Source organism: Emydura macquarii, unplaced genomic scaffold (genome assembly GCF_026122565.2).
Source record: "Emydura macquarii macquarii isolate MOO-44397 ecotype Brisbane River unplaced genomic scaffold, CSIRO-AGI_Emac_v2 contig_2890, whole genome shotgun sequence".
In the NCBI taxonomy this organism is placed as follows: Eukaryota; Metazoa; Chordata; order Testudines; family Chelidae; genus Emydura; species Emydura macquarii.
The window spans coordinates 3,774,829-3,919,007 of record NW_027133027.1 but is presented as its reverse complement, the minus strand read 5'-3'; the positions used below and the strand labels follow the sequence as shown (position 1 = coordinate 3,919,007).

The 144,179-nt window shown below is 40.5% G+C and overlaps 2 protein-coding genes and 1 long non-coding RNA gene across 13 annotated transcripts in view; 2 read left to right on the top strand and 1 right to left on the bottom strand.

Moving 5' to 3' along the window:
• Nucleotides 1-9,790, top strand: part of RBM24 (RNA binding motif protein 24) — a 13,893-nt gene extending 4,103 nt beyond the window's left edge. For 8 of the 10 annotated variants that reach the window (XM_067568417.1, XM_067568415.1, XM_067568414.1 and 5 more), the window contains exons 4-5: nt 911-965; nt 7,672-9,790. In XM_067568417.1, coding sequence (XP_067424518.1) covers nt 911-965; nt 7,672-8,017 — 401 coding nt within the window. In that variant the 3' untranslated portion in view covers nt 8,018-9,790. Of the gene's footprint in view, nt 1-910; nt 966-1,292; nt 1,408-5,348 lie in introns of all 10 variants that reach the window. The other 2 variants (XR_010923748.1, XR_010923747.1) reach the window with 2 other exon arrangements.
• A 41,716-nt stretch (nt 9,791-51,506) lies between these two features.
• On the top strand, nt 51,507-132,802 carry CAP2 (cyclase associated actin cytoskeleton regulatory protein 2). Of its 2 annotated transcripts, XM_067568351.1 has the most exons (13): nt 51,507-51,734; nt 62,078-62,210; nt 65,689-65,789; nt 87,261-87,338; nt 104,910-105,053; nt 105,278-105,363; nt 107,684-107,789; nt 123,388-123,577; nt 124,587-124,762; nt 126,161-126,284; nt 126,521-126,603; nt 129,488-129,628; nt 131,305-132,802. In XM_067568351.1, exons 2-13 carry the CDS (start codon nt 62,087-62,089, stop codon nt 131,386-131,388), a joined length of 1,437 nt encoding a protein of 478 aa, XP_067424452.1. In that variant the 5' UTR covers nt 51,507-51,734; nt 62,078-62,086; the 3' UTR covers nt 131,389-132,802. The 2 variants fall into 2 exon arrangements, with proteins under 2 accessions (XP_067424452.1, XP_067424453.1); XM_067568352.1 differs by lacking the exons at nt 105,278-105,363; nt 107,684-107,789.
• Nucleotides 107,922-137,095, bottom strand: LOC137166578 (uncharacterized). Its single transcript, XR_010923736.1, has 2 exons — nt 136,998-137,095; nt 107,922-108,289 (listed from the first exon to the last, which is right to left on the bottom strand). It is a non-coding gene; the product is annotated as an uncharacterized lncRNA (long non-coding RNA).
• Nucleotides 137,096-144,179: the final 7,084 nt, after the last annotated feature.

Sequence of the window (144,179 nt, the reverse complement as noted above, 5' to 3'; positions counted from 1 at the left end):
GAGAAATTTCCTCAGTATCGAATTTCCAATTTGTTGAACCCTATATTATGAATGAAAGGCCAAACACAATTTACAGTGTAATTGAGGGGAAAGATTATGGCTAGGAATTTTTAAATGTGTGCAGTCTTATTAACACAAACAATGTTTTAATGGGAACATCTAAAATGCATGGGATCTGTTGTGCAGAATGAAAAAAGGAATGGATTATCACCACATGGCTAGATCTGATCCAAAACTCACTCTCTGATCATGCCCTATGCAATACCACTGCTTCACAGCAAAATAAATGAGAATACAATAGTGCGTTAATGTTTATATTTTTAAGGGGAAAGTCCGTGAACCCCGTACTGACTTTGGGGGGCAGTTAGTCACATGAGTGGACCCATTAACTTCAGTGGGAATGCTTAGGTGACAAAATACCCACCAATGTGAGTAAGGGGTTCACAATCTGGCCCAATATGAATATAGTATTTTTATTCAGAAAATAAGAAGTGTATATTACAGTCAGAGTCCAATTCTACTCTCACATTTGCATGCATGGCTCCCAATGAAGTCTGTAGAAACCACATATGCACACCCACTTACAATCCTTAGGCTGTAGAGTTAGGGACTAGACTTTGCTGCTAGAGAACATGCACTTATAAATAACAGTTCAGTGAAAATATCCCTGTTGTTGCCAAATCAGTTGCCTTTTTGAAAATTGGCAGAAGTCAAGATCATACACATCTGGTTTAGACTTTTTTTTTTTTTTTAATTATCCAAAACACTTGTTCTGTAACCTGTAATTCTTTCTTTGTTCTTTTGAACATCTTTACTAGTGCTTGTGAGTGAAGGTTGTTACTGTGTGTCTAGCATAAATAAGCAGCTGATGGAATGCTCATCTAGAGAATGTGATGTGTTTTGTTGGTAGGTTTTGCCTTTGGTGTTCAGCATCTTCATCCCGCTCTCATACAGAGGCCTTTTGGGTAAGTCTATTAAACAGGTCCACAAAGTATAACCTTGGATGGCCTCTCTCAGTACTGTCACTGACTTTATAATGATGCCATTCAAATTTCCAGATTAAAAAACATATAGACCCACTAAATATGCTTTCTTTGGTAATGCTCTAAAGACCACAGCTGAGTCGAGTTGTGTATATGAAGTATGCAGCCCTCCCAACCCAGGCGGATCAGACTCCTACTACGCTATGATAAAAGGAGATGGTATAACTTTATACAAGACCGCTGTGTCCCCCATTTACTTATTTTTTCCCGGCTTGACTCAATGTTATTTATCTCTTTCTAATCTGACAGGGATCGTTTACAGTTAAGATAACTGATCAGAAGGATATGATGATAAGAGGTGGAATAGTTCTGTTTGGAATTAAACTCTGTAACCAGTAGACTCAAACACAAACAAGCTAAAATGGTGATTAACGATGCATGTATGTTTTTTTTTTTTTTTCATATAGTTAATAGACCTCCGTGTGCTTTTTATTTTTTATTTTTTACAGTAATGAAGTGGTGTTGATAGCTAAACTGTGTGCTTTTATTTAATTGAAAGAGCTGTAGTGAAAGTTTTTTGGGGTCTCTTAATTTTGTTTTTGTTGTTGAGGAGTGTTGACTTTGCCATGGGGAGCAAAGGGACTTTTTTTTCTTGCTTTCAAGCTGTAGCCTGTGACATTTTTTTAACCATATTCGTATTTTGTATTGAGTGCTAAATTGTGTGACATCTTGATTTTTTTTTATAAAGAAAATCAACATATTGCTTGCATGTTTTTAGTTCTTGGTTTTGTTCCTTGAGAAGTGTATGGAGGGGTGTGGAGCTCTTTTGATTAACCTTGTGCTTCCACTTGGGCTTTCTAATTCCAGACTTTAACTTCTCCATTAGACTTTAATATGTATTGCATTTCCTTTAAAATATAAATACACACAAGTGTATATACTATTCCTAAGTACTTCTAACACTTTCTTTTTATAGACATAATTAGGAGGTGAAGTCTGCTTAAATTTTCTGTCCAATACCACCTCACTAATTCACACTGACTGGGTCACTACAAAATAATGAATTTTGCTAATTAATGAATAAGCTAACAGCAAGGAGAATGTATCCGAGAATGTACTTTGTTTCATTACTTGACAAGTGTAGATTTAAGATACTGTGCTTTGATATTTTGAAATGGCAGTAGATGCTCCCGTAGTTAAAGTTGAAGTTTTCCTTTTGGAAAAGTTGTGGGGATGGGAAATCAGTCTTTCAAAAACTTCACCTACAACATCTCATCTCATAATAGAGTGGTTTGGTGGTTTTCTGATAAGCATGATAAAAATCAGGAAATTAGTTTTGAAAATGTACCTGAAGCTTACTTATTAATTTTTATTTATTTATTTATTTTTTGCTTCCTGTATCCCCAAATGTCTTTCTGGCTTTGTTGAAGGGAAGTATGGTGGGGAAACTGCAAAGAATATAAGATAAGTTTGTTGCCCACAGTAGGGGAGGGAGAGATTACCTAGGCCATGAAAGCAGGGTTACAAATAGGAGCTGGTGAAGTGCTGAGGGAGCAACTTGAGGAAAACTGGAAGTGCTTGCCTAGAATAGCAAAAAAGGAGGAACTGGGACTATATACTGCTTAAGGGACCTAATAAAAATGGATTACCCCCTCCCCCCATCCTTCTGCCTTTTCTGGTTCTAACACACTGTATATCAGTCTGGGTTAGAGAAATAACTGCACAGAGGGGTAGTATGTGCTTTAAACTGGCAGAATGCAGTAGTCATTTTTATCCTTGTTCCCTGAACCTTTTCTGTTAGCTCCAGCTGCAAGAGATTACAAAATCTAACTTCATGTTCAAGAGCTGCACTTCCAATAATCTCCAAGTAATCTTTTATTTTGATCTATGAATATATATTTTGGGGGATAAAGTTAAGGTTGGGGAGAGCAGTGGAAACTGAATGGCGTGATAGTGAGTGATATATGACAGAGGGGAACAGGCTGGGTTGTATAACGGCTCATTTTTCAGACATGTTAATGTTTGGCTTTGCTATAAGGGGTAGATTTTTCTGTAAAGAGTAATATTTTTTGAGGTGGTAGTTGGGCTCCACTGAAACACGCTTTGAGTTTTAATTTTTTTCTGTGAATGCTAGTAAGCGCACTTCCATATGCTATATAAAAGGAAGTAATGTGGAACCTCCCTACAGTGCTTTGCTAGTAAAAAGGGCCATTTTTGTGTGGATTAATTAGAGTGCAAATTAGTGAGGTGGTCTTGTTAGCAGTACTCTGTCATAGTTCCACCTCTCAGACAAAATGCAGTCACTTTCAGCATCATATTACATCAGATTTTAGGCTATGTCTACACTGCCACTTATGTCAGCAAAATTTGTGTCGCTCAGTGGTGTGAATAGTCCACCTCCCTGAGTGACATAAGCGCTAGTGTGCACAACACTATGTCGGCAGGAGAGCTTCTCCCACTGACATGACTTATGCCACTTGCAGGGGTGTGATTTATTTTTGTTTGGGTTTTTTTTTTTATGCGGACGGGAGAACTCTCTCCTGTCGGCATAGAGCATCTTCACCCGATGTGCTACAGTGGCCTTTAGTGGCCTAAAGGATATTCTTAATTCTGAGTGCAGTACCTTCGCAGCATTACTCTAGCTAAGAAAGAAACTAGGTTAGTTCCTGTTCATAAAGCACTTATAGTTCTGGTTTCTTTTCCCTATGCTATGGAGGTTAATTCTCTTACCCAAATAACATTTCCTGATCTCACCTCTTCTTTACAGCCAGAATCTCAGGTACGAGACCTGGTATGCTGAATCCGACCACAATCATAAAATCATAGAAATGTAGGGCAGGAAAGGACCTCAAAGAGTCCAGTGTTGGTTACTTATCCCACTGCAACTTGTAAAAGTATAATTGTATATTGAAACAATATTGCTTTTGAATTAATGGGCTTTTAAAAAAAATCTTTATTTCATTCCATTGACATTGCTGCTTTTCCTTGGCATGCATAATTACCACTTAACATCAGTGGAAAATTATGTGCATGTAGGGAGAGATGGCTGTAGGATATGAACAGTTTTCCCTGTTTTGTCTAAGGACCGATCCTGAAGTAAATGAAAAAATTCCTATCAGCTTCAGGGGGAGCAGAATTAGGTCACAAGATGACAAGCTAGCCAGCAAATGGTTAGCCAATATCAAACACAGGATAAGTCACCTCCAAGTTTTACACAATCCTAATAATTGATTATAAGGTATGGAGGGAAGAGTTCTGACCTCAGTTGATAACTTAAAGATCTGCGTACATCAGGCAGCTGATAATTTTGAAGCAGTGGTGGAATGAAACTGCCGAGGCCAAAGAAAACTGAATGAAAATCTATTCAATACCATACAGAAGGCACTGAGCACAAACTTAAAATCAAGCACATTTTGGGGGTTATCAATTTTTATTTTTTTTAAATGTGCAGACATAACCCTGGCTTTGATATAAGAAGACTGTTCAGTATTTAATGTTGAATAAATGTGCTAGTTAACTCTACTTGCATTGCTTCATCTGTTCTTTGTAAGATCCAGAACAGAAGGAACAGGTCTCATGCAGACTCCGTACCTACTTGTTCAAGAATTCAGTGGTATCAAAATTGTTCTATCCATTAATACTGAATTTCTGTGTGTTGGAGCTATTCATATCAGCCTAGGCTGTCTTTTTGTTTCAGTTGTATGCATAACACAACAATGTATTTAGCAGTTTACTATTACTTGTACAGCTAACATAGTATTAAACCTAATCAACGTTCTAACTTTGCAAAAACATTTTTATAGCTTAGGTTAATTAATATCTTAAATCCTATGGACAGAGCAATTGTATACACCAAAATTACTTGGTGCTAAATGTTGCCTTTTTTTTTTCTTTAGGGAAGTAAGTAGCTTCAGGCAATAAACTTATGTTCTCCAAAATGAAAAACATTTCCTTGCCATAATTGGCACAGTTGTATAATTAAAGTACTGTCCCTTTTCCACAGAAATAAAGTTAGTACTCTTTTTAGAAACCTGACTGTTCATTAAAGGTGTCCCAGCACAATAGGAAACTGAGGTCAAAAGATGAAAGAGCAATGTTTCAGTGTCCTTGAGATGTCTGCATGCTGGCCTTTGCAGTAGATAGTTTACTTTGACCTTATAAAGTCATTTTACTCTGCTTGAAACCCTTGTCTCCTGACAGATGGATCAAAAATAGCCCCACTGCAGCTTACCCTGTCAATCACCACATGTGAAATGGCATGATGGCAGGGGGGTCTGCACAGGGTTCATGTATAACGTAGACTAAGATGTTGTTGTAAAGGGATAGTTTCATAATTCACCACCTGTTTTGTTTCTTGGCTTAAAGGAAACAAGTCACAAGGTTTAAGTGGGAGCATGTGTATCTTTCTGTCTCGTTTTTAACAAGAAGTTAAGTATATGTACAAATGTCCTAAGGAATCCTCAGTAACGTCATTTGGTATTTGTGCAGAGAAAGGTCTAGAAATGTAGTATGTGTTAGTGTCTCCTTACTGTTTAAAGTAACATTTAAACCAGAACTACTGCTGCCCCTTCACTTGGATGTTAAACTGGCTTGGATGTTAAGTGGACTCACTATCAGGGTTTAGGAAAGGCCCTTGAAAAATTATTTAAACTAATAGTGCAAACTATCATGTAACTTACATTTTTAATTCATTTATCAGCTTTTAAAGTAGTCTATTGAAGTGAAAACTATGCTAGGATTGTTTTTATATTCTGGTGTGTGTGTTTCCCTTCTGAATGGAGAGCTAAGACAGTAAAATATGATTGAAGGGACAGTGTCAGCTTAAAAATGTTGTAAACATGTTTTTATTAATAAATACAATTATCAATTAGTTGTAAAAATCCAGTTTACTGTCACTACTTTGTCATTTGTTGCTGTAATTTTTTGCAGTCATCTCAGACAATGGAAAATGAATTAAGTCATTACAGCTGCAGTGTTTAGCTTGCAAACTTTACAAGGGGAATGTTTTAGTTATTGGGTTCGTCTGAGGGTTTTTTAAACTGTTTTACTGGCTTTTTAAATTATAAAAGCTTTAGTTGACAAAGCATTAAAATTTAATTTGTTCCAAGATTAAAAAAAATATAAAAACCCATGTCCCATTTAATTGAACTCTTGACAACTGGAAGTAAAACTCAGTTATTTTATTCTCAAAATACTTTCTGGCCCTTAAAGCTGGAGGAAGAGGACAAATTGTAGTGCTGCAATTTTCCAGCTACGTTTATAATGTAAATATTGTGCTAAAAGGCTGGAGCTGCCTTTAGACTCAGCATGCCAAGTTTAAGACTTCGATCCTACATTTTGAGCTGCATGAGCAGATCTTTGTGGCTCTGTAGAGCCCCATTGATGTCGTCAGTCCACTTATGGATCCAGTTGCAGGATTGGGGCCTTAAATGTATAATGAAAATGCTATTTTCTACTCAAAAGAATATTTTTAATATTACATGATACAATGGAATGATGGGATTAATTTGTACGCAGATCTGTGTGATGTAAGAGGATTACTATGGATATAAAAAATAGTTCAAACATGGGCTAGTGAGTAAGTTATGGAAGCAAAGTTCTCTGATTTGGAGGAGGAAATGGGAAAGTGTGTCTATTGACTTGTTCAAACAGTTATTTAATGAGCCATAAACTTGTTTTTGCTTTTGTTAAACACCAGATCTATTTAGATTTAATCCTACCCCCATCTCCCAAAACTCTATGCTGTATGTCTTGCATAGAAATAAACAAGCTGGCACAAAACAGGACATCAGTGGCCTGATAGTCAAACAGGTTTGACCCTTGTGTCCTTATGACCTTTACAAAAGTGTGATGCACATGTGCTTAGGAATCACTGTTATGAATTTTAATAGCATCTATGTAGCTTCTCCTCAATGGCCTTTTGTGACAGAGTGAACTGCACTATAGTTCGTTTGGAAAGTGTGATTCGTGCTGTGTTTACCACACTTGTGAACTTTAAACTCCTTTGTCGCCTGGTTTTTTGTTTTTGTTTTTTTTGTTTTTTTAATTTTTATTTTTAATAAGGGTGACTGAGGTTGCAGAGAAATTAATGTGTGCTGAGTCTGCATAGCAATCGTAGGGTTGCCACAATACAATTTATTTTTACAGGAAGACATTTTTTTCAGGGAGGGGTGGATGCAGCTAAATACTTTTTAAGTCAAATCTGTATTATCTACTACTGGCAAACTGATTACAGTGACAACACTGTCAACTTTTATAGTTGTTTATAATAAAATCAGTATTCATAGCAAAGAATTTGACTAATAGTCAAGAAGGTTAGTCAGAGTTAGGGCAACAAAATCACTTTTATAGATGATTTTAAAAAATAAACAATCCAAGCTTGAAGCTGGAATAAGTTGACATCCCAAATGCTGACCCTTCTAAAGATTTTTTTTTTTTTAAGGTGAACACGTTTAAAGTTGCTTGATGTTACGTTTAATGCTATTAAGTCATCTGTGATGCTGTGCTTTTGAGCAATGCATCTCTTTGGGTTATTGAAATGATACATTGAGGTATTAAATCTAGTGATTGTGGCAACCCTATGCACATAACAACAACTAAATTTGAGTTTGTTTTAGTTCTGAATATGGAAATAGCACTTTAAAATGTCATACGTTTTCCTCTAACTTTGTCTTCCATCTTTCAACAGGATACCTGCTCACTATGTCTATCCACAGGCCTTTGTGCAGCCAGGAGTTGTAATTCCACATGTCCAACCTACAGCAGCCACTGCCTCTACCACACCTTACATTGATTACACTGGAGCTGCGTACGCACAGTATTCAGCTGCTGCGGCAGCTGCTGCTGCTGCTGCCTATGACCAGTATCCATATGCAGCATCCCCAGCTGCAGCAGGATATGTCACTGCTGGGGGTTATGGCTATGCAGTCCAGCAACCACTCACCGCTGCAGCACCTGGGACAGCTGCTGCAGCAGCAGCTGCAGCCTTTGGTCAGTACCAGCCACAACAGCTGCAAACAGACCGTATGCAATAGCAGATGGACTTCTGAAGAAAGATCTCTTTCTTTCTCTTCCTTTTTTCCAGCCTTCCAATATAAGTAGCTAATAAGAGACAATTAACATTAACTAAGCAGCTTTAAGAAAAGCTATGTTAAGGCAAAGTTAAAGATTCTTTTTATTCCACTGTCTTCATACAGCATGCATCCAAATCATGTGGCTATAGGGATGGGGTGTACCAGTTTCAGGTATCAATTGAGAAGAAACAATCTATAATGTACTGTCATGAAAGCATGGCAGACCTAACAATGGGACTTTGTATTTAAAAAACTAAACGTAAACGTGTATTTTTTTACAGCATCAGGGAAGCAAACTGCCTTTTACAAGTGAGAAAATATTATTTGAGAAAGTTGAATCAGGGAAGAAAAATCAGAGTGAGCAATATGTAGCCTGTATCAAGTTTATTTTTTTTTTAAAAATGTTTAAAGCACTGATTATCATTTCTAGTTTTCACCATGGCCTATAGAACTTGTTTTAGTGAGAAAATATTTTCTCATTATCTCATTAATGGGCATCGAACAATCTGAGGAACATGGCCTGTTGGTAAAATTGTGGACAGGCACCAAAGTTATTTTCTTATCTGTCCTCTGGATAAGTGGAACTATGGAGCAAGTGATGTGGAATTAATGGGTGCAACAGCTGTAGAGACCATCAATAACACAGACAGTTCTGGAAAGAACACATCACTTGTGCTCGTTTGATGAGCTTGTCACTTTCTAATCCCTCTCTCCATCCTGTTTCACTTTTGGGAAACTTTAACTGCTCATGTCAGCTATTCTGATTCTGAAATAGGATCAGCCCTTTACTATAACAGCCTTCTCTTTCTATTTATTGCATCTGTTCATGGTTTGTGAATAAAGGCAGGAAGAAGCTCGCTGAATTTAAACCTTTAAGAACTGTTTTAAGGGAACTTCTTTTTTTCCTTTTTTGAAACTTTGTACAATTTTAGTATCTATTTCAGAATAATATTTAAAAATATTTATTAGAAAACATACAGTACGAGACAACTTTTGTTACTGAGATTGCAGTTCTTCAAGGGTTAATAGTATGTGATTTATACTGTGCCTTAATTGTAATGCTATTTAAAAAAGAAATATTTATTGAAAGTTTTACTATGCTGCGCTCTAAAGAAAGCAACTTTAGATGTGACACTGTAAAATTATGTATTCATCTCATGGCATAAATTATTTAGCAGGTTTAGTTGTAGCATATTAAATATTAACCTAATCCATTAAAGATGTTGACTTGGATTTATTTAAATTCAGTATGTGCACTGTATGAAGGTACTCTTTAATTAACACATTTTAGGTTTTTACATTAAATATTGCTAGTTCCATGCTTTTTCCCCTAAAGTATCTTCCTGTAGGCCTCTCAAATACATTAGTACAATTTTTTTCCACGCGTGTATGTAGACCATTTTTTCATTTGCTAGAGAATGCTGCTTTACATTGTCCTGTGAAACTGCAATACTTGCAATTTTTATTCTTGACCTAAATGGAATTTAATATTTTACACTGTATTGGATTTTTTATACTTGAACAATTTCATACAAGGGAATACAGGATCGCATTTTTATGGACTTTATCCAATGTCACTGGATTTATTTTAAGTATTCTGAATACTAGCCAGTGTTATATAATGTAGACATAACTCTCTCCTGTGCTATTTATTCAGTATGTACATTGCTTTATAACATTTCAGATCTTCTAATCTATTCACTTGTATTAAATATAATAAAAAATATTGTTGCATCCAGTCTATTTACATTTGTGTTCAAACAGTAATGGACCTCTTGTAATTAGAGGCCTTGACTTGTTTGTAAAAATCCTGGAGGGTGGGGAGAACAGGGTGTCACATACAATGGTTTCAAAGCTGCAAACTAATGTAAATGGAGCACTGTGTCAAATCATGTTGAACAAGTGTTAGAATACAGAGAGGATATAGGGTAGAAAATACTCTTTGGCTGGAAAGTTATTAAAGATTTAGTGCAAGGGGGTGGGAGGAAGGTTTTTTGTTTTGCTTTAACATTACACCTGGAAGCTTTGGGGAGTTCATGAACAGATAGAGCATGAACCAACTCTAGCCCCTGATCAGTCCAAGATGCTAATGCCTAAAAGCAGGAGCTAAAAGAGGAGCTTTTGTATGAAATGAATTGGCTGAAGCTGCCATTCTTAGTGAACCCATTATCCACAGCCTGAAAATCACTACTACAATTGATGCTAATTGCTAAGAGTGCCATGAAAATTGGCAGAGATGAAGGTTTGAGCATGGAGACTGACCTATTGTTTCACTGCTCCTCTGAACATGGGATTACTTAAGTGGAGTGGTATAGGGAAAGCCTCCTGTGTTGCTACATGAGTCGTGTGGATGAACGTTGCTCCTGTCCAGAGGGCCAATAGAGTGTGCGCATGTGCACTTTTGGAGTCTTAGTGAGGGCACAAGTTGGACTTAAGTGGTGCTGCTCTGGGGCAAGTTTCCCCTTGGGTGAATATAGGATTTAATTCTCCAGGAGTGCTGCAGTTCTTTCACAAGCATTCCATTCCACTCCTGAACAAATAAGGAAATGCTCATAGCCCATCTCAAGGGGGGGACTGTTGCTGAACTGCCTCCTGTGGGATCACCTGAGATCCAGAGGCTCAGGGAGAAGAATCTCCTGTGCTGCTTCCTTGTGGACATATAAATGCCCAGTGGAAGAATGAGTGAGAAATTCATAGGTTAAACCCATGTTCTTCTTTCTTACCTCACATGTGTTAGGCCCACAGCGGAAAATGAGGGCCTAAATTCAGACGGGAGTGGCTAAGCTTAGAAATACCACTTCCTCCCAGAATGCAAGAAGAAGCCAGTTCCCCGCTTCCTGAAGCCTAGTAGCACAATACCTTCCCTTGCTGCTGCACTGGGTCTGCTCCTTGGGCCATTGGGGAACATAGTAGGGATTGGGAGGTGGTGGAGAGATACATAGCCACGGTTCCTACCTCTGTCCTTCCCCCTGTTGAGGTGACGTGAATCCCTGGGTGGAACATGAAGAGAACACTCCGGGCGCTCCTGGGATTGCTTTGTGATGGCCACTGCATGAGTTATATTAGGGTAGAGAGAAGACTGTTGTTGCAGATCCTTTTAAAAGTAAATCTCACTCTGGTGCTATATTTTTACAGTGTAAATAGCCTAGTCAAGAAATACAAATATTAAGGGGTCGAACAGCAAAGTTAATTTGTGTGTTGCATGGACAGTATCTCCCATTCTTTATTCTTGTTAAATGAGCAGTTTAGTATATTGTAAAATATATATATTTGCTAACCCATTATGTATGCAATATGTCTATGTTAATGTTACTAGGACCTAAACTGCAGTATTTCTCAACTTTGGTTTTTTATTTTTATTTTTTTTTTATAAACTGTACAACCTGAGCCATTGCATTAAGACAGATTGAGGCATTTAGCTGAGAGACAGTAAGTGGGCAACTGGCAATAAGTTACGAACAGTACGGTTCTGGACCCTTACATTTTCACCCATCCCATAAGTGATTTTACAGCGGGGGCGGGGGGTATATAACACTGAGTCTGAGTGTATATGAGTTTAGTTTTTGCTTTTAAACTCCCTTCCTGGAAAACAGGTAGAATCTTAAAATTCCAGAGTTTTGAAGTACTATATTGATGAATTAACAGTGCTAGAAGAATTGTAACTTTTTCATTTACTGATATTTGAATGTTGACATTTACAAGCTTAACTTGGCATGATAGCATTCTGTGTTAAATTTTCTTGTTCAGTTTTAAAGTGAAAGAAAGGAAAAAACCCTACAACTATTTAAACTGTGCTACTGTCTCAACACTTATATACTTGCTCAGTGGTTTTCAACTGTGGGGTGGACATACCCCTGGGGGGATGCAGGGGATACAACAGTTCATCTAGATATTTGCCTAGTTTTACAGGCTACATAAAAAGCACTAGCAAAGTCCGTACAAACTAAAATTTCATACAGACAAAACGAGAAAGTAAGCAATTTTTATAATTATAAATTTATAAAATTATAAAAATTGCTTACTTTCTCGTTTTGTCTGTATGACTTTTTTACAAAAGGCTGTGACACTTTTGTATTTTTATGTCTGATTTGGTAAGCAAGTAGTTTTTAAGTGAGGTGAAACTTGGGGTACACAAGACAAATCAGACTCCTGAAAGGGGCACAGTAGTCTGGAAAGGTTGAGAACCACTGCACTAGCTGGGTCACTGTAGAATTGCACAAAACACAATTGTGCAACTTCATAGTACTGCTTGCAATTACACAGTGTAAAACAGATGCATTTTATTATACATCTGCATAAAAATACATTTTTAAAAATTTACAAACTCAAAATTTCTGAAATAAATTTAAGAAATTCAGGCTTCTTTTCAGTTATTTGTGCACAAATAAACATCTAAACAACATTTTCAAAGCAGAAACTATCTATTTTTTCTGTTCATGTAACTCAAAAGCAGGTAAGTGAAATTTCCTCAAACTTACAATAAAACCAACTCTGGGCAAAATCTAAGCATATAAAATTTTAGCCGTCAGGGAATTTTTGATGAAATTATGAATGAGTGAAAACTGGGGATTGTGATGGAAGCTGAGTTACAACTATAGTATTAGCTCCCGTGAATGTAAGAATGAGGAGGATAGGATAATAGTGAATGTAAGAATGAGGATAGGATAATATAAGGAAAAATAGTCATCTTTTTTAAAGAATGCATATTCATTAAACAATAGTTATCAGTATTGTACAGCAATAGGCTGGATATCAAGAAGACTATTACAAGATAGAAGTTTGGAAGTTTGCATCCAGATGTATAGCTGAAAAAAATTAGGGCAATGCTGTATGACTGAGCTTGGTTTTCAGGGTCATGGCAGTGAAGCCATCACAATCTTTCATGTTAGTGCTGGTAGAAGTCAGGCTTTCAAATCAGTAACTCAGTTGGTGTTAAGAATCCAAGGAGCACATGTGCAGTATTGGCATGAATTGTGTGACAGATTTCATGATATTCTGTATAAACTTTTATTGAATTAGGTTTCATACCTTTGGGGTCTGCTGTATTAAAAATGCAATTATGTATGTGGAATTGTATGCAACTCCTCTAGGAGGAGGGGGATGATGATGCAATTTCTTTAGTTATCAACCCCTTTGAAGCCCTTAAAGAGGTTCGCATATAACAATTCCAGCTGGATTCTCCAGGGACCAAAAGACAAAGAAATTATTTTTAAATAAATAGGCCTGATTTTAAACAGGGTCATGGCCTTCTTCCTGGTCCAGTAAATGGACAGGACCTCTGGTCCTCAGAAGGCTCCCATTCTTAGGGAAGGGTTGGAAGGGCCTAATGGGGCCCTACAAGACTGCATGCTTGTTCTGAGCTGAACCTATGGTGAACTTGAAACCACAAGGAAACCTCTTGGGTGGGGTTTTGAAGGACTATTCCTTCCAGTGCCCAGGTTAGGGTTGGGGTGATCTCTGTGAAGCTTATTAGCATGTGTGTAAATTCTTTTGTTGTTTGTAATGTTTTCTGTGTAGTGCTTTTACCTTAAGAATAAAATAGGCTTGCATAAAAAGAGCTGTGTGATAACTATAACCGTGGGTAGTCACACTGTTAACTGTCTCAGAGGAGAAAGCCAAGCAGGCCTGTCTCTGCTGGGAATACCACCATGAAGGCAGGGAGCTGTTCAGTGTGGAGATACCCCCGTTAGAAGGAAGAGAGACATGTCTTTCCACCCCAGAGAGGTAACTGCAAGGGCAGCCAGCGGCCTGAGAGTGGGTGCTGCTGCTGGACCACTGAGGGACAACACAGATGTGGTAGCCCTGAATTTTTATGACAAACTGAAACTAAGACAATATCTTGTTGTTAGCATCTAGTGCAGACTCCTTTAAAGGCGTATATGATTTTGCTCTGTTAGCTCTATGTGAGCTACAATGAAATGCTTACAGAGACAAATTACTTCCTCCCCACCCCCAATAGCTCAGTCTAAACCTGATCAGGCATAATGTCAAATGTAAGAAGAAAATTGAAATATGGTTCAGAGTGTTCAAAGCAACCAGAAGTATACAGAGTATCAGCTCTTCACTATGGTAGGAGCGCAGTTCTGAAACATAGTTGTTTTCAATCCACTGAGCCAAGTTCTCCATGAAAACCCATGGAGTTGGGCCACTTTATGCCAGAACTTAATTTGGTCCCATGTCTTTTATTTATTTTCCTTGTTTGGCATAAAGAACAAATCTTAATTCAGCCTACAACACATAGAAGTGAAAGGCTAAGGAAAGCAAAGTTAACTGTTATGAGGACCATTAAAACCAACGTAACCAATTTGTTCAACGCCTTTTGGTTTTACGTTAGAGCTATATGGGGCTTCGTAGTTTGTGCTGGCTTTTTTCCCTTGCCTTTGTAAATGTAGGGAATCTGTGTTGTGTGCTGTGTTCTGCTGCACTGCATGAGAGGGCCCCAGCAGTGGTTCATTTGCTTTCCATTTCAGAATGGGCGAAGAAGTTGGGTTAGAACAAGAAAAACCCTGATTCCTTCATTTGAAATTGAACTGAGCAGCCTTATGAAGTCTGAAAATGTTTGGATAACAATTCCTTCCTCCCACCATTATATACTGTCTTCTGCACTTCCATGTGCCGCCTGAGGCCATAACCAGACATGCCAACTAGGAAATCTTAGTACCTTATACAGAGGTAGGTGTTTATCTGTAATACCCTGTACATTTATCATCTATTGCATTCGTTTTCACACTATAGGGTACGCCCCGCAGGGAGGAGCAATGAAGTTATCGGGGGGAGGAGGGCAAGGATTTTTTGTCTCGTTTCTTCAAAATATTGTTGATAAAATAAGAATTCCTCTCACTAGCTGGATCTCCTTCTGCTACTGCCAGAGTGGAAGACCTAGGAAGAGGGAGAGATCAGGAGCAAAGGACCGTGTCTCTTCCTGCACAAGCAAGGAAGGTGGTTTTCCAGCTTGCTAGTCTCTCCAAAGGCTGATATGCATACACTCCCTTCGGAGGTAGTTCCTCCCTGTCTACACAGGCTCTTGTGCATGGGATTGCGCCAGGGCCAGAGGAGCCTGCAGACTGTGAGGGATTCTGGGTCATTCCCAGGGACAGGAGCATGAGGATAGGGGTGCATCTTAGCTGTCTGTGTCCTGCGAGAGCCGTCCACCGAGTGCATCCCAGGAGGGGATGCTCACAGGCCAGGGAGCAAGGGAGCATCCTGGCTGAGATGGACTCCCAGTCTCCAGTCATTTTCAGAAATGCTGTTTCTTACTGGGGGAACAGGATGCATGGGATATGAATCCACGAAAGGAGCGAGGTGGCCCAGCAAAAATGTTTGGGAACTTCTGCTCTATCATAGGGTTCTTAATAGTGCCCTTCAACGTAGCATCCAAGTGCGTTACTTCACAATGCCCCAGTGACACAGGTAGTTCTCTCTCTTTACAGAGAGGGAAGCTGAGATAGGGAGGCTCACATAAGGCCACAGAGGTGGTGTTGGAGCCACAGTTAGGATCCAGGACTCCCTGGTTCCTTGTCATTTGCTCAGACTACTAAAATATGCCTCTCCTTTCATGGTTGTTAGTGCAAGATTTATGAATGGATGTACGAAATACTGGAAGCCAGGAGACAAATCTTGTTCTCACAAGATTTCCAACAGAATTGTGAAGACTGAGGATGTTTGAATAATTTGGATAAGCTATGCTAAGGTATGCAAATTTGGGGGGCAGGGCAGGCTTAACTGAATTGAAACTTTGGATCTTTCAAAAGTTGCCCACCCCTATGATAGTTCAATGACAATTTTTGCCATTCTTTTGACTATTGTACTAAACAAAATTCAGTGCATTTGTTCATCACATGAGTGTGTGTGCTGCTCTCCTAGTCCAATGTGCTATCACTAACCTTAGAAGATTCATACTATATTTAATTTGCTAGTCATAGGAGATACATACAATTCCTATTTCATCATAAAACAAAATGCAACGCAGTGACCCTTCATAGGAGCAGATGTTAGAACCACTATTTAAGGAAAATATCGTCTTTTTAAAAATCCAATATTATACTGTAGTTTGCACAGCTAAGCATTATTTAGTTTATTTTTCACCTGTAGTGGTTTTTTTCCATTGGTAAATTATTAATAATGAATGAAAAAGGATACATTTATTTTATTAAGTGCAATCTTTGAGTAACATCTGAATTCTATAATGCTATAAATTGTCATTAATTCAAGACAGAGTTCAACTGCAAAAGCATACGGTAATTTGCAAGAATCTCTAGGCTTTGTTCTTCCTTAAATATCACCAGTTCCACTTATATTATTGTATCTTAGGCCTGCCTTTCCTGTGACCTTATCAAGAAAAGCAATTTCCCTGTCTTGTAAAACAACTAGGAACCTGCCAAAAGAAGTAAAAATCTAGATTGAAATCCAGAGAGTAGCAGACTTGTTGTTCAGACTTCAAAGTGCTCATGACTGAAGTGGAGCTGATATGTAGTAATGTTATGAATACTGTAGGAGCTGTGATGTAAATATCTAAGAATACAGATACTTATCACTGTATAGATTATATTGGGGTTGTAAGACTTTTTGGTGTGAATGTACTGATCTAATTTAATAAAGTTAAGAGCAACCAGAGGTGCAACACACTGGCTTCCCAGATAAGAACACTTGAGTACATCCTAGAAAGGCAATGGGCCAAGCAGTCTGCTTCAGAGATCCCGTAACTTGTCTCAACATGCTGTAAACATTGTTTTGCGATGTTGGGTCCAACTAGATCAAAGGGCTATGAATAGTTAAAGTATTTTGATTCTTTCGAAGGTGGGGCCACTTCTCAGCAGCTGTCAAGGGGACAGGCTGAGAGAGAGAGACAGACAATGAAGGAGTGGGGAACGGTAAGCCTTAGGGAAAAGCAGGCATTGCATTTAGTCTGTTTTCTCTGAAATATTTTTGTTCTAAATAAATGGTATTTTGCTGTAAAGAAGCTGTTTGATCACTAATTACCACTGTCATTGTCCCAGAGGGAACAGAACTGCGGTATCTGGGCATAAGCCAGACCTGCTGAGGTAATCACAGTTGATACATGGGGGCCTGCAAGGCAGTGCTCAGTCTGAGTGGGAAAATCACCTGATTCCACCTTGAAAGAGAAGTGATGGCTCAAGGCTGGCAACCCAAAAGAGGTGCACTCTGAGAGACCAAGAGGCTTCAGAAGCACAGTCCATCCAGTAACTGACACTGTTATCACAAGGACTCATCTAGAGACATTCACTAACTCCATTCACTGTGGTGTTATTTCTGATGATATAATGGTCTCAAGTAATAATACTGGGAAATAAAATGTAAAACCAGAATTTCCAGATCGTTACTGGTTAAAAATTAGTGCAGTTATTCCAGTTTTCATGACTCTCAAAGACAAAACCATAGAATCTTACAACTTTAGAGCAAGGGAATGCAGAAGTTCAGTAATGAGACTATGGACCCTTTATTAGGTCAAATCTAGCCCAAGTTTCTACATAGTCTGAGCTCTTTGTCACAAAGATAGGTGAGAAATTTAGAACTACAAAAGTATTGTGGCCTTCATAAAACAGAAATCATCTCAAGAAAACAACAAATCAAAATAACTTCACAGCATGGCTCACCAATCCCATCATTCAATGACCTCTCTTCAGAAAAGAGCTGCAATAACTTCTGGCTGTTCTAAGGTTCTGAGCGGCTGTGATAACTATCAGGATTTTTTTTTTTTTAATTATGAATGGGGGATTATGGTGGTTTGATTTGGTTTGGTTTTCCTGTGCGCTTTAATCTGAAACAAAGAGGAAGGGGGTAGAATCTAGTATTTTAAGTGCTGAAAGCCTGAAGTAATAACTCCTAATGACCTGTGGCATAAAGGCTGTTACACCTACGTTTGGCTTACTCTCAGTATATAAGAAACTTCCCAACAGTGAGATCTATCAGATTTTAGGATAGTGTTTCATGGGAAGTGGGTAGAAGCCCCATCACTTTGAACTTTTATAAACAAATTGGCAAAACATTAGAGAAATCACTGTAGGAACAATTCTGCATTGGCAAGGGACTGATCTCTTGGATTCTCTAATGACTTTGTGAGACTCATTTCCTCCCACTTCTCCTTGGAAGACCGCCAAACATACTCTAGATCATCTGTTACAAGCAGTGGTTCTCAACCTTTCCAGACTACTGTACCTCTTGCAGGAGTCTGATTTGTCTTGCGTACCCCCACATTTCACCTCACTTAAAAACTACTTGCTTACAAAATCAGACATAAAAATACAAAAGTGTCACAGCACACTATTACTGAAAAATTGCTTACCTCCTCATTTTTACCATATAATTATCATATAAATCAATTGGAATACAAATATTGCAATTACGTATCACAGTATAGTATATAGAGCAGTATAAACAAATCATTGTCTATATGAAATTTCAGTTTGTACTGACTTTGCTAGTGCTTTTTAAGTAGCCTGTTGTAAAACCAGACAAAAATCTAGATGAGTTGATGTACCCTCTTGAAGACCCCTAGAGGGACACACCCCTGACTGAGAACTACTGTGTTACAGAATGGAGCTACAGAGCAAATCCTGATTTCTGAGGTAGGCCCAAGGATGTACTGTGTATTGTATGGTTCCAAAAGCATCAGGCACCTCCAGCCCTATTCATGATCTAAAGAGACTCATCTCAACGTTTTCTGGGTCCTATCCTTTCCTTGGTACATATTACACTACTTGATTGAGGCAGTAAAGCCTGGATCCATAAAGAGACTTAGTGATTGCAACACCTAACCCTTAGGTGCCTAGGAAATCACTGGACCAACGCTGGGACCCACAAAGCCAGAGTTAGGTGACTAGGCTCCCTATAGAATAAATGGGGAGAAGCAACTAACATGGGATCCACAAAAGCTAGCACATTAGATGAGGAGCTGCCTGGGATGGCCAAAAGGAGGCTGATGAGAGGGATGTGTTCTAAGTCCATAGACCTCATGGAGTTAGACACCTAAGTCCAGGCTACAGGAAGGCACCTATCTCTGCTTAAAGAGTCATTGGTGGAGGCACACAGGACCCTGAGTCTCCCACCTTGGTGCTCTAACCACCAGGTTATAGAGTCTCTCTTTCTCTCTCTCTGAGAGAATGTCTATTTAAGTATTTATACACAGTGAAACAGCTTCAACAGGAGACACTGAGGTAGACCCATATCAAAATATTCCATAGCCCATGGGGTTGGGTCATTCTCCTGAGCGATGGGAGACCTCTTGTTCAAGTCCCTGAAATCAGTGGATGTTAGGCACCTAAATACCTTTGAAGATCCGGGCCTAGGAGTTTTCACTCAATGGACATGAGCCATTCAAGGTCTGGGGGTCACTTAAATCACAAGACTGTGCAAAACCACTGAAGAGGGTTCTCAGAAACCAGGGCAATTTAGTATGTAATGTGCCCTTTAAACTAACCATGAAAGGGAATGCATTGAGAACAAAGCCGGACAAGCCACCCCATTGTTTATATCAACATCTTGTATTTTTTCCATAAGCATATGTGCAATTTGACCATTTTCCATGAACCAATTTTTTTTTAAATGGAATCTACCTTTAAAACAATTTAAAATATGAAATTCCCCACATGACTGCTAATCATAGGTACACTGGAATGTCTTATGTAGGCATGCAGAAATCTCCTGTTCCACATGAAGCTTATAATCCTTTCCTCTAATTATTTAAATAAAAAGAGGGGAATGCTGGGATATATATAAGGTTTCCAGCAAGATAATCATTTTAATGGATTGATTTGCCCTATCAAGAACAATGGCAGATTTTTCTATAGAAAACATCTCTTTCAAAATACGAAATCAAAGGCTTCCAATTAGTGGAATGCCTCAGCTGTTTTTATCTCTTTCTTTGAAAATAATTATAGTGTGCAAGTTTTCTTGCTCAGTCATTTCTGCTGTCCATCACCACTGATTCTCTCTCACCCCAAAGCCTGCATAACCCTCTCATATTTAAACAATGTCCTAGCTCTGCCTGTTTCAATTGGTATATAGTCAGCTTGGATTATAAACCCTTTGGGGGAGAGGATCCTATCTTTTTATTTGTGTAATGTGCTACTGCCTACATGCACACATATACATACCGCCCTGCAATTTCTGCCCAACTAATTATGCTACCACCCTCATTCATGAACTCCAGAGTTCCTTCTCCTGCCCTTATTGCTGTTGGTTAGGTGATTACAAGAAAGTTCATTCTTTACAAGAGACAGCATTGTACAGGTGTGCAAACCAGAGGGGAACAGTCTGAGTGTCTGGTAATGAAGAACTCAGGAAGGATGTGCTTGGGGAGATCCAGGACTGGATGGGTTGTTGGTGTCACCCTGCAGAGAGTAATTAGGCTGGTGAAATCCAGGATTAGACCTTATGCCTGTGGCAGGCTACTGGTTTCAGGGAACTGAACCATAGGTGCACAGCACAAAGGCTCCCAAAGTTACAGGGCAGGTGGTGACAGAACCTCTTAAGAGTCTGGGTGGACTCCAAAACTTCACAACAGGTCAGGCAGTTTATAAGCTTTTAAAAGTCTGCTGCATAGTAGGGATTTTTTTTTTTTTGTGGGAAGTTAGTTCTTTCCAGTCTCCATTTCTTACCTACTCCCCCATCCCCTCTCCCACACTCTTTCTTCCCACCTTCCTTCCTGTGCTCTGTAACTGCTATGGGGATCTCTGGTTGTCTATTTCTTCCCTCCAAGCTGTCAGGTTGAGTGTGCTGCAGCTCCTGGTCTTTTGGTTATCTCTTTAGTAAATCAAAGGTCCAACGGAGACATTGGAGAAGCTAGACAGCATGTCTGTAATTTCCATGATGCTGCATAACAGAGTTCTTGATGGGTAAAGGTGCACCGTGATCTCTTCCAATCCTGTTCCAATTGTGTAGGCCCTTCATTCCACAACCTTCATTCCTTCTGATCAAGGATAAGAATTTATTCATTCTTTCCCTTTGTCATTACTGCTGATTAACAACCGGACCAAGTTTTCAAAGGTAGGAGCATGCAAGTATATACTTTACAGATATTGGCATCTGCCTAGCTTATAAGTGTATTTCCCTGATGTGTGTACACAGGGAAATATATTTGTGCATGCACAAGGCCAGTTAAGTGCCCGACCACCCATGTTTTTTCTGTTTCCTTTTCATCAAAGACAGTGTGTGCTCATTACAAGCTTGTGAAAGAACCTGCCAGTTCTAGGAACTGTTTAGTCAGACACTTCAATTCTGCCAATTCCTTCTCCTCTTCCAATTAGCGCTTTAGAGTATAAGCCTTTGAAACTTATAGTGAAACTGGCTGCTGCCAGCACATCCTCTTCTGAGAGACAGATGTCCCACTATTAAAATTGACTTCTCTGAATAATGGACGGGAGCTGGTCAGGATATGAAAAATGAACAGCAAAAGAGGCAGTACAAGGGCCTGGCGCAGTCAATGAAGTGAATGGTAGTAGTCTCCCTTGACTTCAGCAGGCTTTGGATCACAGTCTAAGAGCACAGAGGAGGAGAAGACAACATCCAGGAACAGCCGTGGAAGAGGTCAGCAGAGATCATCAGGAAACCAGGATATATGGGCATGGGAGCAAAAAGAGGAATTCTGAAAGGCCTGGAGGAAGAAGAGTTCCTTGGTGAAAGCAGAGCTGGGAGCGTAGTGTGGTTTCAGAGCCATGAAAGAGCAGGTCCATAGGAAGAAAAGGAGCAGCAAACCATTTTCTCATGTAATAGTTATAAAATTTGCACATCCACCAACGTTTTTTAAAACATTTGAAATTCTGTTTCCTACAGCTGTTTTTCTTCTAATTTTTGGCATATTTCTTGATACAGCCACAGCCACGTAGCTCCCAGCCTCTCTCTCTGACAGACTCCTGGCATCTCCCAGCTGCTCTTGGGCCATCTCTTTTAAATCTCCCAGCTGCCTCTCTTACTCCTCGTAACGTTTCTTGTCTACTCCATCTGTATACTTTTTCTCTCTTCCAGCTGCCACATTTGGCTCTGCAGACATCTTTCATTCTCTCTCCCCTTTCCCCCCCCCACCGGAATATGGCATTTTAGCATGTTATTGTGGATTAATGTTACAAGGATGATAGTTTTCCAAAATCTGAAGATTTTCTTACCATATAGAAATCTATTAAAATAGAATCTCATCTAAGCTTCTTCACAGTTGTCATGAATCAAACTGTGAGTCCTTATGGCTAAGGACAAAGCTGGGAAGCTAACAGAAAGAGCACATGGTGCTACATTATCAAAGACATGATTGTACAAGATTTCTCTTTGCCTTAGAATGACAAAATCTCAGCTATTATGGGTGCGTGCAGTTTGTAACACCCTCTGTTTGAAAAAACCTACTCAGCATCCCATGTTACATTAAAAAATGTAAATACTGAAATCTAGAAAAATTTCACACAACTCAGAATGATTAGGCAACCGGTTTTCTGATTCTTTCCTTACTCATGCAGTGTACCATCAATGTCATCAATACACCAAAAGCCTAATTCTTAGACTAGTGTTTTGGATTGCAGGGGCAGTGGCAACAGTCACCTTATAACTTTTTAGTCCAGTAGTTAGAAAACTCTCATGGGATATGGGAGAGCTAAGGTTCAATTCCCCACTCTGTCTAAGGGGAAGAAAGGATTTGAACAGCAGCCCCCTACATCTGGAAGGGTCCTTTAACCACTGAGTATGAGCTATTCTGATGTTGGGCTCCCCCAGTCTCTCTTGTTGAAGTTGTTCCACTGTGTGTAACTAACAAACAGTGATTGGAGCAGGGCGACTGGACCATGGGTCTCCCATGTGAGTGCCCTAACCACCAGGCTACAAAATCATTGTCACTCTCTCGCTGTGGCCCATTAGACCCTAAGTATTTATACAAAGTGGAACAGCTTCTACAGGAAAGACTGAGGGATCCCCTCATCAAAACACCTCATAGCTTAGTGGTTAAAGCATGCTCCTAAAAGGTGGGAGAACTCCATTCAAATTCTTTCTTCCCTCTGAGGCAGAGGTCAGAATTGAACAGGGGTCTCCCACATCACATAGGAGTGTTGTAACCACTAAGCTAAACAGTTATAAGGTTAGTGGTACCTCCTCCTCCAGCAGCCAGATTTTGAATGAGACTCAATCTGGTCAGTAGCCTCTGAGCACTTCTACCAGATTGGTAGAGCTGCAAGATAAGTGGCTGAATGCCTATCTCTCCATGGCTCAGGGATTGCTGTGGGATTTAGGCAGAAGATAGGCCTCCCGATGCCCAGAGTCAGGCACCAGTGTGCATGCCCAGAAGCATAAACTTAGGTGCTGCGGGAACTTTTACCCTGAAAAGTCAGGTGCCAAATAAGTTTAGGTACCTAGAGGGTTCAGTTCGTGTTTTGTGGATCACAGTGGAGCCTAAAACTAGGATTTAAGCACCTAAACCCCAATCTGGGGTTGCCTAAGTACCTTGCAATCATTGGCAAGTTCTGCTACCCAGATGAATCTTCACATTCACTGCAGAAGTAAATTTCCAAGTTAATTTCTACAAACATTACTAATAAACCTTTAGTGTCTTCCACAATTTTGACTGAAGTCAAGTAAGACTTTTGAAAGTACTTACAAACTTGAGGGTACATAGGACGTATTATGTAAAACCTAGCTAGGACTGTATAAAAACCCTGTAGGGAAATGCCATCTGAATAAAGCATCCCTGAAGGATCATATAGTGATACAAAAAACAGAACATAAAGGTCTTATCTATGCATAGCTTTACTTTCTATCTGAATTGCTGTAGCTGCCCTGTTTCATTCTAACACAACTATTTTATTCTAGTATAAGCTTGGACCAGTCTGCTGACATCCTCCAAGACCAAAGCCAGTGATGTTCCATGGATCAGCCAGTAGGGTATGTTCTGAGAATACATGCATTGCCTTTCCTCAGAGTCTAATGACCTGATCCAAAGCCTAATGAAATCAACAAAAAAACTTCCATTGACTTCAGTGGGGTTTGGATCAAGCCCATGGCCCTGTTTAGACTAAGAAAATTAGGTGTATTTAACAAATGTGTTAGCTAATGTGTTAATCAATATGTTTTCAAATGCCACTTAGTGCAGACAAAGGCAGTGGTGTTTAAAAATGTGTAAGATCATGTTAGCCCTAGGGTCTTGGTAATGCACCTGATCATCACCAGACCAGAGAACAAGAATCTCTATGTTGTTCCCCAACTCAGATTTTATTGTCCCCAAAAGAATCTCTGACAACACTCTTAGAAAACTTGGTTTTGTGTGTTATCTCAAGAGCTGCAGCAGAGTTAAGCTCTACAACTAAATAGCTCATCTGCCATATATATATAGGATAGCACGCAGCTGTATATAACTATCAAGCACTATCAATAATCCATGGCCATGTGAAGAACCCTATTAATAAGAAATGCTGTTATTTGGAGAAGACTAAGTCAATGATGCCCTAGTTTCAAAGAAACTGAATATGCTCACTGTGACACAGCACTCTGAACTTCCCATATCAGATCACCAGATATCTTTGACAGTGAGAAAGTAGCATGTGTCTCTGTGTTCCTTACACCCACACCGCACCACCCTTATGGATTATCAAGGGACACATCAAATTAAATAACAGGAATGGGATTAAATACATGTTTGAGATTAGAGGATACTTATATCCCCCGCACCTCTAAACTGAATTAGACAGAAACACTGCTCAATGGTGCAGAGCCCTACACCGTGTATTCCATTTGACCAGAACCCAGTACTGCACTCTGTTGGATATATATTTAGTTTTAAAAGAAGTTCTTAATCCAAAGCAATACTTGTAAAATAATAAAGAGACTCTCAGTTGAATTACCATCTATCTTACTAAAAGTAGAACTGCCTTTATGGAGCGCTCCTTTACTTTTCTAAAACTAGATATTTAATACAACCAGTGCCTTACTTTGAGTCTCTAACGTAAAACTGAACTATTAGACAATCAATTAAAGATAAGTTATATAGACCTATATATAGGTTATATATCATAAAACAATGCAGCTAAGGTATAGTTTGGAGATCTATTGTTATTACCTGCATTATTATTTTGTTCCTAGCTTTTAGAATTATATCATCAGCATGAAAGATACAACATTACGTGATAATGAGGAAGATTAACAATAAGAGATACGTACAAAATATGCTAACTATTAAGAAGAGCGGGTCAAAATATTTTTTTAAATGTCCATGAGAAAATTCAAAGCTCTTTCTGTTTCACAGGGATCAGAATGGACTGATTTTTCATTTACTGAATTTTTTTTTCCTCATGTTTTTTCTTTATTGAAACCATTATCAACATTTTTCATTTACCAAAAAGTGGAGTTTTGAATAAAACGATTACTGAAAAAACTCCAAAACACCAAAAAAAAACAACAAACAAACATTTTTTGGTAAATGAAAAATGTTCATAGCTATCACAAAGAAATTGGAAAAAAGTCAACAGTTTTTACAAAAAGTTTTATTGCTGAAAAAAGGTAATTTTTAAATGAAAATACAGTAACTCCATGTTAAAAAAATTTCAACTAGCTTTACTATTAAGTACATACATTTATGAATGGGAGGAAAAAGGATGAACTGTGAGTACTCACAGAGGGAAGATATAAATATTTTGTTTTGACTGTTATGCAGTGTGCTCTTTCAACAAATCTAGTATTAAGTGAATGATCAAACTGATATTGTAGGATGCACATTGTGCAGTACTTATGCAGAGAAAGATAAAAAACCCATATTTGTATTTAGTTTATACAAATGAACATTTGCAATATTATCTCAAAGCCACAAACAAATATCTCATTTTAATATATATCTGCTACATGGAACAAAATATAGGTAATATGCAAATACAATATAAATAATGCATTGTTTTACATATGTAAATAATAAATATAATTCCTAGTTTGATCTCCCATATGGACTAATATGGAAGCCTACACACATATGTAACATGTAATCCATTATGTGTATAATACATGTCTTTTCCACATAGGATTATTTTCTGTTAATTTGCACAATATTGTAAATTTGAGATAAAATATTTGATTATATGCATAAGGTATAAATATTTTTAAATCCTCTCTGCATCAGTAAATCAGTAAATTTACAGTGTGCACACTACAATATCAGTTTGATTGCTCACTTACTATTAGATGTAGATATATGCAGGCATGTGTGTGTGGATTGAGAGAGAGAATTTGTGAAATGTGAGAGATGGGATCACCAGATACCTCATACAGAGTGGAGTATCATGAAGTGGCAAATAGCCTAGGATGATCGTATATGGTTTCCAAATATTTTAGTTGGTCCACAGCTATACAAATTTCTTATCCAGGGCACAGGCTCTAAAATTTGCAGTGTTGTAAGACATCTGATTAACATGTTTTTGAGGGGTTTATTACCTGAGGTATAAACGTGGAATCAATGGGCCAGGTTTCATCCTGGTGGAATTCCACTTACTTTGTCCCATAATGTTCTACTATGGACATTCTCTGAAAAGTAATTATGGGAAAACACAGACACTGCTTTTCAAAATTAACTATGCCATTTCCACCATTTTAAGGGAGATGCACACATTATATATAAATTTCTCTGCAGCACTAATATGACTGGTAATCTGGAAAGAGGTATTGATTCAAGCGTCAATTTCTTTATAAAAATTAATGCATGGGATTGGGCTATGTTATGGAGTAATTGTTTAATAAGGTAATTGGAAACTAGTATTATTTGGAGGGGGAGGGGATATTTTAAAAGTTGTACAATAAATTCACGTTTGAGGTGAAGACTGCTAGAAAGTTTCACTTCTTGATGAATCTTTACATCAGACTTTCAAATCCCTAAAATTAGGGAATCATAATGAAAAAGCTAACATACCTTCAATTATTGCAACACAGCAATAATATAAATTTGAGCACCGTTACGTATTTCCACCATGAATACCTCACATGTTTGGACTCTAGACTCACCAAAGATGTCCTCCTGTCTATGGATACAACCTATGGAGACAACCAAATGTTTGCTACTAAACACACACAACGTGAGTACTGGCTAATCACAGTTCATCCCTTCTGACACTTGCCTAAATACTACTACCACTGCCAGACTCAAATATACCTCTGTCCTTCTAATAACTAGCTTCCTTTCAGGCCATTAATTAATTAATGCAATTAATATCACAGATCAACTTGCAGAAGATCAGATTTATATGTACTTCCCTGCCTTCTCCCACTGACCTTGACAAGAATTATCTGTTTTCATCTTTAGCCATCAAATATATATAACCAGGATGCAGCTTTGATCTGAATGAGCTTGTTATATACCTTGGGAAATACATAAATGAGAACTCATTTGTGCTAAACTGAGTCATACTGCAACCAGAAGAGTCCTGCATCCTTAACAACAACAGATAACCCACAGACTCTCAAATACAAAGATAATGCACCATTTATTTTTATTAAGAACAGCACAAAGTTCAATGTCTGAGCTTTTAATCCCAACAGAGTACTACAAAGCCCCTTGCATTTGATATCATTGACACCCAGATCCAAAATAACTAGCAATTTAAGGAGAAAAAAACCAACATCGGATGTGATGGAGTCAAAAATAAATAAACAAATGAGACCTGAAAATTGCCAAAATCAGGGACACTGTAAAATGCAGCACATGCAGTAGATTTACCATGTGCTTATTTCTCTTACTAGCAACATCTGCTAATGCCTAAACATGGTGAATCACCAGTTTGCTATGGATATCATGTTGCAGCTGGACTGTTGTTCATCTCACAAATATAATAAACTGGGAGAAAATAATTCTACATTTGTATAAGACATACTTAATACAAATAACTTCTGCTTTTATAAAGTACTAGACCACTGCCTTCAATAAGCACAGGATTTCTGGAAATGTAGTCAAATAGTACTGTCCATTTTTTGCTTAAGCAAAATTTACTGTATTATATGGTGAGGTTTGTTTATAAAATGTTATGTGGCCATAAGTACTCCTCTTTTTTAGTTTGTTGCAAAACTGCTCAAGAATCAAAGTTCACACAGACTATACATTTTTAAACAGAGAAGCTAAAAAGTTAAGGTGCAATTTGTTATTACTAGTTAATCACTGACAATGTAATCATCACATATGCAACATGCAAAAGACAGACTGACCTCCCTATGAAGAATTTATACTCTAAATCCAAACACCTGCTTCTTTTGTGGAATAACTTTTTTTTTAAACTGCAAAACAATTCTGGCTAGATCCAATGCCATAGATTATCAAAGAGAACCTATGAAATCACTAGAGAAGAAGCTATTTAGACACAACAGGAACTATGGTATAGATCAGTGTTTGTCAACCTTCTCAGGTTGATGACTCCTTATTCATACTGCCCTGTTAGATTTACTACAAAAGCAAGCATAAAAATTGCATCAATGATAATAATGATAAGCCTATATAATTTATTTGTGTGTGTTTTGAGAAGTCGATAGAGAAAACTTGACCTTGAAGAGTAATGGTATGCAGGGAGTGCAGGAGTGAGATTTTCTTTGCTTTAGACTATAGTAACATTTTCAATACCTTGCAAACACCTCCTCTCACCGATTGCCTCTTCTGACCCCCTTGGGATTGGAAACCACTGGATGAGAAATGCTGGTCTAGGCAGATTTTACATACATGGGAATGTGTTCTATTTGCCACCCTTTCAAGTGTCATATCCTGCAATTAATGTTTTGCCAAAGAACAGACAGGAATAGGGCAGGATTACTCCTTCTTAGACAGCTCTTTCTATACATTTTGGTCATCAACTTAATCAAAGAAGGTGAAGCATAGATAAGATGTGCTTTGATTTGTGGTATTTAAATAAGGAGGCTCTTTCCAGTAATCAGTGATAATATATTATTCTGACAGTAATTAAAAAATGCCAAATACTAATTTTAAAGTGGTCTTGAATTTCTTGTTCTCTGCACTCAGTGGCAGTGACAATGAACACAAAGTAACAAAATCCAACTGCTATTAAGGTGGATTCCTAATGGAAACAGGAGAACAATCCATTAGAATCCTACCGCTGGTCTTTATTACTTTCTTCTAGTCTTTTTGTGTTTTTATAGGAGAAGCAGTCGCCCCACAAATCTTCAGAATTATTGCTGTCTTCCAACACCGACTTGCCAAGTGGAACCAATTGAACATTTTCAATTGGAATTTCAACCCTGTTGGCAATGACTGGTAATATCTGAGACCTGATCTACACCTAAAACTTAGATCGACTTTTTAGCTACATCGCTCAAGGCTGCAAAAAATTTCACCCCCTGTGTGATGTAGTTAGGTCAAGCTAACCCCCACCTTAGGCAGAGTGCCAACAAACAAATTCTTCCATTGACCTAACTACTGACTCTCGAGGGGGCGGATTTACTACAGGGATGGAAAAACCCCTTCCATCGCTAAAGTAAGTGTCTACACTCTAGTGCTACAGGAGTATAGCTGCAGTTGTGCTGCAGTAGCACTTGTAGTTTAGATATGTATTAAGGGCATGTCTACATGTACAGCACTGCAGCAGTGAAGCTGTACTGATGGAGCTGCACTGCTGCATTGCGTCTGATGAAGATGCCCTATGCTGACGGGAGAGAGTTCTCCTGTCGACATAGTAAAACCATCTTCGCAAAAGACAGAAGCTAGGTCAGTAGGAGAGCTTCTGCCGCCAACATAGCACTGTGCACATGAACACTTATGTTGGAGTAACTTATGTCACTCTGGCCTGGTTCACACTGGGGACTTATGTCGATTTAAAGTCCCTTATATCGATTTAAGTACTCCCACGTTCACACTGACACCACTGTTAATTCGAATTAAGGTGCCAGTAAAATTGATTTAATAAGACCACCTCTGCAAGTGGCGTAGAGCCTAAATCGACTTTGTAAATTCAAATTAGTGTTTGTGTGAACGTAATGGAGCTTAATTCGAATTAATTGACCTCCGGAATGTATCCCATTATGCTCCATTTTCACCTCTCTGGCCAATCAATCTGTGGTGCTCTGTGGTCACAATAGCAGGTAAAGTCCCCTCCCCTCAAGCCCCAGGAAGATTTGAATTTCCACTGTCTGTGCTTGCTGCCAGCGTGGAGAGAGGTTTGCTAGTGATCTCAGCATGGCTACTGCAAAGCCCAAACGTCCTCCAGCATAGAGTCGACCAGAGGTCTTAGACCTCATCGGGCTGTGGGGTGAGGAATCAGTTCTGGCTCAGCTCAGAGCCAGCAAAAGGAATCTGAACATTTATGTGAAGATATCCCAGGGCATGCTGGAGAAGGGGCACAAGAGAGATGCTCAGCAGTGCAGGGTCAAGATAAAGGAACTTCACCAGACGTATCAGAAAGCCAGGGAAGCTAACAGCCGCTCTGGGTCCTCTCCAAAAAGATGCAGATGAGTTTTCTGTCTTCAGTTTTCTGTCTTCAGTTCCTGTCTCTGGCTACATTTATACTGACGGCAGCAAATTCACCACCGCCAGATTGATCTTTCTGGATTGATTGAGCGGTCAGTGAGACCCGCTCAATCGATCAGGAAGTTGACTGAATAAGTCCACCCTCTCAAGTAGCATAGCACTGAGCTAATGGGAACAGCTCAGCGCAGTGTAAACAGCGCACAGAAGCAGTCGACGTGAGTTACGCAAACTAAGCAGAGTAGTTTGCGTAACTCCCATCGACTGTCGCCGAATTTCCAGGTAAGTGTAAACCAGCCCTCTGTGTTTGTGATGCCAGCTGATTCCCCCCCAGCCCGCCATGCGGTTTAGATCTCCGAAACTGTGTTTGTACTGCAAGCACATAAATCCCACCCCCCGCCCCGATCCTGTCTGTGTGGGTTTTGGATGCATGCCGAGATAAACGCCCCCACGTCCCCCCGATTTTTCCATCTGATAGGGTTTTGAATGCAATCCGACCTCCTCTCCTCCACCCCCCTTCAGTTCCTGTTTCTGTGATGCCAGCTGATTCCCGCCCAGCCCCCCCACGCAGTCTGCATTAGATCTCCGAAACTGTGTTTGTACTGGAAGCACAGAAATCCCCCCACCCATCCCACAAACCCCGATCCTGTCTCTGTGGGTTCGTGATGCCAGCCGATTACCCCCCAGCCCTCCATGGGGTCGGCCTTAGAGTCACTTGCTACATTGTATAAAATCATAATTATGACAACTGAAATATATGTCTCTTCTTCCTCTTCAATACACAAACTAGAGGCAACATTGTCTCACACCATCATTGCTGAAATTGATCAATAGATACATTCTTCCTAACTTTAAAAACTGTGTCTACATTGTATCCAAGCATCATTATTTCAAAATCTTACATATGTATATTGTTCTTCACTAATTTGGCTGTGGCTATCTTGTTATTCTTTTTTTTTCATTCTGTAGACACCTCGCCAGTGGCCCGACCATTAAGCAATGCTGCGCACAGACTGTCTCTGATTAGGAAAAGGAAGAAACTAAACACCCTACCCTACCCCTGGAGACAGTGAAGGAACCCTTCCCCCCCACCCCTTCACCCAAGACATGACTGTTCAAAAATAATTTTTTGCATCTTTTCAAAATGTTTCTTTATTAAAGAAAATCTTGTTCATGAAAGATTTGTCGGGCACAGATCTGGAAGGGCGGTGGGGAGAGTGGGTATCATCAAAGGAAAACATACAGGAACCGATATCAGGCTTTCATCAAAGGCAAGCAGCATACAGGGAAGGGGGGGTTCATGAGAAAAGGCAAGCAACATATGGGGGGGTGGGTGCTGGGTGGATGAGAAAAGGCAAGCAACAATGCGGGGGTGGGTGCACAAGAAAAGGCATGCAACATTTGGGGGTGGGTGCTGGGTGGATGAGAAAAGGCAAGCAACATACGAGGGAGGGGGGGTGCATGAGAAAAGGCTAGCAACATACAGGAACAGAAATCACTAATGCATCTCTTATTCATTGCCTGCAGCAATTGGGAATTGTTCTGCTGGATGTCTTGAAGCAGGGTAGCCTCGGCTGCTTCACCTTCTTGATCTTTTTTTCAAGTACCCCACGCTAAGCCGCGAAAAGCAATGGTGATCGCAGGGAGCAAAAAAAAAAAAAATGTCTTGAAAATCATTTTCCTGTTTGTTTGGGAGGGGGAATGGGTGGGGAAAGCAGCGATGATCCTTTTCCTGTTTGTTTGGGAGGGGGAAAGGGTGGGGGAAGCAACGATGCATCCTGGGACGATGCCACAGTCTCCGTCGCTAGTTGCACTGTGGGATAGCTACCCAGATTGCACTGCTTTCTAATTCAAATTAAGGCTGAAATGTGTGAACGCAAGAGACCAGCTCAAATAGCATAGTGAGAACAGTCTGCTGCTATTTCTTTAAATCGGCTGCTGAAAATCGATTTAAGCTAATTCAAATTAGCGCTGCAGTGTGAACATAGCCTCTGAGGGTTGGCTTATTCACAGCCCTGAGCAACATAAATTATGCCAACATAAGGTGTACTGTAGACATAGCTTAGGGCTTGGTTTACACTTAAAAGTTATGTTGGCATAGCTACATCAGTCAGAGGTGTGAAAAAAAGCACCCCGACCAACATAGCTGTGCCAACAAAATCTCCAGTATGGATGTAGCTATGTTGAAGGATGAGGGCTTCTGTCCATGTAGCTAATATTGTTCAGGGAGGTGTAGGCTGAAAAGAGGTGAAAAACTCTGTCAGTGTAGGCTGCATCCACACTAGGGGGCTAGGTTGGCATCTCTACACAGATATAGACTCAACAGTATAGACATACACTAAATTACTTATGCATTTTGCAAAACAGACCAAGCTACATCCTTGCTAATTGAGTGCTCTTCAAAGTCCTACTGTTCCAGTATGTTATTCTGACTGCTAGAATTGAGAGGGAACTTTACTAGAAGCAGGACAATCTGCAAACAACTGCCACCTTATTTAACTTTGGTTTCCTATTACTGTTGTCGATAGCCATTACAAATTTCAGGAACTTGATATTTTCCCTCTGCTCCACGAACAAACATCTGGATTGACGCTTCCCAAATGGTCAATAAAATTAATAAAGTGACATCTTTCTTCAAAATGCTGATGCCCAATAAAGATATATCAGTGATGCTTCAATACCATAGTCTGAGAGTTCCTACTTTCAAATCCAACATTCTTATTTCCAACTTCCCAGCTCACCCAAAACAGTGAAGAAGAAAAAACAAAACAAAACAAAAAACTTGCTGTTCCCAGAAGAGCACACATCCAGAGGCAGGACTTCTTTGATCTTTTTTGTGATGGTAAATAGCTTAAGCTTTCAAATCAACTTAACAAATACAATCTTGGGGGCAACTTGCTAGGACATTCACAAACTGAGCTTTTTGTTACAGCTCCCAACTCAGAGGGACCTGGCTGATCTGACTGAGAATTTTATAAATCGGTGTATAATGTGATCTGATGATGTCAGTCTTCTCTTTAAGATATTATATGCAGCAACTTGTTTCAGTTGCCTGTTATGACTTTTTATTAAGCTGGTTGGTGTAGAACAATTCCTTGCATCAGACAGCAAAGATTTTGGTGCACTTTCTTTCTACTTCCTGCCAATTCACCAAAAGACCCAAAGTTTGTGTCTCTCTCTCTCTTTTCTTCATTGAGTTTCTCCCATCATTCACTCTCCCTTTTTTGCACATTGACCCATGAACACAGACTCCTAACTCTTCATCCCCGGACTACCCAACACCATAATTTTCTGAATCTCTTCAGATCTCTACAATGCTTTTATTGATATAAGATAAGATAATATGTATCAAATCCAAAAGTAGGAATGTGTCTGGTTTCTAGTCTCCCTTTTGATATGGTTGGAACATCATGAGAACAGCTGATTCATCTTGCGTTTCAGCCTTTTGGACCAAAACTTTGTGAGAACAGCTTGTGGCATTTTGATACCATCTAATCTGGTCACAAACCTTAATCCTGATTTGGCCTTAAACCTGGAAATCTAAATTAGCGCTGAATACAATGTCTTCAACCAATCATTTTTTTATGGGGACCACATATTGAAGGGAGAGAATGAGAGATTAAATACATGATTTAATGGTCTGGTATAAAAGTTTGAGTGTGGGATGGACATATTCCAAACAACTGCCTCCATACTGCTATCCATAGCCAGTCTTTATGAAAAGACACATGCTTTAAGAACCATAGTTAACAAAGAAAACAAGAATGGCAAATATTAGAAATGTGCAACATTGCTCAGTTAAAATCATAAAAGCAAACGTAACTTAAGAAATTTTCTAACTGCTGACTGGTTTTTCAACCTTAAAATTACAGTCATTTTCTTTTAACTTTAATGTCTATGTTTTTTCAAAGGTGATTGGGGAAGAACAGAAGAGGAAATAAAAAAAGAAATGCTGAACTATTAGGTTATTAAAGTTGGGGGTGGGGAGAAGGGCAACCAGAAGGAACAAATCACTCCCAGACCTCTGACAACTGAACCTGTCTGCCTTATTTGTTGACATAGGAGAGTTATGGAGTGACTATGGCATGATTTACAACTGGGAAGAGAAGGTTAGAGGACCCCAAAACAAGCATTGTGAAACACAGTAGATGTTATCAGACCTGACTTTCTGGGTGGCTTCATAATTTGCAGCAACAGAACTACTTTTTAAAAACACCGTTATTATTTCTATTTTTGGGCTTCCATGAAGACCTGAAAACATCCTATAACAAAAGAGCAGTAGTCTGCAAATTTGTGTATATTTTAATATATTCACAGAAATCCAGGTACAAACCCTTAGAAGTATGCACCTTCCTATTTTGAAGTTACATTCTAACAAAACCCCAAGGGGAGATAATTACATGCATTATGGGGCACACAGAGAACCAGATCCTAGCTGGTGTAAATCAGTGTAACTCCATTGACTTCAATGCAGCTATGGTGATTTACGGCAAAGGAGAATCAGGCCCAGATTATTTACGATAGGTTCTTGATATAAATATAAAATCAAACAAATATACTTCTAAGATATTACTCTGTTTTTTGTTTTACATGCCCAAAGGCGTTCTAGGCATTTTACAACATAGCATCATCTTATGAAGACATAGTTCCTTGTCCTGAAGAGATTATAATTTAATATTAGACACAACACATTGAGTGGGGATAAAGAACAGTGGGGGGAATGTGGTGAGAAAGGAAGAAGCTTAGAATAAGAAGAGCATATTATTAATCAACTTCTGCTATATTTCCAGAATTATTCCTATTATCTTTCTCACTGTGACAAGTTCCAAGAAAAGATGGAAGATGAGGAGAACAAGTGCCTTTAGAACTATCATTTGATTTATTCATCAACCGATGCCAAAAAATGTCAAGCCACTTGTAATGATGTACTCAGGAAAACTGGCAATGACATCTTGAGATTTTACACTGGAAAGTCAAGGAGCCATAAAACAAAAGTAAAAACCTCACCTTCCCATTTTCTCCCTTTCCACAAAGTTTACTTTCTAATCCTAGATTAATTTGAACAACTGCAAGGCAGCTCCAAGAAGAACACATAAATTTCAAACTTTAATGGGATGAAATTAGACATGTGGACATGAAAATGAGAGAGAAAAATGTATTGTTAGAATTCTGTTTTGTTAGAGAGTCTGGAATAATAAAATCTATATTAGGAGAGAATTAATTCAAGGAGTCATAAAATGACTTTTAAATATTTTTATTGCCAAGTCTATTTCCAGCACACACACATCTCTGATTTAATACAAAATCCCCCTCCCACTTTCAGTGTGCCTGAAACCACAAAAAGTAGTACATTGGTCAAGCTTCCTAACAGACCTGTAGATTAGAAAGAGCCGAAAAGCATTAGTCTACTGGTAGACTTGGCAAGTCTGTGTGTGGCAGGCTGACCTTTCCTCAGAAAAGGTTGGCCGGTCATAGAATCAGGTTCCCTAACCTTCCAGGGATTCTGATGCTCAGAAAGCTGTGGATATTCTAGGCTGGATCATCATCAGACCCTAAAAGGACAGAAATTAATAAGAGATTTTTTTTTCAAACCTTTGTCTCATCTTAGGTGAAATCAGTTAGTGGGGTCAGTTCGTTTAACAGGTGTCCACATAAAAAAAACAAACCACCAAAGCAAATAGTACTAACTGTAACCTTTGCTGAAAATCTCAGCAGAGGGGCAAAGGATAGTATGGACTAGGTCAAGGGTTGAATAACATTGGCAAGGGAATGTGAGGAAGCTTGATTTACTGCCATCTCTGTTCTGTGGCTAAATGGAGGGCTTTAGGTTACAGTGCTATCAATCTGCCTCCTTTCACTACACTACATGCACTTTTCAAGAAACAGACTTGTTGGGTTTTTTCCCCTTCTTTTACAATGACTATTGGCGGAAGAAAATGAGCCCACCGCATATTTATGAGTGCTGCTTCCATTGTGTGCCCTATCCTATTGTTTATCTAACATGCCCCGGAAATTAGTTATTTAGGGAATTTGATTTTAACTCATTACATTTTATATTAAATTGATTGCTAAACAAACAAAACACTGAAGTACAGTGGCATTCTAATTAGTGTAAGGATACTTTGGAAATTAGAACAGAATAAAAGCAGGTTAAGCGTTAATATTAGATTAAATTCTAAATTAGGGTGTGTAAAGCTTTTCAGTTCTTCAAGGTGTGGCTCAGAAATGGAGTCATCAAACCAGCTGTTTGAACAAGCAGGAGACTTTAAATATAGAAAGAAGGCCACAATTGTGAGAAACTTAGAGGAATTCAAAAGAGGCCAAATTCTCAGGGTACGTCTACACTGACAGTGACAAAGTCGCCACTGTCAGATCGACCTATCTGGATCAATTGAGCGGTCAGTGAAGACCCGCTCAATCGATCCAGAAGTCGACGCAGTAAAACCACTCCCTCAAGTGGCGTAGCGCTGCGTCGGTTTCCGTTGGCGTAGTGCAGTGAAGACCGCGCAAAAGGGAAGCACAGCAGTCGACGGGAGTTACGCAAGCTACTCTGTGTAGCTTATGTAACTCCCATCGACTGCTGCCGAATTGCCAGATCAGTGTAGACCAGGGCTCAGATAATGTAAATCAGCTTAATACCATCAATGTCAATTAAGCTATGATGGTTTACACTGCCTGGGAATCTGGTCATTTTTTTTGGATGAAAGATATTAAATAAAAGATTTTCATTTTCCACATGAATGCATTCACTGTGTATGTATGTATGTAGAAAATCTGTTAAGTGAAGGAAAGCTAAAAGAAGAGCAGAATAAACATCTACCTTTAAAAAGAATATAGTGCACAAATCAAAAAAGTATCAGTGAAGGAAAGGATTATGGGGGGGGGGGGAGAGGGGGCGGGGAAACAAATAGACACTTCTTTTTAGTTTCTGGTCAGCTGTGTTTTTAAAATAGCACATTGTATTTAAAACAATGTATGTCACAGGTACACCTATGGTATTTTTATAGTTACTATTTATTTTTATTACAGTAGTACCTAAAGGCTTCAACACAGATCAGGGCCCCATTGTGCTTGGTGCTGTATGTGCATGTAGTGAGAGACAGCCCCTTCCAGATCTGGTACTTTTCATTTATAAGGATAGTTTTACCCACAGCCACACCCGTGCAGCCACTCTGAAATCCACGGAGGTTGTACAGCTGTGACTGAACTCAGAATTCGGCCCAGTGATTTTCATGCTAGCATCTACATTGAGTTATGTTTTTAAAAAGAGTGAGAACGTGCAGGGTAAATGCCTTTTGGTTAGGTATTCATTCCAGGTGAAATCCACTGAAGCTGCATAGAAACTGAGTAATCAGTCCCTATGGAAACGGTGTGTGACAAGTGAAATCCCCCACTAGTGAATGCAACTGCTGAGCAACACACACACACAAAGCAGCTGTTGCTGTTCTAGTCTATAGGCCTAACTCTATGGTGTCTGAGAGTGAACACTGTCCTCCAAAACTGCCATTGACTCAGCTGTACAGTTCAGGAACATACTGAACTCCAGGGAGGAAGGCTAAGGCACAGAGTTCTGGCTTCAATTTTTGGCTCTGGCAAAGATCTCCCTCAGTTCCTCAGTTCCCCATCTGTAAAGTGAGGATGATAACAGCCTCTGTCTCCCACCCTTTGTCTGTCTTATCTATTTGGGGTAGTGACTGTCTTTTATAACATGTATACAGTGCCTAGCAGAGTGTGGCCTGATCTCATTTGGAGCCTCTTGGGGTTTCTATAATCTACCTACCCACCTTCCTATTGCAGGTATTTACATATTCCCCATCATTTTAGTATCTGAGCACTTCACAATCTTTAACGTACTTATCCTCACAACACCCTGTGAGGAAGGGAAGTGCTATTGTCCCCACTTTACAGATAGGGAACTAAAGAACAGTAAAACTAAATGACTTACTTAAAGTCATAGTACAGGAAGCCTGAGACAGAGCAAGGAATTGAACTCACGTCCCCCCCCCAAGTCTAAGGCTAACACACTAGCCACTGGGCCATCCTTCCTCATCAAAACATAGCATAATAACTCATCCTCCTTTATGCTTTTGGAATCATTTTCACAAACATTTTTGTAAAATGTTGGTCTCTTTTTACATAGTTTTTCTTAATTTTGAATTTTTTTACCAGCTGTACTCTGAACTATAGTACCTGATGTGGCTATACACGCCATTGTCTGTTGTGCCACTATGGTATTATGAGCGCAGAGTAGTGACTGATCTCTTAGGAATGACAACAGCAGAAAACATGCAGTGGTAATAAACAGTAGAATTGGTAACAGCAAAGACATATTCATAGCTCCCACAGCTGTCCAAACAATACCAGAATGGGAAAGTGACCAAGCTCATACAAAAGAACTACAATATTTTGGTTAGGAAGCTGGATTATTTTTTTAAATGGTTCAAAGGACTATATGGAACTCCATAAAGTATTTGGTTCTCTGATAGATGCGTGTGCCGACATCAAAAAAAGATGTAAAGAAATGTTTCGTGGAATGCACAGAAACTTCAAGGGAAAGTTGTGCACCTTGAACATACTTCATCTGGTTTAAAGGTTATCATGTGAGCCATGATGAATGAGTATAAGCTTTTATGGATGGCTTATGGAGCAAGATATTGTATCTGTTGCTCACTGCAACAGACATTGTAGATCTACCTGCAGCACCAAGAATATTTTAACATGGGGACTCTTTCTTTTCTTTTCCAAATGACAATTCAGTCTACCCCTTCCCTAACCCCTTTAATTTAGTCTCACTTAGTGCTGCACAAAAGACTTTCAGTGTTCCATGGCTCACTGTGCTCTGTGTATACAACGAGGGAGGGGGGCTTACAGTCTGAACCACAGATTAAATGTGACCACTACATCCTACAATGTAGTCCATGGCCTTGTTCATCAGTCATGGAGAGATTGCACACGGAAGCCGCAAAAGACGGCTCTGATCAAGATCTGGAATACTGCATGTGGAGACAACCGATTACAGAAATGGAAAACCAGTTCTCTTGATTATCATGAGCCAAGTGTAACAGGAAGACATATTTTCTAAAGAAGCTGAGAGAGGCTGAGATTTCAGGATTGGACAGCTGAGATGTAACTTAACATTCTTTTATATATTTTTAATATTTCTAAACATTGTGGGACCAACATGTGTCTTTAATATGATTTTGATCTTAAAGATTTCTTTACACTTTCTTCAAGAAGATACTTGTAAAAAATTTTCTGGTTATTATCCCTCATTGTTTTATGAACATCCATGAAATCTAAGATGCAACATGCGAACCTTTCTTGTACAGAGAAAAGTGTAGTTAGCTGTGTCCCATTTCAACAAAGCCTTGGAGATACTCCAACTGAACAGCTGGGCTAGATGGCCTCCTGCAGATGAGACTGACAGGCTCCAACTGAACCTCAGTGGGTGCTGTTAAAAGGCTGCTTCACTGATCTCATTTAGAGATTTAATACAAGTTAGTAGGTATAGTGAAAGATTAAACTTGTGGTATAACTGTGTGCCACAGTTTCTTAATGGCTACACTATTGATTTTTCCTTTCTGTTTAAAGTATTTGTATTTTATCAACATATATGGGATTTGGGAAGAAAAGTGACAAAGGAAGTTTGCACACATCACAAACCATATTCTGTATACTGTAGTATTTGTATGGTTGAACACCGGAATGAACACCATTATACAAATTAATATATTTCCCTCCAGAATCTCTTATATGTCATTCACCATATCGTTCCAGGAATACATACCAAATTTCCCTTATATCCTCTTATATGCTTATCTTTCAAATGATGTGAAGAACCCAATTCTGATCTTAGTAGTTACACGGATCAAAACCTGTAGTCAGTGAAGTTATGCCAGTTTTACAGTGAGATCAGAATCCGGCCTGAAGTTCTAACTTGTACTGACCCTTTATGGGGCTTTTTTATGTTCATGGTCTAATTCGTAAATTAGCTTTGTTCATTTTTTCCTCTCTGAAATATGTTGGAATGGAATATTTGATGGGACATTAATAAGAGAACTTCAAAGAGGAAATATTTAGCAGAACAAACAATTCCCTTTCCAAAGAAAATTATAGGCTTTTTATATATATGGTGCAGTAGGTGCAGAGCTAGTGTAAATACAACGAAGGGTGGGTGAGTGAGAGAGAGAAAGGTATCAAATGAAGGAATGGTTTGGAAACAAAAAGAAAAATATTTCTGACACATGGTACTGAACTTTCCTATAAAAATCTTTTTAGCCTAACTTTATTGAAGCCAATCTTTAGTCTTGGATCTCGGGGTGAAAATCTGGACCCTTTGAAGGCAGTGGCAAAACACTGATTGACTTCAATGGGACTGGAATTTCACCCCTAGAGCCTTAAGCTTTTACAAATCTTTTTGGTCCATTTTTCATACATTAAATTTGAATTAATTTTCATGCTACATTTTAAAGCAAAATATGGAAAATGGAATGAGAGCCTTTGCAATGCCAACATTTATCTTAAAGCCTCTCTTTATATTTTTTTATGTATTCCGTATTTTCATTGGAAAAATTCATCCATAGATGAGCACAATTCAAAAGTCCAGTTACAACAAGAAAGCTGTTGCTGTTAAGGGCCTCATGCTGCAATCCTTACAAAGGCAAACACCCATCATTATCCGTTTTTTCCTGAAAGAAAAGAGACTTTCTGCTGAAATTGAATGGCAAAAGCATGGACTGCAGATGAAGTTATTTTATTCTGGCCATAAAAGAGCCCTTTGAAAATTGCAATAATAAAAAGATACCAGTCCCTCCTTCACTGCAATGGAGTATCAATGAAAAATTGAGCATATTTACACCAATCCTGCAGTCCTTGCTCAGTGACCTTAATGAAATTTGTGCCTGAGTCAAAACTGTAGAATGCCCTTTATTTTTTTCACCAGTATTTTACAGTACAAAATCACCACCCTAGATTTCATAGCCCAGCCACAACTTAGCAGACCAATTGTCTCACAGACACTCTTCTCACATTAATGTCATTGTAGCAACTACAGCAATCGCCAATATGGGAACCTTAATATTAGAAAAATATTTAATGTATTTTAATTGCCTTTAGATTTTATCTTATCTGATTGAAACGAGGTGAGTTTGCTCCATCTGACCAGCCAGCTTTCCACAGGTTGTTAGCGAGTCCTGAGACCACAATTTGAGAACCACTGTGTGGTTGTCATTAATCACTCAGTGCTTTAGGTAATTTCAAGAGCTTTGCTCTAATCTGCCTCTGGTAACAGATTTCAACTGGCTGTGCATAACAAGATGCTTCATAGCACCCCTGCAAATTCTTTGTCTGGGAACCTCAGCCATTAAAAGCACTGTCTCCCATCGCACACCATGCTGACTTACAGGACACTAAAAACACTTACATTGATTACAATACCATTTTTAAGGCTAGGAGCAATATGAATCAACATGGCAAAGACTCAGAACCAGCAAGGCTATGTCTGATTTCTTTTATAAAAAAAAAATAATAATAAAGGCTTCAGAGAGATAACAAATCTTGCAGAAAGAGCCATCACTTATAAAAGATATTAATTTAGATAGACTACACTGAACATTAACATAATTTAATGTACCTTGGCATCCATGTCAGCAATCTCATTTAAGAGGACAGAGAAGGACAAGTTCTTGGTTGAGGCACATTGATAATGGAGTTTGGGGAAAGCTCACGCTGTGGCTGCCCCAATCCTGTTCTGTCAGGGAAAAAATATGGGTTAGTTCAGTTCAGGACCTTTCATGAGCCCTATTGCCTAAATAAAAGTATTTAAATGGTGATTCATTGTGCTAGGATTACTCAATCTGTCCACAGGAGATATTTCTTTATGGCTAGATTGTGACTTGGAGTACAAACCCACTTATGGGAGAGTAAGAACTCTCCTTACATCCTTAGGCCTAAGCACCCAGGAGTATCCAGGTGCTGTGAGCCCATTTACTCTCCACCCCAACCCAGAGCAGGTGGAAGGGAACTGTGCTTCAAAGGGGTGTATCTGACATACACAGTGCCTCCCAACTTAGGCTGCTCCTGGTGGATGCAGCTTACACCCTTGCTCAGTGCTGTGCCTAAAAGCACAATCTAGCTCAGTCCTGGGAACTAAAAAGAAAAAAAAAATCAGACTGAACCCAGTTAACCAATTTGTTGGGTACCTACTCTGGCTGCTGTTAGACTATATCCTATGGAATACATAATATGGAACAGTTACTCATTGTGGCTCAGTGAGATTTTCTTGGGACACTCAAAAAGGTGTGGTTCCTCTCATATAGGAAGGACACTTAGCTCAGGATCAGGAAATTATTCTGAGACAAAGTTCAGAGATGTGTCGGTACTCCCTGCCTCTGGGAGAAGTAAAACTGTTTGTAACTGCAGTGCCCACAGCAGAAGGTGCGCTGCCTCTATACCCTCTTCCAGTAACAGATGTGGTTCTTTTGCTTACTGAACGTGCGTCATGAGGTTGTGTAATGCTGATGGCACCAGAGAGCAGGCAAAGAAAGGAAAATAGCCCATGACAGCAGTGAAAAGGATGACATGTGGCAGGTAGCCTGCATCCTGGGAATACAGAGACCAAGCCATCTTTCATGCCTGAACCACTTACAGGGGCTGAGGATGATTGGAGCTCCTGGATAAGACATTCTGAACGAGCCACAAGGGTGAATCAGTGGTCTGAGGAAGAGAGGGTGGAACTTTTGGTATTGCTTCTCAAATGCAGGAAGCAACGGGTTTTCACGTATGCTCCCCAGACACAGATGAATACTCTAACTACTGTAACTACTCTACTCAGATACTTCATAACTCACAGTTGGGGCACGTATGGTGACCTAGTACTAGCAATCTGTAATGCCATGGTTGAGTTGGGCATGTAGCAGGGGCAGTGCATTCAATTAATATGCTGGAGGCAGTGTCTCATTTCATTCAACTGCAATACAACTAAAACATATTGACAATGTCTTAACAGAGCCAAATCTGCCTGGGTGAAAAGAACAATGAAAATAAAAGAGTGTCAAAAGCATGGGTAGATCATTAAGGCTCAAACCAAGATGCTGAGAAGTCTTCAGTGAAAAAGTTAATATCCCATTAAGACTAAGAGTACATAACTCCTTTGGGGTTAGTGTTTCATCTGTGCTTACAGACTAATGAGACAGAAGTGCACCAAAAAGCTGGGTCAGTGTGTGCTGCACCTTTATATGTAAAGCTCGCTGTTGAGGGGCAGTGCTATAAGTTCATTCAAGGGGAGTGTTAAAGAACAACACTATGGCTTGTGAAAACTGAATTTGTTCTTTGTTGCTTTTCCTGGTTCTCAAATAAGTAATTCTAATTGAAAATACTTGGGGGTTGTGTGTGTGTTTGTTTGTTTTGAAAACAAAACTTCATTTGAAACGGATTCAGAAACCCAGTATTGTAGGGCAGGACCTCTTCCTTTAGCAATAGAAACAATACCTGTATATTGTAACATTAAATCAATACCCATCCTTTTGTCACAGACATGAAGTAATGTAATGCAAAAACTGAGCATAATGAACTACTGAGCAAAATTAACTTAATGAAACTAACATAAATAAAGTTACTCACGTGTTTAAGTGTTTGCAAGCTCAGGACATTAGATTACACTTTTTATTTTATTAAGGCCCGGATTCAGCAGAACACTTAAGCATGTACTGAGTTTTAAGCATATGCGTAATTCCATCCCTGATCAGCAAACCACTTAAGTAAAACCTGTGCATGGGCTAGCCTACCTGAGCTAGCTTGAATCCAGAGAAGACGGGTAACAATAGCAGTGAAGACAACACATTGTGGGCAGTCCAAGCCTGGTAAGGACCCTGAGTGGTATGGTGGCCCTGACTTGCTAACCGTCTCTGAATTCCATGCTATGCTATCTTCACTTGTTACATGTTGTTACCTCTGCTAGCTGGATTCAAGCTTGCTCAGGTAGGCAAACCCACATTTGAGTGTATCTTTTGCTATGCAGATATTCCCAAACACATATGGAATGCTTAAGTGCTGTGCTAAATAAGGAAAGGATTACCCACATGCTTAAAGGTAACCATGTGCTTATTATTTAACATTTTTATGTAGTTGTACCTAAAGATCAACCAGGTCAAGACCCCCTTGTTCTAGGCACTGTACAAATATATATTAAACAGCAGTCATTGCCCGAAGGAGCTTACAATCTAAAAGACATAAGTAAATGAGATCAAAAAGTGGCTGTATAATATCCTATGTGCTCTAACCTTTTCTTACAGGTGGTCAAACTGGATGAAGACAGACTTTACTCTTGTTTTTAAACTAGTTTACTCATATTTCTGCTTTTTTGGCAGTATCTGTTTCATTCATTGAATGTCTTGATATCTGATACAGGCAAGGAGTCTACAAAATGTTCCATTCAATTAATTTATTGGTTCAACAAGCTAAGATGCAGATTTTATTGTTGAAAAATATCTTGATATGTCCTGAGTAGATTGTAATATTAGATAGGTATGTCTGGAAATTCAAACTGCCAAAATGCTCTCAACAATCTATTCCCATTTACGTTATATGCATATATTGGCTTGAAATCAATATCTAATTAACATTAAGCAATGGTCTTTTGTTCTGCAATGCTTCAACAAAATAGCCTTTATAAAATCAAGGTAATTAATAAACATATTTGTTTGTTTCCAAGTTTCACCTATCATTAAGATATGGCTTATGTCTTTGGTAAAAAATTTTAAACAGTATAACTTCAAACATACTTTGTAATTTTATTCCCAGTGCATTATGATGAACATTGAGGAGAGGATTTTTAAAATTTTCCTCAGTTTTCTTCTCTGTAAAAATGAGCCTGCAGATAAAAAAAGTGCATCAGAGTATTTAATAAGTGTAAAGGGTCCCCTGTTGTGGGCGGGGCCAGTGGCCCTCTCTCGCCATCAATCTCCAAGGGAGGCCACATTTCCTGGCACCTGCACCCTGTGGGGAGTCCAAAAAAAGGGGGACCATCTCTTGCCCTTAGTAGGGCGAGTCCCGGTTTCAGGCTCCGGCCATTAGGCGGGCAAGCCAAGCAAACGGGACAGTAGTCTCTGGCCCTTAGTAGGGTGAGCATGCAGCTTAAGGCCCTGACCTTAGGCAGGGCGGGCCAGCAAACAGGAACAGTCTGTAGCCCTTCGTAGGGCAAGTAAGCTGTTCTGAGCCCCGGCCCTGAGGCAGGGCAGGCAAAGCAAATGGGCACAGTCTCTAGCCCCACAGAGGGGCAAGGAAATTGAGGGCCAGGCCATAGACTGGCACGGTGGGCAGGCAATGGGGAAAACAGTCTCTAGCCCTTGGCAGGGCGAGGAAATAGTCCAAAGCCTGGCCCTCAGACAGAGTGGGCATGCAGCAGGGAACAGGCTCTGGCCCTTAGTAGGCAATCACCCCTAGATCGAGGTAGGAAGGGGAGAAGGGGACGCAGGCCCACCCGTCTCAACTATGTCCCAGCCCAGGGCCCTGGCAGTGAGGGGGTGTCCCATCACTGGGTCAGAGCCGAAACATCTGACTGTAGTCAGCTGCCCCTGGGCTACTTCCTCCCACCCTCTCCCTAGTATACCTGGTCCCTGGAATCATACCCCATCTCCTTGGGGTACTCTGCCCAAGTGAGGTTCCAGAAGCTCTCAGCCTCATCGCTTGATGGCAGGTCCAGCAACTCCTCAGAATTGTCCACGGAGGGCAGCTCCTCTAGGTTGCAGGGTCCTGGGGTCTCCTCTAGCTCACAGGGGGGTTGGCAGCTCAGGTAGCTCCTCCTTGGGTCACAAGGCCCCAGGGTCTCCTCCAGCTCACCGGGCTCAGGTAGCTCCTCAGGTCCTCTGGGCTCCAGGCTATGGGCAACTCCAGTAGCCTCTCCTCTAGATAATGGTCAGCACAGGACCAAGGGAGAGGCATCCTTCTCCCTCAGCCATCTTCTTCTGACTGAGTAGGAAAGCCTGCCTTTTATACTTCCTGCCTGCCTTCAGTCAGGTGCTGCCGTACTCCCGGGCTCCGCCCCCCCCAGAGGGGGTTTGGCTCTCCCTAGCAGTCAATTTCTGAGGGACGCCACACCTCTAACTACACTAAGATATAATTCTCTTATTTTATAGAGCTTGACATAGTATATCTCTGTAACAGATTCTGTAATGTATTGCAGGATCTGTTCAGAATTTCAGAAATACTCTTTCTTCTGTAAAAGGGACTAAAGTATGCAAGCCCTGTGTGCAGCAACAATCTGTGTGAAAAGTCAAAAAATAAAATGAAAAAATTATACAAACAAAGGTATATTAAACATGATCCGGTAAAGTTCTACACACCACACTTCATGCAGCAAAAAAATTTAATCTCAGAAATTCTCTAGCAAGTGGCCTACTACAGCAATTTTTACTCAGTCAAAGCTCCTGTTAATTTTAATGGGAGTTTTGCTTGAGTAAGAATTGTAGGTCAGGTCCTCCATAAATTAATAAGTTGTACTGAAGTCTCTCTGAAGATTTAGGGTTTATCCTGAAAACTGCTGAACACACGGACAATCCAGAAAAACAATTAAGCACATGCTTAATGTTAATAATTATTATTGTTTATTATTGACATCAATGGGATGACTCATGTACACAGAGTTAAGCACATGGATAAATGCTTTGTTGGATCATGGGCAGAAGGCTCAGCCCTTATAGCTTGATCCTGCAATCCTTATGTACACACGTATTTCCATTTGAACTCAATATCCTATAGTTTCATATCACATGCTCTATATTGCGATCTAAAGCCTGTCTTTTTTCTTGAGGGGTTGAAATTGTTTATGATGAGTCATCTGTTCAGTACCTTTGCATACGCAGTATTCTGTAAACTACAAATAGGCTATTAAGACTTATTTTGCAGGTCTTTTATCCTTTTTTCCTCTTTAGGAAACTGTTAATAAGAATTCTAATCCCTGGTATTGTCTTTTAGTATTATTTATTTAGGAACAGAAGTGGACATGGTTTTTTTCTTAAGACTATATTTTGACATGTACATATTTTTTAGGTCTTTTGTTTGCTACTAGGTTTCCTCTGTACTTTGAGGTCACTTACAATGATATCATACTCATTTTCTCCTCTTATTAAATTTACCACGTATTGCTGTTCCCTTTGCTCAGCTGATGTCATCAAACACTCTTAAGGGAAGTGATGGAAGCCCAGTCACTTTCATTTTATGTTTTATTCATCGTGATAGCTCCTATTTAAGATGTTTGAAACCAGTATTAACAAAGCACTAGAAAATATATTGTAGGGAACTATATATCTATCTTTGATATTTATAGGGCACCTACCACCTTGGTACCCAAGTGAACAATCTTTCTGTGCCAAGGGATTGACCTAGTAGGTCTTTTCCATCTCTAATTTCTATGAGTCTATAATATAAATGGGTGATGTGTATAACTATAGTGCTTGGCTAGATGTATTGTACTCTTGCTTATAGAATCATAGAAATGTAGGGCAGGAAGTGACCTCAAGAAGTTATCAAGTCGAGCCCCCTGCACTGTAGGAGGATCAAGTTAACCTAGATCATCCCTGTCAGGTGTTTGTCCAACTTGTTTTTAAAAGCTTCCTTTCATGGGGACTTCACAATTTCTCTTGCAAGCCTATTCCATAACTTAACTACCCATATAGTTAGAAAGTTTTTTCTAATATCTAACCTAAATCTCCTTTGCTGCAGATTAAGCCTATTACTTGTCCTACTTTCAGTGGACATGGAGAACAATTGATCTTCATCCTCTTTATAACAGCCCATAACATATTGGAAGACTGTTATCAGGTCGCCCCTCAGTTTTCTTTTTTCAAGACTAAGCATGCTTAGGTTTTTTTCAATCTTTCCTCATAGATCAGGTTTTCTAACCTTTTATAATTTTTGTTGCTCTCTTCTGTACTCTCTCCCCGTTGTCCACATCCTTCCTGAATTGGACATAGTACTCCAGCTGGGGCCTCACCAGTGCTGAGTAAAGTGGGACAATTATCTCCTTTGTCTTACATTCAATACTCCTGTTAATACACCCCAGAATCATATTAGCCTTTTTTACAACTGCATCCAATTAACTCATTCAATTTTGGATCCATGATACCCCCAGATCCTTTCAAGCAGTACCTCCACTTAGCCACTTATTTGCCATTTTGTAGTTGTGCATTTGATTTTTCCTTCCTAAGCGAAGTACTTTGCATCCGTCTTTGTTGAATTTTATCCTGCTGAATTCAGATCAATTGTCCAATTTGTCAAGGTCATTTTGAAGTTTAAATCTGTCCTCCAAAGAGCTTGCAACCCCTCCAGACTTGGTGTCATCTGTGGATTTTATAAGCATACTCTCTACTCCATTATCCAAGTCATTGAGGAAAATATTGAATAGTACCGGACCCAGGATTGACCCCTATGGGACCCCCACTAGATATGCCTTCCCAATTTGACAGAGAACCATTGATAGCTATGCTTTGAATACAATCTTTCAATCAGTTGTGCACCTACCTTATGGTAAATTCATCTATACCACATTTCCCTAGTTTGCTTATGAGAATGTCATGTGAAACTATGTCAAAAGCCTTACTAGAAGCAAGGTATATCACATCTACTGCTTCCCCCATCCACTAATTCAGTTATCTTATAAAAGAAGGAAATTAAGTTGGTTTGGCATAATTTGTTCTTGACAAATCCAGGCTGACTATTCCTTGTAACCCTATTTTCCTCCAGGTGCTTACAAATTGATTGTTTAATAATTTGCTTGTAAAACTCTTCTGATCTTGACTGTATTCCATTGTCTCAAATGAACTTTTCATCATTTGGAAGGAAGACATATCATCTTGAACCTTCTGTTTATCACATTAACCTACATTAGGTCTTTGTGTTGAGTTTTATCTTCCCAGGCTATAGAGGAACAATAAAATGGATCTTTCAGAATGTAACATATTCAGGGATCTCTTTTGATCTTTCCATTTTTCTCTCTTTCTCCATACCTTCTTTTCTCTCGTCTCTCTCTTTCATCGAAGTCTTGTTTCTATGCTCTGTCTGTGAGTATTTGGTCATATAAATCTGTTTCCCTCCTAAAGCCTGTATAATAAATGGGAGTTATTCTACTGATTCACTAGGAGTCTGATCAAGGACAAGGAGCAAAATAGATACATTTTCATAATTATGTACAGGGGGATGCAGCACCAACTCCTGCTAGTTATGAACTATTTCACTATCTAGCAAGATGACAGTTTGGCTTTCAAGACATTTTTTGCTGATCTTGGCAATCAGCTTTTCTTATATTTTCTGACATCTTACCATATACAAAAATAGAGCTCTGCTGAACAGGATAAACAATATTTAATTAATGTATAGTTTCCTCAATCCCAATTAACACTTATGTAATTCAAAACAAACTTTTTAAATGCCAAGTTTTATAGTGTTAACCTTGAATTCTAGAAACATTGTTACGTAAGGACTTTTAAAATACATCTGTACATACAATAGGGGAAACTGCCACAAATGCCAACTGTGTGGTTCACTATAAAAATAAATATTTTTTATGTCAGACAACTTTTTTTCTTTTAGATGCAAACCGCCTTTTCTGGACCTCCTGAAGTTAAAAACATTCTGCTTTTTCCCCCTCTAAATTTAACTGCAGATGTTTAACTTAATGAGACCTAGAGATAGAGTGGATCACAGGATGATGAACATAAGAAATGTGAAATCCTCTGATGACAAGTGCTATCTAAATGCAAAGTAATAGCGTTTGGCATTTAGCCTATAGCACGCAACTTCAATCCTAGCCTAAGGGCTTGTCTACACTAGAAAGCTTTGATGCTTTAATTATACCAGCATAGTTAAAGCAGTAACCCCATCCCAATGTGGATGCAGTTATGATTATACAGTTATAGCTTATTCCATTTCAGGAAATCAAAATAAGCTATACTAGTACAACTGCATCCACACTAGGGCTATTATAGCAAAATGAAACCAAAAAAATCCACGACCCTAACAGACATATTTATATCTATATAACTTTCATAGCATAGACTATGCCTGACTCCACTGACTTCAGTGGAGTGCCATCTGGATTGAATCTGGTCTTATATTTTAATGTAATAAAAATATTTCTTTCTGTGTATCTTGGTCAATTTGCAGTTTTGGTATAGCCATTCTGGCCCCAGGATATGAGAAAGCCATGGTGGGTGAGGTGATATCTTGTTTCCGACCAACTTCTGTTAGTAAGAGAGACACGCTCTGGAGCTCCAGAGAGCTCTTTTCCAGACTTAAAGATCTCCAAAGCATGTCTCTCTCACTAACAGACGTTGGTCCAATACAAGATATTACCTCTTCCCCCTTGTCTCCCTATTAGGGCTAGTCTACACTTAAAACTTACAGCTGCACAGCTACATTGCTACAGCTGTGCCGCTGTAAGAGTGCCGGTGTAGCCGTGATATCTCAAAGGGAGAGAGCTACCCTGCTAACAAAACAAAACCACCTAAATGAGTGGCGGTAGCTATGTCGGTGGGAGAGTGCCTCCCACTGATATAGTGCTTTCCACACAAGCGCTTATGCGGGCAAAATGTATGTCGCTCAGGGGAAGGGGTGTGTGTGGCTTTTTTCACATCCGAGTGACAAAAGTTTTGCCGGCATAAGCGCTAGTGTAGACAAGGCCTAAGTGTGACGGAAAAACAGGCCCCACTGCCCTGGGTAGCTAGAGTAGATTTCCTTTCCCCTCACCCAAGTTTTCACTAAAGGGCAAGGTAGTACCCCAGATCCTTCCTTCTCACACCTACAAACTCCACCCTCCCGCCTGCTGGCTCCCTTTCCCCTTGGTCTGGGGGTGCCCTTTTTTTCCCCAGCCTCCTCACATGCTGCCTGCTCCCTAGTGATGTGCTAAGATTTCCATTTGCTCTCCTCCTCCTGTACAGGGCTGCTGGTGGAGCTGCTGAGAGGCAGCTCTCTCTCTCTCTCTCTCTCTCTCTCCATTTTCCCGGTCTCCCCACCCCCTTTGCTTTCTTTCTCCATCTCTCTCTCGGTCTCGCTCTGTCTGGACCTGGCTGTACTTGGCGCAGCCGGAAGCTGCGGTGCGTGTCTGTGTCTCTCGGTGCCGGGCGGGGCTAGCTGTGGCGGGGGGGACCCGACCGGACCGGACTGACACCGGACTGACACCGGCTCCCGCGGAGGGAGGCGCAGGTCGGCTCCGGATTTCTCCCCTCCGAGAGAAGGAGAGCAGCCGCCGGCTCCTCCAGCCAGGTAACTGCAGAGCAGCCCGGGGCGGAGCCCGCTGTGGAGGTGCTGCCGCCGCCGGAGGGCTGGGGCGGGGGGCTGGGGGGCGATCCGGTGTGTGTGTGAACGTGGGGGCGGCTGCTGCCGGCAGAGGACATCCTGTGGGGCCGGGTGTGTGTGTGTGTGTGTTTGGGGGTTATTGTGCCATGATCCCACCCTCAGCAGCGCTGCCCTTGTGGGCTTCTCAAGGGGCGGGGGCTTCGCAGCGACAGAGCTGCCTTGGCTTCCTCTATGTGGGTCAGCGCTGCGCGGCTGCTCCGCTCCGCTCCCCCTCGTGCTCTGCTTGGGGGCCGTGGCCTGCTGCTGCTGGCCATTGCAGGCTGGCTCGCTCACTTGCTGCTCAGTCCAGCCTCTGAGAAGCCCCTCGTGAGCCCTGGGGCGGGGGGCACCTGCACCCAGCAGCAGAGAAGCAGGGAACCGCGGCTTTCATTGTTGTTATAGCTGTACCTGGCTCTTCTCCTTTTCAACTTCTTAGTCAGCCGAGGAGGAGGAGGAGGAGGAGGGAGGGTGTGTGACAGCACGTGAGAGCAGCCCTGCTGGATTGGGCCTGTTGAGGGTTTAGAGATAGCTAGCCAAGGTTTGTTTGATTGCCCCCCCTCCTCCGTCACCATGTCTGTCTAAGAGATTATCAGCAGGCCTGGGGTGGTTCTTTTAGATCTGATGGTGTCATTGCTGATTCAGGCAGGGCAAGGCGAAGATTGTCTAATTGTATTCTGCAGCCGGCGCTGCTTGGTGGTAGTTTGGCTCAAAATGTGCCATGGAACGCCTGGAGCCAGAGAAGCATGTTTTTAGATGACCAGAGATTTAGGTGAGCGATTAGCCTACAGGTAGACCTGTGTGGAAAGCAAAAGGTTAAACAGCAATTTAGGCTATACCATCTAAAGGTAGGACATGTAACAGAGAGACTACATACAGCGATGCTACGAAACCAAAGGAAGGTATTTGGGGGAAAAGGAGCAAGAGAAGACTCTCAAAGCCTACATCTTGTGTTTTAAAATAAATGGGCATTTTAAAGAAATACTCTCCACAGTTTCATTCTGCAGAGTAGACTTCATCATGAGCCCACCTGAAAGACTATAAAATACAGATGATATGTTTTAATGCCTGGGAATTGAGAGCCATATCTTTGCACTAGAGGAACACAGCTTAGGATTTACATCAAATCAGACTCAAATTTTATCACAGTTTATTTTTTTAAATAAAGAACTTCTAAAAAAATTACTGCCCAAGTTCCATTATCTAAATGTGTTCTACTAATACAATGATAGAATATATTTAAAGAAAAAATAATGAACTAGAGACAATTGTATTGACTGTTGTTAAAGGGGACTAATGTGTTTTAAAAAAATGTGTTTTAAAAAAAGGATATAAAGACAAAAGTGGCAATGGGTTCAGTGGGTACCATGCTTCATTGTTCTATGAAATCCTTTTCTGCAAACCATTCATATTTCAGCGAGTGAGTGGTATTTTTAAAAGTATATTGTAGATAGTGGGGGCGGTTAAAACCCCCACATAATTGCAAGCTGTTAAATACTGTTCCTTAAAGCTGTTCTTATTGCACAAGGTATTCATATATTAGCAAAGTGAATATATTCACATCCTAATTTTTATGCCCCAAACATATGGTAGCAGGTTTTTCTTTTTTTTCTTTCTTTTTTTTTACAGCTCACAGAACAGTAAACTTTCCTTTAGTTTTCGTTTAACACTATGAAATTTAAAACAAGGATTTCATAACGTTGTGTGATTCTGTATTTTATTAAACAAAATTGAATCGGGAGGGAGGGGAACAGGAAGCCTTTAAACAATGTAATACTATGAAGAGTGCAATTTCTGTAGGCAAGCAAGGCATGTAGGACAATATGACATTTTAGATCTTGGCTGTAATAAAAAGTTACATGGTCCTTAGACCGTTTCTGAGATTCATCAACCTGTTCTCCCTCAAGTAAGTGAACGCTGCTCAGATCTAGAAGATGCACAGGCACGACTCCAAGTGTAATGAATAAAAGATGTTTTTTCAATTAAATAAAAATGAAAAAAGAGTGTGCATTATTTACTACAGTAGGTCTAACACATTACATGGCTAGATCATCCATTATAGATGATGGCATGTACTACAATGAAAAAAAAATGCTTAATATCTTCAGTCCTATAGCTAAGGGTGAGTGATCTTGGTATACTAAGATCGTATATTAATCAAAGTAAAAACAAAAATATTTATCTATGTTCATATCAGATTTCCACATTCCAAACCATACCTCACCCAAATCTCTCTTGCAAGAGCAATAACTGAAAATCCTGATAGTGGCCTCAAAAGAACACTAAAATTATCATCTATACAGGACTGAATTTGAGGAATCTGGGATGTTACTCTAAATTATCATACACTGGAGCACGAATGTGGCCCAGTGGAAAAAGCAGGAGGACTGGAAGTCAGGAGACCCATATTTTCTTCCTGGCTCTACCAGTGACTCCCAGTGTGACTTGACACAAGTCACTTAACTTTTCTATACTTTAGTTTACAGCTTTTAAGGAATAATGACATATACCCACCTTAGTAAAATGCTTTGATGTCCATGCAAATGCTGACATGTCAAATATTTTAATGGAATGTTCTTTGTGGTTTTCCACAGACCTCATTGCTCCAAAAATCACAGGTCAAAAATAATTTTAATAGACATTTTTATAGGTAAAAATTGGGAAAATTACTTTACTTCTCACATTTATTTGGCAAACAAAACAGTAAGTTAACCTTGATTTGCACTAAGTTTTCAGGCAAGTAGATCTTATAATGAACTAAGGAAAAGACTTACTTTGACTCCATTATTCAATTTTGGAAAATTCTTTCCTCTTAATTTTAGATGTTTCTCTTGCATTTTGGATGCAAAAGGAAAGTTCTTTTTATAGCTAAATTAACAGTTATAAATTCCCAGGAATGGTAACCAAAGCTGTCTAGTCTACACTGAGAGCTCCCAAATCATTTGGAAAACTGGTAATAGTTTGTCAGACTAACGACCCAGTCAGACTCCTGTTTATATCAGTGAGAGCTTTTTCAGGCTCTGAGTCTTTGCATGTATCAGTACCTGCTCTCTTGTTCATGTACACACATGGGCTGCTGAAGACTGCAATCTCACAGTTGTAAGAGCAGGTTCCATTGAGTGTTAGCACACATACAAGAGAGCGACCACCCCTGTGAGTCACTGGCTGAGCTGAGCCAATGGCGGCTGGTGGTCTTCAGCATCTCAAGACTCACGCTGGCAGGAACAGCCAAGAGTACTAAGTATAAAAGCCTGAAGTGCTAGTACTGCTGTGCATTGGGAATCACTGGCCCTGTGAATAAGGTTTGTGGGCTAGTTAAAAGGTAGATAAGTGGCCAACTACATAATTGGCTAAAGTATCTGATTTATAGTTCCAAAGCAATACATTCAAATCCAGATTTCAAATCCTATGCGTTAACATTTTGGTCCATTTTTTCCATCAATATAACTACATATTAATGTGCTACTTTTCTGAAGCAAGACAAACAATGATTCAGCACGTTCTGTGTGTAACCATCAGTAGTTTAGGGAAAAGAACAATTCAGCCATATAAAGATTTCATGTCTAACTGAGCAGTCGTGTTAGAAAAGGTTAACTTTATAAATTATCAAGTTAAACAAGACCTAATCAAGACTAACTTAGTCCTTCTGGAGTTCATAATTCCACACATTGAAACTCTGATGTGGGATAAATTGCTTACAACTCTATCGCTGTGGGATATATTCCTGTTTGCTCTCATAAACGGAGTAAGGTTGAACTTGGCCACTATTAAGAGGGAAGACTTCCAAATAGGAACCAAGGTGCTATAAGAAATGTTGCTGGTGATTTAGTAGGTGGCACTCTTCATTCTGTGTCAGAAGCGAACACGTGCCCCCACAATAGTTCTGGAGCACTGTGATAAGAGCCTTTGTCTTTGGAATGAGCCATGAAGCAAGGGCCTGCGATCAGTAAAGATCACAGTGCTTTTTCCAAGAGTAATAATGTTACCCATCTTGTCCGACCCAGATTGCAGACATTCCACCAACCAACATTTCTTCTGCAGTTTCAATAGGATATGGCAGTATTCTTCACTTGTTCTAAGCTCCTGTGAGTTGTTAGACCAATGCTATATTCCGTATCGAAAGTGGCTGCATTTCCGTATTGAATGAAGTGGTTCTGTTTATAAAGTTCAGGCTAAATGTGGTGCATAGATGATGGATTTTATAATTATTATATGGCTGAACTGTCCTCATTTTCTGATTGTGAAATTTACTGGATCATGTAGTATATACATAGCAACTGTTTTTCATCCTCCTTTCTCAGTTCACTAGTGCTAGTTAAAAAGTCTGCCCTAGCTAGCTCTCTTATAGAAATGGACCAATTTTCACTAATCCAAGTCAGATTCAAATGAGGTTATTCCACTTTCTTTTGCAGAAACTCTCCCATTCTCAGGTACTAGGATAGCAAGGGCAGGATAGAGGTGTGCTCCACAAATCCATGGTGTCTTTCTCTGTAGTAGCATGAAGGAGGATTTGGGTGTGATGGGAAATGGGCAAGGTGAAGGGTCAGTTTATATGCCACAGGCCCAAACACCTCACTTAGAACTTGATCTGATTCCCTTGGAAGAGAATTGGAGTCTTTCCACTGACATTAGTGGGAGTTGATTCAGACTTTCTGAAGCCCCAGCCTACAGAGTGCAGTATTAATAGCAGCTACATGTCCCCTCCCTTCCCACCTCCTGAGCAGGCAGGAGGATTCCTGCCTAGTCTCTCTTAAATCCTGAGTAATACTCATATACTCAGATTTGAATGGACGAGTAACACATGAATTCCTTTATTTAGAAAAGATTACCATTGACATGAACAGCACGTTTTGTCTGAATAAAATAATTGAATTAGGAATGCAGGATTTGGCAGAGTATGGACATTCACGAGAGCTAGTGAGAAACAATCAGTTTGCCCTAACTGGTGGTAACAGCAACTGAACTGTTGACAAATCTGGAAGTTTTGCCTAGAGACTATTGTCTTCTTTCCCGCAATGATTTTTTTTCTTTGCCATTATTCTCTCTGCTCAAAGAAGTGAAACACTGACAACTTCTTTGCATTGGGGAGCATACCCTTTTAAATAGCACAAATATGTTTTAAAAGCACAACTTAGTTTGAACTCTAATTTAGTTCAGGATTTTACTGAACAGTCTTATTAGATGAGATTGCCATACTTCACCAGCTCCAACATCTGTGGCTGCATGCAGTGTATTCTCCAAGTTCAGCAGCACAGTTTGCTTGCATACAGTAATTGGACTTGTGGCATGTAATTAAAGGGCTTGCAAACCCTATGGAATGTTTGATTACATGAAAAACATTATGCTAATATATGGCAAAGAGAGCCTAAGAACATGGTATATCTATTGAGGGGAAAGATATTTAAAATCTTACACTTCATTGGTCACAAAGAGAAATAAAACAGGACAAAAGAGAGAGAACTGGGAGTACAGTGACATAAAGGTAGCATAAATGATTAGGAGGATATACTTGGAAATGGGTTGCCTTGGTTATTTTAACTCTATCAAACTGACAATCCTTGATTGCTACAGTAGATCATTAAATAATGAACTTTTGTTTTATCAGGGGTGACGACATTAAGAATTTTTCAGCTGTGGATGGGGGTTTGTTTGGTTTTTTTTTTTAAACCAGAACTTGGTATTCGTGTGTAATTAGATAATTAAGTGCTATTTCAAAGGATGCTAAGTATATATATGCACATACTTTATTCAAAAATGTGAATCAGTAAAATATTTCAAAGACCTCAGCGCGCACAGCATATGCATACACTGATTCTTGAATAATTATCCTGGCATGTGCTATTGCTTACCTGTAATTATATGAGACTAAATTGGGATGTGGTAAGAAACTTAAGATGTGTTTCTAGTGTTAGTCTCCATTTTGCTGGATGGGTTTTAAAAAAACTCACAATATAAAATATTGTCAAATATAAAATGCCACACTGTCATGTTGAATTATTTTTGTAAAGATTTAGTCTGTTAGAAAAGACACAAGAAAGAGGAAAAGTGAGAGAAAAATCAAACACGTAGTAGATTGACTGGTACTGCAGAGCCTGTTTGCATACCAACTCTATGAAGTCAAACAAAGGAAAAAGCTTGGGGACAAGTAGAAGAAAACAAGGAATAATCTGGATTTTCCCTTCTCCGTAGAGGTTTTTTCTGATGAAAATGCTTTTAAATTTTAACGCTGTACCTGAAGAGTGAAGTGCACAGAAAAAGCCCTTGTGGATACCATCCTGTATGCCTAGATTATATTTTATTAAAAAGAACCCATTTTCATTAATAGAACAGTTTCCATCATCTGGATCCATCAAGATACAGATATGAAAGTTCCTTTATAATTTGTACTATATTAGAACCACTTAAAAGTTTCAAATACTGGCAGGTTTTTTCCATTTCAAATTTTAACGCAAAAAAACCCCTCCCACACACATTTTTTGCCTAGTTTTTTCCAAGGCAGTTAAAGCTAGTCAAAATGGTGACAAAAATTAATCAAAATGCCATCAGAATGAAAAAGTATTATTTTAATTGTATGAAAAAGATTTAGAACATTTTTCCAGACAGCGCTCCTCTACACTTAGGAGCACTGGTCCTAAAACAGCCTGCAGCAGGGCCAAGGGCAAAATGAGAAGAAAGCTCACCAAAGGCTCAGGTTTGAGTACAGTCACCCTCTCTCTCTATGGAGATTTTATTGCAGGGATTCTTATTTAATCTAAATTGACATTAATTTGGCAAGTCTCTAACTACATTCTTTCCATAGAGCTAACATAAAAACAAAGTACTAACCATACAAGGTAGCAGTGCTGGTTCTCTAACATGCCATACCCTAGCTTCTGGCAAACACACTAGTCTTATCTCACTGTCATGTAAGTGGCAAATCCCCATTATTTTTTCTTCTTCTTCTACTTATGCTTTATGGTGAAGCAAACTCATTGCCCATGTTCTTTTCCTTGTCTTCCTCCTGCTCTCCTCCAAGGTGATGAAACTAAATAGGTTCAGCTGCACTTCATTAGTTCCTAGCTCCTAGTGCCTCTTGGCTGGGAATTAATCCCTAAAACCATAAACTGCACAGTGGAGCCTCATCTTATGGACAGCCTGAGTATGAGGAGCACCAAAGATTTGGGTTCCTCACTAGGCAATGCCAACACACCTGTAACAATTTAAAGGAGGTTACATGTCAGTTACAGGGGAGAGTAGCTATTCTTTGCATTTCCAACTTATCTTGGCTATGTTTCATGGCAATTAAAATATGATTGGATGTTTCTCCAGTTTGAAAAGACTTTCAGGAACATGTTGGGCTTTTTCTCCTAACTTAGTACATGTTGCATAGCTTTCTTAGCTAGCAGATGAAACAGGCCTTCCTGATATAGATTGCTACATACTACTCAACCCTGTAATACATTTGTTGTTGGCAAAGATGCAACCTTTCTCCAATAGTGGAGGCTTGTTTGTTTGTATATTTTGTAGTTCAGTTACATCTTATCAGAGAACATGAGAGAGCAAATGTTGGGGCTGCTGTAATTTGAAGACCATGATTGTGATTTCACCAAACAGTGCAAGGGGTTTAGTCACACATCTTCCAAATTACATCCCATGAGGTTGCACAGGAATAACCGAGGGCAGAATCTGCCCTGTAGTATCTCTAGTGGTGAAGATATTTGAGAAGGAACCCAGCTTGACTTTCAGATCTCAGGCTGATTTTGAAGGGGCTGGAAGCTAGGAAAAAAACCAAACTATCCTTGTACCTTTAAACTGAGTGAATATTGTAAGGAAGCAATAAGACCCAATAAACATGGAATCCTATGATACTATTTTTACTGATACTTTTCAGAGTAAAACTACACTTAAGAGAGCACTACCTTTCCTATGTTCAAAACTGGAATATTTGCTCTTCTGATTGTCATCATATTTTTTCACTTTTCATTTTCTTATGCTACTAGGCTGCTTACCTTTATGGACTCATTGCAGCTTATTTCTGCTTGAGACAAAGCAATATGGGTCTCTCCCGTCAGCCATCCAGAATGATGGCGGAAGCAGCCCCATTTTGCTGCTGTTTTTTTGGTCTGATAGGCTGGCAGATATTTGAGATGAAGGAGAAGTTAGTTTGCAGTTTTGTTTTTTCCTAAATTACCGTCATAAGTGTATTTGTAAGTATGCCTACAAAATATGCTTTGCCCATTTCCCCATAGGCTGTGATAGGCTCTTTGGGCGTGGAGAAAAAAGAAATAATGGTGACCCTTCTTTAACACTACCCACTATCCACCAAAATGAGATATCACCCACAATAAATTATGAAGGGCTAGGATCTTCCCTCTCCTTTCTTACACATGTGTGAAATAATGAACAGTGTTGATATTTAAATTATCATTAGTTGGCATCTGAGTTAACATCTTAGTGAGCACCTTTCAGAAACATTGTTCCCAGGCTCAGGTAGGCTGTGTCTTCAGTGGGGGGGGGGGGGGGGGGGGGGGGGGGGGGGGGGGGGTGTTTTTTACATCAGATTGTTGTCTTGACTTAGGCTGTAGATGATCCTTATTTCAGTATGGTGAGTCAGCCTAACCTCTCTTTAGAGTCTTTTTATAACTTGAGTTTTAGACCTTAGCACATGAGATTTGTGTAGTGTGTGGAGGGAAGAGAGTCTGTAGTTTCTTTAAGGGTAATCAATTCTTATTTTAAGAAAAAAGTCGTATGTTTTCACAAAATCTTGTACATTTTGGAACCTCTCCTGGTGCCATCTGTCTAATCCCATTCAGACAAAATACCTGGTATATTAAAAACAAACAAACAAGTTTTGGAATGTTTATGGCCAACTCGCTCACGGAATATGCAGATTAAATTTTGCAAAAAGAACAATGTACAACCTCTACCTTAGTTAGGTTGAGTGCCTACCCTGCACCTAGCACAGTACATACACACAGTGGATCTAGTCCAAGTTTATCCATTTCCAGGGATTAGCCTTTATTGTTAACGTAAATAAGAACAAAGTATAAACCTTTGCCAGCGCTTTTTCCTGAAAATGGATGTTCCTAGGGTTTTTTCCTGTAGAAAATCTTCTGTCTCTGCTTCTAGTTTCTTCTTCCTCAGTGATGCACAAAACTTATTATACTACTAGGGTTGAGCTAAAAGGATCCATCTGGCCTAACAGCCACGGTGTATCAGCAGAAGACCTCTGCATCTCTATGCAGGATCCTAATACCCTGATACATTTTTTTAAAAAAATTTAAAATACATAGTAATAATAATGATAAAAACCCTGTTTGCATATCAGTTGATTTAATAATGGTACTTTAGACACTCTCCCCCTAGTAAGGGGACTGGTAAGTAGCAAAGTGGTGTTTGTTCTGGTTGCTAGTGTAGCTTAATAATATGCAGTTTGTTGGAATCTAGTATTACATGCATGGTATCTCTGAGGGATTTACACTTTTAGCAATAATGTTTATTAGGAAATAACACATGCATATGTCATTTAGTCGGATAAAATGTTCACAACCTCAAATGGAACATGTGTGCATGAAACCTGTTAAGTAAATGAAGGGGGAGTCAGCATGCTTTGAAACCTAGCTGTTTATTTTATTTGTTCACATCAGGTACTTTTAGAAGGGAACATTAACTGATGAAAAGTCAGAGCTTAAAGAAGTAAATAGGAGACCTTCTTGGTTTCTTTAATTGAAGATGTGTAATCATTAGTAAAAATAACCAAGACAGAATCTTACCACAGTGTATACAAGGATTGGAAGGATCTAGAAATCCAGGGAGAGAGTGTATATTCACAACCCAGCAGTCAGTCCAGACTTAAGTAGAGTTCCATGTTGTGTCTGTAAATAGCATGTACAAATGACTGCAGGCACAACCTTATGCCAACAATTATTTGCAATTATATTTCAGTCACTTGGACATCTAAGTACCTAATTTGCAGGTGCCGTCAGGCTGTCCAAGTAACCAAAATTGCACTGATAGTCATTTGTACCTGTCATTTGGAGTTGTAAAAATAGGGACCACTTTTGGAAACTCATACCTTATATATAACTTAAATTTACTGGGGCGGAGAGAGGAGATTGTTTTTATAATGTTGCCATGATGCAAGCTAAGTAATTCTTATAAGGGAGATCAGTAAACCTGTCCTTATCCTAGAAATTGATGAAAGTTTAAATCATTGAAAACTACAGAAGAATGATAGTGCTGTAAAACCCGTGCCTATGTTCAAGTATCTAACATTGCTTCCATCTTTGGTTTAGTTTTTCAGAATGGCGGAGACACAGGTGTTGATGGAGAGGCTTGAAAAAGCTGTAATTCGACTTGAATCATTGTTTTCAGATTCACACAGATCCATCGGAATGGAGTGTAGAGCTGTAAATGGAGTCAATGGAGGTATGAGTGGCTCTTTCAAGGACTGCATGCCCTTTTTTGGAATGCCAGATATACAACTTGAAAGTGGAGCATGTTTTTTGTTCCAAGAGAGAGAACAATCCCAGTCCCTTGAGAGCTGCACATTAGCAGAAAACAATTTTTTCTTTTTGTAGGCTCAGTTGGAAAGTGTCAGGAGGCAACCTTAATCTTAATCATAATAATATATTAACATGCCCTAGAAAACTCAAGATTTGCCCTAGTCTTAAATATATAGTCCATATTTCAAGCTTTATTGCTCTTTCTGTTTTACTGTTTATATTGTTACAGAGTACTCACCAGTTGAAGATGACTGCTGAGACTAATTAGCAGAAGATAAGAGTGTTCTGTGAAAAGTCAGAACATATATTTTACTTAAGAAATCAGCAATGCAAACGTTGGATTTATTTTCCAGCTCCCTGAGTTTCACTGTGCAGAAATACTGCATTTAATTGCTTGATCTCCTTAATCACAGATGAGCTTGTGCGTAAGCATTTGCTTACTAATTGCTGCCACCATTGCAGCATTGGCCTTATTTTATACTGTCTTTCATCTTCTGCCCCCAGAAGTGCATCTCCAAAGCCCTGGAGTTTGAAACAGAGGAAGGAAGGCTAGGATCACAATCTACCCACACTTGTCTATACCATGTTGCCAAGCCATACTTATTCACACTGTGCAGATCTTAATTTAGACTACTGGTTGTCCTTGAAATTTCCAGGTTAAACAAAACTGCATGAGTGAATAGTCAGATAAGAACATATGACCCACACAGGAGCTGGGAAAATAAGTAACAATTAAGAACTATGTATTTTCAAAACATAGGCCCCAATCCTGCAATGAACTCCATGCAGGGAAGACCCCCTGCATTCCTTGAAAGCTCACTGCAAAATTGGGGCCATTGTTACTGAGGTCCCTGTTCTGATTATTTTAATCTAGCCATGAAATTTGCACCACTCTGTGCCTATGGGGGCAGCTACATCAGATGGGGGATTCACCACTGGGGAAAGGGCAGCTTTAGAATCCTGGTAGGGTTCCACAAGAAGCCAATCAGCAATCAGCTGGTCGGGCCCTGCTTGTTCTGGAGGCTGTATCAGTCAGTTCCAAGTTTCCTGGAGGAGCAGGGGCTACAGGATGTTCCCCATATGACACGGCTACCACAGGCAGTTATTCCAGATGGGAGCCCAGAACCTAGGCTGTGCTGACAGTGCATAGAACCCACAGCATGTGCAATGTCTCACTCAACCAGTTCATGGGTTTGGAAAGATGGTATCCATTCTAGCAAGAATGCTCATTTTGTGTGGTGTCATGAGCACAGCAATATGTTATATGCCTGTAGTGATATGTTTCAGGGCAGGTTTTCATATTCCAAATAGTCTCTGTGTCTAAACCTGATGGACCAAGTTTCTCACAAGGGATGAATTTGGCTCAGTAACATGACACACGCAATTCCCCTTCTGGGTTTATTCACACTGCTTGCCTTGACGGTGTTCCTCAAAGATGGAGGCTCTGGGCATACCTCCCAAAGACATGTTTTAAGCCACATTATAGCTCAGTATCCCTGTATAATCCTAGGGCTTTACAATTGCACCTGTCTTATAGGAAGGGAGTGTCTTTTTATTTCCTTTAAAACAGGAACTCATGCAAAAGTGTATGTGTTCTTCCATACTCAGCAATGGTAAATTATTTTACTTCAGAATATATATATGTGATTAGTTAAGCTTGAATGTATTTTGTATTCCATCTCTGTTGGTTAATATTTTTATCATACATGGCATGGGGGAGAAGAGTAGACATTTTAGTCCTGAGGATCATGATGGCAAGTTTGCAGGCAAAACATGCAAGTTGCTGAATTACAGAGAGGTCCACAGCAAACTCTAGGCTATGGTGTCATAAATCAGCAGCTTTGCTTCCTAAAAATAGGTGTAGCTGTGTTCTGGTTTTCTACTGTGTTAGTGCAGTTGATGGGCTGCTGTTTGAGTCTGTCTGCTCCGAAATAAAAAAGTTTAAAATGAGTGTCTTGGAAACTGGCACGAACTTTTACAAAGAATATAAATGGGCTTTGGAAAACATTTTCTTCTCCACTGTGAAATCTTTGTGTAGTAGGTCCCACAAGGGACCTCACATAAACATTTCAAATGGACGAAAGCCCAGAAATTTCTTAGAATTAAAGGTGAAAGAAAAGTAAGTGACATAAGGAGAATAGGACAGCGTAGACATCCCATCAGGCAGCTTAAGCACAATGCACTCAACACAGGCAATTCTAAGTCCTCATTGTCAAAGCTAGCATTTTCTGGCAAAAAGCCAAAATGCTGTTACTGCAAAAAAAAAAAAAAAGCTTTCAGGGTTATTAATCCGGGATCTGCACTAATGCAGTGCCAACTGGTTAAGACAGCATTGGGCAAAGCCTGGTGTCCCTTCAGAACAGACTTCAAGTTTTACCAAGTAGAGGGGAAGCTCAGGGAGAGAGACAGGAGAGAATTTTGACTCTGATTCTGCAAAGCACTTGTGTGGCTTAAATTTACACGTGCTGGACCAGGGCCATAGAGAGGATATGAGGGCATGTCAGGGAGCGAAAAAGGGACTGGAAAACATCCAGGAAAAGATTACTTTCTCTGGCTTAGATGATATCATATAAGGCTATTCAGAAAGCCAGTTTCGTGTAAGAAACTGACTCTTGCCTGGGTTTTCCAATAGTCCAGACAATCCATGTCCGATTTAAATGGAGTCCACGGTATCAGGAGACAGTGTAGTATACGCTATATGAAAAGTGGTGCTTGTACTCATCAGCATGATGTGTTAAAGGTCACATAGTCATGGAGATTTAATGCTTTAGTAAAGTTAGTTTTTTTCCAGTGACTGGATGAGCTTTTAACATTAATGGAATTTGCAGTTTTGCAAGCTCATACAATGAAACAAGGAGATTCCCATGTTGTCCTTCAATATACTAATTGGCAAGGAACTGGTTTCCTCATATCGTAGAATTGTACTATTGCCATATTGAAGTCATATTGTTTTTTAATGTCTGCCAAACAATGTATAAAGCTTCAGAAATGGGTGAGTGGAATAAACATAGCAGTGGTTCAGGACAGATTCTTTTAGGAGGATGACACTTGTTCTATGTATATTAATAGCACTGTGTTAATAAAAAGGTCTAAATCATACTTATCTAGCCATTCTGACTTGGCAGTATTGAAGAATGTTTATTTTAGCATCTGTTATTTTAGCACAAAAGAAGTTGACCACATCCCGTATACAGATTACATTATTTTCACACTGCTAGCCAGGTTCCGCTGGGAACAATGCTATTTGGCTGTTGCTGGAAATAATGGTTACACATTAATTTGGCAAAAATTACAACAATTTTTTCCCATTTCAACAGTATTTTTCCCTCATGTAGCAAAGAACAATATTATAAATTACTAACTTTATGAACCAGTTGTAATTAAATGCCTTTCTCCCAAAGGTGTAGCACCATACGTAGAAGCCTTTGATAGACTGTTAAATGGGAGTGTGGCTGAGTTTCTCAGGAATAGCAAGATCCTTGAAGGTGATGTGAAGACACATGTGAGTATTTTCCAATTCCCCCCCCCGCCCACACACAAAGTGTAACTGTGGTTGTCTCAAAATACACAAAATCTCTTCTACCAGAACTGATTGTGGAGGGCGAGGGAATTCTCATTGCTGTTGCTTTAATTATTAGTAGTAGTATATCCCAGAGGTCTCAATCAGACAGAACCACATTGTGCTAGTGGTTTTATGAACATAAAATATGATTCAGTCCCTATCCTGAAGAGTCTACAGTCCAATGCACTCCAATCTAATGCAGAAAAAAATAATCTTACACATACACTTTAGTATACAGAATAGGAATAATCCCATTCTTGCTTACAGTTCAGCAAGAGCATAATTATTTTCAAGATTGGGGCCTAATTAAAGACAAAGTGCAACAAGTGAGTAAAATGCAATATGAAGGAAGGAGGATCCTGCAACCATAAGATCAAATGGGTACAGAGGGTATTAATTTGCACAACTCAGTTCCAAATCTTCTTAAATTTTGGGGTTTTTAAATTTTAATCCTCATCTACTTGCTTTGTTTTTCAGGACTTTTGCCTATTTTATTTTAAATTATTAAACTGTTTTTAATCTGTCCAAATTTTTTTAAATCTGTGCCCATATCTTTTTTCTTTTGCAATAAATTTTGCAACAAGGAAGTTTTATAATGGCGAAGTCATTTCACATTGAAAGTGGTAATTTTATATGCCAACCCCTCCCTCCGTTTGTAATATTTTGTGATCCGGGTTTGTTTGGGATTTTTTTAAGCTGTCTTTCCTAATATTCAATTACAGTATACTCCCATTTACTTGAACCCTATTATCCGAACATCCGCATTATCTTAGTCCCTCCTGGTCCCCCAGCATGAGATACATGGTACAGAGGGTTAGGTATCTCATGCTGGGGGACAAGAAATGGATTCGGATAATGAGGAGGTTCGGATAACAGCACAGAACCCCCGGGCGACTGCAAAGAGGAGGAAGAAGATGAGCCCCCAGATGTGGGGGAGGTCACCTGGCTGCTGAATGGCTCCTTTGGCAGCACAGGGAACTCTCTGCAGCCCTGCTGTCATGGGAGTGAAAGAGCAGGGCCGTGACAGCAGGGCTGCAGAGGTCTCCCTATGCTGCTGCAGGGCCATTGACGCCCAACTCCTGCAGGTGCAAGAAGCAGGGAAGGCTGCGGTCCTGGCAGGGCAGAATAGAGTCCTGGCTGGGGATCTCTGCTCTGTCCCACCACCAGTACCACAGCCTAACCCGCTCACCTTGCAATTGCAAGGATCAAGTGTCACTGGCCGTGGCAGTGTAGGGAGAGAGCGGGGCAGAGCAGGGACCCCTGGCCTGGACTGTGACAAGGAAGAGGCGGATGAGCCCCCAGCCCTGGCAGAGACCACTTTGCTGCTGAATGGCTCCTGCCCTTTCTATTATCTGAATTCCCAATTACCCAAATAAAAATTGGTGTCCCCCATGCTGTTCAGATATTTGGGAGTATGCTGTATTTTCTGTGGTAGAGGGACAAAGAATGGATTCATCTGATCACAGCTTGCAACATCCTGTCTATCCTAGTAACATCATAAAACCACGTGCATACGGGAGGCTCATCACTCAAATTCAGCTAGCTGGTCCGAGCTGTGGGTGAAAGAGTATCAGGGATTTTTCCTCATCTCCGTGGAGTTTGTTACCATGCTTTTCCCCATATGAATTAATCCCTGCCTAATTCGTTGCTACTGCTGTTACTGTTCTACCCCCCAAACCCCGCAGCACGGAAACCATGCAGCCTCCAGTGGGTTTGCCCAGACAAGGTGTGTACTTTACCCTCACCTTGGTGGCTGAGAACATCACGTTCAAAATATCCTCGCGCCCAGTCTGCTCAAAGAACAAGAGTTCTGAGGTTGCTCTCTGAACTGTCTCTTGTACGGCTTTATACATTATGGTCCAATAGGGTTAGAGTGCCTCAGTCAGGGTGCTCTAGCATATTGGAATGTGGCAGGAGATCAGGCAGACCCAGAGTCTGACTATCTTTAAAAATTGCTGCAACACTTTCCTCTTCGAAAAAGCCTTCCCACCATAAGAATGACAATCCCAGCACTTCTAGCCTGAAACCCCTACCAGCAAAAAACAAAACAAAAGAATAAAGCGTGGGGGACAACTCCTAGGTGCTATGGGGATACAAATTATAAAATAATAATACAATCTTTTTTTTAAATCCAAAACAAAAATCATGCCCTAAACAGAGATTTAACCCCAAAAATGGAGAAGTGTCAAAGACACCATGAAGTCCTCTATGGGCTTCAGTATTGCAATTGCTTTTACATGGAAGGCACTCAGACCCAGTGATGCTGGGCAGCAGTATAAAACCCCATGATAAACAGGAAATCTTCATATTGCAGCCCAACAAACAAACAAACAAAACAATGACTTGGGCTAATTTATATATGGAATCCCAAATCTCCTGTATGGTAATGGGTACACTACAAATCCAGCCACAGTACTCTGCTAATTGAGTGAATCCACTCTAATCTGGCCACTATTTGACCTACACCATTTAGTCCACTTAAAAAAATGCTTAAGTGAAAAGATTTACTCTTCCTGAATGTGCCAGCAGTGCTGGCATATTGTGGGTGCTACTGGAATAGAAATACAATAATAACAAAGAGTCTTTGTTCAGAGCTACAGAAACCATTAACAAGTTTCCATCGTATAAAGAAAAGTGGTCATTCTGTTTGTAACCTATTAAAATATTCTGAAATTTTAGTCTCTGAATTTACAACATGAAACACAGACTATACTTGCCTTATGTTTCTACTTGCTGCTGCAACAACATCTGTGCTTTACCTTAAAAAGCGGAACAAGGAGTGTTTTTCTTCTGGGTGTCTTATAGACCATGTGTCCTAAGCATTATGCTTGCAGCTGCTGTCTCTTTCACATAATGAGCTGAAGGGAAGGTTGTATTTTGTTTCAAAAAACACCTGTTGCCTAGAAAACCTCACATACCTGATTGATCAGGATGGTAATATGAGAGAGAGCGCATAGGGGATGTTATATTATGCTAAAGAAATAAGGGATTTAACATGATGCACTTCATGTTGATTGCTGTAAGAACAGTGTGGTTTGCCTTTCTGATGAAGGGAAGGGTACAGCCACAATTACTGTCCACTGTAGTGCCCCACTCCTATGTTTTTCTTAATTTACTGTATGCTAAACAGTCTTTGGAAAGAGAACAAAATGAAAAAGAGAACTGATAACTAGCTTTAGTAAGCTCGGCTGAAGATAACAGCAGAGTGGATTTCAGAAAGATTAGTTTATTACAGAAGAGTTCAGCGTAGACCCAATCCAATTAGTAATAGAATGGTTTTGAATTCAAACTACAGCATGTCCAGTGATGATTATTTTGGGAGGTTAACTGCACTGAAATAGCTAACCACATTAAAAACCAAAAGCTAGGATTTTTGTACATCCTATTGAAAACAAGCTATGCTAAACATTTTTAAGGCCAGATCTGTGGCCACTGTGCTGTTATCTTCAGCAGTCAACGTGTGCAACTTGTTGCCAGGGAGAGTTGTGAAGGCAAAATATAACGGGATTCAAAAAAGAATTAGATAAGTTCATGGAGAATACATCCATTAATGGCTATTAGCCAAGATGATCAGTGATGCAACCCCATGGTCTGGGGTCCCTAGCCTCTGACTTCCTGAAGCTGGGAATGGACAGTGGGATGGATCACTCAATGATTGCCTGTTTTGTTCATTCCCTTTGAAGCGTATGGCATTGGCCACTCTTGGAAGACAGGATATTGGGGTAGATGGACCATTGGTCTGATCCAGTATGGCCATTCATACGTTCTAGGAAGGCTGATCTTGAAGTTAAGGCACTGGCCTGGGACTCAGGAGATCTGGGTGTAGTTCCTAGCTCTGCCACAGACTTTCTGTTTGACCTTGGGCAAGTCACTTACGCCTAGATTCTCAAAGTGCCTAACTCCTAATAAAAATCAATGGGATTTAGGTGCCTAAATATATTTGAGGATCTGGGCCTTAATTTCTGTTTCTCCTCTGTAAAATGGAGGTGATAATTCTTCTCCCCCTCACACACTTTGTCCATTTATATTTTAAACTGCTCAGAGCAGGGATTCTCTCTTATTATGCATATACACAGCACTTAGCACAATGGATCCCCAGTCTCGATAGGGGCCTCGAAGCTCTAAACTCTACTGTAACACAAATCATTAATGATGGAATCTCACCTCTGTGTCCATGTCCAAAGGTTCAGCAAATGCTATAGGTGAACACGTACATGCGAGGTCAGACTAATGCAAGAAACACGGATATCTGGGGGACAGACAAGATTGTCCATGACCAGTGCAGGCTGTTGTATCCTTGCTTTGTGCTGTTCACATTTTCTCTGTATTAATGCGCCTTACTTCAAAGCAGTTAGTAGCAACATGGCATATCTGCTGCCACTTTGCTCTGTTATGAGCTGTTGCTTCCCAGTTGCTGGGATCAACCTGACATACTTTCACATTTGAGTTCAGTGTGTCTTTATATCATTTCTACTGGCTGCCACGAGAACAGGTATCTTGCTTTAGATGACTATAAAATATGGCCTTAAGTATTCTTAAATTGGCAAGAGAATGAAATGCCCAGACTAACACAGCTGAGCTTTTTATGAGCATGCTTTGAATGCTGGACATCTGACAACGATTCGGGATTTCGATATTGGGAATCTTGCCCCACCATTTGATCCTGCAAATGGACCGAACACAGCACATGCAACTGATCAAGTTTCCAAATAATTAATAATTAGATTAAGTGAAGGGAACTTCCTTTTTCTTCCTGTTGGTAACTACTACGAACAAAATAGGTAATAATCTACATTTGTTCATCGCATGCATTTTATTGAAAGATATAACACTCTCTGTATTCAAATCATCTGTCCTTTACATGGAGATGTGTAGAAGTAGACAATGGACTTTCATGGTCATGACTTTTCAACAGGATCTCATTTTTATGATGGGCAGAAAACACTGTTACAATGTATATTGCCTCATTTAACCATGGACTGTCAAACCCATTATTTGGCTGATTCCTCATTAACAAGGCAATGTGCTTACAAGGCAGCAGGATGCACACGTGTACTCTGATGTTGATCTTGCTGTGCTCACAGGCTTTGTGGTTTCAGGCATTGTGCTAAAAGTTGAGTCATGGCTCAAAGCAGAGAATGATGTCAGTATGCCCAATGAGAAGCATGCAGCAGGGCTGTCTCTGCAGTTCTGTGATAAGTGTTTTCAGCGGTGGAAAGCAAACACTAGATAGAACAGATTTCATGGTAGGGAAACGTAGAGTTAAAAAAAAAATAATGAAGCAAAAATATTTTTAAAATATCCAAAATACAAAGAGAAAATTCTTATAAAAAAAATCTTAATGTGCCGTTAAGATTGAACCCCCCCCCCCCAAAAAAAAATCCAGAAATTCTCAAAGTTAAGGTTGCTTTAGTAATCCTAATTTAGCAATATTGCACATCCTATGGTATATAATACTACATAACATAAATGTAAATCTTAATGTATTACTGGTTAAGAAGACAAACAGGAATACATGATACTCTACGTATGTGCAATGTGGCCAAATTATCAATGCAATACCAACATTAACTTTTGGAATTTCCTGGCTTTTGATTGCTTGGAACTGGCCAGAGAAGTCAATCAGAATCTTTCTGTTGATTTTAATAGGAATTTGTTTGGGTTCTTTGTTTCTTAACTTTAATGTTGCAGTAATGCCAGTTTTATCTTAAAAAGGAAAAGAGAAAAAAGTCCAACAGACACTGCTTAAAATTTTGGGAAATGGCATGCCTAGCTATGCATTGCTGGCACCAGAAGCATGTACCTGTAAATTTGAGAGGGGGAGGGGAAATCTACTGAGAATAATCCCAATAGCATTTGCTAAATCAGAACATTAAGAACCCCCCCCAAAAAAAGAGTCAAGTCTGTCAACAGTTCTATACAGCCTGCTTTCTTAGGCTTGGATTCTACATACATTTACACACATGCTTACGCATGTAAATAGTCCCACTGAAACCACTGGGCCTAGTTAGGGAAGGAGTAAAGTTAAACGTGCATAAGCGTTTGTAGATCAGGACCTTAAATTGTAAGCCTCTCAGGGTAGGGATTGTGTCTTACTCTGTGTGTGTATAGCACTGGATACGGTGGGATTCTTATCTCAAAATGGATGTTAACAAAATAGAGAAGGTTAAGAAAATCTGCCTTACAGTGAGAGATTAAAGAAGCTCAATCCATGTAGTTTGTCCAAGAGAAGGTTCAAGAGGTAACTTGGTCGGGGTCTATAAATATCAACTTGAGAAAGAGATTTATGATAATAGAGGCTCTTTAATCCAGCAGACAAAGTTATAATAAGATCTAATGACTGGAAGCTGAAGTAGACAAATTAAGACTAGAAAGAAGGTGCAGATGTTTAACGGTGAAGGTAATTAAACACTGGAACAATTTATTAGGGATGTGGTGGATTTTCAGTCACTTGAAGTCTCTAAATCAAGATTGGATGATATTTAAAAGCTGCTTGATGAAATTACATGGCCTGTGTTATGCAGGACGTCAGACTTGATTATCATAATAGTCCTTTCTGGCTCTTAAATCTATTGACCCTGTTTGAGACCAGCTTTGGGCATTACTACAATACAAACAGTAAGCAATAAATAATAATAATAATAATAATACTCCTGTTAGGACTAATTTTGTGCTACATTTTGAATGTTCAAATTTCAGCAATTTTTTAGGTACCTTTTATGATACAAACTGGTGGTGAGAATAGAAAATAATGTTGAGGCTTTTTTCTAATCCCAAAACAGCTAAACATAATCAGCTTCAGTTTAAAACAAATAGTTTCTGTGGAGAAACCAAGCATAAAAAATATCAGCCCATTAGAAAAATTTTGGGGAAAGTCACAAGTGAGTAAAAATAGGGGCTGGGTAGGAGTGTGGTGTTATAACTTGAGCCTTTTTTTAACTCTAGAGGTGGCATCCTCAAGCCTGCTCTGTCTCCTTTTTGCCTGGTTAAAGGGCCTGAGTGTCATAAAGAGGCCATAAAAGCCCTGGTTGCAGTTGGGGGAGGATTTCTTTGGCACCCGCACTGCAGAAGACAGCAGAAAGGATGCCTTCCAAGGAGCCCATTCTAAACACCTGGATAGGGGGTTTGTCTGGGGTGGCACTGCAGCATGCAGATTGTGGAGGTTCACAGCCATTAGGACAGCAGTTCCTGAACTTTTTCCCTGCATGACCCCATTTTCAGATGTGTTGCTTCCTGTGATCCCAGACAGCCTGAAGGACACCCTTTTAAAATCTGCACAGTATCACCTCATACATGCAAGGTCCCACTGAATTGAGGACGCCATTTTGTAGAGCAAAATGGCCTCTTCCACACACCAATGGTGTCCTTCATGCAGCGTGACCTTGCATACATCATGCATGCAAGGTCACGTTGTCTGAAGGATGCCATTTGACAATCCCGCACACTCAGGATTGCTTGGTGTGCTGAGACAACTGCATATCGTGCTGAGCAATACTGTCTGATTATTTCCTGGCACTCTCCTATCTTTGTGTATCTGTCGCTTGTTTCTCATCTTGTACTTAGATTATAAATTCTTTGGGGCATCATTTTTTCCTGTGTTTGTACAGCGCCTAACATAGTGGGGTCCTGGTCCACGACTAGGGCTCCTAGGATTTAGGGTAAAATAAATAAGAAGTCCTGAGAAGCTGCTGACTGCCCCCGAGCCTAACTTATGCTGGGGAGACTGGGAGAATGCAAAGGTGGGTTAAAGCCACCATAGCCACCCGTCGTTTTAGGCTGGGAGTTCTGTGTCCATTACAGTAGTAGTAGGCTCCTATTGGTGCTCTGGCCAAAATATAAAGCTGATATACGCAGAAATCTGAGGGAGAATGGCAGAATCAGTATCAGTGGCCCTGCCCATCAGGGCAAGTCCCCTTACCAGGCTATAATGTACAGCTTCTTGCGCAGTCCATCAGGACTCTGGTTTTAATTTCTCTCACAATGAAGGAGGATGTATTATTATTTTTTTGTCTTAGAGCTGCAGTGCTACTGAGTCCAGTTCTTCAAGCTAAGACTAATCTACCCCGTAGTGTTCATTTGTTAAAGCTTTTCCTCTGATGCTAAACAGTGGTTCCCCTCTCTTATGCTTGATTGGAGTTATTTGTTGCTACATACTGTGAACAAGTTTTTTCATTAATTTTCAGTCTCATTCTCTCCAGGAACCGCGTGCCCTCACTGCCCTGCATAACCTCCCCCCTCTTTAGTTGGTCGCTGCAACTGTTTGAGCTGTATAGAAATGCTGGGTTTGGAAACTGCGGATTATTCATTACAGTCAGCGGAAATGCTCAGAATCTGGCTCTTCAGTCAGTTTCTTGTAAAAAGGAGCTCAGTGAATAATGAGCATTAATATTAACACAAGAGAAACAGATGTGCAGTTTGAATGTTGTTTTAAATAACCTGGGAGTGATGTTACGGGACGGGGGATGGAGTGATGTTGTAAACACGTATTGCTTCTTTTTGTTCCGATTGAAGCATATTATCAGTATGTCCAGTTTCAGGAATGCTGGAGAGTTAATTCGGAACAATCCTGTTGTTGCTAACGTCTGTTCTCATACGACATCCATAAACTAAACTGTGTCACTTCATAATCAGTCTGAACCACATACACAGAAAAAATTGGGTAGTGCATGGATTTTTTAATTTAATTTCACATTTCTTCCCAACTCCTGGAGGTCCAGTAAAATAGATTGGTGCAGGATCTTGAGTTAAGTCTGAAATCTCTGAAATCTTTTTATAGCCTCCTATTTAAAGAGGGACGTTAGGCCAAATTCTTCACTCAGTTATATCACTGTGAACCTAAACTAAATCCATTTAATTGAATGGAGTTACTTTGGATTTACATCTAGTATAACTGAGGACAGAATTTAGTCTCATATTATTCTTATTATATACCTGTTTAACAGGAATCAAGTGTGGATGCAGAAGCTACACATTTAATACCTTTCTTTGTAATCAATACTAAAAATTAAATCAGAGCCCAAAATATTCTGACATGGTACCTAAAAGTAGACACCTAAGTCCATATTTAAATACCATAGGCATATCTACACTACAAATTTGCATTGGTGCAGCTGTGCTGCTGTAGCACTTCTGGTGAAGACTCTCTAAATCAATGAGAGAGAGCTCTCCTGTTGGCTTAATAACTCCACCTCCGCAAAAGGTGGTAGCTGTGTCAGGGAGAGACGGCTCTTCTGCCAGCATAGCGCTGTTGATACGAGGGGTTAAGGTCGGTATAACTACAACGCTCAGGGGTGTGGATTCTTCACACCTTTGAGTGATGTAGTTATACCAAAGTAAGAGTGTAGTGTAGACCTGGCCCTAAATAACTGGCCTGCTTACGTGCTTTTCAGAGATGCTGAGGACGCGCAACTTCAGGTCAGTGAGAATCATGGGTGCACAACACCTTGGAAAGTCAAGGCACTCTTTAGCAGAAAGGTGCCTAAATATAGTTTTTAATGCCTTAACGTTAAACACCCAAGTTTGTAAATTTTGGCGTGGGAGTCTTCTAAAATGATATAATTGGATGTCAAATACAAAGGGGCCAGGATTCTGACACCTTTACTTGCCTTAAATGGTATCACTGATGTCAGTAGGACTACTCACAGAATAAGGTGGCTAAGTGTGTCAGAATCTAGCTCTAGGTATATAGAAAGTATAACATACACATGACTGTACAATGTAAGAATTCATTTATCAAGGCTCTCTTTTTGAAGATAATACAAACAAGAAGACACGAGCAATTCTCTATTCTTTGGACTTAGGCTTTTTGACAGATTTGTAACAAAATAGAGAAAATCTCATCCCCTGTGTGTTGTCTTTCGGATCAGGAAGCCCAGTGGAGGTAGCAAAAGGAATATTTACAAAAGTGATACCTCAAAGAATGCTTTAACCTTTCAACTTTATAGATATATTATCTGAAGTTCACAGAACTTCTTTTGACTAAGTCTTCTCACAAAGACATGCTATTCCATAAATACAGATATCTGTAAATCATCTAATATTGCATTTCAGAGAAACCAATTGATTTGGTGGGGAAGCAGAAGAGGAAGTGCCACTGCTATTGCATATCATTCCCCGCCTGCCTCCAAAACTCATTGAAGCCTCTCCATGGGGGTGTTGAACGTTGACCTCTGACATGATCTTGGAAGGTCGATAGTTTTGGGTGAAATATAATCTATCTATTTGCTAAGAATGCTTATAGAAATAATAATGAAGGTTATTGAAGCTTGTAACAGCAAATAGAAGAACCAAAATATACATATACTAAAAATAGACTTGGCTATAAATTTAAAATGTTAAAGGCTTAGAGTGAGGCCTAGCAAGAAGTTGGTATTATGTGGTTGCCAGGAGGTTATGAAATTTAGCAATACGTACCTTGTGATAGTTTAGCAATGCATTGTGTAACAAATGGGTAAACTACAAAAGAATGTATGGTAGCATAGCATTTTAGGAGTTTTTTGCCATAAGAGCACATTGATGTATTGAAACTATTGGAAAAGGAACTCCTGCAAATGGTTGGGTTAACTGTCAGAAATGTAATTATGGTCAACTGGAATACCAAGTATGAGTAGGGGTCTAAGACCTAATCAGATATAGTCCCAGATATACGTGGGTAGCATTAAAAAGGTGTATCAAAGGTTGTCAAACCCATCTGTAGCTGAGACATCAGGATGATGATATGGGGTAAATGGGTAGGAAGCCTGTCCCAGCACCGTCCTCTTATGGTGAGCTCCACTGACTGTTTCTTCCATCTTTGTTTCTAATGGTCTGCATAAAATTGAAAGCATGCACCATGTAAGATTGTAAGTATGAACAATGCAGGGAATCACTTTACTGTATTTATTTGTATGTGTATTGACTTTTCTATTATTTTAATTATATTTGTATCTACTAACTAAAGTTGAGTTTGTATGTGTGCTTCACCAACTTCATCGTCTTAATTAACTCCAAGTAGCCACCCCAATAAAGAACTTATTGTTTGTGATAGATGCACATTGCACTCTAGATTAATCCCAGGCTACGGGGATTGTCCAGGGCCTGCATGTGTGAGAAGGGGGCAGGCTGGAGGTGGTAGCGCATGGGACAGAAAGATGGCTGCTCTTCACATCAGCATTACCTCCCCTGAGTTTCTCCTCTGCAGATTAGAATCTTCCCTTAGAAAGGTTTCTAAGGTAGTGGCTGGTGAGAGATTCCATAGCAGCACAGTTCTTGTGGAAGCCATACTGTCAGGAAATGATGAGAGCCATGGACCAATGCAGAGCACAAGGCCTCTGTGCAGATGACTCTGGACCATATGGTTTCTCTGAGATCTCTGTAAATCTCAAGGGATCTGCTAGTTTTGGGGTCCATGACCCCTGTTCATTCTGTGAGGGTAAGCTCACTCCCATGGAATGATAGCACATAAACTTTATGAGGAAAAGCTCATCAGGTTTTCAATCCCCTACATGAGTAATTCCCTAATGCAGGACAATCAAGCCCTCAAAATTAAAAATAGAAGCCTGCATTCAGGTTTCCATGGGAAAAGCAAACCTGAGTGAATGATGCTCATTCCTGCTGCTTAAAGTCTTTGACCTGCTCGGAACTGGGGCTGAATGATTTTTTTAACGAGTTGCATTTAATCTGTCCAATTTATGCACTTGGTTCTCAATGACTTCAGCAGGAACTACATGCCTGCATGCGGGATGGAATTTGGGTCCCAGTAATGTTAGGTATTAGACTATTTGAATATTTGTGGGAAATAAGAAGGCATTAGTTTCCATAAGCAGTTTCCATTCCTTATTGACCTGTTGGGGTAGTGGTAGTTTTTTAACTCACCTTAATCCCCTTTCACTGAACTGGCTGCCATTCCAGCCTACAACATCCAATCAGAAGGAAGATAGACATAACCTTTCCCAAGATACTGTCTCTGCCACTCGGTAGATGTATTTGCAGACTGTGATGCATCTGTCTCTCCATCCTTTTCTACCCGCTCTCCCCAGGACTGATTCCAACTAAATCACATCGGTGTCATGTTTCTTCCTATAACCTTTGACATGGGGTCTGGAAGTTATTCCTTCAAAGTCACTTTGTTAAATGATTTCTGCTTGGAAAATCACATGCTGTTGTAGGTAGTCATCATCTTAAAGCATTAGCATTTCACCCCAGGAATCTTGGTGTCAAATAAGAGGTGCTTCACAAATGAAATAGCTATTTGCCATTATCCATATCACAAAACTAAGATTACTTGCCATGACTTTCTTTAGTTAGGAAAAACTGAAGACTAGAATGACAGGATAGTTATATTAGTAGTTAAGCAAACTCTTGTACTATGTGGGGAGGCGCTGTAAGTGATTCTAGCTGTTGCCATCAGATGTTCAGTTTTATGATTATCAGAAATTATACATGTTACAATATGAATTTCAGAACACAAAATTCTGCAAGGTTGGGAATTAATTTTGAATATATCAACCAAAACATTACCTCTATAAATAAGCCCCAGGGGTCAGATCCTCAGCTGGTGTAAATTGTCATACTTTCATTGGCTTCAGCTGAACTACAACAGTTTACACAAGATGAGGATCTGTGCCCTTGTACTCTGCAGTGAGATGAATCTAAATCCTGTAATCAGGTTCCTGCAGTCCTGCAATGGTGCTGAACTTAAAGAGCAAGCATAATTCTGCAGCATTTTCAAATAAATTAAAAAATGGAGGGTATTTTTTTTTTAAACTTAAAATGTGAAAATGAATCATAATTTCTCAAGTATTCTCTGGGCCTTTATTTTCATATTAAATTTTATTTATTTTATTTGCTGCTCTCCAGTTATCATTTATCAATGTGCTGCAGATTTGTGTATGGGCAACTTAAAACTTCATTGCAGAAGTTGAGGGGGCTGGAGGTGGAGAGAGCTGCAGATTGCTATTGTGCAAGGGACTTTTTTCAGGCAGGAACTGTAGGAGAGGACTTGAGTTTTAGGGGCCTGGGAAAGGGTTGATGCTTTTCTCTCCTGCTCCCTAGTGGATAGAGGTACATGCCATTTGAATTGTTTTGTGAGGGTTTGAACTCCTCGTTTCTCACCACAGCAAGGCTTGACAGCAATCAGTTGCCCCACTGTCCCCCGGCCTGGTATTTGCCATTGTCTGCAGCAATGGTGGATAAATAAAGTACAAGAGAACCTCAGAGTTACAAACTAACTGGTCAATCACACAACTCATTTAGAACCAGAATTATGCAATCTGGCAGCAATAGAGACAACAACATTTTTTAAAAAGTGCAGTACAGTACTGTGTTAAATGTAAACTATTAAAAAATAAAGGGAAAGCAGCATTTTTCTTTTGCACAGTGAAGGTTCAAAGCTATATTAAGTCAATGTTCAGCTGTAAAATGTTTTGAAAGAACAATCATAGCGTTTTGTTCAGAGTTACGAACAACCTCCATTTCCGAGGTTTTCCCTCTACTAGAACCTCAGAGTTATGTTCGTAACTCTGAACAAAACGCTGTGGCTGTTCTTTCAAAACTTTACAAATGAACATTGACTTAATACAGCTTTGAAACTTCACTGTTCAGAAGAAAAATGCTGCTTTTAACCATCTTAATTTAAATGAAACAGGCACAGAAACAGTTTCCTTACCTTGTCAAATCTTTTTTTTAAAACTTTCCCTTTATTTTTTAGTAGTTTATGTTGAACACAGTATGGTACTGTATTTGCTTTTGCACGTGTGTGTGTGTGTGTGTGTGTGTGTGCGCGCGCGCGCTATTGCCTGCTTGCATACTTCTGGTTCCAAATCAGGGGTGAGGGTGACCGACCGGTCAGTTTGTAACTCTGGTATTCTACTGTATAATACAAATTAATAATAATGTTGGCCTGCTCCATGCATAGTTACATTACACAGTGCTTACTGCACTGGCAGCTGCCTACAGCTCTATTTATATTATATTCCCACCATTGCTAACACCTGGAGCTGAACCTATGGTAGCAATGGTGGGAAAGTTTAGAAAAAATTCCCTAGACACAAGCATGGTGGTTGGAAAAGCAAATAAACATGGAAGAGTACAACCAAATTGGTGGTAGCCAAGTGTCTGGTTTAAAACACAAACAAAAAACATCTCAGACAAAATTTGGCTCCACTGAAGTAAGTTGCAAAACTCTAACTGATATCAGTGGAACCAGAGATTCACCCTTTATTTTTGCGTGGGCCAATGAGAGAAAGGTGGCAGTAGTTTGCTCTCTTTGCTTTTTCTTGTCCAGTCCAGTTAGTAGTAACACAGTTTTAGAGAACTGCTCCTGACTCTAATATTTGGCCCAGTTATACAAAACAAAACAAAAAGGAAAAGGAAAAAAAAAAAAGCCTTTGAAGTTCTCAGCAGTACAGCATGAATATTGTATCTGCAGCTGCATTGAGTATTTTGCTTGTTTAATCAATGCTCCATTCTTTCTCTATTTCTTCCTTGTCCCTTAAAGCCACCAGAAGATCATATTTCTGAAACAGTAGCCACTTTACTCTCAAAGAGCTCTTGAAAACAGAAGAGTATCCTAGAGGCAAAACCATTTTCTCTTTCTGGTGGTTGGACTCTTCCTTACAATTTTATAAAAAAAAGAACCGAGTATAAGCTTATGGTAATATTGTGATTGTCAGTCTGTTAGTGTGTTTTTTGCTATAACGTGTATGTGTAACTACATATTTTCTCATGTACTTGCTGCCATCTGGCTAATCCAGCACTAATTCAGGAAGGTAGTGGCAAGCTCTGGTTTGTGTCTATGAATATATTTTGCAGTTTTCTCTTTTAGGTAATTTTATGGCCCCTATTACCATAGTATCTAAATGCCTGACAGTCTTTGTAACCTATTTCTCCTCCCAACACTCCTGGGAGGTAGGTAAATGCTGTTACCCCCATTTTACAGGTAAGAAACTAAGACATAGAGAAACTAAGTGACCTGCCTAATATCACACAGGAAGTCTCTGGAAGAGGAGGGAATTGAAGCCAAGTCTTCAAAATCTGTGGTTAGTATCCTAACCACTGGGCCATACTTCTTCCTACTGTCTCATTACCTGGAGCAAAGTCACTAAATATATCCAATATTAAATTGATATAGATTCATATTTTAATTTGAAGATCTCTATAATTTTAATATAGGAAACGTATATGCAGCAGCCTTAAAATCATCTTTGAACACTGGAAATTCAGATATTTATAGTCTACATTCTTAGTTACATAGCTCTGAGAGAACATGTGCTATTAAACAGGATAAGTATGGTAAATTTAATATTACCTAGTCAGCAGTGAAGTTCTCTTGACTGTAGTTACTTGTAACTTGAGATCTGAATGCATGTGTCCATTCCCTCCCCCTCTGTTTTGTCAGAATATTCAGAAATAATAATAATCTTCATAAAGTATCAGTACTTGGATACTATGGTGATGGAAGACTTAAAGATATCTTAGAATAAGATGTTTAAGCTGGAAGAAAAAGTAATATACTGATGCTCTTAGAGTCAACTTTCTGATTGGCATCACTGGAAATTATGAAACATTATTTGTAGGTTTTTTGTCTAGAAAATGTGCTTATGACAAGTACCAGCAAGAGCCTGAAAAAAGGTGAGGGATTGGTTAATGGGCAGGCCCTCCCGAGACACTCCCTTGTGGCACTACCATTCCCCGGAGGAGTCTGGCCTTGGCTCACCCCTCTCAGTATTCCTCAAATCACTCCGCCAACGCTCTTTAAGCCAAAGTCACCCATGTACCAGGCTCATTTATTAAAATACAGGTTTCAAAATAACCTTTAACAATCTTAAAAGAAAATCCAATTTCATAAGTCAACGCTTGTCACTTAGTTCTGTCATCTTCTGCCAATCCAGGCTTTTCCATCCCACTCATCCTTCAGAGTGGAGGGTGACAGGCTTCACCCCGTATCCTCTTAATATACTCAAGACCCCAGACAAAAAAAGTTGAACAAACAGCATCCTCCATCCTGGGCCTAATGAAACTCCCATGCAATCCATGTCTGCCCTCCCTGGGCTTAAACTCCTAGTCCATCCTGGGTTCTTTCCTTGTACAGAAGGCTCCAGGGTAATTCTCCTGATAATTTTCCCAGTAGCTCTCTACTGCTTCTCTCACCAGGGGACTCTGGCAAGAACCATGCAGCTATCCCAGAGAGCTACTACCAGTACAAATGTGTACGTACACGTACACACACACACACACACACAGTCCCAACTACTGCAAGGCTCTTTATAGAGGCCAGGTACTCTCTGTGAGGCCCCATCGGGAAGCTGCTAATTAGTCACATGTGAACTAGACCCATTCCCTCTTAAAAGGGCCAGACCTCCCATAGGATCCTTGCCTATCCTTGGTTGGACAGGATATATAAGGAAGAGAAAACTGGGTTATAGGGAAGGAAGACTCTGGCCTCTTTCTCCCTGGCTGGTTGAGGCAGGGAAAAGCCCGGGAATGGTGATCAACATTTTTCAACTGAGTTATTTTGTGTTGTTTATCTCCTTTGTTATAAACAATAAATCATGCAAGGACTGGGACGTGGAGTTGCTTCCTGTCCTTGGCTGCTGGAACAGCTCACCAGCATACAGCACTCATATTCCCAAACTCAAGGTGCAGTGTGTATATATATATATATATATATATATATATATATATATATATATATACACACACAGAATTTATAGTTTTCATTTTCAATCATAATAAAAAACAATCATTGCCCAAAAACAAAGTGAATGCCCTCCCCTTAACAGCCTGAGACAAGGGATGGATTTACCATTCACTAAGGCCATGTCTGCACTACAGAGTTGAACTGTTCCTCACTGAATTAGTGGTACAGAATTGGTTCAGTAACAAATGGCTCAGCATGACCCTGTCAATTCACATTCTGAACCAATGCAGCTATGCCCAGTGTCCATACTGGCATTATTCTAAATAGTTCAGTTGCTGTGACCACTCTAGGCATCTCTCCCACGGCTCCTGGCACCACTCTCAGAGCAGCGGATTCGGGGAAATATCAAAAAGCCAGTGGTAAACAAACATAAGAAGGGCCATGCTGTGTCAGACCAATGATCCATCTAGCCTTGTATCCTGTCTCCCGACAGTGGCTGGTGCCAGATGCTTCAGAGCAGATGAACAGAACAGGGTAATTTTGTGATCCAACCCCTGTCATCCAGACCCAGCATCTGGCAATCAGGCTTACAGGCATCCAGAGCATGGGGTTGTCCCCGTGACTATCTTGGCTAATAACCGTTGATGGACTTACCCTCTGTGAATCTATCTGATTCTTCATTTCACCCAGTTATAGTTTTGGCCTTCACAACATCCCCCCAAAGAGTTCCACAGGATGACTGTGCATTGTGTAAAGAAGTACTTCTTTCTGTTTGTTTTAAATCTGCTATCTATTAATTTCATCGAGTGACCCCTGGTTCTTATGTTATGTGAAGGGGTAAATAACACTTCCTTATTCACTTTCTCCACACATTCAGATTTTATAGACTTCTGTCATATCTCCCATGAATCATCTCTTTTCAAAGCTGAACAGTACCAGTCTTCTTAATCTCTCCTCCTATGGAATCTGTTCCTTACCATTAATCATTTTTGTTGCCTTTCTCTGTCTTTTTTTCCAATTCTAATATATGTTTTTGAGATGGGGCGACTGCACACAGAACTGCATGCAGTATTCAAAGTGTGGGCGTAACATGGATTTATATAGTGGCATTAGATAATAAGACAATAAATATCGTATCACTTTCCTAATGGTTCCTAACATTCTGTTAGCTTTTTTGACTGCCGCCTCACATTGAGCAGATGCTTCCAGAGAACTATCCATGATGACTCCAAAATCTCTTTCTTGAGTGGTGACAGCTAATTTAGACCCCATCATTGCGGTGCATTGTGGGGGAGTGGTTTGAACCACTGTGATTAGGGCAGTGGTCTCCATCTACACTGGCACTAAAACAATGCAGTAGTTTAAACTGGCCAAAAGGAAGTTTAATCCAAATCGTTCTTGGAACACATGTTAACCATTCGGAGCACTTTTGTATGTGGACAGGAGATATTTTACAAGTCTGCTGGGGGGACTAAATGGTTCTTAGAATAGTACAGTTCTGTAGAGTGGACAAGGCCTGACTTGGCTGGATATGGGAGTGAAGGGAATTTCTGAGTCAAGGATCTTCCACTGAGAACATGTTGCCACCAGCCACTGTGAAAACACATGTATCCTCCAGATGTTGCAAACATATGTACTGATGACAGCCTTCACTGAAGCCTGAATTTTAGCTAGCGTCAGCCCAAATATATACTTATGTGACATCATAGAGGCAGCTCCAAAGCTGCTTAACAGACACACACGCAGCATATAAATGATACAAGTTATTTCATCTCTTCAGTCCTCTGTCGTGCACAGAGCTAACTGTACACAGTGAGAGCCAGGATGATACAATTATGCTGTTTTTCGTAGTGCTTTCTCCAGAGAAGGGGAAATTCTGGCCAGAACTAGGGCACAGTGCTTTTTAGATGCCTAGTTTACTCTACTGTACTTGTACATTATGGAGCAGATTTTCACAATAGCTTAGAATTCAGCAGTTCCCATCGACAGCCGTCAGCAAGGGGAATTCTTTTTAAAATCCAGCCACTTATTTAGGGTCTTAAATGGGAGCTACTGGGTGCTGAGCTCTTTTGAACATCTGGTTCTTTGTATATGTGCCTGTACAACAATCTAGCCAGAATTCTGCAGTGACCTTTTGTAGGACAAATGCGGTGTTACTGGCTATCATCTGCCACTGCACTTTCTTTTTAAACACCTCACAGCCTTTGGGACTTTGTTTTAAATTTTTCATTGTTACCTATGTGTTATTTACCTAAAGAGCTAGCATTCTTTTTACAGGGAGCTGGTTCTTGAATTGGATTCTTCATTCAGTGAGCAGCTAGTGTAGTGAGCAGAACATAGGGGTTAGGTGTTCATGGTGACCTAGGCTTCACTATCGTGAGACCTGGGTATTGATAAATGTTACTAAGAGTGTACAGAAGGACCCACTCCTTATCTGATTGTAGTCAATGGAAGCACTATAGACTTCCATAGGAAAGGAATTGGCTTCATAGTTTGGTTTTTTTAATACTGCTTATTGTTGTAGCAATTTTCATCTTCAAAGCACTGTACAGTCATTAACTAATTAATCCATGCAACACACCTTAGATTGGTAATTCATAATATAATGAGTCACCATCCCCACTTTACTGTTGGGGAAACTGAGGCAGAAAAGTGAAGTGCCTTGCCTGAGGACTCACATCAGAGCCAGGATTAGACTATAGGACGACTTTGGCATCCAGGCCCATTATCTGTTAATCATGTTGCCTCACCTCTTGTTATGAAATATTTTGTTTTTGAAGACCTGTAGGGCAAATTGCTAGGAAAAGGAATGTACTTTGATCAACTTGCTTCCTTCATAATATACACCTCAACTGAAGGCACCTGCCTACTGATTGTGAAATCTGTACACAGCCTTGAAATGACTAAAAGGACCTCCAAAGACTTTGCATGCCCAGATAGCCATGGCTGCAAAATATTCCCATTGTCACCTGCAGCCAGCCAGAAGTTGTGACCCGTCCTGTAGGACACAAATCTAGCCTTGGTTACCCATGCATTTGTGACCTCCAGATTGCATTACTGCATTTCATATCTGGGAAGGAAGCCAAACAAAACTTTAAAAGTTTCAACTGATACAAAATGTAGCTCACAGTCACTACACTGGCTGCCCATTGAACAAAGAGTCCAATTCAAGGACCAGCTCTCTGTAAAAAGAATGGTATTTGTTCAAGTAAATAACTAGCGTGTGAGAACCAGGTAGGTGACAATTAAATGTGTAAAATAGAGTCCCAAGGCTCTCAGGTGATTAAAAAAGGAAGTGCAGTGACATTGCATTCCCAGTCTGAAGATGCACCTGTGTTACTTTGCTAAGACATGTGGAATTAAATCAACACACCTCCGGAAATAGGAATATGCAGTGAAACTCAAGTTAGGCCCGTCTTTAAATATTATTGCCGGGAGAAGGAAGAAGGAAGTAGACAGTGACAATAAAAGGCCTCATAAAATCATACTATATTCATTGCAAAGGCTATGTTGATACAATCTTTTGGTCGAGATTTAAATACCCATGCCAGGAACATGAGCATTCTTGTCCCCACAGCAGCCCGACGCATCTAAAGCCAGATTCATTCCTGCTACACAGTAATTCCTCTGAAATCAGCAGCAGCACACCAAAGACATGAATTGGTTCACATAGTATCTGCCATTACTAGATATAGCGGTAAAAGTCATATTCATGTGTGCAACGTGGCTGATTTACTGTTGCTATAACTTTCAACCTCGTGACTCGTGTGTGTTTAAAATCTCAATCAAAAGTTATATTCACACAGGCTTTTACAGTTCATTTCCTTGTTTTATTTTTAGATAGGAGGAAAAACAGATACATAAAGGAAAGACAGTGGGGAAAACACAAAAGTACCAATGTGCACATTCATATTTGAATATACAGTTATTAGGTTAATTTAACATTGTTATCCTTTTTTCATTTATTAATATTATTAATCATGTGTATTATCATAGTGCCTAAGAGCTGAATTCAGGAACCAAGAACCCATTGTGTTAGGTGCTGTACAAACACAGAACGATGGTCCCTACCGTTCAGAGAGCTTACAATCTAAGTATAAGAGAAGAGACAACAGATGAATGCAGACAGACCAACAGGGGAGTACAAGGAAATAATGAGACAAGTATTAGCATAATATGCAGTGGTTTCAGCACCCCAGCAGCCTAGCTGTTGTCAAGTTTTTGAAGGGTTGATGGCAAAAGAGAATTTTAAGGAGGGTTTTGAAGGTGGATAAAGAGATAGCTTTGTGGATGTTTATGAGACCTCCTTCCAAGCATGGGAGAAAGCACAGATATGCTTGTTTGAAAATGTAGCTCTATGTATTTATGAACTGTTATCTTCTATGCCTGTACTGGATTCAACGGTCAGTAGTTGTGCAGCTGAATGAGGCTCAGATTGTACATTCTAGCCAATTTCAAATTTTGTGCTTGTTTTGTGCATGTTCAAAAACAGAGGACCCATTGCTACCAGTAGCCGAGTGCCTCCTGAAAGGTGCTGGACTCCCATACCTCCATTGTCTCGTGGCCTGTCTGTACTGCTGCAGGGAGTTAGACTAGAAGCAGAAAGAGACAATTAAGCCAGAACACTTGACTTGGAGCTACCAACTAGAGGAATGAAGGCTGTAGGAGGGAGCTAGGGCATAAAGAAGGAACAGAATAATTGTTAATGTTAAAAAGATTATGTTAATGTTACTGTTGACAATTATTTTCCTTCCAAGATTAAAGTTTAATTTGTTTTCCTCCTCTTCGTATAGGCAGAAATGGTACGTGCTGCTTTCCAAGCACAGAGAGCCTTCCTATTGTTAGTGTCTCAATATCAAGAACCTCAAGAGGTAAGGAAATCTGTATAACATTTTGGGAGGCAACATACTAGAGTGTGTGTGTGCGCACATGTGTGTGTGTGTGCGCATGTATAAATGGCAGCACTCAAGTTCTCTTGCATTTGCTGCTTCGTATTTAGAGGGAATATATGATGGTGTGGTATCAATTCTCTACTGACATGGGTTTGGGATGGACACAGTACGAGTGGCAAAGCTAGAAGTGGGTTATGCGGCTCCTCTCAAATGAGTGCATGTTATCATTTATGCTGTTTGTCACATATATTACAGAAAATTTTAAAAATATTGTAGAAAGTTTTAAAAATTTTTTTACTCCAACTAGTTTTTGCAGCCCTCCGCCTATAAAGCAAAGTACCTTAGTAACGATAAGGCCCACTGCACAGGTATCAGGGTAAGCCATAAAATCCTCCAAATGCCCTAAAACAGCTTTTCCATACCTAAAAGTGTCACAATACTAAAGGGACCTTGGGATCTTCTGGGACTGGAAATGAGCACTGTGTACCTCATTGAGAAGCTGGAGATCTCCTGTTTCCCATGGAATAAAACTCCCGTTTTTAGCCCTGTAGGGACACTAGATAACAGAATGGAAAGTCACAGTATTTTTTATGTACAGAAACTTTATTATTGGCCCAGGGCTGACTTCTGCCCTGCCTGAGGCCCAGGTTAGAATAATTTTGGGAGGAAAATACCACATTTTATGAAAAGAAGAAGGAAACATTTCTCTGACAGGTCGATTATTTTTTAAAGGGGAGCTATTCGAATCCTTCACAATTTGAGCATGGAGCAACCATGTGGTTGCTAGGGAGCCTCTACTGCAGTTTTTGTAATACAGTAGGCTTTGACCTGTCCATCTCAAAAGATCCCAGTCTCTCCACGGGCCCTCCCTTAAGCCCTCCTTCATGGACATGCAGGGAATGAAGAGTCCCTGTGCACAGCCTGTTCATGGCCTGCAGTCTCGACATCCCTGTTTCAGTTCCTTGCTCAATAAACTGCATAATTCAGTAATCCCTCAGAGGGGCTCCTAGTCACTAGCATGAATTAGCAAGATTATTCCGTCACTGGCAATCCTGTAGATACTAATAAAAACAAATTAGAATCAGTACGTTTTAATGGCATGGGCGCTCTAGGAGGAAAATAGGGCCAAGCATTGACACATGCAAATTCTGGGCCAGACCTCTGATTGACACAGCCCAGAGCACGAAGGGATCAGGCTGTGCAGTGTGTCCCCATCTGGCCCTGCTCGCAGAGGATAGAAGTGGCTCATAATTCACCGAGGCCATGCAGGATCCCCATTGGGGCAGGGCCTCAAGCAATCATTTGTCCCTCTTGTAAGGCCAGCCCTGCACAAAGCCATACAAACTCGCAGGTAAATCAGCCCTTTACAATAGACAGATCCCAATTCATTGTTGCTATATCCCCATCTCACAGCAGTAAAAAGCTGATTATTTGGGATTGCTGTTGTTTGCCTCGTTAGATGTTTGGGTACCAGACTTATTTTCGCTGTGCTTTGCTAGTGAGAGTTGTGATGGCCTTTCCCCTCATTTAGCCATCACAACTTTCAGACAGACCAGAACGTTTTACCATCCTGAAGAGCCCTAAAGATGTAACCTGCCCCGGCCCTACATTAACTCTGTTTCACTTTTAAAGGCTTTTTATAGACGTCAGAGTCATACATCTTATACAAGTCAGCCTAACGCAGCCTGACAAGACATTCAGCTTGGGCATAAATCTTGGACTTCTATTTTTTTCTTACTTTGAGCTCTTGTGAGTAAGGGGACAGATATGCAACGGACTTGAGACTTATTTCCATGCAGCATAAAGGACATAGATAGAAACTATAGTCAGTGGGAGGTGCCATATAACAACCTGGGTAGATAAGCGTGATGCATACCAAGATACCTTGGGTTGTGAGGCACCTCGCTGCTACCTGCCCTTCACGTAAGGAAGCTCTGTCTCTGCCTGCCAGGGATCACCTCCATGAAACCCTCATACACAGGCAGCACATGTACTCCCATCTCAGCCCATGCAGGTTCCACTGTCCCCTCTGCAGGTTAGTGATAGGGACACTCTAACCCTCGAGCCCTCCAAGCATCTCCATGTGGTATCCAGGCACTGATCTGCCGAGCACTCAGAGAAACCCAAAATCCTCTGCTCCCAAAGGAACAGTACACCCCAGCTTACCCATTACACATTAGATCACAGCTCCATTTAACACAGAAATTGGGGCAACCAAAACTGCACACCAGTATCCAAGGTATGGATGTACCATGGACTTATATATTGGCATTATGTTGTTTTCTGTCTTCTCATCTGTCCCTTTCCTAATGGTTCCTAACATTCTGTTAGCCTTTTTGACTGCCGCTGCACACTGAGCAGGTGTTTTCAGAGAACTAGCCACAAATCAAGATCTCTTTCTTGGTTGGTAACAGCTCGTTTAGACCCCATCATTTTGTATGGGATTATGTTTTCCAATGTGCATTACTTTTCATTTATCAACCTTGAATGTCATCTGCCATTTTGTTGCCCAGTCACCCAGTTTTGTGAGATCCCTTTGTAACTCTTTGCAGCCAGCTCTGGACTTAACTATTTTGAGTAGTTTTGTATCATCTGCAAACTTTGCCACCTCACTGTTTACCCCTTTTTCCAGATCATTTATGAATACATCGAACAGCACTGCTGCCAGTACAGATCGTTGGGGGACCTTGCTATTTACCTCTCTCCATTGTGAAAACTGACCATTTATTCTTCCCCTTTGTTTCCTATCTTTTAACCAGTTACTGATCCCTGAGAGGACCTTCTCATGACTGTTTACTTTGCTTAAGAGCCTTTGCTAAGGACCTTGTCAAAAGTTTTCTGAAAGTCCAAGTACACTATATCCCCCGGATCACCCTTGTCTGCATGATTGTTGGCCCCCTCAAAGAATTCTAATAGATTGGTGAGGCATGATTTCCCTTTACAAAAGCCGTGTTGACTCTTCCCCCAACATATCATGTTCATCTATGTGTCTGATAAATCTGTTCTTTACTATAGTTTCAACCAGTTTGCCTACTACTGAGGTTAAGCTTATTGACCTGTAATTACCAGGATTGCCTGTGAAGTCTTCTTTAAAAAATTGGCATTACATTAGCTATCCGCCAGTCATGTGATACAGAGGCTGATTTAGGTGATAGGTTACATACCACAGTTATTAGTTCTGAAATTTCATATTTGAATTCCTTTGGAACTCTTGGGTGCATACCACTTGGTCCTGGTGACTTATTATGGTTTAATTTATCAATTTGTGCCAAAACCTCCTCTACTGACACTTCAATTTGGGACAGTTCCTCAGATTTGTCACATAAAAAGAATTGCTCAGGTGTGGGAATCTCCCTCACATCTTCTGCAGTGAAGACAAATGCAAAGAATTAATTTAGCTTCTTGGCAAAGACCTTGTCTTTCTTGAGTGTTCCTTAGCACCACGGATTGTTTGGCAGGCTTCCTGCTTCTGATGTACTTTAAAAAAATTTGTGCTGTTAGTTTGTGTGTATTTTGCTAGTTGCTTTTCAAATTCTTTTTTGGCCTGCCTGGTTATACTTTTACACTTGACTTGCCAGAATTTATGTTCCTTTCTATTTGACTTCCAGTTTTTAAAAGATGTCCTTCTGTCTCTAACTGTCTCTTTTACTCTCTTGTTTAGCCGTGTTTGGTCCTCTTACTTATTTGAGGCAGACATATAGTAAGATGTTTTTAAAAAAATTTCCTTCCAAGGCATTGCACTCTTGTGACTGTTCCTTTTAATTTCCATTTAAATAGCCTCCTCATTTTTGTGTAGTTCTCCTTTTTGAAGTTAAATGCTACTGTGGTGGGTTTATTTGGTATTTCCCTCCTGCAAGGATGTTCTATTTAATTACATTATGGTTATTATTCCCAAGTGGTTCAGCTATACAGTATTCACTTCTTGGACCAGATCCTGTGTGCCGCTTAGGGCGAAATCAAGAATTGTCTCTCCCCTTGTGGGTTCCAAGACTAACTGCTCCAAGGAGCAGTCATTAATTGTGTCCATTCATGACTAACTTTCATTGTTAGACATACAGTACACAATAAACAGCCAGGGAGATAACTGTCCCTTGACTGAACAGAACCTGTTTATCACCTTCTGGTGACCTGTCTTACATAGCTTAAGAACGCAGTTTTCAGTATATAGACACATAATTCCTTACATACTATTTGTACATACATTTTGCAGTGATTGTGATAAGCGTGTGAGACAGGATTTTGGCAGACACCTACATGACATTCTTTGGGAAATTATTATGCATATAACTGATTCAGGGGATCCTAGTAAAACTCAATGCAGTATAACAACCCCAAAAATTGTGAGTCAAGCCCACCCAAAAGTTCATGGTTGCCTTTAAACAATAATACATTTTGGAGATCTTTTTATTTGTCTTCTTGTTTATGAGCTTTTAGCATAATTGAGTCATATTTTCAGGCTTTTCTCAGCAACCATGAGAGCTAGAAACTTTCAATTAAAAAAAAGTAAACTGAGAGTCTCATGTAATCATTGCTTTGCAGAAACATGGGCTTTAAATCACCAAATACTGCAGAACTTGCAAAAAAATCACAAGAGTTGGCAACTTCTTTTTTGCACTTTGGCTGGCATGTTACAGTCTTTTGTACCTTGTTGAAACCTATACTAGGACTTGTAGAGTAAGACTGGAATGTTATAGCTATAGAGAGAGGTCCACATGGGGTTTAGGCGAGCACCACTAGAAAGTTAAAAATGTCCTAAGTATTGAAAAATCACTTTTGAGTGATCACTTTTGAGTGAGTCCAGTGCATTTGTTTTTAATATCAAAGGCATTAGACAGTATTACTGATATACACATTTATTTTGGTGTGCATCCACAAAAAGGATATTGCTGTTCATTCGGACTTTTTTTTCAGACCCAGTTCTTTGCGTAGCTTTACACTCAGCTATGTTGTAGGCCAGTGGTTCCCAACCTTTTTGGCTTGAGGGCTACAGATATCGTTTTTACAACCCTGAAGGGCCACCAGTCTTGGCCAGCAGTCCCCTTCCCCCCCACTGCAGCCAGACGGAAGGAGTTCAGCAAGGAGGCTGCCTTCTCACTGATCTCCCGTCTCCCTGGCTGCAGCAGGGAAACCACACACATCCTGTAGCCCTGTGCGCTCCATCTAGGTCCCTAGGCAATGGCTCCCTTCTGCAGCGAGGGGTATGGGAGATCAGTGCTCCCCTCCCTCTGACTCCAGCAGGCACCCCAGAGCCTATGGACCTAGGTGGAGCGCTTTGCCGTGGTCCCTGCTACAGAAAGGGGAGGGGAGCGCTGATCTCCCATCTCCTTGGCTGCAGCAAGGAGCCTGCACCAATCTTTTAGCCCCATGGAAACGCGCTCCACCCAGGTCCTTAGGCAGTCGCTCCCTTCTGCAGCCATTAGGAGGGGAGCCGCTGGCCACTTTGAAAGCCTCCGTGGGCCACTTTTGGCCCCCGGGCTGCAGGTTGGGAACCACTGCTGTAGGCAGACCTGAACACTGCTGACAGCTGCTTATTCTGTGCAAAATGTAGTTTGCATGGCAGAAGCTTGAATAGTGTTTTCCATTGCAGAGCATGCAGTTCCAGGCACCACTCTTGTCTTTTCACATCTGCATGTCAGCAGTAGAAAAAAAATCGTGTTACTAATTACACTCACATTAACAGGTTTGCAGATTGTTTTCTGCACCACATATGAAAACTGGTGAGCATAGAATAGCCCAAGAGAGGAAAGGAAGGAGAGGTCCCGTCCCTCCCCCACCATGACCATATCCATGTGATGTCATCTGGGTCTGCTTGTATTTATAGCCTAAAGCTACAAAGTCAGTGTGGAATCCAAACAGGAAAGCTAATCATTAGTGTATCAGAATGCACAGGGCAGAGAAAAGCAAATGAAGATAACAGCATATCTGTAAATGCAAGAGAAAAGCGAGTAATTCTGTCATTCAGCTGTCTAGACTGTTTGCTTTAGTAATGTAAAGCTGTGAATGAGCCAGTGAATTGCAATTATGGCATAGTAGCTTTGTAGATATTCAGAGACAGCCGTGTGGAGACTGAGAGGATTTATTGAGATCCTGTCATGTTGTGATGTCACACACAGTGCCCTTTTAAGAAAAAATTTAAAAAAAGAGGAAAAACCCTGAAAAAATAAATTAGCTCAGCTCCCTTTGCTTAAAGAAACTAATGAATTAGATAATGAACATTAAAAAGATGGCTGTTGTGATAATATTATAAGGGCCTTTGAGGGTTAACAGAGGAGAGCAAAGAAAAATACATAACGGATAGAAAAAAGCAGGGATTTTTTTCTCTTCTTTTATTCAAATGCTGTGGTCACTAATTAAATTTAGTTTATTAATATCTGTAGTCAGTGAGCTACTATCAAATGCTCTTCTAATAGTCAAACTCATTTAGTATGGTTTTGTTCAGATTTCCTTCTTATTATTAGCTTCTACATTTTTTCATCCCGGAGCTTGTTGTGGTGCATAGCCTTAATCATCTGTATATGTGAAAATAGCTGTTCCAGCTGGCATACCAATCCTGCATCAACTGCAATAAATTACTTAGCAGAGTGCATGTTCTGTTACTTTTTATGGTCATGTTCTATACTTGTGGGTGCAGTGGAAAAGATCACATGACAAAACTATCATTTGATATTAATGTTTGTGTCCCAACTAGTGGCTGCTAGATACAGACCAATTCTACAAAGATATGATTCTTATGTTCATCCGCTTATTGGAAGTAATTTTTGATGCTACATTTTAAAATGTTAAAAATGTAAACCTGTCTACCATAAATTATTTATATAGGGGAGTGGAAAGAGGTGAAGAGAGAGAAAAAGAGAGTTGTAAGTGGTGTATTCTATGAGAAATTATTTTAAAGGCATTTTAAGTACTTTTCTTTAAATGCGTTTTGAACTGTTCAAAAGATTAAGATAACAAAACATTGTGACAATTTTAATCTGAATTTCCTATTCTACATATTCTAATCCAAATCAATGCCACATATTCTACTCCAAATCTAATTCTGAATCAAATAGAATATTATTTTGTGGCATATTTATTGTAAATGTTATTTGTTTTCCTGAGTAACTATCTTTTTAACAACACCTTTTTTACTTGTGGTTTTCAAAAAATGCATTCTTGTTCCAGAATAAGTATCATTCAAAGTCATAGCAGTAAATATTCTATGAATGATAAAGTGGATGCCACTGCTTCTTCAGTAATTTTTTCTTTTCACTTCAAGAGTTTAAAATATTGCTTTATCAGTTTGATCTTCTATTTGAACCAGAGTTCCCACAGTGGGGATCATTAATTAAGTTTGCTCATGAATTATTGTCTGTAAGCAATATCACTTTTAGATCTGTGTCAAATGCATTGCTGCAGATAGTGCTGGACTGAGATGTTGCAGCCCAGTTTATCAAGAACCTCTCATATTAAGTTTATTCCTCAGATATGTTGTGAGACACAGGCGGCTTTTTTCATGATGTAATGATGCACATTTTGCCATTAACTCCATTCATTTAAAATTACACTACAGCACTTCTGAGGTAAAGTCCCTTACATTCAGAAATGTAGTGTCCATACAAATAAGTACAGCTAGAAATGTAAGAAACAGGTCATAAGAGATTATCACAACCAGATTCAGATGACAGATTCAATTTAGACTATATAAATGGTGCTAGAATATAATTCCTCACACACAGACAAAAAGTGCTGATTGAATTTAAATGGCTACCAGTGTCCAGCTGGTCTCATACTAACATTCTGAAGACAAAGGTTCCAGTTAAATACCTGCCTTTAATGTGCAGATACTGTAACCATTCAGAGGGGGGTTGGGAAGGGATCACCTAGGAAAAAAATAAATCACAATAAATTGTACTCAAATCCCCACAAAAAGCTAGTAAGTTAGAGTAGAATTGAAGGAGCAAATCCTGAGGTTTTAAATAGTCCTTTACTCAGGCATAATTTTCATTAAATTCAGTGGGAGTTTGCCTGTGCAGAGACCGAGTAAAAGTGTCAAAATTTAGTTTATAGAAATTAGAGGTGAATGTTTTCAGCCAGCTAGTTCCTGAAAGTGCAAGATTTTTCAGGGCATCATATTCTTAAATTTTTCTCCAGTCTATTTTGTCAAGATTGAAAAGAAGTTGAACACCATTCAGAAGAAGCTAGCATCTCTGAATGATCGAAAACATCAAATGGTACGAATTCAAGTCAGTTGAAGAAAACCATCTTCTAACTAAATAGGTCCCACTCTCTCGGACAGTCACCCAACTTTCTCTAAGGCAGTATGGTCATTTGCACCAATGGGTCTACACTGATCGCTCAATCAATCCAGAAAGATCGATCTGGCGGCAGTGAATTTGCCGCCATCAGTATAGACATGGCCTCAGCCTCAGAAGACCTAAAATACCATGGCTTGATGGTATCAATAGAAACCTGTTGTTCATAGGCATTTAATCCAGTAACCTGCCAGATTTGGCTGAGGACAGAACATCATGGAGGCACATAACTTGTTCAGTGGCTTCTACACTGTTCAAGCAACAGCATGAGAACTAGCCTCTTTTTAAATGACACCTGTGCTAGCCTGCCACCATGTCCCATGGGAGACTACTTCACACTCCAATAGGAGAAGTTTCCTGTTATTTATGTAAAATTTCTCTTTGCTGATTGTCATTCCATTACTGATTATTCCTGGATATACCACCCACAGACCACCTATTTTTTTCTAAATACATGCTGGCCATGATATCCCTCTCTCTTTCATTACTTCTCAGCCAAACTAAACATTTTGGGTCAAGATCTGCTATCATTTTACTCATTTGGTTGACTTCTAGTTCCAAAGGTGCAACCTTGCTGAAGTAGAATTTGGTCCAGTTTTTTTCTTCTTTCTTAAATCTTTTGAGACCTTCAGGGCACAATCTTGTAAAAGAGGGGCGCAGATAAGGGCCTAATGATGCAAGGTGCTGAGTACCTTCTGTTAGCACTCTCAACTCTCATTCATTTAAACCTGCGCCCCTTTTTTAATTGTCAGCATGTTTCTGCTATGAATAAGCCTAGAATTGTGCGATGCCTGTGAGCTCAGTAATGCCATATAGAGAGGGCCCACAGGCAGCGTACAGATCTCAACTCCTTCATGTGATATCTTCGTATATACAGCTCCAAAACTGCATGGGTTCTTCTTGGTCAGCATTCCAGTTGTCTGCTACCATCTTTAATTGTTTTGGGTTAAGTATAATTGTCTTCCAAATAGCTACCCGCCATTGGTTGTGTATTTCTCACTTTTTTCATTGCCCTTTCTCTACAGTCCTTCACCAGTTTTCAATCTCTGCAGCAGGGCGCATACTCAAACCCTGGAGCCATATAAGCTTACATTAAGCCATTTTGATGTAAGCATTCTTGTAAAATTTCCTAATCCACTAGGGACTATGTTCTTCATTTTTTTGCACACCGAAAACAGTTAGCTCACACCCTCCTACAGCTATTCTCTCTAATGAAATCTGCTTTAGCGTATTGCGAGAACATACAGAGTAGTTACATGGTATGCCCTGTGCCTCACAAACAGAACCCAGGATTACCTCCAGCAGCAAAAATTAGGAGCAAATCAAAAGTTTGATAACTGCTTTTGCCTGGGTAGCAGCCTGCAGTTAGGAGTGGAATCTTTTCATATTACCTTGGGCAGCAGAACGACTGGTTGGGCTTGCACAGTTTGTCTGACCATAGGAGTGCCTCTCTGTTGGACATGCAGTGCGCTGCCTGGGCAGAATTACAGCAAAGGGTAACGTAGTATGCTGTAGCTTGCAATTCTAATTATAAAAATTATCATACTGACTCCAGCCTCCCAGAATAACTATATTGGGCCTGATTCTCTCTCAGTGTAACTTGGCACAGCTCCACTTAAGTTTTCACCAGCCCCAGGTTTCTTTGCCGATTAGGAAGCTATTTATTTTTCATGTTCCTGTCCATTTGTTTTCCTAACATTTTATGCTTAAATATAAAAAACACAAATGATTAAAATATCAATTTATTAGTTCTGACATAACACCTATTGGTTATTGGTCTGGGGATTTGTTTGATTTTTAAGAGAAATTCTTCAATTGCCATTTAAGTCACTTCTGAATCACAGGCATCTGTCAATAGACAACTGACTTGGTAAGGCCAGGCATTTCCCCCCACTGTTTTGTCTCAAAGTGTTAAGGCCCTGATCCTGCACTATTAAAGTCAGTGGGAGCTTTGCCATTGACTTCTGTGAATGCGAGAACAAGCCCTAAATGCACTGTTGTGTTGGAGACTAATATCATATAAGAAAATCAGACGGGACAATTCACTCATGTATGGAGGGTATGCACCAGGCTCCCTGCATGGAAATATTGCTTTAGCCCTCCTTGAGGGAGGTGTGAGGGGATCGGTCACACAGGGTGATCCCTAAAGACGGAGCTCTATACCGATCTTTAATAAGCTGGTATGATGAGGGCCTATGGGCCACGAAGAGGGAAGTACTACTGAAGCTACAGCTGCACATATTCAGCTGCAAACCCACTTGCTCCCCAGTGCATAAGGGGAGAGGATGCTATTCTGGCCCATAGGCTGAAGTAGCAGATGCAGAGGGGCTGCAATTCTGTCCCCCTCAAGCCCCACACAAGAAAAAGACCCTTTGTGCAATCATCTCACCCCATGGAGGAGGAGAGTGTGCAAAAGGAACAGTCTGGCAGCTGCCTTTGAAAGCTGGATACATTTTTGCTAGAAAATAAATAAATAGAAAATTGTAACCAAGGGATCTAGATTTTTCTCAAGCAACAAGCCCTGGCGATTCAAGGTTGTTTAACAGCTTGTTTTGGTTTTATTTAGATTCAGCTCTGCAAATCATTCCTTGGCCTAACATGAGTACTACCTCAGTTGAGTTCAGATTGCTAATAAAATAGAATAATTATTCTGTCACACTGCTGACATTCTTGAAAGTTAAAAACAAAACAACCTTTCATGCTTTCCTCATACATAATAAAAGAAGGGCCCAAGTCCAATTTAAAAAAGTCCTCTTTACAGATTGCCTTTAAAAGAAACTCAAAAATTTTGAAAGTATGGAAAAGCAAACTGCATTGACTCTGCAATTATATTTATGCCAGAAACTCTTAGATGATTTTAATCCATCCGTAACAGAATTCCATCTCATCAGTGATAACAGAAACTACAATACCTTATTCTTAAATACACAGTGATATCCCTAACTCTTGCCTACCTTATGGCCATATACAATTCGCAAGTAAAAGATATACTGTACTGCTTGGTGGAGGTTCTGTGAATCTTGGAATCTGAGATGGGAAGGATCTACGGTAACCAAATAACAAATGTGAAAAATCAGGGCACTTTTTTGGGAGGGGTTGGGATGGGGGCATAGTTGCCCATATAAAACAAAGTTCTTAATATTGGTACATCTGCTCACCCTAGAAGGATCCCAGGTACTTGGGCTGTTTGCAAAGATAATTATATTCTTGATGCACATAATCAACTCCATGCTTCAAATTCACACGTAAAAAAATAGATGTGTCATGTAAATACATGAGAAAAAATAGCAGAACTATTGAATGGGGACAGCATGAAATTCGGGGCTTGTCCTCCCTGCATAGTTAGCTTGAAGTGTAACTTGAGTTTTCTTCCTAACACGACTCCTGTCCACATATAAAAATCTCTAGCTTGCGTTAAGTGATACTTTGAACTCAAACTAGCTGGCCCATGGTGGGCAGAGGGAGTTGGTTGAATCTCGAGTGTTGCTGACTCTAATAATGCTGTGGGGATGCAGCATCTCAGGTTACAACTCACCAGCCGCTAGTCCAGTCAGTCTGTAGCTCCAGTGTTGTTTCGCAGTGCGATCACTCTATGCTCTTACTCGAGATAGAGTAACTGGAACGCAAGCTAACTGTTACAGTGCAGACAAGCTTGGAGAGAACTCAGGGTACGTCTACACAGCAGCTGGAAGCTGCTTCCCAGCACAGGTAGTCAGACCCATGCTAGCTATGCTGGACCTGGTGTACTAAAAATAACAGTATCCCTATGACAGCATGGGAAGGGACTCGGACTAGCCGCCTAAATACAATCACGCCCAACCCCCCGGGTATGTAGTTGGGTGGCTAACCTGAGCCGCTGCCTGTGCTATCCCGCCTATGCTGTTATTTTTAATGTGCTAGCTCACGCAGAACTAGTGGCGTGTCTATCGATCCATGCAGAGGAGCACTCTTTCAGTCGCTGGGTAGACACACCCTAATATTGTCAGCCCCAAGCATTTAAAAAAAATTAGTTAAGCCCCCAAAACGCTATGAGATTGGCTTAAAAATCACGAGACTTAAAAAGAAGCCAACATGTATTATTTTTTATTTGCCTTGTGGGTTGTGAGCATTTAGGTTTCACGTTTTTGAGCTTTGGTCCACAAACTATTGGGGGGGAGGGGGAGGGACGACGGACGGACTAGAAACTTACTTTAATTTTTAAATTAAAGCTGAAATTTTCAAATATTCACCTAGATTCATAGGCTGGAGCTTTACAAAACCACCAAATATTGAGAGACTTGTGCTAAAGTCACGAGAGTGGGCAACATGGTCTCAAGACTCCAGTTGAACTAACTCACTTATGTAGGCCCCACTCCTGCAAGCCAAAGCCACTATGGGACTTCTTACATGAATAAAGTTAAATGTTTCCAGGAGCAGTGCTCTGTTCAGCAAGGTCTTCTGAAATAAGCAGTGACTCATGGATGTGCAGTGCAATTTTGTAGGACTGGGCGGAGTATGTTAAAATAAATCGCTGAAGCAGGTGCCCAAACCCAGCTGTTTTACATTCAGTGACTTCTTTGGAGTGTTTTCAGTTCAACTAGCCAATTCAGTAGCTGTATCACTCTGATTTAGTTTTATAATGCAGAATTACATGGAATGGATTGGTTTGGTTTAGGTTAGATTTAAAATAACTGTAAGAGATTCTTGTCTGGCATTACTAATTATTATGAAGGCCAAAGGGTAAGAGAGAAGCTAAGAATTATAGTTTATATTTTTCTGTTGTACTATTCTGCATTTTTTAAACATTTCAGCAAAATGATGTTATAATAGGAATGTATCTAGTGTTTATACCAAGATACCCTTGAACAACTGTACCGTCTTGCATGACAAGAAATTTCATGTAGCACATGCCAAAGACATGTGGAAGAGTTTTCCAACCAAACTGCTCAGATTCATCTCTTTGAATTGATTTTTTGTTACAGATACAGTATAGAGATTCACTTTATTACAACAAATATTAAAACAGCTGGTAGCTAATACAGAAACAATTCTTTTAGAATCCTTAGCACAGCCAGACCCATGTTGCTCCCATTGTAGAGGTGAAGAAAGAGCTATTACCACCAGAAGTAGCAGACTCTTTTATTAATCAATTAATTCCGCCTCGCCATATAGTTAAATGCAGAAGAAGTTTGGATTCTTAGGGCCAGATTGTGACAGCCCCTTGCCCTGGTGCCTGGGTAACAAGAAGCTTCCTTTACACCTGCACGCGAGCTCAGCCCAGGCCATGTGCACCCAGGAGAGAGGACAGGCTGCATCATTCCTTAGGATCAATACAAAGGTGATGGAACAGGGCGGAGGATCTAGCTGCTCTGTTTCCATAGCCCCTATGCAGCCAGTAACTCATTACTTTGTAGACTGCTCTGAGACATCTTGAGGATGAATACAGCTGCTGTATGAATCCAAATTCTGCTCCTTTCAGTTTCTCTAGCACTTAATAGTTCACCCTTAAAAGCCTTGCAATGGGCTTAAATAACTTTGTAATCTATTTTTTCCATTTTTTTATAGATATTTAATATGTGGTGCAGTAAAAGAAAATCTCTCTCTCCCTACATTCAAAGCAACAAAAACACTCCAAACATACGTAAAATGAATGGACATGATCTTGTTTACTGAAGTTAGGAGCTTTTTTGTTGACCTTAGTGAAAGCAGGATTGGGTGCCCTATCCCCAGTAATAATAATAATGCTTACTTCTGACTTAGGGCTCTTTATCCTTGACTCTCAAAGCATATTAAAAATGAAGGTAATTATCTTTAGCCCCCTTTTACATATGGCGAACTGAGGCACAGAGAAGTGAAGTGATTTTCCCAAAGTCACATAGTAAGTCAGTGGCAGAACTTGGAAGAGAACTGAGGCTTCCTGACTGCCAGTCCTGTGCCCTATCCCCATGACCATTCAGCCTCCCTGTGCTGGCTAGATATGCAAGTCATTTTTGGAGCTACATATTTTACGCCTGACGTTCTCTTTGACTAGATCTGGGCCATGAAGGTTCACGATGAGCTACAGACTGTAAACATTCCTTAGACCCTATGAGCAAATGGGCACAATACTAAAGTAAGCCAAATATTTTTTTTTAATTTCATTTTTGTTAACCATTGCTCCTGTACTCAGATTCCTGAGCATTGTATGAAAAAACAACAATTGTAAACAAATAAACAAGAACTTTCCCAAACTTGATGATATTATGGTCATAAAATAAATTTTTAAGAGATTTCAGGGTCTTTTCATACTTACTGACTTGCACTTGTGAGCTAGAAATAAACAAGAATCCTTTCTGATCCAGTTAATATTGTAAATATCATTTTCCCCTTGTTGCAGGCAGGCCAGATATCACTAACTTTTCAGATGCACTTGTCTTTCTCAATGACACAATAATACTAAAATATTATGGCATTTTAGATTGTTCGAGACTGGTTCCTTTAAAATTGTTGAACCTCCAATTTTCCCCCTGTTGCTGGGAAAGCCTTTTGACCGTGTGTTGACTTAAAATAAATGTGTCAAGTTTACTGTAAGTATGGGGATTATTTTAAGAAGTTTAGGTCACATGGAATGGCTTGCAATTCATATTAAAGGGGAGGGAAATAAACAAGCAAAGTTTACTGCTGTGTGTTATTTTTTTACAGTCATCAGACCCTGTGTGTGATACTTCTTGTTGCCCAGTCAGAAGTCATGAGACATTTTAATGGCAATGGAGGAAGAAAGTCAACCTCTAAAGATTTTCCTCAGCTGATCTGGGGAACATTTGAACTTCTCTATGTTACAACACTCTCCCAACATGGAAAAGGAAAACATGTAGCCCTCAAAGGCCATTTAGGATGTTTCACCTTTTCCACTAATCCCACTTTTGGATACATCTTGCACAAATTAAGTCACTTACAATCACTCTCTCTTTGCTGACTGGAAAGTGTTTCTGATCATTAATCTCTCTGTTACACTATCTACCCCTTTTAGGAATTGTATAGCATCCATCTCTGCAGTATCTAAGCACTCTGATATTCCAGTTCCTTACTATAGAATGGACCTGCACCTTGGCTGGGCAGGTAATTGTACAATAATGGTAATTTTATTATGTGACATAATAGTGCCAGTCCTCAAAGTATTCTGAAAAATGAATTTTCTCCAGTGGGCAGTTAAGTCAGTCAAACAGTTACACTATTAGAAAAAGTGAAAAGAAATACCTGGCTCAGACAGCTTTATCAGTAAATACTAGTGGCCAGCTTCTCCCTCAGTTATACTTGAGGAGAGAGCATGAGGACTAAGGAATGGTGCTCTCTTAAGTGGGTCACATGTGAGTGTATGGCATGGCTTAGGTGACTACTTTTCAAAAAACAAACAAACATATTTTTGGGTTGCAAGACAGTTTATACTACAGACAAGAATACAGTTGTTGTTGCTGCTGAGTGAGAATCTGTCAGCAACTTAAAGTGTATATTACTGAATGTGGGAGATTTTCCAGCAACTTAGTGTTCTGAATGAATGTATCTGATACACTGGACAAGTGTGATTGATATTCACATTGAATAAAAGAGTAGCTTTGATGGTGTCTACGCTCATCTAGTTTTTCTCTTCATTCCAAACACTGTTCATCGCACTGAATACTCATTCTATTGGAATGTTTGTTCCTGGTAAACACAGAGCAATTCAACTTGCTATAGCAATAGATCAGAACAAATATTTTGTATTTCTAAAAAAACAAAATCAGACACAAAATACATTTTGATTGATAAAATGAAAACCCAGGGCATTTCAAGTGTCCTAAAGAAGGAATATCATATGAAAAACTGTAACTGTCACAGTAATTCCAAGATATATAGTCATTTTAGGAGTGGGGTCCTGTGACCCAAGAACCTCTTAATGCCAGCTGGCAAGAGGATTACAGGGATATTCTGATTCTGGTATGTACATTTTGGTTCACCAAAGAATGTCATGTGAGGTCTCAAGTTAAAGCCAGTGTCACCCAGGTCAATTACTATCATTGTGAAATGTATAAAGTTATGTATGTATACTGAAAATACGTTTTTAAACTCTCTCAAAATATTCATCACCAGCAGAGGTGAAAAACAGGTTTTCCTCCAACAGGAGGTAAAAATGTGTCTCTCTCTGTGAGGATGTAAATTAAGCATTGTAAACTAACACAGTGGATGCCCATTTACTTATGATGTTAAATATTAATGAAGAGATGTGAAGCAAAGTGGGAAGGGGGGGACACAGGAAAAAAAAACAAGCTCTGGGAGTTTATCCTGTCTGTAAGTAAACACTATGAACTTTGGGAGTATATCTAGAAGGCAAAGAAGACACCCCTTCATCTTGCACCTAGGAAGTAAACAGACAGTGTGTTTATATTCATGAAAATGGGATCTCAGACAGCGTTAGTGGAAAACGCTGAAAAGGACTTTGGGTGAGAAACTTCTTTAGACAGGATATTAACCTGTTAGTTAAGTTTAGTCTCTAGAAAGTATGTTATGAGTTTGTTTCAGATGTAACCATTTGTTTCCAGTATCCTTACTATCTCCTGAATCTCTAGTATTTCATAATAAACTTATTCTTGTTTTGATTATAAATATATCTCAGGGCTGTGGTGTTAAGCAAAGTGCTGGTCCTGAGCTGACTCTCACAAGCTGGTGTGTGCCTTATGTGGATGTTTGTTTTCTACTTAAGAGTGTTCTCTGTGTGTATAACTCTTCCTCTGGAAACAGCAGGCCTGGTATTTCTGGGAGTGTTCAGTGAATAAGGGGGTGGATACTACAGGGAATGCTCAGAAAGGGCTCGGCTGTTGGTGTGTGCCAGCCTTCACAGAGGGAGTGAGGCTTGGGAGGCAGGGCTTGTGCTTCCAGAGGCCATTGGTTTCAGGGAGCTAAGCCACAGCAGACACAGACAAGATTCCTCCACACTAAGGGCAGGTAGTGGTGAGGTGCTTCACCAACCCTGCCTTCACAATCACAGGTCTCAAGAATTACAGGTCCCTGTTTAACTATATAGGTTGCACATACCTCAGACACTGCCAGTGCCGATTGTAATTTATATTGCAATACACCTCAGTATTTAATGGGTAGGTCTTTTGCTGCTGTAAGTGGAGCAGGCCAAATGAAGTAGTGTGGTGAGCTTCCAAGTTATACAAGACCCTGACTTTTATTCCCCCCTAAATCAATGGCACTAGCCAGTACTGAGCCCAGAGTGTTTCTGGTCTGCCAGTGGTAACAATAGTTTTGTGTTTTACTGCAGAGCGAAATGGCTATGCTGCTCAAACCAATATCGGACAAGATCCAGGAAATTCAGACCTTCAGAGAGAGAAACCGAGGAAGTAAAATGTTCAACCACCTCTCCGCTGTCAGTGAAAGCATTCCTGCACTTGGGTGGATAACAGTGGTGAGCTACACACAGACTAGTGCCTTTCTAAACACACTTCTTAATGGTACTCCATAAACAAATAATAAATCAGAGCAGTCCAGAATATTATTTAACTCTGCAATTCCATCTCCTTATCTCAGCACTCAGTCTAGAATACTGGTGGAGGGTTTTGACTAATGTTTTACATCTTCTCTTCTTTTATTTTTTCTTGCTATACTTGGGTGATGGTGCTGTTCTCTTAGTCTCCTAAACCAGGCCCTTATGTCAAGGAGATGAATGATGCTGCTACCTTTTATACTAACAGGGTGTTAAAGGACTACAAAAACAGGTATGTTGCCTGGTGTTAATATCCACATTTCCTCTATTGTTAGCTTAGAAGTAGCTTTACTGAGGTGCTAAAGAGTTTTGTGTTATTTACAAACCCATCCCAAAAAACGTTCTGAAAATTAAAAAATATTCAACACTATTTGATTACTACTACTGTGTATTCAGGGTTTGTGTCTCCTGCATCTCACACACGCATGCACGCACGCACGCACAGCCAGCTGCAGCACTAGTCTGTCCGACTGCTTCAGAGATTGAGTTCCCTGACTGCTCATCTTGTTTTTCTGCTTAAAAGTTTGCCCTTTGGCTCAATCACCTGGAGTCCAGCTCCATGCAGTTCAGACTTTACTGCCCCCTGATGCTGTGGTTCCAAAGAGGCTCTCTTTGCATCAGTGCATGGGGATCTTAAGGGTCTGGGCACAGGGAGGCAGCAGACATGGTGCAGTGCAACTGGTGTTCTGTGGCCACGGGGGGAGGGGGGTGTTGACTCCTTCTCTGAGCCCCTTTGGAGAACCCTCGCACAAATCTGATGCATTTGTACTTGGCAGAGGGGTCAGTTTTTGGTCTTTAGTACCCTATTGTTATTAAAATACAATATCTGCAAATTAGGGGTTTCGTAGCAATCATCTTACATGACAAATTAGGCTGATTCAAAACCCATTTTTGTCTTTTTCTTGAACATATCTGATTCAAGCCCTTTTGTCAGGTCAGTTGATCTCTGGATGAAAATGTGTATTAGCAGAGGGAAAACAGTCCACACGTAATTTAATCTTTTTCCCCAAGTAAAATCAGTCTGCAGATCTGAATTTTTGAGAAGGCTCTTTTAATTATAGATATGGATTGCCTGCTGAAGCCCAAAATTAGCTACTCTGGGTAATTCTTTCCTCCATTTTAGAATGTACTTTTTCAAGAGGCATAAGCATCAGTAGGGGAAAAAGTGTGTCTTTTAAAAATGGGTAAACAATAGGCATGATTTTTAGGAGTAGTGGGAGGTGTGGTGTTTGTTTAGTATTTCACAGCAAGGTCTGAGTATTGGAGCTCAGAAAGTCACATTAAAAAAAACCAAGCAAAACAGGATTTTAGGGGTGGAGATTTTCCTCTGAGGCTTCGTTTACTTTAAGACCTGATCCCAGTGCCCACAGAATCAATGGGAGTCTTTCCATTGATTTCAGCAGGCTGTGGATCAGGTTTTTAGTGATCACTGCAATTATCTTTAACTGGATTTTCACCATTAAGGGCTCAATCCTACGAACAGTTACTCCCATGCATATTCTTACTTCCACTCATTGTCTCACTGCAGTCAATGGTAGCCATCAGGTGCTTGGAATTTTGGAAAATTAGGCCACTTATTTAGGTGCCTAAATAGTAATTTGAGAACCTAATTTTATGCTCTTATTTTTGAACATCTTGGCTTATAACTGAGTCTGTCAGACATAATATGACACCATATTATCTAGCCTAAAGATATACGTAATCTTTGTTTCTTGACCAGCCTTCATTTATTACAAATCCTCCTTTTCTTTTGAGATTAAACTCTTAAACAGATGGAAAATCTTATAAGGTGCTGGTTAAAATGTTCCAAAGGAAGAGAGTTACAGAGCACATGCTGGTTTGAGAGGTGTAAAGGAGAGTGACAGCTACATTTGAACTCAGAAGCAAGGACATTTTATAGAATTTGCTGATCTTTAATTTTCTAAAAATCAAAACATTGAGGGGAGCCAGGTGTGGATTCGTGCCATAGAGCCCCATCTAGCTGTATTACTGCCCTAGTTTACTTTGAGCCCGGGCAGGAAGCTTCAATGTTGTAGCCCTCTGGTTTCTTTCTCTCCTCTGCAATCTCAGCTTGTCAGTCTGCTGGGCCTCACCATTTGCTGTGCTGCCTGCCTATCTCCATTCCTCCGTCCATTCATGCATCCGGGCAGAGTTCTTCTGGGCGGTGTCCGCTGGTTCCCTTGATACCTTCCAGGAGCAGTGGGTGCTGTCCGGGGTTCTCTGCTCAGTGTCCCCTTCCAGTTCCTTCCGTTTAACCCTTTGACCCTCACGCCCCTTCCTGTTTTTTCATATTTTGTCCCACGAAATCAGTTGAGTCCTGGGTCTGGTGGCTCCTCCCCTTAGGCTGGGGGAGGGGCCTTTAGTTGTGGGCGGGCTTGTGCCTGCCCACTCCACCTGGCACTCAAATAGTAGCAGTCTTCTAACTTAATTGTCCGTGGCCAATTACAGATGCAGTATTTAGTCCACTTTAAAGACAGAATAACAAGTGTCTGTATTTAAACACAATAAATCCTATATAGAAATATTTCCTTTTTTTTTTTTTTTCCTCTTAGTGACTTACGTCATGTTGATTGGGTGAAATCATACTTGAACATCTGGACTGAGCTTCAAGCTTACATCAAAGAGCATCACACCACAGGCCTCACCTGGAGTAAAACTGTGAGTGCTCCTTCCCTTTCACTGCCAGAACAGTTCAACACCACTGATTCTGCTGTTACCTGATTCTGGCATTACTGCAGTGAGCCCAAACATTATCTTTGGGAGAAGAAAGGATAAAAAAGAAGGCATGTCTGTTTTAAAAATTTTTTAAATATTTTAAGCAAGGGGTAAGACAAATGTGACACAGCAAGAAGATACAAAACAAATGCTGACACTCAGTGCAAAGCAGTGAATGTTGTAGTAAGGTAGCTTTTTAGTCTCTTGTATGAAAAATCTTAAGTGGGTTGGGTGCATTGATAAAATAAATATGGAAAACTGGGTGGGCGGAGGTGGACACCGTAATCAAAGGACTTTTCTTTCTTTACTCTGCATTTGTGGTAGTGCCATCTCGGCTGTCATCTTCTCTCTCATTTATGCCACTTCCCTTTCACTTTGCCACAGCATGAACATCAAGACTGGCAGGACCCAGGGAGATGAAGCCTCCCTAGAAATTTTATATCCTACAGAAATCAGAGACAAAATAATTTCAACTATGAAGAGGTTCCCTCCCCACACTAATATATTGGTCACATGTGTAGCGGTGATAGCCATGTGATAAAATGCATCTCTCTCTAACCTTGGAGGCCTGCCTCCTAACCACTAAGCCACCTCTTTAGGGACTTATTCTAATATTATAAAAACCCATAATTGCCAGATTACTACAGCCTAATAGTAGAAATCAGGATAAAGGTCCTGATGCAACTCTCATTGTAGTCAATGGGAATCTTTCCATTGACTTTACTGGGAGTTAAGTTGGCCCAGAGAAAGAAACATGTATTAGCATGACAAGGATCGCCCTTGATATGTCTCTTTAGACATGCACATGCCTGGCACTCAGGAGGCTTAAAGCTTACTTCTGTTCAGTGAAAATAACTGAGCCCAGTACATAACATTACTTGTGCCCAGGGATAGCCTTTGCTCAGATTTGCACTGGACTACAACTTTACATTCTTCCCTGTGCACCATGCAAGACCTTGAACTTGCACTTGCTATGCTTCAAACAAAGGAGAAACTAGTATTTGCTGAAATGCGTGTACTTTTTGGTCTGAACCAAAGTAGAATATTAAACCTTTTGGAGGTGTCTGCAAAATTAGCTGCTTCTTTGTGGGTTTCTTTCTTTAGCAAAGGTTTAAAATATTAAACTTAACTTTCTTTCTCTGTTTAGTATAAAATTACACCCTTGCTGCATCCTTTTCTATTTTAATCCTGTCAGTGGGTGTGAGAAAAAATTACCCATTTTGAAATGATTATAAGACAGGGCTAAGGAACTCTATTACCCTGTTAGCAGAATGAGCCTTGGAATAAGGGCCAATTTTGTATCTGCTAATATATAAAAGAAATACTCTTATTTTACATAATGGAACTTTATAGGTATGGAACTAATATTAAAAGACAAAGCTATCTCACTGGCATTTTGTCAAACAGGAGTCATTTTTAGCTATGTGGGCACCTGCAATCTTTCCCAGAATAGTAGCTATTGCACGATACATCTGACTGGGTTGTAAGACAGCACTTTAGCTTCCTACCCAGGGTCTTTGTTTCTACTGGTTTAAATTGTTAATCAGAGAGCTATACATAAACAGACTGAGACCCGCTATTTGTTCATACCAAATATAACTTCTCCATAGACAGTACTCAGTCCATCATAGTTGGTTATAGACAATTTACTGCATCTGTAGTATTATCAGTTTCACTCACTTAAAGTATGTCCTCATATCTGAAGTGGGTTATCCTGAAAGTATGGTTCAGTTAAAGCTCAGATGATCTGACACTCATAAAAGCTAAATTCTAAACATGTTTCTTATTGATGTGTTATGTAATTCTTTTGAGATACCATCAAGTGAACCTTACGAAGTCAGAAGTTTAATAAATTAGCATGCATCTTTGCGCTCAGATATTTTTCTGCCACACACCTGCAACAAATCTATGAGTTATTAAAATGGTAACATGATTTAAGAAAAACACTTTTTAAAGTCAGAATTAAACAGTCATATATCAATATTTTTGCATAGTTTTCAGTGAACCCCTGAACGTACACTTAGGCTTTCAAAAGTGATATATCTGAAAGTTTTGGCCAGGCATAAAGTGACTGTATCATAAATGTACTGCATTTAAAAGGGAACTTTTGACCAATTTAGCACATATTTAACTCCCAGTGAAGTCAGTGGGACAATTCACAAGGCCTGATCCTGCGCTATTGAAGTCAACGGGAGCTTTGCCATTGACTTCAACAGGTGCAGGACCAGACCCACAGAGCATAAAGTCAGGCACATGCCCAGGTGTTTGCAGAGTCAGAGTCTTAGATACGTACTGTGGAACCAAGTCCTGAACACATACAGGTCAACCATGGTCACCAATGCTTGACCTCAGAGGAGAAAGGACAGACAGCTGCTGAAACTGTTTTTACTCTGGGGCACCATGGACACAGCCTTGCATCCTCTTCAGGTCAAAAGAGCTTGGGAAATGGACCAAACCAGGCCTGGTGCAGGGGGGGTACAGCTGGGCACCACCACAGCTCCATGCTCTGGAACCACCCCCATCCCTCAAGTACAACCCAACCCAGGAATCAGGGGGTCTCCCCACATTTCCAAGTGTTGCTGCGGTTGTGGGTCTTGGGGCAGACACAGAACATCCTGGAGACATTAAAGCAGCCTAGTTTGTATGCTGAACTAGAGTAGTTCACCTTTGATCAGGCCATTGTCGATTTTTTAGGCTCTCTCATCTCCCCAGAAGCTGGAAGCCATCCTCAACTGGACTGTCTGAAAACTTCAACACTTCTGGGCTTTGCAAATTTGTATAGGTGATTCATCGCTAACTTCTCTGAACAAATAGCCCCCTGATTTCTCTCTCTCACGAAGCCGTTCAGTTCACTTGGTTGCTTTTGACCAGTTCAAGACCTCCTTCACCACGCCCCCAATTCTGGCACACCTTGACCTGACTCTCCCAGTTACAGAGGAAGCAGATGGATCGAACATGGCACTTGGGGCAGTGCCACCTCTTGCAGCTACTTGGACCCCTGCACCCTAGTGCATTCTATTCTTGAAAACTCAGCCCTGCGGAGATGAACTATGAAATACTGGACAAGGAGCTGCTCACAATCAAAACTGCGTTTGAAGAATGGCATTACCACCTTGAGGGAGCTTGGCACCCAGTATAGGTTTTAACTGAGCATATGAGTACTTCTGCAAAGCCCAAGCTTTGAACCAGAAGAAGTTAAGGTGGGCCTTGTTCTTCTCTTGATTTGAATTTACAGTTACCTGCCACCTTGGAACCAAAAATGGGAAAGCTGATGCTCTATCACAAAAGGGGGAATAACTGTGATGTTCCAGGTCTTGAGCACAGACCTGAGAGTCTCCAGGTAGCTGCCACTTCCTGGTCTCTACCCAATGGCTACTGAAACCAGTGGGCTGAGAAGCAACTAAGGCTATAGTCCTAGCCAAGACACCACTCCCAAGAGCTCTGATTGGAGGTTCCCTAGCTCCACTGATTGGTCCAACTACACTATTTAAGACAGGAGGAGAAACAGGAAGCTTGTCCAAGCAACAAGGTGGTTTCTTGTTGTGACTGCATTGGACCTGCTTGTGCCTATCTCCTGTATCCAATCCTGTTCCTGGTTTCCTCTCTGCTCCTGGCTCCTGCCTTATCCCCTCCTTCACTCTTGCTCCGTGCTTGATCCATGCCTCTCCTCCTGCCCTTATGCCTTGCCTCCAAGCCTCAGTGATCAGTCCTGGCTCTGACCTCGGCCTCTGACTTCTGACCCTGACTCCAGTTTGACCTTTGGCTCTGGCACTTGGCATCTGACCTTGGCTTTGACCATCAACTTTGATTCCTGGTCCTGACTCTAGCTTGATCCTTGGCTTCTTTCTCCAAACTGTATGCCTGCTTCATCCACTAGACCTGACTGCCTACCTCACAGTCCATAACAAATACTACTGGGAAATGAAGGAATCTATTTATGAGCCCCCCTACCTCCTCAAGCCTAGTAATTTTGTCAACACCACAGTTCAGCAAGACCTGTTCTCCCTCATCTGCTCTGCCTCAAAAGACCCGTTTGCCCAAGGAAAACAGTCTATGCCATTAGGGGCTAAGATGCCCTGGTCCATGTGGGATGGGATAACATACATCAGTGAGTGCATATATATAGTTCATCTCTATAATCTCCCAGATCACATAGTTTCAGACAGACGCCCACAGTTTATCTTTCATGTCCGGCATGAAAAGAGTTCAGGTTACTGATGTTTGCATATCCACCTCCACTGCATACCAACCCCAAACAGATGGGCAAACTGAAAGGATGAACCAAGTACTGGAACAATACTTGAGGTGTTTTGTAAATCATCATCAAGGTCCACACTCTCACCATATGTAGTTTTTTTACAACAATGCCAACCATGCTTGTACAGGTTGGAACCACTTATTCACTAATTACTGGTTCCACCCATTTTCACCCAGCACTACCTGCAGCCTTTCTAAACTGAGCCACCACCAACTGGGTCCAGCAAATCCATCTCATTCAGGAAGAGCTCAGGAACCACCTAGAAGAGGAGAAGGAGGCCTACAGAGGCTCTGACTCACTGTGAAGCATCTCCAGACCAAATGACCCTCCTGGAAATGGAACCACCAATTCCTATGCCAGCAGATCAGCCTGGTTACCTTTAAATTACAGCTTCCCCAGTCTTTCAAAATACACTCATTTTTTTCATGTTACTCTGCTGAGAGTCCTTTCCCGGACTGAACCACAGCACCGCCTCCACTAGTCAAAATCCAGGGTCATGAGGAATACAAAGTGCGTGCCATCCTTGATTCTCAACAGGCACTTGTCTGCCTGTACTATCTGATGGGCTGGGAAGAATGCACTTGGGAGCCTGCCTTCCATGTCCATGCCCCTGACCAGGTGGGGGAATTCCAAAGGAGTCATCTAGACAAACCTGAACCAGTGCCACCCTGAAAGAAGGGATGATGTAAGAACCTGTGTTACTAGAATCTGGAACCATGAGAGTTCTGGGCTGCTAACGATTCAGCATAGTCATTGGAAGCTTAGGCCAGGTTTCTGTTGCAGGACACTGTGAAGTTAGGCATTACAGGAAGCACTGCCCAGCCCCTCGCAGCTCACTGATTTATACACCAGCAAGAGTCAATCAGGAAAAGCCATCACAGGGAGTTGTCTAAGCAATGACACAGACTTGCTTGTTTCTGCTCCAGACCTTGCCTTGCTGTGGAGCCTAGACTCCAGCTTCTGACCCTGGTTTGTCCCCATCTCTGCAATTTGCTTGGTGTCTGTAACCTGGTGCCTGACCCCAAATCTCTGGTATCCTTACCTAGCTCAACCCCAACTCATCTCCTCACTGCTACGCGGTAACTGACCAGTGCGCACAGGCCACCCACTGTCCAGCCCTGACACCCATGGAATAAATATAGAATTGTATTTTCATCATGATATGTAAGCATAACTTTCATGAAAGTTAATAGGATTGTGTTTGTGCAACTCAAAGAGACTATTATTTTGGATCATATTGGCAAGAATTCAATCTGCAATCATTTCCCTAAAATAAGGTTTTTGAAGTTCATTGGCTTGATTTGAATGTGTGAGGTTTCAGAAATCACCGGAAAGGGTGGGAGTCATGATACCTGGGTTCTAATCCTGACTCTGCTACACATTTCATATGCGACATTAGGCGAGTCACTAAATTTTAAGCTTCAGTTTACCCATCTGTATAATAGGGATAATGTTAACTTATCTAGTAGATCTCTGTAAAATTCAATTCATTAATGCTTTAAAATGGCTTGGACATTCTCAGATGTCAGAATATACTGTAGAAGTGCAGAGCTATTATTATAATGAACTGTTTAAAATTATCAGCATAGCGTTTCCCCCCACGCAACAACTGTTCTGGTTTGTGGCAGTTGCAACCATGTTTGCTTGTTACCATTTTTTTAACTCTACATAAAATCTACAGCTGTAGTAATAAATTGTTCCTTCTTTCAGTTGTCACTGATGAAATCCACGAGACTTTTTTAAAGTGATCCTACTGAACCGTTATTCTTCTCCGCCCCCTTTGTTTTCTCCCCTTTTTCTTTTTTGAGAAACAGCTGTAGTATAAGCTAGCAGGAATGTCTCATAAAATTTTTAGTTTGCTGGAAGGGTTGAGCGTGTTTGGAGGGAACACGGAAACACTTCTGCTCCTGTTCATGCAGGTTTACTTTATGGCATGAAAAATATTGGCAATAAGGAGAGAGTTTGCTGTAGTTGACTGTATCTCAAAGCAGTGCTACCAAACACATACTGCTTGAGGATTATTATCCGAAACATTCTTTTCAGTTACTCGTAGAGCTGGGAAAATTTATTTTTGTAGGCAATCATCTGGGACAAAATTGGCCAGTTTATTATTTGACTAAATATTCACAAAATAGTGGTGAATTTAATGAAAATATTCCATTTATTACAGAGTCAAGGAAACACTAAACATTTCCCCCATTTATAAATCAAACACAGATAGCTAGGGGATTATCTGAAATTTACCAGCAGTTTTAAAATTGAGATCTATTTAGCATCCTGATCCTGCTCCCAGTGATGCCAGTGAAAACTTTCTCCCTGTCTGCAAGTCTTATCTAACATATTTTTCTAAAATATTCATAATGGAACACAATATTTTAAGTGTTTCTTTTTTCAAAAAAAACAAATTTTGGTTAAAACTCCCATAAGCATCTTCAGTGAGAACCACAAATAGATCAAGCAGTGATAAGTACTGCAGCCCATAAATTCAGCATGCAAGTCTGCTCTGGTATTAGTCCCAATACAATCATTTGGCACTTTATTACCAGCTGTGTAAGCCTCCTCTAGACATTCTCTCATGGAAACTCCACCATTTCCTTTAACACCTTAACATTTTCCCATAAATCTTTGTATCGTCCCTTTCGTCTGCATGCTCAGATGAAGAAGCTGGCAGCAGCTTCTTGCCATCTTGATAGTATATCTGCCGTACTGTGTTTAGTTGACCCACTTATCAAGAAACCACATCACTACATCCAAGGGGAATAATAAGTCTTCTGTTCTCATGTGGAGTGAAGTTTATACTTTTCTGACCTCTAAACAAAAGACGTAGGGAAGGTATAAACACACCTGATGCAATTCCATGTTTCCAGCAAGAACTTAAAAAAAATGCACCCACCATTGCCAGTGACACTCATCTTTCATAAAACAAGAGATTAACACGATAAGACTAAATTCCATCTGAATTATAGCTGTGCAACTCCACTGACCTCAGGATTGCACAAATATAAGTAAGGACAGAGTCTGGATAGTGTTTTAATTCTCTAGGTCTTATTAAGAGAACATGGCTTCCCATGTTCCCCATCCTCCACACAAAAAAAAAACAAAACCCTTTTCTGGGACACCCTTCTGCCCTGTTTTATATTTCCCTTTCACTCATTTTGCTGACCAGCTTGCATCACTTTAATCTTAGCCACTTCTATTGCTCAGAACAAACTGTGCTTTGAGGCTGTTGCAATGCCAAGCGAGAGCTTGCCTGGCAGAGGTTCATGAAGAAAGTTTCAGCCATCACCCTTCCCTGGTAAGGCGAGTCTCACCATTTAGACACTACATTATAGAAACTGCTAGGCAGGACACTTAGTGTAAACATGGCAGAACACCACCCGGTGCTGAAATCAGTTTTCCCACTGGTGTAGATAGGGTTAATTATATCCAACACGCTTACTAAGAAAGTGTCCTTGCTCCCTCCTTCTAACAGGGGTTGACAACACTGTCTCCATCTGGTTTTGAATACTAATTTGGCCCTATCCACACCAGTGGCCAAATGCTATTCAGCCACGGTTAACGGGAAGCCTCTGGAGACCAGCCATCAAGTGTAGCTTGAGCTGTAGTGTAAACACAGACAGTTTCCATAGAGGGAAAAGGAGAGAAAGACATTTACTAATCCATTTAATAGGTTACAGAAAATTTATAAAATGTAAGGAGCTTGAATAGGCCTATTAGACAAATTACTTAATGATAGTACATCATCGTTCAGCTTCAGGGTGATTTAGAGGACCCAGGCTTTGTAAAGCATCTCTGATTGCGTGATTGAATGGTGCCATTGCTCAGTGGTGATATAGGCCCTATGTTAAATCCTGAACAGGTGATAAATGGCACGAGTGCATAAAGGCAGCTTCAGAGCTAGAGTGCCAGACAGATAAATAATCCTGTCAAGAACCAGGGGGTTAAAAAAAAAAATAAAAATTTTTTTTATTCACAAAGACTGCAGCCCCTGCACATCAGCTGTTTCATCTTATAACTTCCATATCATTGGGCAGCATGAATGCTTGCAGACAGGTGGCCTAACATGTTGTAGTTAATAGGGCCATAACACTAAGCCACTTTTACAGAAGAAACACCTTAACAAAAGATCTATGTCTCTGTGTCATAGTCCACCTGTTCCCAAAGGCTGTTACATGATATTTTGAGCTCTACGAGCCTCATCTTTGTGCGTGCATGTGTAGGAAGAGAACAACACACTGCAGTAATCATTTCAGGCATGTAACTAGGATTATACAAGGGGGTGGAGTATCCTTTTAGGAGGAGAAAGTGAATCTCCCCATTGGGAGTCCTATTCATCTGTTGCCTGGACAAGGAAAGTTTTCAATTAATTTGGGGGGTTGGGGAGAAAGTTATGCCTCCCCCCAAACCAGCTGTCTCACCTCAATTAAATACCTGTATCATGAGATATAAAGGGATAAGTTAGACAAATAAAATGTATTTCAGTTATAAATAATGTAATTATATATATTTAGAAATTTATAATTATGCCCAATGTCGTTCCTCAATAAAAGCAATCAGACTACAAAATGAGATGTGTTCCCATTTAAATGCTCCATAGCAAGTTTCACATATACAGGAACCCTCAGCCTCTCATCTGCCTTATTACACACAAAACCCTGCAGCAGATAACCAAAAGCTTGAACAAAGAGACAAGTGTCCTTGTCTTTGTGTGTGTTCGTACAGTGCCTAGCACAGTAAGACCTCACTTCTCATTGGGGCATCTGGATGCTACCTTAAGGACAGATACCTTTCTGTGGCTCACGAAATTTGACCTCTATGAGTGACAGAAATGAGATCCTTTCTGCCTCGAGCCCTATAGAAACTTTGGGAACAAGCAGCAAGAGTGACCAGGCGGGTTGTAAGGCCCGTGTTGGAACATAAAACGAGAGCATCTCAGGTAGCTGAGGTGAGACGTGGTTTAGGTCTAAAGCAGTCATGGACCAACACATGGACTTGCATATAGCCACAAACAGGTAGTGCCAAAGCAGTGCATGGAGCACTGTTGATATGTGCCTACAGCATTCTGCATGACTCAAGTGATGGGCTGTTGCTTTGTGTTCTAGATTAAGCCTATAGGTGCTCCCCTCCCCCCCATAGAGAAAGTTCTTGTAATCAAGACCCAGACTCCCAGAGGCACTGGGCCAAATTCATCTCTGGTGTAATTTCACTGAGTCAAAGGAGTTGCAGCAGGAATGAATTTGGCCCACAGTGCCTGATGCCATTGTGCTTGGAATAGCCACGTTGTCTCAGAGACGTTACATGGTTTAACTTACGCTCCAAGATCTACCCATATAGAAGCTACTCAGAATAAAGAGCTTTGGATCCAAACAGCCCTTCCCCACAGATCTGCACGTTTGGTATCACCCTGCAGCATGGTGTGGGGGTGTCAATAGGTAGGTTGGGAGGAACCAATAGGTAGGTTGGTTGCTCTGAAGTTGTGACAGTCTGTATTACATTCCTGCACTCCTTCCACAGCAACATTCCCCTTTACAGAGACTCCTGTAGCATGCACAAGCTGCTGGAGCTATCTGAGCAAGACTCCATTGGAGCTGTGTCACTAGAATTTGAGGATCTGCTGGGGAACCAGAGTCAGGGGCCTCTGTGCAGATAGTTCTGACCTACATAGGCTCAAACCCTGACCACAATGGAAGGCTTCAGAGAAAAACACCATGAAGATAATCCTGTGGCATTTCCTGTCCCCTACACGGCTATTTCCACATAGAGCTAGGTTCTAGCCTGTCCAATGTCCATAGGATCAAACTCATGCAGCTGCAAAGGATTCCTTGTCCAGTTATGTAACTCTTCACAGAAGCAACCTTTTAAACCACATTTAGATGGCTAGTACTGTATGATGAAAAATATGTGGGTTTAAAGTTGTCTTTCTGTATATGTCTGTATAAAATTGTCATTTTAATTGGCTAGCACTGAAGTCAGTCACTTCCCTGATATTCCTTACAAGGGGGACATTTGCAAGTGATGACACTGTTTCAACAAGAGGATCTTCATTACAGATGGAAAATGACCTCTCCCAAAGATACGAGTGGGAACAAACGTCCCTGAGCATAATTTGAGTGGATGTATGTAAACCAGGGCACTGAGGAGAGCAGCTGTTACCAACGAAAACAGCTGAAATGAAAGTAGAAGGAAGGGGGCTTGCAGATGACAGTCCTTGCTAGTCAAATGGCTCTTATATACTCTTTGTGTAAAGATACATTGTTGTGGACATCTGCTCAAAGTTAATGTAAAGAGTTGTTTGCAAATCGCAATGCTGTTAAGCACCTGCTGTCGTAGAAAAGATGAACTTTTCTGGGCATATAATGTGCCGTTTTTCCTATTCCCAGTGGCTCGCACATACACACACCACATTACACAAAGCACAAATAAACGGGCTTTGTGAAGGAAACTAGTGGAAACTGGAGAGGAATGGAATTCACCCCAATTCAGGGATAGGTCACTCAATAGAAATATACCCCTTGCATAGCTACTACACCAGCTCCTACGGTGACTGCTGCCCCATGGTGTTCCCTATGCAGCCATTCCTATGTACTAGCACAACTTATGGATCCAGTGGACCCCTAACCCAGCCCACTCCAAAGCTGCCCTCCAGACCAGTGTTTTCAGAAGCAGCATAAAACCCATCTCCCTGGCAGACTAGGGATGCAGAGGCCTTCCTGCGCATCCAGTCTGCTTGCATGCTCCCTGTCCCCTTGTCCCGAGGTATCTCAGGGCTTCCACAGCACAAAGGGCATTGCATGGTGTGATGGTTCTCAAGGTACCCAGGACTGTGAGTCATCTCTGTTACCCCTGCTTCCAGGAAGAGGGAAGTCTTCCTTGTGGTAACTGGGTGTCAACTCTCTGACACCACCAGCCTGTCAGCCACTTAAGCACTTTCCTCTGGGCTATGCCAGCCCTGTCTTCGCCTTGCATGTTGACAATAGGTTCACCTCAATCCCGGAGTCCGTTTGAATCTTTCCCCTGTGATATCCAGCCTTACACACTGGCTACTCACAGCAAGTCCAGATTCTCTGCACCCAAAGTTTACCAGTTTTACCTTAAAGCACCACTCCTGTAAACCACATAGTACTTGTGAACACTTAAATAAACCTAGTTCGGTTTTATTATAAGAAAGATTTAACTATAAGTGAGCACAAGCGATGAAACAACTGGCTACAACAGAAAATCGTAAAACACGTACCTGGATCTATGCTTACCAATAGTTACCTGTCCTATATAATAAAGTAGGGTTCCCCCAAAAGTTCAGCCCTTTGCAGAGCTGGCTGGTTTCACAAGAACCAGGATCCAGACCTTCATAAAAGCTCCCTGTTCCTTAAGGGGTTTCCTCAGTAAATGGATCCAGAGTGCCTTTCCCTACACTCTTTTATACTGAAACAGTCCATGGTCTTTATTCACAGCTAGGGCAAGCTCCTGCCTGCTAAAGTGTTCCTTTCCACTTCAATTGGTTTTGATTGTTGGCAGTTGTTTTTGATGGTTTCCATTGACTTATGTGATGTGGCAAGGGTAGACAATAGACCCTTGCATTACCTCGCCAGCTGACTAGCGAGGAGTGACAATTCCCTGTTGCTTGAATGGGTCATCACCGAGACCCACTACCCTACTGACTAATTTTTACTCCAAATCCATAAAGCATACTTTCAGTATAAATACATTATTCCTTAAATGTTACCCATATATACATCTTGCAAAGATTATGAGTTTTGACAAGTTATGAGCTTTCTGTAGATACTTTACACGTGACTCTTCATGGATAAATATCCTTTAAAACATGTGTTTGGGATAGTGAGTTTGTCAGGTCTAAGGTGAAATTTGTTTGAAAAGAACAAGAGAACCATTGCCAAGGAACCTCTATGCTACACATGGGTCCTCCTCCATGAAATGAATTGCATGTAGCATGACTATTTACTTGATCTCAATTGGTCAAATCAGTATTGCACAGTGTAACACGGTCCAACTCACCCCTTTCGTGCCTGCTGCTGACTATCTGGGGAATCAGCTCTCAGCCATGCAGACGCCCCTCTCTGCGGTGTCTCGCCCTCCATCCTGTCACCACTGGACCCTCCTTCTTGTGACTCATCCCTCTGGCTGAGTCACAATCTATGTTCCCCCCCTTCCAGGGAATTCTGCAGTCTGTTCTAGCCACTTCCCACTGTGGCCACTACAGTCCTGCCACCCCTCTAATGGCAATCAGGCGAGGAAGGGAGGGACCTGGGCCCACCTGCAATTCCGGGTACTGGCCCAGGGACCCTGTGTGTGGCAGCCTTTCATTGCATCTCCCTCAACTCCTCAGTGGATTTCTCTGAGCCACTTCCCCGCAGCCCCAGTATCTTCTCCGCCCTTGTTTCAGGGCATTCAGTTCTGCTGAGCCTCAGCAGCCAGCCCCTGCTTTGTCCAGGGTGCAGACAGTCCTCCATCTTTGAGCTCCTGGGAGTCATTCTTCTGCACTGCTCTGCAGCTTCCTTTTATACCGGCCTCCTGGGCCCTGATTGGCTGCCACACAGGCCCTTTCTATTGGCTACCTTTTATGCAGCCTCCCCAAGAGCCCTCTTAACCCTTTCCTGGCCAGTGTGGGGCAGGTGCCTCACCCCACACAGATTGAGAGAGAGAGTTGACAGCAGCACTGGTATTTGCAGGAAGATTCTGTATGCCTCATTATTTAAATATGTCTGTCTTTTCTCGTCATTCTATCCCAGGTGTGTTTACTGGGTGTGTTTGGTAACTTCAGCTGGGTCCCTCATGCCTTGAGATGTGTATGTACAATGGAGCAAACAGCCCTGAGTTATATCCTGGCAATCTTATTACGTCAGATTTGTTCTTAGACATCTCAATGGCATAAATTATGACTGAAATAGGTAAAAAGTGGACCTAGGTTTTGAGAATCGTTTCCTATGCATAAATACGGGGACAAATTCTGCTTTTATGTACACCCATGTTATTCTGTTGATTTCTATAGGGTTACCTTGGCTGTAACTTTTCTTCTTTCTAGACCAGTGATTTTCAACTTGTCGGCTGCGGACCTCTGGAGGTCTAAAGGGTCTGTGAAAGGTTGTCATTACCATAGAACAGTAGTTTTCAATCTGTGATCAGCAGAGCCCAGGGGGGTCCGTAGACTATATCTAAGATTTCCAAAGGGGTCCACATCTTCCTTGAAAATTTTTAGGGGCCCGCAAATGAAAAAAATAAATAAAAGGTTGAAAACCACTCTTCTAGACACTTCCCTATTCAGTGTCAGCAACTTTTATAGCCTTCATCCAAAACCCATGATTGTACTCCAGGCTGTTGTGCAGGTTGATTTCTCTGCGGTCCAATGATATCCTGTCCATGTTGCTTGGCTGTAACTGAGAAGAGAATTTGGCACATAGGAAAAAAGTTTGCACCAGAAGTTCAACTTAACTCTTGAACTTCCTTGATTTCTGTTACAAAATTGATTTTTTTTTCCTCTTCTCCCCTTCCCAAGCCACCTAAATGTGCATAAAAGTAAGAAAAGAGAAAATGCAGCTCTTTTACCATTCAATCTTTGATAGCTCAATGAGCGCCGCTATGAATTCTAGGAGAGTAGTGGACGAATAGTGATTTTTGTAACCTGTACACAAAGCACTGCTGGTTTTTACAGTGTTGAGAAGTGTTCTGATCCTTTACTGACTACACATCATAACATGTATACAAAAATCTTATCCCAGACTGAAATGGTGGGAAAGTACATTATATATTGGTTGAATATATTATTAGCATATTATTGTCAAGTACTGCAGTGTTTTCTACTTCTGCCACAATTGCCAAAATGCTTCCTTGTTGTTATAGGGCCTGCTCCAAAGCCTACTGAACTCAAATGAAAGAATGAACTCAAATGAACTCAAATGACTGCAATAGGCTTTGGACCAAGTTCATAACAGGGTGTGAGACATTTGGGCAGCACAGGAGAAAATTAACCCAAAACCAGACAAAAAGGTCTGTTTTCTCTACAGGAGAAATTTTCCCATCCCACATTCAGCTCAAGGATCTGTGCTCTATGGGGGTGGAGTGGCTGTGGAGTTAAAATCCACCTTCCCATCTCAGGGTTTGTGCAGCCCAGCCTAGCCTTCACCCTCTTGACTGCTGCTCTAGTCTATGGGCTGGAATAATTCAGGGACTCTGCTCACATGTGGATGTGTGGCCTTTCCAGCAGACTCATCTCAGTGTGACCTTCCCCATTGGATTGTGCAGGACTTGCACAGAGACCTTCTCCATAGGGTCTGGGGAGGCCAGGCACTCATGCATCCATTCTCCTAGCAACCCCCTGTGCAGGATTTAATTGCTGCAGAGGGCCTCGTGATACTTCCATGTAACCAGCCTATACTGCTGCTTCTAGGTGGCAGTTACTCCTGAAACAGTGAGGTTTCAGGTGTAGACTCCAAACTACTGATCTTCCATAATGGATCCTTTAAAATACAGTCTTTGTCCTGCTCTGCAGAAGTGCTGTCCAGATGAGGGATTCTTGGCATCAGAGTGACATTCATTGAGTGGTGAGACAGAAAAAATGAATCCCAATTCCTTAGATCCTTCCAGTCTTTCCTTTCTAATTTGCCTGACTAAAAGCCAAGATCTGAATCTGATTTTTACTAATAATCAAAGCCGTTCTGTTTCTTTTCATAGTGCACTGGCATAGACATGTAATTCAGACAGACCATTATCATGTACTCCTGACTACACAAACCAAATGCTAGAAAGATTAGTTTATTCACACAATGTCCATGTCCATCATTACAGTATGTGTCTGTAATTTGCATTCTGAATGCACCTGGAGCTATTGTGCTAGAAACGTAGAGAAATTTTAAAAAATAAAAACAGTCCAGCCTGAGTCACCACAGCCTTTACACGTGTATAGAGTATATGCAAAATCTGAATGGTAGCATTTTATACCTACTTTGCATGTGTATAAATGACTGGCCAAGTTCCACTTTATTATTCATTGTGTTATCGTCACTGGAAATTAAAGTGAAATGTCTGGCCTCTAATAGATGTGCATCATTCTGGGTTTTATTTTATCTGGGTATTTTGGGACAGAAGAAACCTTTCTTATATATTAAGAAAGATTCATAGTGTAAATTCATTCATTCAGTTTTTCCCAAGCCCACTGCTGACTGAAGTCCAACTCCCAGTGGCATTCAAGGACGAAAAGAAATAAGAGATTCCATAATAGAGTGTTCCTGAAAAACTATATTAAAAATATTTTCCATCTCTCTCACATAGGGTCCGATTGCATCAACAGCATCTGTGTTGTCCACTCTAACAAGTGGGCAGTGCTTCCCGCCACCTCCACCCCCACCTCTGCCACCAGGACCTCCTCCTCCCTTTGATACAGAGAGTGGAAAAGATGAAGCAACCACATCTCGCTCAGCCTTGTTTGCCCAGCTTAACCAAGGAGAGGCAATTACCAAAGGTTAGAGGAAAATAGTTCAATCTGTCGCTCTTCAGCCAGCTGATAATAGCAACCACTAAACGTACCTAGCCAAATTCTGCCTTCAGTCACACCAGTACATCCCAAAGCCAATATTTTTAAGCTTGAAAGCCTAAATTTAGACATCTAAATTCATACTGAGGCACCCAAATAAGTAGCCTGATTTTCAGATGTACTGAGCACTGGCAGCTCCCACTGAAATAAGTAGGTCCTAAAGCCGCTCAAGCACCTTTGAAATTCAGGCTACTTATTTAGATCCTTCAGTATGAATTTGGGTGCCTTATTATCGGAAGCCAAGCTTGACACTTTCAGTCCCTGTTGACTTCAGTGGCAGTGCCCAGATGTCACGGAGACCAGAATTTGCCCACTCTGCCTTTTCACACACACTACATTGATTGGTACTGAAACACTGGTTTAGATAAACAGGTACTGATTTCCATACCACTGTGTAATGTTGTTGTAAGTACACCTAGATAAAGTTATTTAGCTTTTCTCAGTAAGACTGGACTGTCTTAATTAGTATACACAGCTTTGAGTTGAAATGTACACAGTATAGTAAAGTTCAATTTTTGGCCCGAGGGACTATGAGGGTGGGTGCATTAGATTAGATAGAGAATCTAATTTTCACAGATGAAGCTATAAAATTAATGGAGTTGGAAGAGCGCACAGATCACTACAGATCTAGTGAGTCAGATCTGAGTACAAAGAGATGCCAATAGACATTGCTGAGTTTATCTGTGAAGACATAATGCCAGCCCATTCACAATTAAAGAATTTTTATTTAAAAGTAGGAGGCCAGACAGTTCCCTTTTGGCTAAATACCTAAAGAAGCATAAAAGCACAGGACATTATACTACAATTGTAACCAAACTAGCTGTGGTATTCTCTTCCTTGCTTTAATATTAACCTCCTTAGGGTTCTAATGCTGAGAGAGAGACTCTTATGCATATTAGCACCTCTATGTTTATTTTTTTTGTTTGTTTTTTTTTAGGGCTCCGACATGTCTCAGATGACCAGAAGACCCATAAGAATCCCAATCTACGTGCCCAGGGTCCGCCAGTTCGTTCTCCTACAAAAAGCCATACTCCAAGCCCTACTTCTCCCAAGACCACTCCTCAGCAGAGCCATTGTCCTTTGTTAGAACTTGAGGGAAAGAAATGGAGAGTGGTAAGTTCAATTCACATCTCACACACACACACACACACACACACACACACACAGTCTTGTGCCTGGAATATCCCCAGAGGGGTTGTACCTGCTTGAGGCACAGTCTCTCCAGCGCTCCTCTGGTAGCACAGTGGCTCTGTGCTGTCCCATCTAGCCAGGTTAGCACTTAATATTCTTGTAGGATATATAGCTTGTTCATTTGTTGGTGAGGATAGTATAATAATTTACCTGAACTGGAAAATACTGTTATAAGGTTCAGAACCAATACTTTAGTTCTTAACTCAGTCAAAAAGTCCCTCTGCAGGAAACTCACAGAGAATTCTTATTGAGTAAAGCCCCATCCTCTTCTGTATGAGAGAGAGAGTTGTTGTGACACAATGGAAGTTCTCATTTATTAGCCAATGGAAGCACCTCTGTCTAGGTACTCATACGTTCCTCATCATCATCACAATATCACAGTATTTAAAAATAGAACGATTGTTCTCCATCTTCTTTCCCAGCCCATAGAAGGAATAGCTTGATTAAAGATTTGGCAGGGGGTGTTGTTTTTTGCATGTGCATGCAGAGATTTATTGCATGGAAAGTTATGTTGTTTATAAGAGGGGAAAAGACAAAACATGATTTAGGCAGTTGGTAGCTTACATAGGCCCTTGTTTGCCTGGGTCGCAGTGTACATGAGGAAGGGCCATTGTTTACATGGGTTGTGCTATGCTAGCGTTAGAATAGTCCAGGAGACAGGAAAGTGCAGCAAAGGCAAAACATGGGAATCCCCCATTATAATTGCTAAGTAGACTAGCTTTTTGCTATGAATTCTGTTTTACCGAACTGGGAGAGGCAGTGTACAGCTTACATACCTCAAGTCTCCCACTGAAGTCAATTGGAAGTCTTGTGCACAAAATAGGACCTCGGTCTGTTACAAATAAAAGGAGAGGTCTTCATGCGCTACTCCTTGTTGGAGACTGCCTTGCTCACACCTAACCCTAATGAATTATATAACAGTATGGCACCAATAACTTGCTCTATTCCTGAAGGCACTTACTTGTTCTAAAATTGGGTGGTAACCAAGCAACAGCTTCACTGGGATAATTTTAAATAGTGGAGTGTAGAAGGATCTCGTACCAAAATAAACAAAATGTTTGTCTTGGTCTGTATTAAGATCTTCACAACACAGACCCTCTAGCTCTAAATCGTGCCCATACATCGCTGAATATGCGCCCTCAGGAGCCCAGTCAGACAGACTTATCACAGACTGAGTGAGAATCTTTTTTTTTCCCCCCTTCTCTCTCTCCTTCTCCATTTGAAGATGCAATGACTGGGATAAGTTACACTTAAAATCTACCTTATTGCTGCTGCCTTATTAAAGATAGTGAAACCAGTATATGTGTTTTTTTAAAACAGGAATACCAAGAGGATAAGAATGACCTTGTTATTACTGATACTGAACTCAAGCAAGTGGCTTACATTTTTAAATGCAACAAATCTACACTACAAATGAAAGGAAAAATAAATTCCATTACAATTGGTGAGTGGACAGTCTCCATATGAACTTTGAGGCTGTAGTCTTGGAAAGACTTGCACATAGAGGTAACTTTATGCACATGAATAGTCCCATTGGCTGTAATGGGATAACTCACACATGTAAGTCATTGTAGGATTGAAGCATTTTTGTTATTAGTGTGGTAATATAATTTTCTTTAAATGACAGCTTTTTATTTGCCTTCATTTGTTTGGGGTTTGTTGTTTGTTTGTTTTTTGTAGACAACTGCAAAAAGTTTGGCCTTGTGTTTGACAACGTCGTAGGTATTGTGGAAGTGATCAATTCCAAGGATATTCAGATTCAGGTAAACATCCATTCAGAAAACAAAAAGAAAAGAACCAACAACTTTGAAGTGATTTGAGATGATGTGAGCTTCCCTGGAGTGTACAAAAAAAATGCTGTGCTTCAACAAGTTACCTTTTAGATGCACTAAATTCTGCTAACTTGCCTAGAAAAAAGGCTGAGTTACTATTGTTTTTGCCTTTGAGTTTTCAAGTGCCACTGATCAAAGCTCCCTTAGAGAACACCTTTCCTTCATGTGCTGGGGCAGTAGTTGAGATCAGCAGAGGTATTTTCCGATAGTCTGGGAACTGTTACTTCTAGGGAGAGGTGGTCAGGTTCACTCAGTGAATAGTCCCCAGCTTTGGACCTCATGCATCCTGCTCCATCAGTGCCACAGTTTGGCAAAGCTTCCTGGCGTGGTGCTACTCATTTGCCTAATTGGTGCTAAAGTCAAGAAGGTGGTTGTGAGACTCAGTTGATTTTCTCTATTTGCCCACTGAGGATATTGGAAATGACTAACTGAGAGCTAGGTGCTGCGCCTTTGAAAGTGTAGCCTTTGAGCAACAAAATGGAATTAAAATGGCTTCTCTGGCTTTGCTGGGAGAAGGGCAAACAATGGCTTTTCTTTAAAATATCAATAAAAAGACTATTGACAGAGGCATTAGCTCATATCCTGCCTTGCCATCAGTCTTGAGGCTCACATTCCTCACTGAAATCAGTGGGGTCTTCTTCTTAAACATGGATGGGTTGATATAGCGCATTGAGTGACATTAATAATGAAGAACACTGTGTCATGCTTCAGAAATGTGGGTCACAGCTACCACAGGGAGAGGAACAGCAAGATACCTTGTATCTTTTAAACGTTAAAGCAAGCGAATACCATTACTACTAGCTACGCCTCTACTTCTGAACATTAACAAAAACATTTATTGATAATTACTACATTTCCTTTTGTGGGAAAGAAGCAGTTGGACAGAAAAGGACATATTTATTTAGGAAACGGTGATTTTTTTTCCCTTCAATAAATAGAGGATTTTGATTGTTAGCACTAAAACTATTCACCAAAGCTGAAAAGTCCATACATAATGAATGAATAGGAATGCCACATCTTGTTAAAATTCAAATAAAGGGGAAATATCTTTGCTAAAATCAAAATGCCTTTGATGATTCAGGCTCCATGAATGTTTCATAAGATTTCAGTGCCTTATAGCATGGCTGATCTTGCACTTAAAGAAAAGTGTGAGTCAGTCTGAGCAACGGCTGCTTGAAGCAGGCTGCTGTCTTCTTTCTAAGGGCTTGAAACTGCAAGGTGCTGAGCGCCGAGCACCTGAACTCTGTCAGCACTTTGTAGGCTCAGTTTTATGATTTTTGCATGTATGATATGTTAATGTGACAGCCTATTGGAATTCACCAAGCAGATCTCGCCGTAAACAGTAATAACAGTGCAATGCTGTTTGGCTCTTGACCCCACTCTGGTATCACTGATTTTTTTTTTTCCTCCTGGGTTAATATTTGTTGAATAAAACAGGCCCCAGTCATGCTGTGGGTTCCATATAGGAGTATACTTTTGCCTAAATGGAGCTCCATTAAAATCAACGTAGACACAGTGGTCAACTTGCACAGATGAGCATAGGATCCAGGCCATGCTCACTTAATACTCTGTTTATCAATATAAACATTTTATTCAGGAACTGAGTCTGAAATGTATTAACATGAATGATGTGAGCAAGCACTCCTTTTTATTTGGGTGCGTATATAACACATCACACATTGGTGCTCTTTTATGATCCTCACTAACCTCTGTCCTTTTGATATGTGGCTAGTGTATACCATGGGGCTGTAATTACCGCTTTTCTGGAGGGAGGGAGGGAGAAAAGAAGGGGATTCTTACTGACAAATGGTGACTGAGGAGATGTGCACACGGACGGCAGCACTGTCGGCACTGCCGGATTGATTTTCTGGGATTGATCGAGCAGCAGTGGAGACCCACTCAATCGATCAGGAAGTCGACTGAATAAATCTACCCCCGAAAAAAGATTAATGCTATGTTGACGGGAAGGCATTTCCTGTTGGCGCAGCATTCCCACTATGCTGTGCTATTTAGAATTTAGGAAGTCAACGGGAAATACTCAAGCTACTCTGTGTAGCTTGCGTATCTCCTATCGACTGCCGCCAAATTTTGCTGGCAGCGAAGACCAGGTCTCAGTCAATTTGCCCTGTGGAGTTGTTTACAATCCCCCATGTGCAAAGAAGAGTTGGCTTGTTTCCTCTTCTCCCTTCAACTAAATCTTGCACTTGCTTTCAAGCTGACAAAGAAATGTCTATATAATTAATTGTAATCAATTTCATTACACTTTTAGAGCTGTATTAACATGGCTGGCAGGGGAAGGAAAAAAATCCTTTCTTATCATTGTGCTGCAATAACTCAGAGGCTCTTCAAGCTGCCGAATGTTTTACACAGAAACTTGTGGAATCTCTCTCTAGTGAGGGACTATTTTCAGTCATGGGGTGTGTGTGTGTGTGTGGGGGGGTCTGTATCCCCGTAAGTCCCACTGACATACATGCAAGTTATGCACAAGTACTGGTGGGAGTGTGTGTGTGTGGATCCCATCATGGCCAAGGGAGGATGGAGAGAGAAACAGTGAGTAAGAGAGAGAGAGAGAGAGAGAGAGAAGTTTTAGAACTTCAGAGCTAGAGAATAGCGTTTAGTACAGTTAGACAGTAGCAATCTTCCCACCATCTATTAATAGGACAGTGCCAATCTGTTTAAATCCCCACATGTAAATGAAGCTGTCCTACATCAGAGATCAGTGATCAAAGCCAGGCTCAGCAGGTGGATAGGACCATGAAATGTTTCTTTCATTGCACAGTGGCATACGGTATTAGGTGCATTTATTGTTCTTCAGGTGATGGGAAAAGTGCCAACCATTTCGATTAACAAGACAGAAGGCTGCCACATATACCTCAGTGAAGATTCATTAGATTGCGAGATCGTGAGTGCCAAGTCATCTGAAATGAACATTCTCATCCCCCAAAATGGAGATTATGTAAGTGGAATATTTTTAAAGACTCAACTTTTCTCCCTCTTTTAATCTGTGTAGCAATTAGCCTTTCATACTCCTAGGCAAGTAAGAGTTAAAGTGCCACAATTTTTCCCCCAGCAAGGTCTGATTCAAACCACAGAAATAAACTCTTTCATACACCAATAGCCTCAGCTACAGTCCATCAAACACCACCTTTTCCTGGGGTGCAAGGTAATTCTGTAGATTAAAAAAGCCTTTGTCTCCTTCCATTGTGATGGAAAGCATCTCCTTTGTCAATTTAGTCTCTAGCCTATGTGAAACAGATTTCTAACTATAATCTCCCACCACACATTATAAGAACATTAATTCAAAGGTCAGGAAACGCCTGCTTGAAGGCCAGTATAATCATATACTAATTCTTAAATAATACAGTATATTTTTAATACAAGCTTTTTGTATATTTACAGTATCTTGTAGTACTTTCTGCGTATGCCAGGCAGAGTTCAGGAAAGCCATTCAGACATATGGGGTACTGCAGTATCTCAGTTCCTCCTGTGGATCCCTGCCTCATTCACTGCATGCAGTAGCAAGTTATCATATTATTAGACTGTGTTGTGATACATACACACACAGGGGCAGGGTTAAAGTTGTGTATGCAACTCTACTGAGGGCTTAACCAGGCTATCTTAACCTTCTTTTACTATTTTTGTGCTGGAATTTCATTGGGGAGTTTTTGGTTAATTTGGGGAAGAAAAAAAAAAATAGCTAAACACTATAGCCTAAATGCTCAGCAGTGACGAGTGAGTCTAGGTGCCAAACTTTGAACACCTTAAAAGGGCCTCATTTTCAGAAGGTGGCTGTTCAGTGCTGTCTCAAATCAGGCTCCTTTCAATGTGTCTCAAGCTGGGCAACCAAAATCACTTACCATTTAAGAAAATGTAGGCCTACTGCAAGGCCCTTACAGAGTCTGTAGAAAGGAGCCCTCTCTTCTACATCTTAGGAGCATCACACAGATTTTACCCTACAAGTCACACAGAACTTGGGGCCAAGGTTCCAGTAGTGTGCCTGCCCACCTGCACAGGTGCACATGAATGAACTAAGGACTCCTGTGAAGCCCTGACTGTACATCTTATGTCCTTTGGAATGCTTCACTTTTGAAGTGGTAATGTGATAGTGTTTTTGTTACATGCACTATTGTTCACTGACCTAAGACTGGTGAACGTTTATCTCAAGATCTGAGATTAAACAACCTACCACCAAATTCTGGGGACTGAACATGGGTTTTGTTCTATAGGACATCACTTTTCTCCTTAAAAATCCTGTTAGTCTTGTCACTAAATTACCGGGTTTAAGTCCTTCTTTTGTACATTCCCATCCAGTTAGTTTGACTGCCTGCTTATGGAGTGCATTGTCTTTTTTGAAACAAAGTATATTTATGTAGTTGACCCAAATAATGTGAAAAGGGGGCTATTGCAAACTAGCACATTAACAAAGCTATATAAACTATGGTCATGATGAGTTTGTTTCCTGCAGGGCATTGAAACAGTTTCCTGTGGGTAATGAAGAAGGCCTCTTTGTAATCCAGGCATGTCTGCGTTATAAATGCCTTGTCAATCATGCAGCACTAATAGTATTCCATCAGTTTTAATAAGATATCCACTGTTTATCTAACCATCGATGTTGCTCTCGCCCTTTACCAGAAAGAATTTCCTGTTCCTGAACAGTTCAAGACAGCATGGGATGGATCTAAGTTGATCACTGAACCTGCAGAGATAGTGGGTTAACTTCCTAATGCCATACAGCACCCGCTGACCACAATCCCAGACTGAGGTCAGCCTAAATAAAGCAGCAACATAAAGAACTAGAAGTAGCAGTAGCTCATACTGCTGTAGTAGGCCTTCAAACAGTGACACATCTGGCACATTTTTTTAGACATTCTGATATTTTTAAGGTTTCCACACAGTTTATCTTCATTTATGGTTTTGGTTCTACATGATGTCATGTAAATGTAAGGGATTTTTACAAAAATACTCCATTCAGATTATTGGCTATTGCACTGCACACAGTAAGCCAAAAATATTGCATGATATACTTTGTTACAATCATGATTCAGTGCATTCCTTTTTATGTTTTTGCTAGTCAAAAATAATCTTAAAATAGTAAAATGTTTATTTTACCTTTTAGGCAATTCATGTATGATGCGGTGAACATGTATCCCTAGGATGTGTGTGATTCTTGTAGATCTGTCCTAATCATCATGGGTTTTTTTTAAGACACAAGAGTACAATTTTCAGCAATACATTTTCCCAGTGGAATATAAAACCAGGATATTTTAATCAAACATTTTTCTAATATGGATAGGTAGAGTATCCCTCAGCTTTCAATTTACACAGACCTGTTGTATCCCTTTTGGGTGTTGTAAATTATTAATCCTAATATCTTCTAGAAAACATTACTTAAACTAAAGTCTCTCAGATGAAGGTTTTTCACTCCTCTGATTTCTCTTGAGTTCCTTTATTTGGGGCCTTGGGGTTTTTTTCTTCACGTAGTACCTCACAGCCTACTCTGAAGACTGACATAGGGTTATTTTATGATTGGGGACACGTGCTAACGTCAGATGCCCTGTAATTGGTTTCCTTGCTAATTTTGTTTCTCTAAAGTATTCTGTTGCATATGCTATCAGTTGGGGATATAGTTCTAGGTTAGGTTTGGTTTTTTTGCCACTTGCAAGATTTGCATACTAATCTTAAAATATGTCCATATATAAAAGCCATAGATGTGTTCCATATAAATTCTGAGCCCAAATTAAAGGGTCTATTTCTTGTTTAAGACCCTTGATTCTACTTTATAATCCTTATTGTACATGCTTTTTTAACACTAGGGTGGAGTGTGCTATACATTTTACTATTTCAGTGCGTAGTACTCAAAATTCAGCATACATTTTTGGTCACTTGTAATACTTTGTAAGAGTGAAATCATGATTATATGCTTGCAAAGCTAGTTACAGGATATACACTGTACCTACGGCACCTTTCAAAGTACATAATTCCTTCCGTTTTAAAGTATTTTTGACTGTACTGCAACCAATAGTGCTCATACAATAAGTTTTACTACCTGATGTTTTATCTGTATGTATAATGTTGTGGCTTTAGTACATACCATTTTTCAACAGTGAACCTATTCTGAAATAAAAAAAAAAAAAAAAGGGAGCCTGTACTTGCTTTAAATACAGCAAGATATTTAGAGTGTACTTTATTGAAGTTTTACTTCTATGGGCATCCATTTTCTTAAATGCCATTGCAAAAAGTTTGAATGAGGAGAGGCAGCTCTGACTCCCTGCTGTTGACCAAGTGTGTCTTGTACATCATATCCCATCCGCATGGCTATTCTGTAGTAGTGATAATGGGCAGACCTGCAGTTCCAAAATTAAAGCATCAGTGGCAACCACAGAACTTCAGGAGGGCCCCTCTTTAAATAATTCCAGGGCATAACATCACTCTCTCCTTTTGGTGCACCTGTATGTACCATAGGGCATGTCCAAGAAGTGACCACGTTCAAGTGGGAGTCACTGAAACTTTGTTTCTAGTCTCAGCTATGCCACTAACTCATTGTGTGACCATGGGCATGTCCTTTTTGGGCTGATTGTCAGAGATGCACAGCATAGCAACATCCACTAATTGTGCAATATATTTCACCTGGATGTAGCGTGCATACCTAGAGAAACTGGAGGGAAGTGTGTGCCATGATGGAACAGTTTATTAACATTAAGAACACTAATAATTTCTGCACTAAAACAGTCACACATGGAAACATTCTAAACCTGAGGGATTAACTTTTCTTCTAATCCTGCATCTGATATTGATATTATAAACGTCATCACTCAGCAACATGATGCCTACTAAACCTTTGGATTGCTGAAGTAAAACAAGTGTTGGATACTCAACAATTACAGAAAGCAGATATACAGCTCTGACTTACAATAGGCAGGCAAGTAATTTCAAAATATACCTGGGAGGAACCAGGGGTATTGACTCTCCTTTGAAATAACTGGCTGTCTGAGGAGCGGTATGACTCTTCTAAATATTTGCAGGGAAAACACCATGGTGATGCAGCTTTCTCCCTATGGATTATGTTCCTGTAAATGTTTTATAAATATTACAAAAAAGGCATTTATAAGAAATTATCCTATTAGCTGTTGATGTCTGATACATGTGTCCTTGCTACACTTTTTTAAAAGTGCAGGTTAGCTTCCTTGAAATACACTTATGTAGGATGGGCTGCCCCCTGCCCTACAGTGGAAACCCATCTTTAACGTATCTAGGGGATGTAAAGGTAGAGGATTTTTTTTTTTAATCCCAGCTTCTGACTCCACCTAATACAAATCTATGTACAGTTGCCTCTAAAGAATAATCCTCTATTGAAAATCATATATAAAATCATGTTGATGAAATGCAGATTCCTACATTCTTCAGGTATTCTGCATAATGATGATCTGATGAACTATGCCAACTTTAATCAATTGCATCCACTCAATATCTGTCTTCTGGTTTGATTTACACTTAATTCTGTCCCCAATTTTAATGCCACAAACAATATATCATGACTTCAGATGAGGAATAAGCAGGAACTCCTCTGAGCAGCCCAAAAGTGCGAAGATTGTTTTGTATTATCTTGTGCTGATTCCAGCTATCTTTGTCCAAGTCACACCCCCAATGTGCTTTTCTGCACCAAAATGGTGGTTATTCTCCATACTGACTGTTGCACCAATTTAAATTGTACAGCATCACACCAGCTAGAATCCTCTTGGGAGCATACACTGATTTTTAGACAACTTTGTAGTACGTAGTAACTATTTTCATTATTTGGCAACACATATTGCATGGCTACTTTTAGCTACCTGCCTACAGTATCACTGAAATGCAAACACCTCTAGTGTGGATGGCAGCAGCCAGCCAATATACTACACAACAGTGTGGGGAGGGGAAATTTTTGGCCAAGAACAATGAAGAAAACCCCCACTCTTGGATAGTGTCATAGGATCTCTAACATACATGCAAAGCAGACAGGCCTTCAGTGACGGTATGATAATAAAGAAGGACATATACGTAAACAACTTACAGTACTCAGTTTATATACCTTGGAAGGATAAAGGGCGGAGTTGATGCTAGAAGGATTTTAACTCGTGGTTCCAGTCTAGATATTGCTTCTAGGAGTAAAAATGATAACAGTTCCATTTATCTATAATTATACTGATGAAAAGAAGTTGTAATAAGGTCTCACTCTTCTAAACATGTCTCATTTGTAACGTATTACTTTAAATAAAAGGCTGACACTTCATAAAGCTACAAGCTCTTCAGCCGTTGAATCTAGAAGCTGACATTGGCCCCTGATAATTCCCATTTCTCCCCATTAATAACAAAAAAAAAAATAGAATGACAAAATTGAGAATAAAGTTTTTAAAGTTCAAAAGGGCCTGTTCCCTGCTAATATTTACATGTGTGCCTTCATGAAAGTCAGATTAGGTTGATTGTGTAATTCTTCATACAAAAAGGGATAACTGGCCTCCATGCCAAAATTATGCCCATAGATAGGTCACGTGTTTAAATAATTGATAGCAGTGTGATGGTGTTAGAATGATCAAATTTGTAGAAATCCACAGAATAATAAAAGTTCCATTGTTTGATCTCTGGAGCAAACCCCAGATCCCATGTGAAGTTCAGCCTTTGTTGTCACTCGGCCTATGTCTCCACAGCCTTGCACTTTGTGTGGATTGGGGCCTAGAGAACCTGCTCTTACCAAGGTCAACATGAGTTTTGCCATGGATTTTAAAGGGAGCAGGATAAGATCATAAGTACTTTAAGAGATAGGCAGTTCTAGAAATAATCCCAACATTATATAATAGAATCTGGGCCAATTTTTTATATAGATTGATGACAGGATATATCCCTGAAAGCAGAAACTCAGGTAGTAAATACAATAATTCTCCAACCATTGTCAAGAAATAATGGATTGGCCCTTTGTTTCATATTATCTTAAAAAGGAAACTCTGTAAAAATCCTGGTTTAATTATTCATACTTGTCATTAAAAATATAGGAAAACAAGATTGTAAGTACTGAGGTATTGACTCTATATATCCACCAGGTGGCAGAAAACTATTGTGGTGCTCCAAGCTCTGTTGGTAATCAGACAATGTGGGAACTATATTATTTATATAGAATACCTGTACTAATTTGGAATTGTAGCTAATCCAAGAATTAGTAAAATCTGTATTCCAAAAACAAGGCAAAATTTACATCGTTCAAAACAAGAAAATTTTCTTTGATAATTTGATTCTTAAAATGATCATTTGAGTAAAAACAGAGAGTTATGAAGGATTTTTTTTTAAGTGTCGGAGGGGAGGGGAAAACATCCAGTTCTAGGTATCAGTGAATAATTCATCTCATTCACTTTTAGCTATCCTTCTATAATAACCATTTGAAAAAACCACACAAAACTGGAAATACCTCCTTAGCTGAAAAAACACTGAAGTCTAATGAGCAGGATTATTGAAGGTGACAGAGGAAATAATTTCCAGTCTGCATTTGAAATACAGAAATCTTTCCAGTGTGTTTAACTAAAACATTCATGTTATTATTAATTGTTGTGTGGTCAGGTTACTAAGCTTTGTACAAATCACAGTCCCTGCCCTGTAGAACTTGCATCCAGCATTGGATTTAGTGCCATTGTATTATATACATAACCCAGAAATACCTACACCTGAACCCCAAATTCTACTCCCAAACATCAGCCCACATCATTTGGTCAATAGAGATTTCCAGCCTAAGAGCTAAACAGCCTACCTAAGTGAAATGCTGTTGCCATCAACTTCAGTGAGGCCAGGATTCCCCCCAGGCTCCTTGCACCTGCAGAGGGCAGGGATTACTGGAAGATTCACATGGTGGTAGAACCACTTTGTAACCATTACTCCAGACTTCTATGCCCTCTGACTACTTAGCAGGCTGAGGGGAGACGGTGCAGAGGAGCCAGAGGGCAGCAGGTTTTCTGGCCTGGCCCAGTCCTATTCCCAAACAGCTGCTATGCATGATCTCTCAGCTCAATTCAGGCTCCTCTGAACCCGCATAATAAAGGAACAATATTGGAGTAGATAGGAGTTTTGTTATTTGGTCTATATAGTAGTTATTAATAAGCTGATGTCTGTGAAGTATTTCAAACATATAAAACATATAGAAGTCCTAGGTATTATTATAAATAGCAGAGGCATAACTAGCACTATGTACTCAGCACTCTTTCTACCTGGACACTATCACTCTTTCTACATTGGAGTTCTTCCACCTACTAAAAAATTAGTCTGGCATGAAAGGAAATTAAAGTTAATATAACTGTTTTTCTTACCTTGTCCTTAACTACATTCAAAGAAGTATTTTATGTGCCTCCAGCACCATTCCCAGTGAGTTTCTACAGACCACCAGGGAAAGAGCCTTGTAAGGCAGGGAAAGCAAGAGCTCCCCAGGCCTCGGCTCCCCATCTATATAATAGGGATAATTACACTGCCCAGCCTCACAGTGGTGTGAGGAGAAATACATTAAAGAATGAGGTGCTCAGATCTTATGGTAATGAGGGTCATATAAGTTCTTAAGTTAGATAGAACTGAATGTGAGAGACTTTCACTCTTTAGCTACTGCTGCCTTGAGGGAGACAGAGACTGAAAGCTTTCCCTCAGACCTCAACTGTAGAGAAGAAAATAATAAGCTGGCCATCGTCTCCTATGTCTCGTCAAATGGCAGGATGGGCTACAAGAGGCCATTTCCCCCTTTTGGTTTTCCTTCACAAGAGAGTAGAGCTCGCCTTTAGAGAACGGTAGTATTCTGTTCTTTATGGATAAGGTCTTAGGTCCCAACACTGCAAGCACATGGGTGCTTAACCTGAGTATCCTACAGGGTGACTTCAATCAGTATTCTCAATAGTAAAAGTAAGCACCCAAGGGTTTGCAGGATTGGTGCCTTAGAATCCAAAGATCAAACTGAGCAGCCCCAAAGTGTTCCAGTGGAGTAAAATTACTTCATATTAATAACTCACAATACTGAGCATGCACCTGGTTGTCAGAACCTCACACTGCAGGTGAATTACATGTTTTTGCCATCTTCCATTAACTGTTCAGGGGAATAATGCAGTACTACTCAGCACAGTGACTATGTAAAAATAGCACCTTCTTGTTCAACAGATCTGTTCCCTATGTGCATTCACAGGCCTGTTTGCTCACTTACATGACAAGAGGGAGTTTGTTGCTGCTTTTTAAAAAATTCCTGTCAGCCCCTAGTCAACACAACTGTGGGAGAGTGAGCTGGATTCTCTTGCCTGTTGTGTCTCAGAAGCAGAATGACATATTAAGTTCCAACCAGTTACACATGTGTAAAACCTCTGACAGCAATAGGATTGCACAGGTGCCACTGAGGGCATACCTGAAGCCTGGAAGGTAGCACAAATGTAACGGGAGGATTAATTTGGCCTTCAGAACTCTTTATGCTGGTAATGCCCAGGAAGGAAAGAACTAAGTTGGAATCTCTGAGGCTAGTTCAGTTTGCAGGGCTGAAAGTTAGAAAACCTATTTAAAACACAATTTAGAAAAGTACAGTTGTTATAAAAAACAGTGAAGGATAATGAACAAGGAGCTGCATTATATCAATTTTACAGTCCTTTTCCAGAATAGATCTCCACTTAAGGATTTTTAATCATTTTAAAATCAATCTGTTTTTCAGGATCTCTTAAAAAAATCCCTGAGCTTGCCATAGTCATTTAGCAGCAAGTAGCTCTCTGCTGTAAGAGTTTTTGACCTCAGGGTCTTCCATCCAAAAGGTTACTTTATATGAATCAAACTGTGCAGTTCTCTCCTGCCCACCTTTCTTTTTCTTCTCTCTTTTCTTTTCTCCTTTCCCTTGCTCAGTGCTTAAAGTGCACTGAAAAAATATTTCTAAAACTCAAGTAGGAATGACATTTCAGCCCTGCCTACTTTCATCTCTTGCCCGTCTCCTGCAGACAGTCAATCAGAGCTACTACAGGAAACAAACCATGCTCTCTCCCCTTCTTCTCAGGAGCAAAAGCCCTTCTCACAGGAGAAAGCAGAAAAAAACTCAGGGCAGCTCCACTCCCTCCTCCCCTCCTGTGAACAAAATGGTTCATGGGCTTCTGCACCCTGAAACACATGATTTGGAATAGAAAGTTGGGTGTGTGTGTGAAGAGCCCCTGGTGCTGCTGCCAGCTTGGAAAGGGGGAGAAGGGACTCCCATTGCAGCCCCCTGAGCCTGGGAGGGGGGCAAAGAACCCCAAGAGCTGCAGGAGCAGAGATGAGGCAGGTCTGGGGGGAGAACTGATAATGAAGGGGGGAACAGAATTGATGTGCTGCTGGGGGACAGGCAAATGTGATACCACTTTCAGTTCTGTAGAAAAAGATAGACTCACACACACACTTTTTTCACTCCACCCTAAACACTACCCTCTTCTCCTCTTATCTTTCCACATTATGCCAACCTTTGCAGTATAAGAAGGTATCAGTTCATCTGCCTAAGTTGATCTCTAATTTTGGTCTGGTCTATATTAGATCTACTACTGTAGATCTTCCTGTTACAGATGTGCTTAACTTGATTTAGCTTAAAGTTGTTTGTCCCACTCAGTTAAATCAGTTTAAGCATGATTTAAATGTGTTTCACTCCATCTCTATTCCGGGCTTGCAACGAAGTAACTAAATTGACTTTAAAATCAATATGCTTTCATCATGTGAGATTTGTTTTGTCTTTCTAATACAGGCATCTACTTCTCCAATGTTGCTGAGCACCATGACTTGGCAGCCAGGGGAAGATGTGGTTTTTCTTTGATATAGCGCTCTGTTGAAGGTGGGAGTTCAGAGGAAAGCCATCACTTCCTACTGAAGTGCTGTGGTGCTCAGCAGCATCTGGAAATCAGCCAAAAAGTTTTAACATGTAAAGTTAATTTTAGACAATGGATTTGGAAGCTGCTGTAAGGCTACCAATTTAGCTTAGTTTCTTAAACTTCAAAGTTTTACACAGAGGGAAGAAGAGGGAAACAGAAGAGATGAGAGGCAGAGGATTTAAGGGAAAGATATCATCACTTAGATACCAAGGTGACAAGTGCCTTAGAAACAACTAGGATACATAGAAAAATGGCAGCTTTTAACTACCCCCCAACCACTTGAGCCCTGATGCCCCTAGTTAATTCTGTGGCCTCTTAGCTATTTTTAGTTTAGAAAATGTAACTGCAAACTTAATTCAGTTTTCAGAATAGAAAGTGATATGAAAGTAGCCAGGGACCGCAAACAGAAGCTGAAAGCACAGATGGGTGATGGCAAGAACACAGAAAATTCAATTTATCCAGCTACATCCACCAAAAACGTAAGGGTAAGGTGGCAGCACATTTTAATCATGTCAGTAGTTTTATTGGCATGACAAGGTAGCTGTTGGGAAGATTGATACATCTGTGATCTTGGCCAAATTCAGAGGTAAGTTTGTGGGAGGCTGAAGTGGTAACGTACCCTGGCCCCTCAGCACGTGTTATACCAGCTAAACTCAGTTCTGAATTCAAAATGGAACTTCTACATAATAATGGGGTTTGTACAAAAGACCCACTCTATCTTTTACACCCCATGTAACACCATTGATTTCAGTAGAATTGCATGCATATGATAGAGGGCAGCACTGGGACGACTGCATGTAAGAATACCTTAAGTTATAGGAGCAATGAAACCAAGACTTCATGCTTGCTTTTCAACAGAGCAGCCCCGAAGTCTCACTCATTGACTAAACATGGAGACTTGTTAATTAAGGAATACAGCTGAAACCCTTTGAGAATGAAGGGTCTGTCTACATGTATTTCAGTTGGAGGTTAACATTCTCACATTTAAAAAAAAAAAATCTTTGGGCACATGATCTGACACAGGAAGCTCCCGGACAGAGTGGTCATTTGAGAAGAGATTAAAGGAGTTTAGTGTGTGAAGTTGTCTCTCTCAGAAACTCTTAATACTAAAACATTTAATAAAGAAATCAATCCTCATCTAAACAGGTTTCTGCTGAGAAATCTTTCAACAATGCTTTCACCATCCCATTTGCTGCACTCTGGGCTCTAACTAGTGGCATTATTTTGTTATCTTAAATGATTTACAGTGGAAATTCCTGGGGTCATTTTCCCTGTAGCGTTAGCTACTGGAGTACTGATCCCTACATAGACCTAACAGACAAACAGACTATCTCACTGCAGTGAAATGTGTTAAGACTCAGGCAGACTTTCACCAAGTACAGAATCAGTGACCGTAACCTAGAGGCAGAAAGCAGGAGGCACAAAGGAGTCTAAGGCCTTGTCTACACTAGAAAATAATATTGACAAATGTTACAGCAATGGTCAAGAAGTGCTGTAATTACAACACTTGTGTCTGTTCACACAGCACTCACTGTGTCGCCAAAGCATGTCCACAATTGGTGCTCTAGCATCGACAATGAGAGCAATGCACTGTGGGCAGCTATCCCACTTTGCAACTTGTCACCTTGTGCCACTAAGATTTGTGGGAAGGCGGAGAGGATTGCAGCGCATCATGGGTATGGGCTTAACGTCCCATGATGCAGTGATTTCCATCCCATTATTCCAGGGGTTTCCAATTGCATTTGATGCCATTTTTTAATGGCCCCAGTTTCTTGAGCACCTGCCATCTCCATCTGAAAGAATGGATCCTGCACTGCTCTCCGCTGTTGCTGTCAATGTTCTGAACATACCGTGGCTGGTCATGCAGTATATCATGAGCTCACAATCAGAATAGGAATCCAAGGCTCCTGACCTACTGTGTGCTATGCAAACAAACAATGCTGAATTACTGTTTGTATTCATGGAGCATTTGCACACAGTGCACTGCTGCTTTTGGCACATGAAACAAGCACTGAATGGTGGGATCACATTGTTATGCAGATCTGGGATGATGAGCAGTGGCTGCAGAACTTCCGAATGTGCAAAGCCACCTTCATGGAACTCTGTGCGAAACTCACCCCTGCCCTGCGGTGCAAGGACACCAGAATGAGAGCTGCCATCTTGGTAGAGAAACATGTGATGATTGCCGTGTAGAAGCTGGCAACTCCAGACTGCTACCAGTCGGTCGCTAATCAGTTTGGAGTTGGGAAATTCACTATTGGTGCTGTGTTATTGCAATATGCAAGGCCATTAATCGCATTCTGTTATGAAGTACTTTGAGTCTTGGAAATGTATATGAAATAGTGGATGGCTGTGCAGTTATGGGACTCTCTAACTGTGGCGGGGTGATAGATGGCACACATATCCCAATTTTGGCCCCAGACCACCTTGCAATGGAGTACATCAATAGAAAAGCTACTTCTCTACAGCACTGCAACTGTTCATGGATCACCATGGGCGTTTCACTGACATTAACATGGGTTGGTCAGGGAAGGTGCATGACACACACATCTTCAGGAACACTGGCCTGTACAGAAAGCTGCAAGCATGGAATTTCTTTCCAGATCAAAAAATTTCAATGTGTGGGTGGAGTTTGGAGAGGGCATGAAAGCAGTTCTGTACTGGTTGCAAAGTGGGGTGGGGGAGCACCAGAAAGCATGAATTCAATCTGCAGTTATTAGTGACTTTAACAGCTCTGTTTGCTCCTCTGTGGCTTTTATCATGCGCTTGTGACCTGCTATCATTCACTCCTGGCTTACCCTCCTCTCCTGCCTATCAATTTTCTGATTTTCGAACGCAATGTGACTCCATGCCCTTTTTTCTTTTTTTTCCGCCTCAGAAGACTGTTAGAGTTCTCGGAACATCTCCTCTTTGCTTCTCTGTGGTCATTTTTTTTATCAGCCTCAGGTGCTCGGCAGTGTGGAGGGGTTTTCCCTCAAGGGCCTATCTGTAGAAACACAATAAACAATGAACAGAAGCATGACAGGGAGTGCAATAACAGCACTGATACATTACTGTCAAATGCACCTCTGTCTCACTGTTCCCTGGCAAGTGCACAGCTTAACGATCAAACAGGGCATGGTGAGTTGTGCCCAGGGGGAGGGGGCACTCAAGCTGAGGAAAAGGTTCTGGGTGGTTGTTTGAGGTATTGATGCAGGTAGATAGGGACAAAATTTCAAATTGTGCCACCATTTTCTACAGGTGGGAGCCATAGAACCTGATATCTCACTCCTTAGAGTAAGCAGGGATGCTAGGGTGATCTCCATGCGAGCAGCTTCAAACCAGGTCCCTGTGCTGCTGCCTGTGTGCCACTTTTGTCCCTGCACAAGTGATTGCTGATTGCCAGCTTCAGACACAGCTTCAAACCAGGTCCCTGTGCTGCTCGCCTGTGTGCCACTTTTGTCCCTGCACAAGTAATAGCCCATTGGGGAACTGGGGAAGAAACAAAGCAGCTCTGCCAAGGAATCTCCGGCAGAGGATTGGTGAGTATCTAGAGGAAAGTTTCCTAGAGATCTCTCTGGAGGATTCCCATGAAATCTCAGTGTGCATTAGGACACTTGTCTGCTGCACTGCCTAGCTGAACAGGGGAATGGGAAACGCATGCTAACACAGCTACTCCTGTGCATTTCTAACCCTTCAAACTAGTCCTAACCCTCTGTCTTTGGTGTGGATGGCCATTGTTGGCACAAAGAGCTGACTTTGGTCAACAAAAGTCTGTAGTGTAGCCCAGGCCTAAATCTAGAGGGGAGCAACTGTTCAAACCAGGTCTCTAGACTCTCCTGCCGCTCTCCCGCTAACACATGCTCATTTAGGTGATTTTATTATGTTGGCAGTAGAGCTCTTTCCCATCAACGAAACACAGCTACACAAATGCTCTTACAGCAGCATAGCTGTAATGATACATATGTGCCACCATAAATTTTAAGTATAGATTAGCCCACAGTACACTTATTAGCTACGACGGCCAGGGATGCCACCTCATGCTCTTAGTATCCCTAAACTTCTGACTGCCAAAAGCTAGGACTGGACGACGGATCTCTCAATAAACTGTCCTGTTCCATTCATTCCCTCTGAAGCACCAGGCATTGCTCACTGTTGAAAGACAGAACACAGGGCTAGATGGACCATTGGTCTGACCCAGTGTGGCCGTTCTTATGTACCAACTAGGAGGACGCGCAAGAAAGGTATTTTTTCAAATGAGTCGGAACGGTTAAAGACTTATCCTCCAAAAGCAAACTGGAGAGAGCTGAGATGGCAGCATGCACCTGCCTCCACATCCTGAAGGTGACACAAGCACATAAGGAATAAAACCCTGCACCAGACAGGCCGGCCCCACCTCTCATGTGGTGGGGGAGAGAGGAGACTCTTTCTCTTCCTCGGGCACCAGGTCAGTACAGTCTCCCGGGGGCTGGCCATGAATTAGGTAACACCTTTGGGGGTGATTTTCTAAACCCCATGCACCCACCCCTGCTGGCGCTGAAACGCTCAGCATCAGGGACCATCCCCCCCAGCCGGGTCACCCGCGCTAGGGGCAGCGCCCCACTGCCTTGAACCTGCCTGAGCGGCTGGGAAGGGGCGTGTCCCTGCAGCGCAAAAGCTCGAGGCAGGCCC

What these genes read in the sequence shown, in the direction of transcription:
- CAP2 (XM_067568351.1), top strand. Translation starts at nt 62,087, where the DNA reads ATGGCGGAGACACAGGTGTTGATGGAGAGGCTTGAAAAAGCTGTAATT. An exon ending in TGTAAATGGAGTCAATGGAG is followed by an intron (nt 62,211 to 65,688) that starts GTATGAGTGGCT and finishes TTTCTCCCAAAG; the next exon opens with GTGTAGCACCATACGTAGAA. An exon ending in CACTTGGGTGGATAACAGTG is followed by an intron (nt 105,054 to 105,277) that starts GTGAGCTACACA and finishes CTGTTCTCTTAG; the next exon opens with TCTCCTAAACCAGGCCCTTA.